The following is a 144,179-nucleotide window of genomic DNA, read 5'->3' on the forward strand; positions in this document are numbered from 1 at the left end:
GAAAGAGAAGACTGAACATGTTAGGGGAGTCTGTGAGGAACGTGTCACTGTATTAATCCTAAAAGCTCGAAAAGAATCATGACATCTATTTCTTTCTTGGGGGCATTAATTGTAGTTTGGAATTGAAATCACGAAGATACCTATTAAGGGAACGAAAATTAGGAAAACGTAATTCGATAAGTTTTTGCTGAATATCTGTTCATAGTGTTGTTTTGACTATAAACATTTTAAGTTCGTTTTGCTGAAGTATGTGGTGTAAGAAATTCCTTCCATCAAAATTACATTATTTCTGCTCATTCATTTGGATCTTAAGTCTCTAATAAAAAAAGACATTCCAAAATGGAAAGAGAACAGATATGGTGAAAGGACTTCTTTATGCGTCAAAAAACCAGTTCCTGCTTGTGGTGCAAGAAACGAGGTTTTCGGCAGTTGTCATTTGGAATTGATGACTCCTCCATACTCAGATTAAAAAAGAAATTACATTCGCACAAAGAAACCCATGCATGGGAAAATGTTCCTGATTTAATTTAGAATCAATTATCATTCTCAATTGTGTTTAGTTTTAGGAAACCTACTTTATTTTGTGAGGATTTTATTGGTCTCGCTTGATTAGTCTTAAATACAACGTTCATTACCTAACAGCGCAGTTTTTAGACCATTACAGATCAGGTGTACTGTAGTTCATGCAAGTAGTTCCATTCTGCGCATGATCAGAAGATTCGGCGCATGATCAGAGGAAGGTCATTGGTACTAAAGTGACATGGTGGTTTAAAATTTGATGGGATACGCACAAACTTTGATGTCTTGCTTTTGAACTGTGTTTTTCCACAAAAAACAACGCGTCCACGAACGACTGATATTCCATAGTTTGCCAAGTACATTTTACAACATACTCTAATATGATTTCAAAGTAGAAATGCAACAAATACCTTCGTAGAGTGTTTATTGGTGGTTATTCTAGTCCCCTGGTCTTTGTAATTTCTTCATCCTGCTGTAAGGCATGCTTACGTAATATCTTTCTTTGAAATCTGCCTATCATTATGAAATACTATTCGGGAGGGGGTACAAGAAGAGATCACGACACGTCCATCTCATGAACATTTTTTTTCTCCACACGAAAAAAGTCAATCGATTGATCGTAGACCTCTGTTTCTAAATATGGAAAATCAAGCTTGTCTTTTGCGGTACTAGCTGATTTTTAGTCATAAAACATCGCCTCGTTTTACTTCAAACATTTACCATCATCAGCTTGTCGTCCAGCCTGAAGTTCATGTGGTGGAATGCTTCAACCTAAATGGGATATCTATAGTAATAAATGAAGGATATGGAAATGTTTGCGCGCTGTGAATAGGTAACAAGTGGAATGCCTCTGGCCGTCTCACCTGCATCACGCGGTTCAATATAGCAGCAGTGCTGATTTTGAATACTACTCTAACTCGCACAAGATGTTCAGTGATACATGGTTACTCTTATGTCCACTTTTTTATGAACTAGACCAATAAACTTACAGAGATATGATGGTCATTAAACAAAAAAAACCCAACATGGCCAAAGTTCATTGACCTTACATGACCTTTGACCTTGATCATGTGACCTGAAACTCGAACAGGATGTTCAGTGATACTTGATTACTCTTATGTACAAGTTTCATGAATCAGATCCATAAACTTTTAAAGTTATGATGGTAATTCAACAGATACACCCAATTCGGCCAAAGTTCATTGACCTTTGACCTTGGTCATGTGACCTGAAACGCGCACAGGATGTTCAGTGATACTTGATTACTCTAATGTCCAAGTTTAATGAACTAGACCAATAAACTTTCAAAGTTATGATGGTAATTCAACAGATACCCCCGATTCGGCCAAAGTTCATTGACCCTAAATGACCTTTGACCTTAATCATGAGACCTGAAACTTGCACAAAATTTTCAGTGATGCTTGATTACTATTATGTCCAAGTTTCATGAATCAGATCCATAAACTTTCAAAGTTAAGATGGGAATTCAACAGATATCCCCAATTCGGCCAAAGTTCATTGACCCTAAATGACCTTTGACCTTGGTCATGTGACGTTTAACTCATGCAGGATGTTCAGTGATACTTGAATTACCTTATGTCCAAGTTTCATGAACTAGGTCCATATATTTTCTAAGATATGATGACATTTCAAAAACTTAACCTCAGGTTAAGGTTTCGATGTTGAATCCTCCAACATGGTCTAAGTTCATTGACCCTAAATGACCTTTGACCTTGGTCATGTGACATGAAACTCTAATAGGATGTTCAGTAATACTTGATTAACCTTATGGCCAAGTTTTATTAACTAGGTCCATATACTTTCTAAGTTATGACATCATTTCAAAAACTTAACCTCAGGTTAAGATTTGATGTTGACGCCGCCGCCGTCGTCGGAAAAGCGGCGCCTATAGTCTCACTTTGCTTCGCAGGTGAGACAAAAATGAGAGGAAAAAAAACACTCACCCTGTGATCAGATCAACAGTACCTCTGAGCTTATCTAAAAAATGGTAGAAAATTTGTTCGATGGAAGGGCAAACCTAAAATGTAACGTCCCCACTTATGGCATAAACCTTCAGTAAGTGCAAGTGAATAAAATATAAACTAATCCAAGTGCGTCATCGTATGTATGCTTTTATCTCCTTACCATACCGCAGATAATAGATATTATCTAATCCGTTAAAGCATCTGTATTCAAAACGAACCTAAATCATTTACCAAGATGTGACAGCCTACAGGATGGAATAAGAATCACCACAGCTATTATTAGTAGAATAATAATACCATTCATTAATCATATTAACTATTCTTAGACATTCCATTGGTGGAAAAATATTTCTCTGATTTACAGTTGATTGTAGACGGACCTGAATATAAAAGTCACAATCCTTCAATGGCAATGTAATTTCACCTTTAAAGGTACCAATTAAGGAGAAAAGTTACAATATTTCTTATTTACCACACTTTCACTATTCAAATGAAACTGAGTTAAATTCCAGCTGGCGACATTCTGGATCATATTTGACTCTACAGAAAAAAGTATGTGTGTAAAGGAGCAACCTGTAGAGAGAGAGAGACTGACAGACAGACAGAAAGAGAGACAGACAGACAGAGAGAGACAGACAGAAAGACAGTGATAAGGATAGGAATGGAAGGTTAAATGAGAGTAGAATAAAGGTAAGACAAATCAAAAACAGATTAAACAAATGCATTTCTTCTTACTTGAAAAATACAATTTTAATACAATTGTGTCAATTTCACCAACATACAAATTTGAAGATTCATACACAATAATAGTGAATAGGTGCATCAAACATATATCTATAAGAGTGAACACATCATGTCAATAAATTAGTCTTATCAAGCCCTTACAAAAGATTTACATCATTTTACCTTATGGACCTACCTATCTAATATTCAGGAAAATACATTTTTCAATTTCATGTATGTGATTAATAAATTACTGAAAATCAAATTTGCATACATAACTTGTTGCTACATCAGTAATAAAGGTATATGTTCTGGATGTCAAGAAAGACCTATAACTAAAATCCTAACCTAGAGTGAAAAGTGCTAGCACAGCAGATGCATAAAATAAAAATAACATGAAAAAAATGCCATACCATGGAATGGGTGTTGACGCAAGAACAGCAAACAAAGGCCAACAATGCAAGAGAATTATCACTGAAATGATGGGAGTGACCAAGATTGGTTCAAATGTAAAGATTCTTAAATATTTCACCCACATAGTGCAATACAGGTTCCTCCCAAATAAAGTGATTCCTAACTCTTTCAGAAAACTGTCTTAAACATGGACTAGTAAAACAAGGTATACTTCTAAACTCTTTGGCAACTACCAAATAATGCACATTCAAACAACAAACAATTATATCTTGTGATCAAACTGTATTTATGAGTGTGCAGCAATATGCGAAATACCAAAGTGCCTGCATCGCCACTAACACATAACAGATTAAAAAATGCGCATTATTTGTTTTATAAAATATGTCAGCAGCATGAATTTTATTGGATATAGAATCCCTCTAAATTTGTGAGGATTGCACAGATGAAGAGGTCACAACTGCTTTCCATTAAGCCATTAACGGGCATTTTCTAGTATGCACGCACAAGTAAGCGCAGGCAGCATGCATTTCCTTAGAAAAGAACATGTATTTCAGATAGCGTCTCAGTTTTTACATGCTCTGGGAAAGATTATGTACCCAAAATGAACATTGCTGCACAAAAAATGCATGGCTGGGAGGTGGGGCAGAATTAAAGAATGAATAAGTGACTTGTACACCCACTCACTATTGGCTACATCCTAGAACCCATTTTAGACATATGGAATAGCAAAGTTCTGATATAATCAAAAGTAGAAATAGAACCAGCATTTTTTTATCTTTAACTGATAATTGCCCATACGTGTACCCTTTACCTATTTAAAAATGATTGTTAGCTTGCTGGAAATTTCATGATGCTCATTTAAATTAATAATTGAACTATACACATTGAAATATATCAAAAATTTTAACGTTAGGACATTCTATCTTGATTGAGCATTGACTAAGCATTTTGATGAAGCATTTGATATGTTCCCTTTACCTATTTCAGAATCATTTTTAGCTCTTAGAAAATTTCACTATATCAATTCAACTATGTACATTATAAATTATACATTTACCAGTCTTAGTGTTTGGGCATGTCATCTGACCAAGAACTATTGAGCATTTTGATCTACCATTTTATCACACGTGCACCCTTTACCTATTTCAAAGCTATCAGTAGCTTGTTGGAAATGTCTCATTTACTTTAACAAATGAACTATGTACATAAACTGAATTTTGTTAAGGACTGAATTATGTACAATAGAATACTCCTACGAGTCTTAAAATTTAATTTTGATTGAGCAATTGATAGTTGAAAAATATTAATTACAAAGTTTCTAATCAAATGAAATTTGTTTAATGGTAAATAACCATCTAAAAGTAGCAATATATACAAACAAGGCACTCTGTAAACCTACATCATGATATCAAATGCTTGAATACACAGTTTAATTCTAAACAAATCCTTATGTGGAGAAAGAAACATAATGTAATGATAACTGATCAGTAATACCTTACTGGTGGCAAATAAAATTCAATTGCTTTAAATTTTCAGAGGGCTCTTCATCAGAGATTAAATGTTAAATACACAGTCTTTATCCCTGAAAATAGGCCACAGTAAATGTGGGGGAAATATACTATCAATCCATTGTTATTGATTTCTGACTTTTAAACACATGTACTAACACTCACTACATCTTCTTAGTATGAAACCACAATAATACTTGAGAAACAGGATCAAATAATCAAAGAGTTCTAAAAACAAAATAACACAAAGAAAATAGAACATTGCTATCCAAAGACAAATAAAGAACTTCTTTCAGCAAGACAAATGAGTTTGAAGAAATAGGTAGTCAAGAAATAGTCATTATTCCATAAATCACCTTTCCCTACAATATAAGTGACATTTCATGTAAAAGATAAATATGTACCACAAACATCAATGTAATATCATGCTACCTTATCAAAAATATCTCCAAACAGGTGTAATGCATAAAATTTGATTAAGAAAAACACACAAAATGAAATAATCTACCCAAATTAGTTTGATACCACTAAGTTACATGCTTTGTTCAAAGGGCATTGATTTGTACCCGTAATAATAACAGCTTTTTTCTATATAGCGCTTTCCCCAAAATGGCCCAAAGCACTTTACAGCATATTATTACCCGGTCATCGGATCCTTGCATTCCTGCATACAATGTAGGCACCTTCTCCCCTCCCTGTGGAGCATTCCAACAAGAATTCCAAGACTCAATTGCTAGGCATACTACATAGGCTTTTGCATCCTACCGGGTACCCATTTAGCACCTGGGTCAAGAGTGGCAAAGTATGGATTAACGCCTTACCCGTACTGACAAGATGTCTATGAACAGAATGCTCAGTAGTGAGCATATTATTTACTAACAAGCTATACTTACCTATACCATCTCATCAAATTGCTATTCGTTACCCTGACTCGAATAGCCACCGGTAAAAAACTCCCCGAAAGAGGCTAACTGCAATCAGATAGCCTGGGAAACCCGTCACGGGACGAGACCCATAAAACCCCCTCGCCACATATAAGCCTCCTCTTTCGTTGCCAAGGAGGGGCGAGGTCTGCTGGGGAGGACGGGAGGGGAGCTATAGGTAAGTATAGCTTGTTAGTAAATAATATGCTCACTACTGAGCATTCTGATTTACTACACTGCGCTATACTTACCTATACCATCTCATCAAATTGCTAGAATAGCACGGAAAAACTGGAGGAGGGGCAGAAACGAGACCCTTTCCAGACAAGTAGGCAAAACAATGATAAAGAAACTGATTTACTATAAAATTGAGTAGTCTCCCAACTGGAGAAGCTACTCTTGTAATAAAGGGATAAGAATCATCAACCACGTTAATGAAATATATCAACTGGAAATAGTCTTGGAAAAATTAGGACAAGACAAGAACCGCCAAGGCAAACCCTGTGTCTTGGCTATTACATCAAATAAGTAATAAGATACAAGATATTGAATAGGTCCAATAGGATGCCTGGAGGATCTCCTCCAAAGAGGTACCCTGAAAAGTGCCCAAGATGCTGCTATGCCCCGTGAATCGAGGGCTCTAAAGGATCCTGATAAAATGGCATTTTCTCCATCTGACCTGATCCCCTGCACTAACCTTCGAGAAATTGTAATTGGATTAACAGGGCTGTGAGGTTCTATTGAACTAATGAACAGTTGGTGGGAAGTGCGAATGTACTTTAATCAATGTACCACTTTAAGGCACGTACGGGACAACATAACAAAGGCCATATCGGCCAATCGACCCATATCGGCCAATCAATCAATCAATCAATAACCTATCTTCGGAAACTGACGAGAGACTGTAAAATCACATTGTTCACCCCAGGACTTGAACCTGGGACTCCAAGGACGCTAGTCAAGTGCGTTATCCATTCAGCCATGATATCCCCCTTGGAAGAACATCACAGGATTTAGGGGTTTCTATTTCTTAGCTAGGAAATCAGGTCTAGGGATCAAGCGGACTCTGTCCTTCTCCCAACGAATATGACCCGGTCTCACCGTGGTGTATGAAGCAAACTACGTCTTAGACTTGAAGCTATAGTCAACAAGAAGGCTGTCTTAATGGAAAGATCAAGGGAGCAATTATGGGTTTAAAGGGGAATTTGGCTAGGGCACCGAAGGACTCTTGGCAGGTTCCAATTGGGGAAGAGTCTTCGGCTGGGAGGAATCTGTTAAGAAGGGTCTTGTTAGTCTGGTAAGGACAGCTGAGTTGAGGTAGTTTCCCTATTATAGAAGCCTGAATGAATGGCTGCTATGGTTGACCAGTAACCCCTTATAAAAGAGACTGATAAACCTTCATCAAATAATAAAGGAAATAAATCTGCTATCTGACGAGGCAGAAATTGGATCAATTTGTAAACTGCCACACCATCTGAAGTATCTCTGGAGTCTAGAATCATGAGTGTTCTAATTAAGATGAATATTCATGCATTCATTGTTTCCTTAAATTTTCTCTTGTTTACAAATGACATTATGCAAATTTCCTGTAGAAAAAAAATTTACGACACTGATGGATTTCAATTTCATGATCAAACCAATGACATTTGCATATTAATGAATATCGTACAGATGATGTGGAGCGTTGTGGCCCTGTGGATTAGTCTTCCAACTTTTTTTTTTTTTTTTTTTTTTTATCCACATTGCGCAGCACTCAATCCAAGAGAGATGAATGGGTACCTGGCAGGACTTTATTCCTCGAAAACCTAGGGTAATAATATCCAGGTCATTGGACATAATGTGATATGTGCTAAACAAGAACTGATTTATTATCATTAACCAATTCCTGATGAAAGTTGCAGGCAAAATATATGAGATACCATATTGGCCTTCAATTTGATGTAGGCAAAAAATTGACCACCCCTTGTACACTTCCAGAACCAGTTAGTTGGATCAGTTGGTAGAATGTACTTCTCACAAACAGGTGTGGGGGGTATTTGCTACCACCCTGTTCGGCGTTCAACATTTAGAGTACAGAGCCTCATCGGTCTGGAGCTGCACAGTGGCTGCCGGGCTCACAATAAATTGGGTAAAGAGAATTATGGAATATTTCTTAACTCAGATTTCTATTACGAACATTAAAATATTATCTTAATCACAATCCCTGATTGAAAACTCTGGGATTGTATGGGAATCTTTATCATTGGAACACACAGTAGATTTATGTCATAAATATTTCCAAGGAGAAGCTGATATCATTGTGGCAAGTGGTAGAAACTGATGGACAATAGCAGCAATTCTTAAGGGTTCACTACCCTCAGGCCTTGGTTTGAGATCTCAAGACTGTCTGAGCATCCAAAGACCACTCCATAAACCACATCTACAAGTTACTTCTGTCATTGCTTTGTAAGCCAAAAATAGTGTAGATATACACCTCAGATGCCACAAAATTATCAAGAATATTACTAGGTCTACATTCTATACAAGTGAACGCAACTTTGTAAGTAACCCAAGTTTGGCAAGTTTTACCATTATGCCTGTATGATTTGCCTGGTATGATTTTGACAACCTCATCCATCACCACTATTTCCTCCTTTCTACATTCTTCTGATATGAAAGGGTTTTTTTTTTTTTTTTTTTTTTTTTTTTTTTTTTGGCACATGAACACCTCAATATTACATATTGCTGAGGACTTGGAACAGATTTCAAATAATGAAAAGTAAAGGCAAAGAAATAGTCTTCTCCCTACTGCTTGTGGGGAAGGGTTAGTGTTAGATTGTCATAAGTCCCGGTTATGAGTGGGGGCCCTGAAATATGGTGCATTGAAAGAACGCCTGGCGGCCCCGTTCCCCACCATGAGGATTCCTATGACTTTCCCAGCGGCCCCTTTCATTCCTGGCGTCGCTACCAGAGCAAGGGAAGAGGGGGATGACCTTTTAAGTTCATTATAGGTCTAGGGTATGGAGCTAGAGCTAGCGTATGGAGGTCTCTGGTCTGGGCCTGGCCCTGGACTAGGGCCTGGCGGACTACATGTGTAGGTCTACTCGAGGAGAGCTAATAACAAGTCTTGTCAGCTGTGGTGTTGGCTGAAAAAGAATTGTGCAATACTTCATGAAAGTGTCCATAAACAAGTCCTTACCTTCGCAAGGAAGCTTATTGAGAATGAGAAGTCCAGCTCAGTAGCTGCCCCTTTCTCAATCATCTTGAGAGCATCTAGTCTTTAGCCCTCCTTGCCCTTGTGCATAGCAGTGTTGATTGCTGCTTGCTCATACTGGAGATCAGCGATTTTGTGACTCTAGCAATAAGTTCTTGTCATTGGTAGAGACTCAGTCCAAGCCGCTCAGCTTCACTACGAGCGGATATCAGATACCCCTAGTAGTACATCGCGAAAACCATACCGCTCCGGGCGGCCACGTCCAGCGCTGCAACTGTAAGCTGATAGTCGGCTGAGTGGTAACCAGTGCCGCGGCGAGGGTTACGGCCCGATCTAGTCTTCCCTCGCTCCCGCATCCCCGACACGGAAAGCAACGTCCGGGGCCGAAGGGATGCACAAAAAATCCTCAAAGTCTTGAGCGGTAAACCGATAAAGTTCGAGACTTCTTTACTGATGGGTATAGGCCGAGAGTGTTGCTTATCTGGGAGCGGACGTCCCGAAAGCAGGATCTATATACGGAACGTCCATCTTGATCGCAGACGGACGAGTTCAGGCGGAAGATTGACTTCTCTCTCGCTCATTATTCGCTAGCTACGTATACGCTACTGGTATACTGTTTTCGGCCCGAAGATGAGGGCAGTATTTAAAAGGCATGTTCCCACTAGTCGGAGTATCACGTTTGAGTAAGCCAGAACTCTCTCGTACCCCTAATGGTGAATCTCTCGATCGAATCCCATTTGCTGGGCAGCTTTCAGGGAATGCAAGGAGCTGCTACACTGTTAGAAAATTTATCCTTAAAATAAAAGAAGTTCCTGCAGCAGAGTCTCGAGAACACCTGTAATCTTAGCGAATTGCGTAATCTTACAGGAAATTGGTATTTGGTGTATGGAGACTTACATATTTCCTTGAATAAAACACCCTTTTTCCCCTTTTTAAACAGACCTGTTCTGTAGAATTGCAGAAAAGTTCCTGTTTAATGAATTTACAGAATGATTCTGTTATTGCTTTCTGCATAATCTTCTGTTTATTTTCTGTAAAATCACGGTGTTTTTTTTTTTTTTTTTTTTACAGTGTATAAGGATTTGATTGGGGGAAATCGCCCCCAATCTCTTCTAATGAATTGGGTCGGTGGTAATCGAATTCCGAATCAGATTCTCCCACGATGGAAAACTATTATCTACGGCTAGTACGAGGCGAGTTATCATTAGCCCCAACTCCGCGATCTGTATGAGGCGATCTAGGCCTCTTTCTCTCTACGTCTAGAGCATTGAATTATGGTCTAGAATGAGTCGAGTTTTCATTAGCTCATTGTCTCGGGCGGCTAGGGGTCGGGATGGGTCGATTGCAGCACCCGATGGGGGAGGATCGCCTGCAAGGCTTCCAAGATCCAACTACTACAATTGTTAATAATTTCTCTTAATTATTATTTTAAACCGCATGTACGTAGAATAGATCTTAATTCCACAGCACTGAATGAACTCCTGCACAAATCTACAAGTACGATGATACACCAACCTGGTGGACTGTAATGATAACTGATGATGACCCGTCTCGGCGGGGTCTGGCAATGAATGGACTGACCGGTCACAATCCCGGGCCAGTCGAAGCTTCTTATAAAATATAGGGGTTGTAGTGGGTCGTTAACTCGAGCCTGATTGTCATTAGAACACGAGTGGTCATCGCGAGGCTTCTTCTTGCCCGCCCTATACTCTTTGATGAGAAGTTTTAGTTACCCCGATCGGAAGGAGTGTAAACAGCTTCTTCCGATTTATCCGTACCCTTGTCTACTTCCCGCCTAAGGGGCTGGGTGTCTGATTGTGTAGTGTCATTAGCCGGCGTTGTCTTGGCCGGGTTACAAGTGTTAGACTTCTTATTCTTCGGCTTTATCTTGGCCGCCTTATCATCGTGCTGTTATTATTTCTCGGCTTTGTCTTGACCGAGATAATGGCCCTCGGCTTTATCTTGACCGAGTTGATCTCCCCTATTTATTGAGATCTTAGGGTTGGAAAATAATGTTTATTTCAGTTATTTCTTCAGACATCGTGATTCATAAAAAAAAATTGCGCGGTGGCTAAACGTTTCGAGTGTACTCAACGACGTCGCGGTAACGAAAGAGGAGGCTTATATGTGGCGAGGGGGTTTTATGGGTCTCGTCCCGTGACGGGTTTCCCAGGCTATCTGATTGCAGTTAGCCTCTTTCGGGGAGTTTTTTACCGGTGGCTATTCGAGTCAGGGTAACGAATAGCAATTTGATGAGATGGTATAGGTAAGTATAGCGCAGTGTAGTAAATAAAAATCACAGTTGCCTTTATCCTAATAATAGTTAATGTGCATGACTACCATTAAAATATGAGGATTTACAGAACTGTTCTCAACCAATACTATGCATGTATGCATGTAGGAAAAATGAAACTGAGATTATCTATATCAACTAGCATTCATACTCTATCAAGACAGAAGTCGTCCTGACGGTCGTTCAATTTTTAAACATGTAAAAAATACTTCAATTATGAACAGCATTCCTCTTCACAATTACTACAATTCAAGATAACTTTACAACAAATTAAATTGACTAAAACAACATATACATCAAATACACACACTGTAATCATTAAATAAGAAAGAAAGGAAATAGGAGAAGAATTATATTTCATTGATATATAATCTTTGAAAGCCTCTATCCCCAGTACTGGAATTAAACAACTACCTCTACTTGATTCCACATCTAAGATTATCACCATCTACTTAAATTTGAAAACAAAATAGTCTCTATTCTGAACATGCTTGTTCCTAATTTATCTATGACTGGTCACTTTTAATCCTACATCACAACTCTTTGCAAGTTGTTTTCAATACAAGTTGTGGGTAAAGGAACTGAGTACACGCCAGCTATGTCAATTATTTCTATTTGAAATTTTGCATCACTCAAAATCAATATCGATATACAAAGGCTTGCAACATTTACTCAGGTAATCATGTCACAGGGTGCAATCACGTTTTGCCTACATTCATATAAACATCCTTATAACCTACAGAGTGTTGGGTTATGTGACCATACTATTTAGTAACTACTAAATACGAATCACTATGTAACATTAACAAAATAAATACAAATTGTCATTGAGAACAGATCGACACCCTTGTACGGTATACGTGATAGCGTGCCATGACGTGACTACATAATTGCAAGCCATATTATAGAAAGGTGTAATACTGCACTTTGATTTCATATGACATTAAAACACAGCTTATGTAAGAACGAATATGTGATCCATTCTAATATTCCTAACTTAAAATACTTTAGCAACAGAGATTAATTTCTTTTAAAAATAGTCATTTTAATGCACTATTCTTAAAATTGATCTTTAATTAGTCTTAATGTTTAGTTAATATGAATGATCAATAATGTATTCAAAGTTCAAAATGTCCACATTTCCATAAAAACATAAAAACAATTTACAATACAAGCACATATCAAATCATAGCAAGTATAATGTATATACAAAGGACAATCATTGAGAATATATAATAAAATTGTGGTGGGTGAAAAGAAGTTCTTGTATTAACAAGATTACAAATACAAATTTGATGAAGTAAGCATCTTTTGATAAAATCAAAGATTCAGACAATGAAAAAAATGGTGATAAAAATAGAGAGGTAACGGTAGAGTTAAAATTCGATAATAATTTCTAAAAGATTTATGAAGAGTTTACTGTCTTTATATATATACACACACACAATGGACAACGCCATGTAGGAAGGATGGCAACAGTTGTATTTGCACATGACAATTATAATGAGCATATTGATCCCTTGATGAGGGTCTTAATTTGATTGCAGTATCACTGTTTATGTGACCATTTGTCATACCAATTAGATAAAACCACTGTACAGATTGTCCATATCAATATTCATGTGACCATCAAATAACACCACTTGTAGACTAAGTATCAATACATTTTAATTAGCACACTTTAGGCAAGAAATGTAGGTCTAGAAGGGATCAGATATCCCACAAAGATTAGTTTCAGATCATTAAAGATCTCGATTTGACAAAAAAGTGAAATTGACTATTCATATATCAATCAAAAGCTAATAATCTGCAAAACATACATATAGCAATGCAAGGTTCATGCATTTTGAAAATTAAAATTCTTCTTATTAACAAGCATTTGAATGGAATGTTTACTATTTCCAAGAAATCTGATTGTAAGAAATTAATTACAATTAATGATAAAACAGAAGAATTGGTTATCTCAGGAATAAGACGGGTCACCCATCATAAAAGGTCAACAATAATTAATTTCATGCATAAGTTACAAACATATTTTGAAATGCCCCCAAGGCCACTGACAACAGGCTGGGGAAAACCTTCCTAGATATGCAACTGATTCTTCCGTTATACTGCCCTTAAACAAAAAATATGCAAAACAAATCTCCAATAAGACAATAAAACAGGTGAAGTGTCTCTGGCAGTCTCACCTGCATCACGCAAATCAATATAGCAGCAGTGCTGACTTTGAAAACTACTATGACATGATTATTCACAAAAAAAACACCATTCATATAATGATACAGAGATATGTTCATTGACAATAAATGACATTTGATCTTGATCATGCGACCCACGACTTGTCGGTGATACCCTATATCCACATATATAAACTAGGTATATTTATAAACTTTGAAAGTTATGACAGCAATCTAATAATTACCTCAAAAAAGGCCACAGTTCATTGACCTTAAATGACCTTTGACTTTGGTCATGTGACCTGAAAATCGCATGGGATATTCAGTGCTACTTGATTACTCTTATGTCCAAGTTTTATAAATCAGATCCATAAACTTTCAAAGTTATATGTTAATGCAACAATACCCCCTACTTAGTCAAAGTTCATTGACCCTAAATTACCTTTCACCTTGGTCATGTGACCTGAAACTCAGGCAGGATGTTCAGTAATACTTGATTAATCTTACGTGCAAGTTTCATGAACTAGGTCCATACACTTTCTATGATGGTTTAAGATTTGATGTTGACGCCCCCAGCAACGCCATCAGAAAAGCGGTGCCTATAGTCTCACTCTGCAGGTGAGACAAAAAATGCATAATCTACATTCTTTATTAAAGCTAAAGAAAATCATACACTCAGTATTGATGATGAGAAATTATTTCTACTAGAAGTAAAAATATCACCAAAGATGAAAATATCACCAAAATATACAGACTAAGAACAAACATGAAGCATAGGCCTATAAATGTAGGAGCAATCAATGTAAAATATTTCTATTAGTCTCATGGACATGTTCACACAGAACTTACACACCCGATAATATACAGAAATATACAACCTATAGCAGCGGACTCTGTCCTAAATTCTATTTTAAGAATAACATAATCAAAATATACTACTACCTCAATGATCAGACAAAATATTGCAATTTTCAAGACCAACATATAGTCATAGAATAAACATTCTACATTTACGAACAAGAATGTTTCAGTCTATCTTTGGTAGTTATATTTTCATTAATATCAAAATCAAATATCGATTAATGTAATTAAATTGAAAAAAAAAATCATAGTATACATGAACACAAAATAACTTGAAAGTGCAACACAATCATAGAATTTTACTGAAGATACAGAAATATTTCTCAAATTTCATGACATTCACTTTCCTCAATTGTGGCTTTCAAATTGTATTTCAAGAGTGACTGTGATAACTGAGGACATCAAAAAAAAACCTTTATAAGAGTATTTGAAAGAAATCAATCTGAATTTCATGCTTCATGAATATAGCTTTTAAAAATATGTATTGTAAAAATATATGTGGGGGTTTTAAAGGCAATGTCAAACAAATTTTTGATAAAATGCGCAAATCCATTTGAAACGGTCAGCCGAACCATTTTACATTATAAGAATTATTACTTTGGATGACTTTATTATATAAAAATACATATCCTGCATGATCAATATAAGACAACAAAGGTATCAGCTCTAGAATATCTGTGGAAGGTTATGGCAACCTGTGCCGACCGTACAGAAATGTTGTTAGCCTAACAGAGCGCTAAGTCACATCTTTCAGATTGTTGAGTCAAAACATTTATTTCAATGTTAAGCAATGCATTGTTTAACATTAGGCATCGCCGCCACATTACCGGTTTTAACAGGGCCTCTGTTAGTGCACTGTTAGCGCTGACAACATTTCTGTGCGGTTAGCACAGGTCTTGCACAAACTTTACATGTAAATCATTACATATTCAAAATTAATGAATCTACATTGTTTGGCAAACGTGAATATAATACGTAAAAAGTCAAAAGAGACATAGAGGTGTCATTCTTTAAACAAGTGGAATGCCTCTGGCCGTCTCACCTGCATCACGCGGTTCAATATAGCAGCAGTGCTGACTTTGAATACTACTCTAACTCGCACAAGATGTTCAGTGATACATGGTTACTCTTATGTCCACTTTTTATGAACTAGACCAATAAACTTACAGAGATATGATGGTCATTCACCAAAAAAACCCAACATGGCCAAAGTTCATTGACCTTACATGACCTTTGACCTTGATCATGTGACCTGAAACTCAAGCAGGATATTCAGTGATACTTGATTACTCTTATGTACAAGTTTCATGAATCAGATCCATAAACTTTCAAAGTTATGATGGTAATTCAACAGATACACCCAATTCGGCCAAAGTTCATTGACCTTTGACCTTGGTCATGTGACCTGAAACGTGCACAGGATGTTCAGTGATACTTGATTACTCTAATGTCCAAGTTTAATGAACTAGACCAATAAACTATCAAAGTTATGATGGTAATTCAACAGATACCCCCGATTCGGCCAAAGTTCATTGACCCTAAATGACCTCTGACCTTAATCATGAGACCTGAAACTTGCACAAAATTTTCAGTGATGCTTGATTACTATTATGTCCAAGTTTCATGAATCAGATCCATAAACTTTCAAAGTTATGATGGGAATTCAACAGATATCCCCAATTCGGCCAAAGTTCATTGACCCTAAATGACCTTTGACCTTGGTCATGTGACGTGAAACTCATGCAGGATGTTCAGTGATACTTGATTAACCTTATGTCCAAGTTTCATGAACTAGGTCCATATATTTTCTAAGTTATGATGACATTTCAAAAACTTAACCACAGGTTAAGATTTCGATGTTGATTCCTCCAACATGGTCTAAGTTCATTGACCCTAAATGACCTTTGACCTTGGTCATGTGACATGAAACTCTAATAGGATGTTCAGTAATACTTGATTAACCTTATGGCCAAGTTTCATGAACTAGGTCCATATACTTTCTAAGTTATGATGTCATTTCAAAAACTTAACCTCAGGTTAAGATTTGATGTTGACGCCGCCGCCGCCGCCGTCGGAAAAGCGGCGCCTATAGTCTCACTTTGCTTCGCAGGTGAGACAAAAATGATAAGTTTGATTGTGGTCATTTTATATCCCTATAAAACAGAAAATTCACTGCAGTTTAGAGAATGCTACTCTGCACTCACTTGGGTAAAAATTGTATTTTTTATTTTTAAGTGTTTGTCACAATTTATGCAAATATTTATTTGATTTTTTGTTATTTGCCTCATAAATCAATTTGATTCATTCTCATGTGAGTACTATAAAAATGGAGAAACGTTATCTTCTATCATTCTTTAAGAGCAAGTCCTACTCCTAAAGTATTTCAGTAGTAGTAATAACCATTGGAAAGCTCAAGTATATGTTGTTTAAAAAGATAAATATAATTAGACTTATAGCATAACATCTAATCAATATACCCTAGATTGAGGTTGGGAATTCAACATATCTCATGATTCCCTGCATTCCCGACATAGTGCCACCTGGCCCTTAATATAATCCCTACATGGACACAATCTCTTATGGTTAGATCCACCGCCAGCGCAGCTGTATAGGAGATGGTGGGCTTGTGTGTAGCATCTAGTTGCAAGGATTGTAGACTCTATGGATGGAGCATAGATCTCCTCAACAGCTGATGAACCAGAACACTTTGATGAAGTAACACTGAAATTACATGATGAAAATAATGAATAAATTATTTTTTCATATACTTTTGTAAAAAAAATATAAACAAAATATGGTTAAAGATGATCACATGTGTATGATTCTGAAAAATTTGACCAAAACACAATTTGCATTGACTTTGTACACACAATCATGTTTTTGAGCAACTTTAGGTAGGACATGCACTTACAAAATGTTGCGCAATTTTAAAACCGCATACCAGGGCATCACAAATTAGGTCTTAAAGATACGGGAGACTTGAAATAAAGAAAAGTCATGAAACATTGCAGCGAGAGATTTTTGGGTTCCAAAAATATTGAAAAAAAGTTGAGGGGGACCTCTGAGCCCAGCCCCCCCCCCCCATACATAGGCTTAAAATTGTTTATCACTATAGGCAAATTGAAATGCTGAATTCTGTAGATTTGTAAACATGACTTACACTGATAGGTGCATCATTACATTCATTTTCTTTCATCCTTTCCCTTCTTTCACAAAGTGCATTGAAAGGTGATTTGGCTGTTCTTAGTAGGGATACTACACACTGCAGTAACTATATTGATATAATGTATACAACCATATAAAAGTTCATCCATTTATGAGATCTCATTCTTCTCATATGAAATACACATATCTTTTCTCAAATGTGAAAAAAAAATCATAGTTTCTGTCAATTTATTCTGGCAAGGAATTTACTTACTTTTCAATACTTTCTTTGTTATTTAATTGCTTGAAGAATCCAGGTTCACAGACAAGATCTGCAAAATAAAGAAATAAATTAAAACATACATAATATGCATCAAAGCAAGTGTTGATAAATGACATGAGAAAATTCTTTGTTAGTATGCATATCATCAGAAACCGGTGCAAGTATGTAACATTTAAAGAAATTATTTTGGCAACAAAATGATATATAAATGAAATCAAATACTAATTGAAAAGATTTCAACAAAGCTATTGTGTCCTCGAAATATTTAACAAATCGAAATGTTTCATTTAAATATCAACATGACCAAATTCATAGTGCAAAACATCCCACTTGCGAGGAATTTCCCTAACACTGAGGTCTGAAACATAGATAATCATGCCTCCTACTGTCATATATTCCTAGGTTGACAATAATCTTAAGATATTGTGCTTAAAATAGATGGTTTGGTAATAAGAATTGATTTCAACCACTGACAACAAGGTAGTCTTTACTACCTACATCATCCGATGAAAGCATATGACTTTACAAGTAAGCTAAAACATAATAAGCATTCCAGAATAAACAAGATAGAACCTGTCATTTTCAACTATCTCATCATTCATAACCTAAAATCACTACGCTCAAAAGATGAATATTTACACTTGAGTTTTCTGATCAAGGAGAGAAGCATTATGAATATACAGTGACTACTTTTTGAAGCAGTATTTGATCCCACTCTATGAATGAATTTGTAAGATACTTTGCTATCCATCATCAACCTATAAAAATATATCACAAGATAAAAATCAGAATAAAAAGAGAAAATGTCAAATATCTTTAAATTCAAGGTCTTCTTCAACCTTCTTGTCTGAATCAACCACTGACTTTATATTCAACTAGTATCTCTATCTGGAGATCACAATTTCAATGCTCAATGAATGCAAACTATGAATTAGAACAAAATATTTGCACCTATTGAGCTTTTAAGTTGCTTGCCAACTTCTAAAAAAATATTAATTTAAAATTAAATCTAACTATGGAAGCTAAAAGTGCATCATGACTATGACAATTTTGGAGGCTGTCTGGTTTTATTTTATAACAAATATTACTTATAGACTCCAGCCTTAAAAAATATCTATAGTCAGATGTCATCTGAATCTATGTATCACGTACAGTGTTGCAAACCGATTTCAATCAAAGAAAATCAACTTCAAAGTTTACTGTCATTTCCACACTTCTGACCCCAGTCTTAAAATATTTTAATTGCAAGAAAAATAAAAGAATTTATAGAAAAAGACATAGTAAAAGAGCTACAAGCTTGTAATTGCAGTTTGAGCGGTTTAGATTCTCCCTTCACAAAAACGCCATAGGAAAAACGACAACCCTCACTGCATATCCAATAAACGTGATCGGCAAAATGTTTTATCACTCTTTCTCGTGCAAAGTCAATGCATTGCAGACACTATGGTTTGCTGCATATTAACTTTTAACAATTCAAGTTTCCAATGGGATTTGCCCATTTTGTTTAAAGTTTTTATGACGTCTTGAAAATCACCACATATCTCAGAAAGTAAAACATATAACTGCCTAGAAATTTGATTACGTATAGAGTGGGACTTGTACTTTTGTTTTCTGTTAAAATCTCAAAATTTATTTCTTTCAAAACCAAAATTGACTGATTCGGTGGTTCGGATAAATGCTGTCGATATGTTTATGGGCTCAGTCTTCAACGAGTTAAAGGTATACATTCCCCGGATTTATGAGGGTGATGTTGGACATACGTATGCACTGCTGATGGCACCAGCGGCCCATTGACACCAACAAAAACAACTGAACATAAAACAATGCTTAGGCAGATGCCATATTCTGAATGCCCAAACTCTGGGGCCCGTTTCTCAACACCGTCATAAGTCTAACTACTTGACTAAATCGGAGATAGTGAGCTACTTGTCCGCTAACCGTTTCACGAAGCCCTCTTTACCAAGATCGGGTACAACAACCTCACTAAATATTTATGACACCTCCGAACCTGTCCTAACTTCTTTCTTAATGACGTAGTGGCATCACATGGGTAGACTATGACATGCAAAAGTGCTTAGAAATTTTAAAATTATAATCTTACGTAATCAATCATAGAGGTTGAAATTACATCACAAAACAAGTGGGATAATGCATTCAATGATAATTGTAATACAAATAAACGATAAAAACGGTTGTTAAACGCCACAAAACCATTTTGAAATAGTAAAATGATTTATCGATAAAGGTTGTATACCACGTCAGGCCATCCATAACAAAACTCGTATTGTTGTTTTCAGACCCCTATGAACAGTTGGATAAATTCTATCTCTAATTTATGCATGTAATTTGTCAAATATCGCATGTTTCGGTATCAATAATTAAAATTTTTCGTTAAACTATATTTTGATGACGTTTAGAATCATAAAAGACCGTATGATTATCATCATTTTACAAAGAAAACCATTATGGTTTACTTTCGTAAATTATTGAAATTTGATATCCCGGGGGTACCCATCTCAATGTCCAAAAGTGATTTTTTAGTCATTAAATGAATTATTCATGATTTAATTTTCTCTGCAATTGAATGCTCCAGTCTTCATGGTCTAAGTATGTATGATGCATAATTCACGTGTGCTATTATTTTGAAAAGATTTATTTCCCAATTTATCACAATATTTGTAATTTTGTCATAATTTTTAATTTTGAAAATTATGATATTTTGTGACTAAGGCTACGTCTCGTCTGCTCTTTATACCGATAGTATAGATATCAAGGTATTCTAGTTAGGAAGCCTTTCGGGAAACAGGTTTAGTAAGATTGGAACTAACTCCGTGGTTGGTGGATAAAGATATGACTAACTTGTCCATGTGTTGATAAACGGGCCCCTGATGACTTTCACTCAGTTCGGCTTCGGCTGTTGGTCGAATTTTACCAGCAGGTTGGCTTTGACTCTTGCTCTGTGAAGTGACGTCCGCAGATATTTGAGCCAGCACTGATGTAGCTAAAAGCAGCACAGCATAAACACATGTACTGTGTATGTGAGCATGTGCTGCATGACTGGCTGATGATCTTTGCAACAAAGATGGTGGCAAAGATGGCCCCATCCAACAGCGCCCCTCTTGAATATTTGGAAAGTGTACCTTTAAATTAAGATTCCCTTTGTGGCACCAACTGGTTTAGGTGGACTCTCATACAAATTCCTATAGGTTTGATACAAGGATCAACGACTCCTATCCCAATTGGGTTACAGTAAGTGAAATTAGGGGGATGATTTTCCTTCAAAGGCACCACTGACATGGGACCTGAAAGATATGTTTGTGATCAATTGCAAATAATTGAAAACAAAACAAACATTTCTGTTTGACTACTGGTCATTTCTTTTGACAAATGAAACTCTCAAGTTGATTTGTAATTAACATATTGCAATTAATAAAATCAGATCTTGGTTTTATTGGGCAATGATTTTCAAATTCAAAGCAAAGACCAAGTTTAATAGTTTTTAGAGACTCAGTTGAATTCACCCCACTATTTAACAAAAATATGCTTACAAAAAAAAAACCAGAATAGCAAGAGTATATACAAATTCTTTTATTTGGCTTATAAATTGACTGTGCACATTGAATCAATTGTTCAGAAACTCAAATCTCATATGAAAAATTACTTGAAAGAATAGCAAGAAATACAAAGTATTTTAAAAAAATGCTGTTTGGAATTGGAAAGTAGCAATGACTTTACAAAGAACTCTATAAAACATGAAGATAAAAATTCAAGAGGTATACAGGCATTTCAATACAACCGTTATCATATGTACTGGGATTATAGCAAAGTCAGTAGCACTTCTATAAAACACCAAGGAAAGTTAGTACCAGAACATCATTCCCAATATTTTGTAAAGTCATTCTTTCCCAAAAGCTTTATGGAATAGCCTTCTGGCTATTAGAGCTGAAAGTGTTGGTAGCTCTTCTTTGAATTTTGTAAACTGATGACAATTGTGTCTTTATAAATGGAGCTACTCCATGCTTTAAACATATAAGATCCAAGGATGAGTCTGTGGAAATGTATCTTCATAAAAAATTGTACAGACAATTAAATTCATATTCAATTTCCAGTCAAAATTAAAGGGGAAATCGAACAAAATAAAAACTTGCTTTTAGAGGAAAAAGGAAAATCAGACAAGTTGATAGGTGAAAGTTTGAACAATATCGGACAAACAAAAAGAAAGTTATGACTATTTAAAAGCTGTGAATATTGGCAATCACTATACCTATGGAGATTTCAAATTGGCAGCAAATGTGATGTCAAAGTGATGTTAGGCAAGGACTACTCTTCCATATACTCCAATACATAAAATGACTTAATTTACATTTTTTCAATGTTTTATATCAAATTATATTTTTCTTTCACGAGGACATAAAACAATATATACTACCTAGGCTATATTTTGATCACTGCCCCAGGGGAATGGGTACTTGGGAGAAAACGACAAATCTGTCATAATTAAGTACATGGCCTATTGGAAAGTTGTCCTTGCCTCTTGTCATAGTTTAATTACCCAGTTTCGAATTTGAAATCAACATAGTCTTGGAGATCTCAATTTTAAAACAGCCATAACTTTCTTATAGCTTGTCCAATTTCTTTCAAACTTTCAGCATTCTGTTTTATTTATTTTTCTCCTTTCAAACACAACATACAAGTATTGTGACCAGGGCTGGATTTCCCTTTAATAGAACCAACAAAAAATATCTGTATAAATCGAGAATATAGTCATAAGTATCAACAGGATTGTACACCCTTATTATTATTATGAATCTCATTTCTAATCACTATTTACTGCTTATGAAAAATTCAGAGTTTAAAGGTCATAAATGGTTCTTTAACTCTTTCATGATAAAATCAATTTTTTCTTTTATTGCATTTTTGACCTAAGATATCATGATCCAATCATTCGAATCAAATATTTGTTGTACTCTATTTTAAAACGTCAAGTACTAAAAAATATAAGCATGACTTTTTTAAGTTGATGTGATGAGGCAAGTCTTGAAATCTTCATTGGGTGGAAGCATTTTAAAAATGTATTGATATTCACAGAGGTAAAGAACTTTTGTCTCTATACAAAGATCTATTGTCAGTATAGTATTTTATCACTATCAAGATATTAAGGTATTTCAATTTAAATTTGAATGGTAAATTTTCCTTTTAAGAAAAAAAGTAAGTATTGAATTATATTGCTATCATTAATGGTAAATCTTCCTTTTAACGAAATCCATTCCAGAAGCCACAAATGCAATGAATTAAGAAGAGAAAATATGAGTTTTGTATCACCATTAATGACAGGACTTAATATACATCCTACGGGGAGAATCACAAATTAGTTTGCAAGGGAACATTTATAGATTCCGCATATTATGAAGCAAACGCCCTTTCTTGAATTTGCACTCCTAAACTCTTACCCACCTTTGCGACATTAATCTTAGAGTGCAACCATCCATGGGTTTTGCATGGACCTAGCTTATTCAACTCCAATAACATTCGATTAGATGTTGTTTGAAGGTTTGCATGGTGGCATGTACTATTGCTGATGTGGTTTACGGTACACCATGTGGAGTGTTATAGAAACAGTGGATAGAAGGGAAGAGGTGGATAGGCGAGAAAGTGGAGATTTGAGAGTAGAGTATTCTTTCTTGAAAATAGTCCTGAAAAGGTCTGTAAACCAGAAGGAATGTTGAGTGAGAACAGCTTGAGTAGTAGAGCTGATGAGGAGATGCTGCCTTGAGTCGGCGAGTAGAGATGATGTGTAGCTTCTGGTTTACGGTCCTTTTCAGGACTATTTTCAAGAAAGAATACTCTACTCTCAAATCTCCACTTTTTCGCCTATCCACTTCTTCTCTTCTATCCACTGTTTCTATAACACTCCACATGGTGTACCGTAAACCACATCAGCAACATTCGATTAGTTAAATGTTTCAGACAAGAGCTTTATGTGTACACTGTACAATGTTACATAAACATCATTTACAATAGACTTATGTATTCTGTGCGCAAGGTACATGTAAAAAGAATTGTGACTTGAGTTGAACCTGGTAGTTCAATATATGTTATTCTAATAGACAAAATGGGCAAAGAGTTGGAACATTTATTTGTGAGGGGGGGGGGGGTGACAAACAACACTTTCACAACTTTCATGATGGGCATTTGTAAAATAAGTTTTCCATAAAATTGTGCTGAGTACAGGCACACTATCAAGTTATTCAAAGATATAAATATTAAATTGTAATTATGCCATTCAGAGAAGGGAACTTCATTGATTTCTTGTTTCATCAGGATATTTCTAACCACACCAACCACCATCTTGTCAATTTATTTCCTTTTCTGTCTCAATTTTCTTCCAAGCCACTCTCATGTAATCCTCCCCCATTCCCTTTTCTCATTCAGTATTCTTTAAAGCAACATATGTTTGAATCTTCATTTATCTGTCTATCCTTGCTATGACAATGATAGAATTATTTCTGAACAAAATATACATTTTTCTTCATTTTCATTCAAATAGCTCTAAGCATCTACATAAAACCTAGAGTGTAAGATAATGGACGTTAATCCTTTTGGGGGGCAAAACTCTGTTTTAGCCCTCAAAACATATACACAGAACTTTTATTTTTTTATCAAAACAGAATTAATACATATTGAACAGAAATAAATCAAACCAATTCAATTCTACCTCTTTGTCATATTAATCAAATGTAATTTATGTCTCTCAAAAATAGAATATATTTGAAAGTGTAAAAAAAAAGAAACCTATGATGCAGCTTTTCAGACCAGAAGTAAACATTTCTCCTCCCTCATCCTCTCTTTCTCTCTTCATATTTCTATTTCCCTTTGTCATTTATCTTATACACATTACATTTACTCTGTTAATGAATTTGTTTTATAAATTATTCAGAATCATATCATTTTACTCAATATTTCTATGAAAATGATATTGTTAAAAAGAAATATTGCCATAAAATATATGTATAAAAAAAGAAGGAAATAGAGAAAATTGGGGTAACAAAATCTAACTAAAAATATACATGTTCGGTTTGCATCATGAATCTAGGTGCTTACATGACCACTCAATCAAAAGAATACAAATAATTAGAGGCCACAAATACTTGAAAAATAATGTTCACATCCATCTGAGGTATTGTATAACTGGAATTTCTGTGATCAAGTGGGTATAAATAATCTCATGTCATATTCCACAACAATGTTCAGTTTACCAGTTTAAGATTTCAAACATTCTTTTTTTTATTATCAATCATTTTCTTATCTTTCAAAGTTCTTTGACAAGGGTTGGATGTCCGATCCAATTCATTTTTTCAGAAACATAACCCCAAAACTACTCTCATCACTAAATAATAATTTGATTTCTCTAAAAAAAATTAAACCCAAATCATACTTTAAACATACACCATACTTTTTCTTTCATTTCCCCTTTTTTTGTACTCTTAAAAACAGGCCGATACCATTGTGATTGCTTGTAATACCTTGCATCATCATTAAAAGTAGCAAGAAAATCCATAAATGTAGCATTGTGATGTAAAAAAAACCCCTGAAAATGGTAATCTTATAGTCATCTTCCCTTCTTTTATAAACCTTTTATCCAATATCAGTATTTTTTTCAAGTAACTATGAAGTAATAAGATTTGAAAGAAGGGGCGGGAGGGAATGCTCTCGATTTTGGAACACTCAGATTACTACTTGGTGAATAAAAAAAACTAATGTGTTTTTTCATGAGTGGATAAGACATTGATTTGTTTTAGCTATTTGCAATGTGGGTTGGGGCAATTAGTGAAACATGCTATTACTCATAAATCAACAGGCAGCTAATATGTTTTTACTGAAATTGGATGCTCTATGAAAAAATCTCAAATGTCAAAAATACATTTTAAGTTCATATACTGTTTATATATGATGTTCAATATTTTTTATGTAATGTGACATTTCATAGATGTTTGTACTAAAAGCAAAGGAAAAATAATACAGAAACTATTTTAGGGACTTTTGTTGATTCCAAATAAATTGATTTCATTGAGCCTGATGGCACTTTTTAAAGACTTTACCATGTTTTATTTATAAATTGTTGTTTGATCCGCCTGTATAATCTGTGCCTATAGAACTAACAAATCATTGGTATGTGCATCAAATCTTTTAGGAGCAATGTGTAACCCTCCAAAAATGCTCAAAAAATTGATGTTGTGGGCAATATCAATACAAATTCTGCATTCAGCCAAATGTCATAAAATGTATAAATTTCATAAAAATACATAATTTTTTTAAAGCAATAATACATAAGAAATTAATCTAATATTTTTTTTAGCACATTTGACAAGAATACCAAAAAAGTGTTTTTACACCAAAAATTAGCACACTGGGAACTTCATTTTTGGGGGAGTTACAGCAAAAAGTAGGACTTAGCCTACAAGAAAATTTCATGAAATATTATAACTACGCAATTTGTAGATTAGGTTGCAGACAAATGCATGCCAGTTTTCAACGCGACTACGCAGTCGACAACTGGGATCTCAACCTGTAAGGCTTTTCATCATATAATCTCCCAAATACCTCGGCCTAAAGAGGGCTAAAGATTTTTGTCTTTCCTTTGAAGAAAAACTTTAAAAGAATGAAAGATTGTAAAACAAGATCCCTATTAGCCGAAAGAAGAAACACTAGGGCCAGGCAACAACTGACATCCGAACCCACCGCATCATCCATCATTGCGAAATAAATACAATTATCATTGCGACAATGACCCTGCTCACATTTTGCCAATGGGTACCAAATTTGATGACAATAACATGACATAGCAGCAAGACTCTGCAGAACCTAAAGTATTGTCCAGTAGCACCTGTTGGGGAATACAATTATAGAGTAATCTGGATATATTTTGTAAACCTAACCCTAAGACCCTCCCCCCACCAAAAATGATTAGCATCTTCACTTTACTTTCTTATATTGCTTGTGTATGCCAACTGCTATGACAAACTTTCTACATGTATCTGGGAACGGCATGGTATTATGATACATGTACCTTGGAATGAAGTAGGCATGATACATTGGATTGATATATTTATTGGTAACACTCACTTGGATTGTTACTATGACAATAAAGACCCCCCCCCCATCACCAAAAATGATGGGCATCTTCACTTTACCTTCTAATATTACTTCTGTGGGCCAACTATTATGATAAACTGGAAAAAAGGCACGAGACACAGGTTTTACCAAATTTTTCACAAGAATATGGTTACCATGGCAACCATGTCTCCACCCACTCCAAAATCAGTAGGCGGCTTTGCTTTACTATAATGGATCTTCATGACAGATTTGAAGATGTTCGGAGAAGAAACGCAGCCAGAAGAGCACTGACATGGAAACCCTTGTTACCATGGCAACAATGCATCCGCCTACACCAAACCAAAGAAGTCTTTGCTTAATGGACTTTCATGCCATATTTGAAAATGATCAGAGAAGAAATGCAGCTGGCAGAGCGCTCACAATGACAAAAACTCTTGTTACCATGGCAAATCCAGAGACGACTCCAATATTGTTCTTCAGCGAGTAACTATATTTCTACACATTTCATGAAAATTGGTCATCCAATATTCTTATCATTATTTAGATACCTGCAAAAAGCTAAACAGAAAGTAACAAAGCAAAAAAATTGTTTTTAGTAACTATCATTTATGGCAGTCCTGTAAATCATGAGCATGGCGCCTGAGTATTATCATTTAAAAAAAAAATCTCTGTAATAAAGTAAAGATGCGCTACCATATAGTGCAAGCGCATTTGAATTTAATAAATTGACGCTCCTTTACCATACCTTCTGGCAACTTATATGCATTGTGATTTCATTGTGACGTAACACTAGCTTTATGCACACAATCATTTATTAACCAATTATAATCTTGTGGGCGGGGCAAAATATTTATTTCGTCCAATATTTTCAATATTGGATGGTTTTCATAGGCATTCAAGTTAAAAATCAATTTTAATTCTGTCTCTTTGAAACAACCTCGCAAGACGTCACAAAAAATCTGCGCCTATAAAACCCCACATCTAAACAATAATACCAAATAGTATTCAATGCTTAGAGAAGTCCTGAAATTCAGCCTTTGGGCCTTGATCCTGTCTTTATTTCTATAGACTTTGTTGAAAGCCATGCAATCAATTTTTTCAAATCTTCATGCAAAAAAAATTGAATTGAATTGAAAATTAACTCAACTGCACATTTTGATGGTGCATGACACTTGCCTTACACAGATTTTTACAGGCAAACGTTGATGGCTAACACATTTTACCCAAATTGATTAAAATCCTTAGAACTGATTTGTAATAATTTCTTTAACAATTTTATTGTGACTGGACCTAACATTTAATCATGTTTTCTTTTTATTTCCTGGGGAAAAAAACAACACATGTTTCACTCTCTAGCTAGTGCTAAGCCTCAATCAGGACAGTGCCATCTATGTTTCAGCCTACAGTCAGTATGCAAATGACTGACATTGCGAAGCTGCGATATTCGCCGCGATGATCCGTTTGTAAAACTTAGTTTCATCAAGTAATTCTCTTTCTTTTGAGGTATGCTCGATATATACCTCAATCATTTCAGCAGATAAATTATCCAAGAGTTTTGGCCATCGATCAATTTCAATTCCGTAAGAATACTGCCTATAATTTGCAGACACTACAGTGAATACTGTCTGTACGCCTACTACAATAGATTACGTGTAGCTGCCGCCTTTGGGGACACAGCTGCCAGTATTTTATATTGGGTATCCCAGATCTGGATAAATCCCTTATCCCGATTTATGCTGGTCCCAACGTGTCCAGATAAGAGAGGTCGGATTGTATAAACATTTCGATCACGAATAGCTACTATTTTTTATTAACTTATAGAGAGAAGACTTGCATACAAGTCTTTGCAACTACATATTCAATGCATAAATCCAGGAACAACCGGCATAAAACCACAACCTTTGTTTTTAATTGCTCAATAATGACAGGACACCTAATGCATGTTGAAACAGCATGTAGCTTGAAATTTTGGACCATTCTTTACCCTCAAGAGGGCAGCATAAATATTTATTTCTATCAATCATCAACCACACAGCACTGATATCAGTCAAATAAGAAACCAAATCTTCCTCTTCCTCTATTTCCTTCCTTCTTGTTCCAATCCTCCTCAATTATCTGCATATAGTCTGCAGCAAATACATTTTTAGCACATGATTCAGGGCGAACATAAGTAGATAGATATATATTCATACATCCTACGTAAGGGCGAAGACTATGAATGGGTTTATTCTGTTGTAATACACATTTAGACGTTAAGTCGAAGGTCGATGGAGCAATTCGAACATTGAAAGAAGACGAATTCGCTTAATGAAGCTGTAGAAAGATATAATAGCTGGATTTATCAAGCGCTTTTTGCCTGAGGATACAAAGTGCTGCTATTATTATCCCGGCTTTATCTCCAGCTACCATCACCCGCGCTCAGTGCATTCAAGGAATTGATCTGGTCAGGTACCCATTCACCTCACCTGGGTCGAGTGCAGCAGTGTGGATAAATTTCTTGCTGAAAGAAAACACGCCATGGCTAGGATTCGAACCCACGACCCTCTTTGTTAAATGCAAGAGTCAGAATCACAAGACCACGACACGCCCACTCAAATATATATATAAACTCACCATCTTCCATGCATCTTTCCCTACATGACTGTCCTTTCTCAGAAACCTTGACCTGTAAAGATGACAATGGTGGCCACTGCTTTTCTCCAGTACAAAACTCCTGGAAAAGGTAATCAAACATAACACAGTAAAGTATGTATTCAACAATATCAGTAGCAATAATAACCCATACAGTAATTTGGTTTATATTGTGTTTCTACCTTTATACTTTGACACATGTGCAGGCTTAAAAGGGAGTATACAGCTTTCTCTATTTGGGGGTTCTTAAGTAACAAGACATATATGTACATTCTGTACTGTAAAAGTGTTTCAAACAAATATTATTCATATGCCAGGGTATAGGTGAAAAGGATTTTATGCACACACACAGAGCTGCCAACCTGAACAAAAACATTTCAGGATTTTTAAAGCTGAAAATCAGTATTTTGGTGAGGAGGTCTGCATTTTCAAAGAAATACCACAGGACAACACATAAAACCAAAACTTTACAAATCAGTATTTTGCATGAAACCATCAGTATTCTTCTCATTTTTCAGTACTCAATACTGGAAATCTGTACGACTTGGCAGCTCTGCACACAGATAAGGCATTCAACTGATCCTTTTGCTTTGCAGCATAGCAGTTTTGTAACCAGGGTTCATACACTCACACATTTTCAAAATTCCCTGACTTTCCAGAAAAAAAAAATGGCACGCACGTTACCCATGGCACTTTTTACAAATCTATAACATCAAATTTTGCGAAAAATCTCATTGCTCCTTAATTATGCTAATTCATGCATAAAATTACACTGTATAAGTTTGCTCTAATGAATAAAATAATGCTAAAATGCTAATTTTTGTTTCACATACTCTAGATAAGTATCTGATCAAATTTATTTTTCAAAAATTACATCACATTTATTTCTTATGTATTCTATTGTTTTCTAAATTTCTTATGTATTTCTTTGTTTTTCGACTTTTTTTTTTCAATGGATATTGTCGGGGACTTTATTTTGACCATAAACAAGATAAAATAAATTGATTTCAAGCAGTAAAAGGAAAAATAATGATATATTTATGAATTTTGGCTAACACACTATTTTCATTGGATTTGTACACAAATTCACATTTTTGAGTAATTTTGGGTCTGCATGCACTTACCACAAAATGTTGCATAATTTTGGGACCGTGTACCCGGAGTTAACAATTTTGGTCTCAAAAGTTGCGCAAGACTTGAAAGTAAAATGTCAGTGAGCGATGCAGTCAAAAAATTTTGAGCGGCGGATTTATCGCGAAAAATGTCGAGGGGGCTGAATCAGCCCCCTCCCCACAGTCTTCTTAGGGTTAATGCTTATTTTCCTTTTGAAAAATTTCAGCATCAAACAATAATACTGATGCAACCTAAATGGGCACAGTAAGTAATGAATTTTTTGCTCTTTCTGTTCATGTATTTGGTATGATATTTGGGGCTCTCCATCAAAATTTATTAGTCCATAACACAAAATTTGGACCCTCTAAAGGTTAGCACAATATTATAGGCCCGTTTTGAGTACAAGATTAACAGTTTACAAACCCGATAAGATATCTATATACCAGTCATAAAATTTCCATCAACTACTCAGATATTTGGATTAACACAGGCATCTTGCAGATATGAAAAGAAACAATAATATAAGGGTAGTTGTAGAATGGTGAGACAACACATTTTACAAATGTTATTTACTCAGTAAATTACACAAATTGAAAGGGCCATCTTTTTTAATATATGATTCTCCCTGACTTTCCAGAAGAAAATGACAAATTCCCTGACTTTCCAAGACATTTTGCTTCTGGAAAAAGTCATTTCAAATTCCCTGACTTTCCAGAAATTCCCTGACCTGTACGAACACTGTGTAACAAAAGAAAATGAATGGCCTTGCTAATAATAGCCATCAATCCTCCATATTGTCAATCTGTTTTGAGTATAAGTTTGTGATGTCTAGTGGCTATGCACACATCTTGGCTATTTTTAATGATGTGCACCTTTGTAAATACCTTCAAGTGTGCTGCATTGCCATCAACATACTCACACCTGCGCATTATTTGTAATGCACCCACCTGCTTTTGGATATAACTACTGACTCTCTCTAACATTCCATGACATGTGAATTCAAAGGGTAGATATGATGTAGTGTTCTTCATGGCTGCTATCTTCTCCAGTGCTACATCCAACTCATCACCCAATACATCTACTGTCCACACATGAGGCTGTCCAATGTACACTTCGGTGTAAGGGTGTTGGGATGTAAGCTGGAAGAGAAAGATAATAATGATAACTTAAACTTATATAGAGCTTTTCATGAAATCCTATCAAAGTGCTTTACAATGTAGAACATACAAAATATACAAACAAAAGTGAAATTAGAAATCATTTAACTAAGAGAAAAAAGGGACACTGTAAATAGAACTATGTTGAATATGCTCTCTTCATGAGGTACGTCTTTAAATTAGATCGAAATGAATTGATATTTGGGATACAACGGAGGGAAGCTGGAAGAGTGTTCCAAAGACGTGGGGCAGAGCGTGAAAAGGACCTATCACCAAAAAGTTTTGTTTTTGCTTTTTTGACTGTTAAGAAATTTTGATTTGCAGAACGAAGGGACCTACTGGGAGTATATGCCTGGATTAACTCAGAGAGATATTTTGGAGCATGTCCATGACGAGATTTGAATGTTAAGAGTAGAATTTTGAATTGTATACGGAATTTAATGAGGAGCCAGTGCAATTGTTTAAGAGTAGGGGTTACATGGTCATGTTTTTTAGTGAGGGAAACTAGATGGGCTGTAGAGTTTTGAATTCTCTGCAGCTTAGAAATATCCTTTTCTGGAATTCCATGGAGCAGATGAAAGATAAAAGGTATTACTGCTGTGTAGTCCTATATTATTAACCTTTTGCTCCGACCAACCCCAATATTCTTCCATTCTATTTCACTTCGCAATCTGCTTCAACCAAGATAACATTCGAGAATTACAACTGTCGATTATGAAGCATAAAACAGAGTCAAACCATTTTATGAAGGACCAATATACAGAGGGTCAAACTTGATATTTATGTGAATTGAGATCTAGGTTGATCATTGAAATTATGATTTAAAGAAACTTTATCATTGAAGATTTATTGACATAAGTTGTTCAACATTGCAATAAGGTGTTCAGCGATGTTTCTATGAGGGTAGGTTTTATACAATAAGTCAGTGAGCTCTGATATCAGTATGCTTACATATTTTTTTTTCCCTATCAGTGCTACTTTAAATTGGGTAAATCCCAACATAAGTCATTAATGACAAGATAAGTATCAACAAACTTCACTTGAGATCAACCTATGTACTTTGCATAACCAGGCAGAACTACAATTCATTACAGAGAGAGAAGAAAAGAAGTTAAGTAAATATTTGAAGTTATCCTACTAATGTGAATGCAAAGTCTGTCAATATTTGTGGTAAAATTTAAACAATCTAAATTATATATATTACACAGTTGTGCTAAAAAAGTTAGTGAACCCACCACAAAATGCACACCTTCAATGTAAACACCAACACTACAATGTTCAGTGAGCGCAGAGTAACAAACTATTAAATGTAGTTTTTTTTTCACCAGCCTCCATAATTATCTAAAACATGACAGAAGTATGTTCACTAACTTTTCAGTACCACTGTATATTAAAGATGTATGTAATACTTATGTAGGTACTTAAAATATTGAAAAATATTTTAAGAGGATATACTCATTTCAATGACTGGTTCTTTTAAAACCATTACTTTCCATTCCTTTCATACTTATTTACCTTCTTTCTTTCTTCCTCTCTAATTGCAATATCTAAGGGAAGTACAGTAAAAGTATCTTTATGTAGTGAGAAATATGAGGAACTAATATCTATTTATATCTCTGTATCCTGTTTCAATCATAACAATTGTTGGATTCAGAGCTTTTCAGTAGATATAAATATAATCATGTCATATTTCATGTAGAATGCAAGATATAAAAAAAAAACATATCCTTAAAATGTAACTCATACATATCATAACATTTAAACTTACCGCTCTAGCTGTTGGCTTTCCTGTGAAAAATTTAGTATTTTTAGAATTTTTAGGAGGAGTGAATTTGGGGTTGAGAAAGACACAGCCATTAGCTACAGCTTCCAGTGGAGCAGGACCCTCATAAGGAAAGCCAAGACCAATAAATAACTGTAAAGCAAGGACAGCAAAAAAGTAAGAAAGCATTACGTTAGTTTTAATTTCTAGCTTTAACTGTCTTTAGAAATATAAGCTTTATGAATAATTATTTACAAAGTCAGCAGAATATTATGCAGCGCTTAGAAACATTTGTATTAAGCGCTATATTAATGTTGCATATTATTTTTATTATTATTAATTACCAACCAGGAGTTAATAAAAATGTGTATTTTCTTATCATAATTCATTTTTATTCAATCGACCCCATTGTCAATTCAAAACAAACATTGAAAAACTCAACCATTCTCATGCAGCTCTTTATCGAAAAATTCTCTTAAATTTATCACTTTTGAGGGAGAATAGCAGGTAAAAAATATAAAATGAAATAACAAACACATATTCTCTTTTCCCATTACCAAAAGGAAAACAAAATTATTTTTGTTGAAGTCTTGAACAAAGTTCCTATGCTTGATGTCGGGTCTCCCTTAATATTTTTAGTACTGGTCCCACATAAATATTCCAATTATGAATAAAAAATACATGTAATAATATACTTTATCTTAAAAAATGATTTTTTCCCTACAAAATTTTACTTTTTTGCTTGCACTTCAAAATTGAACCCCCCCCACAAAAAAAAACTTACTGGTTGGCAGGTCTCAGAAAGCAATGATGTGGAAATTGAAAGGAACACTTACAGACCTATAGCACATTCTATTATACATGTAACTTAACTCAAACAATGTATTCCATATTCCCATGCATTAACTATGATCAATTTTAGAATGGATCAATTGATGATCCTTCCACTAGAAATGATCAGTAAATGTAGAATATCTAGAAGTTCATAAAGAAAAAAAATATTGAAGATACTTTTTATACAAACCTTTGTTTCTTTTAACAAATTCTGTATCTCTGAACCAGATACAATGCCGTGGTTTACCACATAGTCAGGTATAACACTCTTCATTGTGGATGTGCTTTGGTTCAGGAATACAGTGCCATGAATCTCAAATTTCTTGTGAATCTTGTCCAAGTATTTCCTAATCCAAGGCTCCTACGAGACAGATAAGAAAGGAAACAATGAATACAGAACTTCACAAAATATAAGAACAAAAACATTTGATGGATATTGAAGGGAACCTGTTCACTTGAAATAACATCTGATAATCTATCAGAACAGTACATTAACTCTCCTGCCCCCCAATAAGATACATATATATTATCTATGAACAATAAATAAAACAAAATATTAAAAATATGTTTATCAATACAAATACAAATAATGAAAATAAACAAACAAATAATTAAATAAAATGAAAATGGAAATGAGTAAACAAATAAATGAGACAAAATCAAAATGAAATAAAAACAAATGAATAAAAATACACACAATAGGGAACTTTTTTTAGTTTTAATAATTGAAGAAATATGTGCCGTTAAGGCTGCCTGGAAGAAGTAAAATAGAATATAATACGACCTGTATGGTTTTTGGTACATGAATCAAATAAATGCATCGTCTACTCACAGTCCAAAATGAAGCACTTTTTCCGTAGACGAGGGCACGGTTTGTTCTCTGAGAGGAAGACTCTGTTTTAGCTACGTCTATCTGATGGTCCACTACAAAACCCATGAATGAATTATCTGGTGTATGAGCTGAAAGAAACCATCAATTAAACTGATGAGCTATAGTTCTCCACAAGGATTGAAAACAGAAGATAGACAAGATAGGTGTGATTCTTTTCATCATTGAGAGTTAAATTTAATTAATTTCAGGAGATTTTAGAAATTGGAATAATCACCATTTGAGATAGTTATGTGATAAACTATCATTTTCTAGCACAATCGGTGGCCTGTAACACAATGTTTTGGATCAATTGATCGTCCAATTGATAATCAGCTGTATGATCAAGTTCTTCAAGTTTTGTGTTGTGGCCTAAGGATGTAGCTATCCTTTTAAAGCACAACAGAGGGGAGACAGTGTATGTTGCCAATGAAGCAATGGTAAAAGTTTTCCTACATCATTTTTTTTCAAAATGATGACCAGTGTTAAGTGAAACAATTTATTTTGTATCTACCACATACAACCAGTTATAAACTGTAAACCTCAACAGTATATACTCCATTCATGAAAAAAAGTGCTAGTCCAGCAACAATTCTATCTAACATACAAGTTTAGTTCATTCTTATTTTACATTAAAGTTACAATATTTCATTATTTGTATGCCCAATGATTCTAGAATCATAGCTTCCTTTCATTACTCACTTCTACAATTCTTTCAAACATATATTACTTTGTCTCACAAAAACTCTCCCCATCCATCAAAATGATATATTTTCTCACAGATAGAGAAATAATTAATGTTCTCATAGATAGAGAAACTAACTTACGAAACATGGTGAAAAACTGCCTTGGTACTAGATTCCAATTGCCCCAGCTGGACTTTGTACCAGCCTTTTTAATATAAGTATCCACATTGTAGGCTGGTTCTGTTCCAAATGAGTCTATAACCCTGAGAATACAACTGAAATTGGAGGGGAAAAGAAAGGTATAAAAGTAACATAGTTAAGGATGCAAATCAAAATACAATAATGTCAAAACCTAAATTAGAAATATGTCTTGATTTCTTCTTAGCAGTGGACTACAAGCTGCCATTATGAAACTTATCATGATTATTTAATTCAATTTAAAAGAAAAGGTATCGATGAAAAACCCTAAATTCAAATTAAAAGGTTTGTTCTTCCAGTTTAGAACAAGCTGCCATTATGACAATGGGCATTTTCACCACAGATGGACACAGGCAAAAAAATCAAGTTGACATTCATGTCAAATGCTTAATGTTTCTTAATAATACAAGACATGAAGTTTCTGAGACAAAAATTTTTTCTGACTCTTGCAGCCATTTTTTATTTCAAAATGGCTGCCAAAGTACATGTATGGATACAAATTAGTGTTGAAAATAGTATATTGATACATAATTTGTTTTGACAGATTTTTAAAGAACAGGTTTGAGCAAGATGTTTTCGCCTGTGATTTAGCTTGCTAATATAACACTTTTTAAAATCCCACAGAAAGAAACACCAGTACTTCATTCATCTGATAAAAAAACATTGATGAAATATGTGATATAGTATGTAATGTCAGTTACCGAAAACATGAACTTTTTTTCTCATTTCCTGGAAAAGAGTATGTAGTCGTCCTCAAAATTATTCATACCCTTGTTGATATTTGTGGTTTTTTATGTTTGTGATGAAATGAATGCATTCTATCAAGTTTCTCTAAGATTTATGTGTGACCTACTAGTGAAAGAATAACAACAATGCACAATTCAAGAAATTTCTCTTTTCAGGGGTATTTTATTCATAGATATTCAAACAATGTCATGTTCAAAATTATTCATACCCTAGGTTTTCTGAGTCCAATGTCTTTCATTAATAGTCAATAGCATAGCCTTTGTTCTTTACGACTGCTTCTAGACGATTCCTGTAAGTGTCCACAAGCTTCCTGCACGTCTCCTGCGGGATGTTGGCCCATTCTTCCTTGGCGTAGGCCTCAAGCTGGGTCAGGTTGGTCGGGTTCCTAGCCATCACTGACTTTCAGGTCTCGCCACAAGTTCTCGATCGGATTCAGGTCAGGACTCTGACTTGGCCATTCTAGGACGTTGACATCATGGTCCTTGAACCATTTCCTCACCAGCTTGGCGGTATGCTTTGGGTCATTGTCTTGTTGGAACTTCCAGTTGGGGCCAAGCTGGAGTTTTTCGGCAGATTCCTTCAAGTTATCATCAAGGATCTGGATGTAATCCTCCTTTTTCATGATTCCTTTGACTCTAGCGAGGTTCCCTGTGCCACTGGAAGAGAAACATCCCCATAGCATTATGTGCCCACCACCATGCTTGACAGTTGGCACAGTGTTCTTTGGATTGTATGCTTCCCCTTTCTTCCTCCAGACGTATTCAACATCCATATGGCCAAATAACTCCAACTTCGTCTCATCAGACCACAGGATGGTTGACCAAAAGCTTGGATTTTGCTTCAGATGACCTCTAGCAAAGGCCAGTCGAGCCTTCCGGTGTTTCTTCCTGAGCAACGGTGTCTCCCGAGGCCTGCGTCCATGGAGACCTCCTTTGTGCAAGACTCGCTCGATGGTGGACCGGGACACCTTCGTCCCTGCCCGGTCAAGCGTTTCAAGTAGGGCCTTGGTTGTGGTCCGGGGGTTGTTGTTGACCTCTCTGCAGATTTTCCTGGCAAGTTTAGGGGACACCTTGCACTTCCTGCCACGCCCACTAAGGTTCTTCACAGTGTTGTACCTCTTGTGCTTCTTGATTCCGCTCTGGACTGTTGCCACAGGGACATCATACTGCTTTGAAATGGCCTTGTAACCTTTTCCCTCAATGTGGGCATTCACAAGACGTTGCCGTAGGTCCTCACTGAGCTCCTTCTTCTTGGCCATGATTATCAGAGACTGAGAATATCCAGAATGCTTTCCTCTATTTATACCCTTTAAGAAAGATGCTATTTTCCATCATTGTTCAATGGCTTGTTTAACAAAGAGGGTATTTAATTCATTGGAATATCTTGAAATAACTATAGAACAAAGAATAGCACATTCCCAGACAGTAAAAATAATGCGCATTGTCATAAAAGGACATTTTTGTTTAGGTATTGGCAAGGGTATGAATAATTCTGAACAAGTGCAAAAAATAACTTTCGACCCTATCTATTATTATGCTAATGAAGACTTGCCAGCTCATATGTCAAATCATGCATAGCAACAAGCAGACAAAAGATACAAAGAAAGTTACATCATAATAGCTTTTACAAGTAAAGAATCTACCAAAGAATGTTTTTCCACAAGGGGTATGAATAATTTTGAGGACAACTGTACATGTATTATATGAAACTTGGTAGATTTCCTCTCTTGGTAACATCCCTCCCTTCTACACCAAAATTAAAGATTACCAATTAACAATGAAGCCATAGGGTACCATTGAATACATGTATATGTAATGTCAGTTACCAAGTGGAAAATGTAATGTCAGTTACTGATATGTAATGTCAGTTACCATGAGCATTGCCCCGCTAAAAGTAAATTCCTGGCTTTTATGCCTGTTAGTAGTGTGGATGTGTGATACAAATTAAGTGTAATGTCAGTTACCAGTATGGTTGCGGAAAAATTATCATAGCCCCCAAAAGACAAAAACGAATTGTTTAATATTTTGACACATCTTAACCTAGTAATGGAGGTATATTTACATATTCAAATTATTGCTCTATCTACTCAGGGACATGAGATATTTCAATTTTAATGAACACCCTAAAATTGAATGTCCTTTTTCGTAATGTCACGTACCGACACACTTTTGCTTGCTGATGCGTAATGTGGTTACATAGAAAAACTTAGTATCAGAGTATACAGCAAGGTTCACTTTATTAACTCTATCAAAAGCAAACTCCCATCACTTGTTGTTTTAGAGATACACACAATGAAAGGTGTGAAAACATTGTGCCGTGTAATGTCAGTTACCGTGAAAATGCCCCAATGATGATTCTGTTTGTGAAGCCAAAATAAACTCTTTTGTTAGGCTAATGTACATGAGAGGGAGAGTAGAGAGTTTGGCAAACTGATTTCTTTGATATCTTGACCAATGCAGTAGTATACAGTAAATCAAATCTGACAAAACCAAAAATTATATTTCATAAAAACAACATTTATAAAGAAAAAAATGTATCCATCCATACATATGCCCACAGTGCATACAAAATAATAATGACATAATATCAAAAATTAAATATACATACAGTGCACAGATGGTTACATTGACATTGAAGAATGCATTATGCATCAGAAGTGCAATTAATGAAAATCAAATTGGCAGAGTGCCCTCTTTCCATCATAATAATCAAAAAGTTATATTTGCAGGTGGTATAATATAAACACACTTTTTAGCAAATACATATACATGTACCTCCAAATTTTGATAACTGCAATATCTTAAAGGGATGGTCCAGGCTGAAAATATTCATATCTAAATAAATAGAGTAAATTTCACGGAGCAAAATGCTGAAAATTTAATCAAATCGGATAACAAATAACAAAGTTATTGAACTTTAAAGTCTATCAATATTTTGTGAAAACGGTTATATGCACATCGTCATGAATATTCTTATTATTATATTATCCTTTCAGAAGTTTCACTCGCTATCTTCACAAATCCCATCATACATGTATCCAGGTTTATATTGATAAATGACAACAGCTTCCCTCAATTATAAAGTGTGCATGTACATCATGTTCAAAGTCAAGCTCTTTTGACTTTCATTTCACAACACGGATGCTACGTTAATCCCTACAAGGCTAACAGGCTTCACTTGTAAACATGTTTTGAGACAAGTACTATAATTAGGAAGAGAGAAAGGGCTCTCTAAAGACATACACAAGTGTCTGTACATACTCTGCACTTTTAGAATGATAGTATTCTAGATTCAAGCTGTTCCATAGATTTCCTTTTATCCTTTCATGATGATTTGACAAGGTGATTTTATACACAGCAAAAAAAAAAGATTGTTGAATGAAGGTGACAGGTTTTAAATTTAATTCATTTCAATACATGTACATTTAATTTCAAGTAGTCCATACATAAATAACAAAATTTGCTGAATTCCTTGTAATCAAATCTAAAAGTGCCTCAAAATACTTTTTGGGGGGTTCATTTTCATTTTGAACTTGCTATATCATATTAGGGAAACAAAATAAAGCCACATACATTTGAACAGTGTTTAATATGAGCCCTGTTACATAAAAAAAAACCTTTAGCACTGATGGTAATTCTAATCGAAACCCTTTCTTTAAAACTGAACAGTGGTGTTTACCCCTAATATCAGAGCTGCCATATCCATGTAGGGTAAATTTCAGGGGTATTCCTTGACCAAGTGACAACACGACAGGAACCTATTAATATCTGTATGAAGGCTATACAAACTATAGGATTCAATGGCTGATGTGTATTAGTCACTTTAACACTTGAACCTGAAAATACCAATCAATTAAGGCCTGGTCACACCGCCCGAGCGTTGTTGGAACGGTCGTGGAGCGGAGAGAAAAAAATCATCACCTCTCGTTACCGTTCACCATTTTCGATTTCGATTGGTTTGTTTTCGATTTTTTAAAAAAATATTTACCCAATTTTGTGAGCGAAATTGGACCCTTTCTCCCTACCGCTCCACGACCGCTCCAACAACGATCGGGCGGTGTGACCGGGCCTTTAGATTGTGTGCAAAAATCAAATGGCCCCAGACTGAAGTTTCATCGAAATGAAAGAAATCAAGAGGATGGAGCATCTATTTCAAGTCCCTCCATACTTTATGTATGGAACAGAGCAGTATCTGTAGAAGACACCTGAGCAGGTTGATTTGTAGATCACATTGACTCAGTTTGAAGCAAAAAGTCTGTATCAAAGTCACATGCATATTTCCCATATCCTGTTTCTTGCCGACAAGAGGAATTTTGAGAATGCGCAAACAACCAACTTGGTTGGTTTGAATACAGGAGCACAATCATGAATTTGCATTGCACTGTGCTCAATGTGAAATGTCAAATCTTTAGTAAAAATGCATCTTCTCACATGTATAGCTTTTCAAATATCTTACATTACCACTATTAACTTAAGTATATTGTAATATTTTGACTTTATGTTGTAAGTTTTGTATATTTCTTGATTATTTTATATTATTTGTTAATTTCATTGTTTTTTAAATGTAAAACATCTGTCAATTCAGCTTTTAAGCTGCAATCACATTTTTTTTTATAAATCTTGAAATCTTGAATAAACAGAATTTGTCCAAGTAGTTTTGAATTTGTGACCCCCGGTTCTGAAACCACCATCTCTAAATAGGGTATATTTCTAAGTTTCAAGTCATGCCAATAAAACTTCATTATGCAAGTAGCTCAATCTAATTGCATGATTTAAGAAGATTATGAGGAATCTTGTTTGTTTGCTTGTTGCCTTGTGTGTGTGTGTGTGTGAATGTATTGTGATTTTTTTTAAGGGGGTGTTCTTACATACTGGGATTGAACAATATAAGACTATAAATTTGTTAATACAAGCTCACCTGAATTGTTGCCACTGTGCTCCAATAGTCTTCTTAAGCTGTTTCATTCCAACGATATCAATGTAGACTAGATCATATTGGTTCTTCCCTTTCACTGGACAGCTGGCTTTGCTTGTTAACCCTTTCCTTCTTAAGAGACTGGAAAACAGATAAACAGATAAAAAAGTGACATTTCATAGGTTTAGAGAAAATCACCCATTTGTATTATAAGAATAAAAGAGAAATAAAGACAAGCAGATCTAGGGAAATGTTTGAAAGAAATTAGACAATTAATAGAAAAGTTATGAATTTCGAATATCACAGAGGTTATAATCATATATGGAGTTTAAATTGACCAAAAAGGCCATGTCATTGTGATGTAATGTAGGGTTTGGATAATTCATCCATTTGCTCAAAATGACTTCAAATATTACCTTCCTCTAAAGCTAAAATATTTTATACTTTCATGAGGAATACACACTTTGTTAAATTTCGATTACTATTCCTCCGAAGAAAACATGTAAATTACTGATTTAAAAGCAATCTATTTCCGAAACGGCTTAAACTTTCTCATTCGTTGTCTGATTTCTTCCAAACTTGCACTATTTATTTTTTCTGATTTTTATTCCTTTAATACAAATTTTATTAAGTTTGGATTCTCATTTATCTTTTTATATCACTATACATGAAGCCACATAGTTTGTATAAGAATACATGTAGGCTTGCAACACAGCTTGAGAACAATGTGTGTGTAAAGTAATATAAAGGATATAATTAAAAAATGTCACAATGGCGGGGACAAACTAGGTCATTGAGGTGCAAAAAGCTTTGAAGTATTAAATCAAGTCATGATAATTATGTATCAGGTGTTTCTTTTTCTCTCTGAACACATAACTTTGGAAACCACATATGACGGTTGACAAACAATGCATGGATATCATTGGAGGATTTGATATACAGCTCTAGTCAATCCATATCTGAAGACTATGATAAATATTTGTCGAGCTTTCTGATTTGATCTTGTGTTCATTGTGAGACATGCATTTCATTTCATACATATATAACTTTTTCCCTATATATACATCATGTAATGAACAATGTAAGAGATGGTCCAGGCTGGAGATATTTATATTTCAATAAATAGAGTAAAATTCACAAAGCAAAATGCTGAAAATTTGATAAAAATCGGTAAAAAATAACAAATTTATAGAATTTTAAATATTTGCATTATTCCAGTGAAACAGTTCTAGGCATGTCTTTATGAATATTCATTAGGTGGGCTGATGATGTCATATCCCCACTTGTTCTTTAATATTTTATTATATGAAATTAGGTTTATTCCCAAATTTTTCAACCAAGAACTAAAACAATTGGATTGACAACTGATTAAGTGCATTAGTAATTCATTGTTGCAACTTATTTTATCATAATGGAGACACATCATTTACACATGAAAATCTGAAACATTTATGATTTCATATATTAACATAAGAAAAAAGAAAGTGGGGATGTGACATCATGTAATGTATATTCATGACCATATGTACAATAACTTTGTAATTTGTTATCCAATTTTGATGAAATTTTCAGCATTCTGCTCTGTGAGTTTTACTCTATTTATTCAGATAAAATATTTTCAACCTGGACCATCCCTTTAAGTTTGTTGGGGCAAACACATGTGACTTAATACAGGTATGACTGCTAGCTTGTCTCCTGTACAGTATCAAATTAGAACCAACTAGGGTTACAGAGTAAACAAAAATTATACTGATACATCCTAACTGGGGATGCATACATGATTAATTTGTTTTCATATAATTCTGAAATTTTGAATTTCCAATATGCATTGAATAACATGGTTGACAGCCCTGTCCTCATGTTATCGCTCACAACTGGTTCATGATAATGTCATGTTTGATAGCTTTTGGTGTTGTATCTCTCTTCATGCTGTTTGCTTTTAAAGTATAAAGGTCGGACAGAGGGGGCAAGAATTTGGACTACCGTTTCCATACCTTGATTCATTGTTGTTAAAGGTCAAGTCCACCCCAGAAAAATGTTGATTTGAATCAATAGAGAAAATTCAGACAAGCACAATGCTGAAAATTTCATCAAATTCGGATGTAAAATAAGAAAGTTAAGACATTTTAAAATTTCGCTTAGTTTCAACAAAATAGTTATACGAACGAGCCAGTTACATCCAAATGAGAGAGTCGATGATGTCACTCACTCACTATTTCTTGTTTTTTATTGTTTGAATTATACAATATTTCAATTTTTATGAATTTGACGATTAGGACCTCCTTGCCTGAAGCACAAAATGTTAAAATAATGGAATTCCACGTGTTCAGGGAGGAATGAAACTTCATTTCACATGAAAATGATGAGAAAATAAAAATATTTCATATAATAAAATACAAAAGAAATAGTGAGTGAGTGATGTCATCAACTCTCTCATTTGGATGTAACTGGCTCGTTCATATAACTATTTTGTTGAAAATAAGCGAAATTTTAAAATGCTATAACTTTTTTTATTTTACATCCGATTTTGATGAAATTTTCAGTGTTATGCTTGTTGAATTTTTCTCCTTTGATTCAAATCAAGTTTTTGTTGGGGTGGACTTGTCCTTTAAAGGAAATTTTTTTAGTGGAAATGGTAATGCAGACTGTTGATAAAGCATTGTATAAAGGTACAATACAGCATACTTTCCATATAGTAGATCAAAAACATATTTACCTTCACTATGATAATTTAACCATTAAGTATTTCATTTTTCATATTTTCATATTATTTTTCATATTTCATGTTATTTTTCTAAATATAGTTCATTCTGGTCTTTTAAAACTTATACCAACACAAAAATTAAAAGAACAATTTTTTTTTCTATGCATCGCATTTACTCGTGATTATCAAATGCAAATTTCACTTAATATTTACAATTAAAACAAGGTTTAACTCTATAAAAAGGTAACAAAATGAAATCACTTATCAAAGATATAGCTTATTTGGTAAGTTTTTCCTGTTAGGGTTTAGAAAAACTTGTCATTAATATATAAATTATATTCATACCAAGCAGACCAACAATCATAATTTGCAAACTTGCGACTATAAACTGCAAGATTGACGATTTATTTTGTGACCTATTATGTCTGCATTCCACGGCAAGTTTCTTGCAATGTCCCCTCAAATAATAATAATATTATGCAACATTTATATAGCGCATAATACAAATGTTTCTCTAACTGCTGCATACTATTACAACGGCTATAGCACGGCTACCCTGATCGGGTGCTGGAGCATTCAAGAATTCCTTCCTACCGGGTACCCATTTACTACACCTGGGTGAAGAGTGGCAAATGCAGATAAACCCCTTGCCAAAGTACAAACATGTGAGGATGAACTTACTTTCCGAGTGTGCCAGTTGCAGTAGATATCTCAATGTCATGACCCAGAATGTAGAGTGTGGATAGGATGTCACTCCATTGAACCAGCTCACCTAAAGGACCCCCGTTGAAGGCATTGTCTGCAATCTTGAAGCCAGATTCCTTCGTCAATGCACCAATATGAACCAAGATCTGAGGCGAGGGAAGGCAATGAAAGAATGAAAAATATGATATCATGCAAGTATTCATTAGTCAACAGAATTAGATCATGGAAGGGGGGCAGAAAGCTCTACTGCTGTCCATATTCAGGACCATAACTTCTTGAAATTCAATTAAATACAATTCAATATTTATTGTCCACAGTGGAAATTCATTTCAATTTCATGTCAATACAAAAATTTACATAGATTACAGACATACAGCATCAATAGATAATATGAAATGGGATTCTTCAGTTGGTGACTGATAATTGTTAATAAACGATTTGGTTGGACATTCAAATTGAGATTAAGAACATAAATTCAGATTTCCAATTCATATGATAACTCACTGCTGGTTGCTCCATCAAAGCTGTTCAAACTTATGAACAACTTTACAAATGACTGAAACACGATCTTAGGTGCTCATTCGACTACATACCTGTAGGGACATATCAGTTAGCACTAGAAACCAAAGCGTTGCTAGTTGTACATAACGTCATCTGTAATTTACAAACAGCTTTATGAAACACCTATTACATGTAGTTCATACATGCTGTATTGAATACAAGCAAAATCAAATTGACGATTCAGATAATTTCTTCTTGGACAAGTCGAATCAGACTCCGCTCATTAACTCTTTTTCCATTGGTAAAACTTACAAAAATGTACTTAAAATATCTAAATAACCTGCACCAGTGCTGAGTTATGTATGATGGTGAAAGGCCATAAAGCGAGGATCGGATTTATAACTGAAATATTCTAAATGTGTATTCTTGCTGGTACATCCTGTTATCATTTTTTTATAAATATGAATAGTTTATTAATATATTTCTACGAAATGCAGGGCTGGTAATAAGTCTTTATTTTACAAACAAGAGTGTCCCTTAATAGAATTTATGAAAATGAATTAATATCTTCTATAATTGGCCTTTCTGACATACACAAAAAAGGGGCACAGTGTGTTGAATATACAGGTACGAATTCATACTTTGTCTAAATGGTGACATCCCTGCAATAAATTAAGCAGGAATAAAAGGAACTATAAAAGGAGGGTCTAGTAAAGGTAATACACTAAAATATTACAGGAATCTTGAAATTTCTATTTTTAGGCAAAATAACGAAAAACCATGAGAACACAATGTACATGTATGTACACTACATCACAGGACTCACACCTTTGTTGATTTAGCACTTATAAATTCAAACTTGATGAGAGAAATACAAATTCAGATTGAAAAATAAATATACACAACTTCAAAAAGGAAGCTGAAATTGAAATGAACATCAGAAGTAAACACAATGGCAGTATCAGTGCAAAGTTCAATTACTGGGCCTAGGCAGCCTTTAAAAGGACAAGTTCATCACAACAGGAGGTTCAAATGCTTTATTTTGTTTCTATAAAACTTTAAAGATCACAGAATTTAAATCAAGTAAACTGCTGAAATCTGGGATTTGGGCCTCTTTATAGTTTACCTCACAGGATCACACTGAAGATTGTAATCTAAACCTGTAATTTATATCATATTTTCCATTTTGGTTCAGACCAAAGATGTAGAAAATATTTATGATGGGGACCATAGCACACCCATACTATGTAAAAAAAAAAAAAAAAAAAAAAAAAAAAAAAAAAAACTGATGCAAGTATCTCAAAAGTCATACCCCAGTGAAGTACAACTAATGCTGCACTTTAAATACATCTCATATGTATTAGAAAACTCACAGTGTCATATCATATATCATACACTAGAATCACAGTATACTATTTATTTTATCAAAAAAACGTGTGTCCCACAAAAGATGTTATTAAGCACTAAAAAATGGTATAACATGAAAATTACAACATTATAGACTATGCTTTATCTTCACATCCGTAAACTACAATTCATTTTCTATTTTACATGTACGTGGATGAAATTTTATGTGATATGGTCTAATAATCACAAAATATGAGATTTTTTTCATACATGTACACATCAGGAAACCTCTACATCCAAGTTTTGTATTATCAAGTAGTATGTGCAGTCGGGTTCAGCTAACAAGATTTGTTATCTATTCATGTTTAGCCACAGGCAGAAAACTGAAATATTTTTTTCTTCAGGACTTGAAGATGACCTATTCATTCATCTGATGAATTCTTGCATACATGTACATGATGAACCATACAGAGATGCATTTTGTTGAAATAGGAGTTCTGATATGAATGACCATCGTAGTTCAGCAGGACATTTTCATTGCATCTTTCAAAAGAAAACTGCATTGATGATAATGATCATGATAATTAATTATGGTAGGGCAGCAGTTCACCAATATGAGTTCCAGGCAAAATTTAATCAAAACATATCATGAAAGATGGTACTAGCACAAACAAGACCTAAAAATTCTTGGGAGTGTCACCGAGCTCTGTGAACACCTCATTCTTGAGTGAATGCAAATTTCAAACCTTGACTTCTCCTTTTTTTTGAACTCTTGCTTTATAATTCCCTCTGCATTAGTACATGTACATTGCGAGGGTTATTTGTAATCAAGTTTGACAAGGTACAATGCAGATATCATGTTAAAGCTTAGGAAGTGCTTCTTCAAATTCGGTAAAAATCTTAGGTATACATTCATTTGAGCAACCAACATGTACAGGCATTGTTGGTTTGGGGGTGGCTGGTCATATCGTCAGTGTTCATCTGAACCGTCGTATTAGTCAATTTTGAGATTTTTGCAGAAAATGCATACGTACAAGTCCTATTCTGTTCATTTCGAGGCAGAAAGTTATTTTAGTTTTTGAGAAATGAGGCAATTTCCACGGCAATGCCATACAAATTGTTGATAAAATGAGCAAATTCCTTAGGAAATGTGTACTGTACATGTAGCAAGGCAAACAACAGCTGCACGCACTTAATATATGCAAATGAGCAGTCGGCTAAACCATCGTATCAGCACTGCATTGATTTTGCATGTGATGTGAAAAAGCGATACGACATTTTGACTGACCGCGTGCATTGAACTCGCGGTCAGGGTTGTTATGTACGCCCTATGGCATTATTGTACAGGGGAAATCTAAACCGCTAAAACTGAAATTACTTGTAGCTCTTTTGCGATATTTTCTCTGATTCTTGGTTTTGTGTAAAAATAAAGATACCAATGTCAAGCAATTGTGTTGGTCTTTACAACCATGTATTTTTCTCGCAATAAATATGTTGTAAGGCTGGGGAACTATATGTACATGTAAGTGTGAAACTTTTAAGTCCATTTTCTCTGAAATGGGTTAATGTGTATGTGCGGTATGTGCGATACATTTCAGATGACCGTCGACGATACATGTAGTTCAGTTAGATTTCATGGGCAAGATATTTTGCAAATCAAACATGGTATAATGATAGAGACTAGTGCTGCAAGTCAGGCGGCATGTTCGAGTTCGGTTCGGCAGGGTTCAGCAATTTTTTTCCGAACTTTGGTTCGGTTCGGCAATAAATGCCAAGTTAAACTTAACAAATAAAAAATAAAGATCGCCGACCCACAAACTAATAATCTCTAGGACGATCTGTCATATATTTATAATAAATTTTGTTTCTAAAAAGAATAGTTATGAAAATTGTTGAACTTTCTTTTGTTTTAATCTTTAAACAAAAAATAAGTCATTTCTACTTTCATTTTTTAAATGAAAATTAAAAAAATCAAAAGAAAAAAATATTGATAACGAGAGAATCAGGACAGAAACAGAATTAAAAAGATCAGAATATTTTTTTCATGATTATTTCATGTAGCTATAATCATGATCGATTACGATGTCATTGCCAATGCAGCTTCTCAAATTGGAAAGTGTTGATCGGGAATGTCGAAACAGTAGACAAACAACCTCCACTCAACTGTTATTATACCGGTAAAATTCACATTCCAAAGAATATGAGTGTTTTAGAAAGTCCCTATTTTCTGAAAAGTGGTAAAATCTGGTCAATGAATTACTTTAAAAAGATAAAAATATCAGTCCATTCTTGGTCCAGAAAAATCGACGCTACGTGACTTCAAACATATTTCCAACACGAAAATGAGTACATGGGACTGTACTGTGTATTTTAGTGTTGTGAAATTACTCGGTGTTGATCGTCAGAACTAAGACGGAACTGATAATCTATCATTTCATTTTCAGTAATTGACCAGATTAAACCACTTTTAAGAAAATATTGACAACGGAAAAACGTTTCAAGTTCGGAATACGAATTTTACCTGTATAATAGCAACTGAGAGCAGATTGTTTGGACTTCCTGTTTGAAGTTTCCTTACCAACCATTTCCGGTACATCGATCAGGGAACATGCGTTGATTTGGTTTGATTTTTATCTTTTCTGTTTTTTCACCCTCATTCCTTCATGTCTTATTTATTTATCTTTTATATTAATATGGAAATTTCAGAAGGTGGAATATATATACTTTTTACCATTACTTTGTCAGTCACAAGGAATTAATTTATGTCTTGTCTTTTTCCTTTTTGAATACAAAACAATTAAATGTACGTCCGATTACATCAATACGTAATTCAACTACCCTTTTTAACTGAGTTAAGCTGAAAATGTCCCCACATTTTATAAGGAAAAAAATATATTCATGTTTATAAAAAAAAATTGAAAATGATAAAAATCTAATCAAACACGAGACCGAAACTGTCATACTTTGTCATTTACGAGGAATGAATTCTTTTTCTTTATTACATACAAAATGATTAGGTCCGATTACGATCGATTACGGCAATACGTAATTACACCACACTTTTATACCGAGTTTAGCTTCAAAATGTCCCCTCATTTTATCAAGAAAAAATATATTTATAATAATAATAATAAAATAATAAATCTTAAGTTGATAACAGTTCAATCAAAGACGAGATGTGAGCTATCATAGTGGATTTTGAAAATATACTGAGTGGAATTCTTTGTGCACAATCACTAACCAATATTTTTTTTTTATTTTATACTTAAATCTATGTAGTCATCGCACTTACGCATTGCATATTAACATACTTTTTTTTTTACCAAACTTCCGAACCAGGCCTTTGCATTCGGTTCGGTCCGGTTCGGAAGTGCCAAGTTCGGCGAACTTCCGTTCGGTTCGGCTGCAGCACTAATAGAGACTTTCTTTGAAATGCTTAGTTTGGAAAAGCAGTAATTCAGAATGATACTGATGCACCATTTGTTATTTTTAGAATCATAGACAGACATGTAGACATAGCGTAGTAGAGTTTCACGGTTCACCATGTACATGTATCTAAACCATAGACAGGTTCAGCAGCCTCAATTATGACCAAGAGTGAACTCTGTAAAGCATTGCAAGTATTATAAGCCCAGGGGTGCACTCAATCATTTTTCCTGTTAACATACACAAATCAAAATGCTATTCCTGTGGTCCTATTGGCTGTATGCTTACTTCAGGAGAGCATACAATCCCCGGGGGGGCCACTTACATTGACGAGTGTATACCATGCGCGACCAAAAAGACGTAAAAAGGATGTCCTTTTCACGATAGGGCACGTTACGTACGTAACGTGATAAGGGTGTCAAAAACACAAAAATAATGAAAAAAGTGTATCTATTTCACGAGGAAAATTACGTGTTTAGGGTCGAATTTGCGGGGATGATAAAACGAAATCAAAATGTTTTATAAAGGATGTCCTTTTTGCTCCAACACTTCGTGTTTAGAGTCCGATTTGCGCGAGGTGTAGAAGGTGGGGTCGTACTAAACCAAATAAGGTAAAGCCGACGACCGAAGGACCCGTAACAACAAAACATTCCTGTACTTGTTTAGGGGTTCATTTCAGGGAATATTTGCCAAGAGTATAGTTTTGTTTCCAATACTTGTTAAGGGTAGGGTTTCACACGCCAATACTTAATAAGGGGTGCATTTTCAGAATATGGAAATTACGTGTTTAGGGTGCTTTTCGAGACCCCATGGTCGCGCATGGTATCCACTCGTGAATGGAAGTGCCCCCCCCCCCCCCCCCGGGATACAATCACATTGTTTCTACCTATTTTCAAGCCCACCCACTCCACATCCCAGACCAATGAGTAAAAATCTAAAGGTTTACATGGATCATGAAGAATAGACGTCCAAAAACATAAGAATGCCAACGGTGGTGCATGTACCTGAAACCTGTTGTGCCAGAATGTTTATGACACTGGGTGTTTCAAGTCCGGTGTTGGCCTTGGTGTTGGTGTTGAAATTTTGATTGCTGCCCCTTGCTCCAAAACTTAGTCAGAGTTTGTAAAACTGATCCAGATCATAATTGACATCTCAACAACTAGTGAGTGACTTTTCGGGACCAACTTCATTTTATGTTTGGTGTTATAATCGTGTAAAAATTGACCTAACACCAACACCAAAAGTCAACACCGAACTTGAAATCACCCTCTGCTCTCATTAACTTCCTAAAAATAGTTTACTGGAAACTGGTTTACTGTGTCGTGAGAACGATCAAAGTGATCTTGTAGTTTTCAAGATCGCTTTGCCTCGTTATTTGGTTTTAGCGTGAGGACACAACCATTCTTGGGAAATTGATCTTCGCACATTTCGAGCGCACGTCTCCAAATGACAGGTGTAGAATGCCTTTACTGCCGTTTTGAATTTCGCGCAAAATGTGTCACCCCACTGATAGCGTTTCTATAAGGTCAACAAGATCACTTTACGTGGAGTGATTTTGAAAACCACTTCCGTGTGATCAAGTGGGAACGCTAGCAAAGCGAATTTTGAAACTGGTTTCCTGAATTGGTTTGCAGTAAACTAGTTTTAGAAAGCATAATGAGAACGGCCTCTAACTGATTCTGACAGCCATGGTTTCTGTGTATGGTAACTCCCGTAGGAACTCGGCAGGACAGCTTTCTGCTGGTAAACGCCAAGCTGATATACAACCAATATTACCAGTACCTAGGAAACATCGGTTTAACCTTTGAAGAAAGATCATCTGTTTCATGTTTGCATTTTAAAAGATGTTTATTTTATAACCAATGAAAAATTTATTGAATTTATCTATGGTTTGGACTAAACAACTTATAAGAAACTTGTTCCTGGGCTAAAACTCTATCGATTGAATGCAGCCTCAGAGGCTCAGAATCGTAAAAATACTGGAGCAACACATCATAAGACAGTGACTCACCATATCATAATTCCCCAAAGCTCTAAAAAAAACATTTGCCTCCAGGCTTACTTGTGCAATGATGTTGTTATGCAAGGTATGCTTCCCTCTTTTTTTCTCAATACTTTGAATTCCTCAGTAACAAGACAACTGAATTTTATGCACTATATTAATATTTTTAAAACAATGTTGTGTTTCCTGACAACATCAACATATTCATAGTATACTTTTTTAACATTCATGAAAACCACATCTCTTCCAATCATGATACTCAGTTATACATTTGTCTATAGATTTGTTCAAAATCAGAGGTACTCGTGGCATAATTTCTTTTTCAAAACATCTTCCATTAATAAAAATTAAATTCATAATTGATGAATATTTTTCCTAAACAATATGACTATAAAAAACACAAAAACTACACACCATGTATTTGCAATTTGTGAGATAATAGTATGCATATCACTTCATCAAGCATGAATAGATGATCAATATGGCAGAACAATGATGAAGTAGGACAATACAATGGATGAAAACAATCCCAGTGGGTTGCTATAGTAATATGCTAATAATGCATGGGTGTCGTGCAGAGCAAAGTGGTATTGCTGTTGTGATGCAAACATCAGGAGTTCGTGCGAATTCACAGCAAAAAGTGGACATGGTAGTCTATTCTATTCATTAAACAATTTGATAATTACATGTAGTAAATCAGTATCTCAAAAGAGCAGAGAAATGCATGACTACAAAAAAAGATTAATTCCATATGTATGAAATTCCAAATGAATGAATGAATAGATGAATTGGGGAAGTTATGAACACAAACACACAAACTAATATGAAAATGCAAACTAAAAAAAATCATACCATACAAATTAGGCCAATTTCAACTTTCCCTTTTAATATCTACTTGATTTGCTCACACTCTTTGCTCATTAAAAAGGCAAAAAAATTAAGATGCAGGGAACATTATCAGTGCTAGAGGAAGTCCAAATGAGTAATTTGGGATATGCAGTCACATAAATCAATGCTTCTTTAAAGAGTGCCTCAAGGCTCAAGCATGCATGGTTTGGGGCAAAATACCTTCCATGAGGAAATGTAATTTTGTAAGGGAAATAAGGTATCATATTGAACTTTAAGGCAGGTAATGAATATGACTGGATGAATTGCAGTAAGATGTCACTTCATGATTACTGAAGAATCAAATTCTTGAATACACTAATACCCCTTTCATAAACCCAATTATGCGGCTAATAGCAGCATAATTTGATCGTAAAATTGGAGGAGGACCAGAGTTATCCGCATTATATTGATGCTGCTATTATCCGCATAATAGCAGCATCGGGACCAGATTTTGACTTTATGAACGCATTTCCAAATAATGCGGATAATTGCCATGGTGCGGTCACAAGGTCACCCTTTTCCAACACCACCGCATTGGAGGGGGCGTGTCCAGTTGTCATGATGATTATCTGCCTTTTTCAGGACGGGCGCTCGTAAAAATAATGCGGATTATTTTCGGAGTTTGTGAACACAATTTTTATTAAATTATCCGCATTACTCTTAGGCGGCTAATTATGAAAAGGGTATAAGAAATCAGAAATGATTGCATTTACTTCAGAAAATCAATTCTAACACAATAAAAACTACCAACTCTCATTTTTTTATTGTACTGAGGGGCAAGGAGGATGTTATTATACATCTTCAACAAGATTGGAAACTTAGACACTTGATCCCACACTTCAAACATGAAAGATACATTCATTATGTTTGTAATTTTCCTTCTATTTCAGTGTCAATATTTGAAAATGCCTTAAAGGGATGGTCCAGGCTGAAAATATTTATATCTTATTCTTAATACAAAGAGTAGAATTCACTGAGCAATATGCCGAAAATTTCATCAAAATCGGATAACAAGTAATAGAGTTATTGAAGTTTAAAGTTTAGCAATACATTGTGAAAACAGTCGTCATGAATATTCATTAGGTGGGCTGAGGGGATGTCGCATCTCCTCTTTCCGTTTTCTTATGTTATTATATAAAATCATAATTTTTACATTATTTCATACTTGTGTGAATAATGTGTCTCCCTTCTAATGAAACAAGTTGCAGCAATAAATATCTAATGCACTAAATCAGTTGCCAATCCAATTTTTCTAGTTCTTGGAGGAAAAAAATTGAAAAAACCTAATTTCATATAATAAAATACAAAAGAACAAGTGGATGTATGACATCATCAGCCCACCTAATGAATATTCATGACTTTTTTCACAAAATATTGCTAAATTTTAAAATTCAATAACTTTGTTATTTGTTATCCGATTTTGATAAAATTTTCTGTATTTTGCTCAGTGAATTCTACTCTATTTATTAAGCTATACATGCTTTCAGCTCGGACCATCCCTTTAAGGATTGTGCAATAATAAATTTGATATGGATTTTACATCGCTTTTATAATAGTTGAACTATGAACAGAGAAATAAAATGAAATGCTAGGCATTGAATTAAACAATGTCTGACTATTGTCTATTGAGTATCAGATAATAACTACCTTCTTTCTTTCCCTGATTTTGTCTCCTTGTAGTTTGCTGAATTCTTCTGCCGCAGGTACCCACATAGAATCCCACATCCTTGATATCCTCATCTTAATCCAACGGAACTTGGTAGGTTCCTGCATCAGATTGAACAGACCTTGTTTCTCTAACCGGATCTTCGCCTGTAGAGTGGAAGACAGCATTCAAAACAAATTGAAATCCAAGACATACTATGTAAATGAAGTTCATCCAAGGGGTTTACTGTAATCTTGCTCATCAAGCTATCAGAATCGGTGCACGAGATTGAGATATGAAGAATAAATCATAGTTCATCAACAGTGCATGATGCAGAGGAATCACCTTTTCGTAACAAACTTCAAGAATTTGATTGGACTGCAAATCAATGGATCTAAATTTATAAAGCTTCTGGACATAAACAAATTGCGAGGAAATGTATGGAAATGAAAATCCATTTTACCAAACCTGCAGTATTCTATCTGATGATAGAGCCAAAGAATGGAAGCTATCTTAACCCAGACACATTGATTCATATCTGGTTTGCAAATTTTGTCCTATTCCGTTTCTTTTCTTTTTTCACACTGATAAAGTAGGATAGGTCTATCATATTTACAGATTTTACTTTATATCAGTATACATTGTAAATAAAACCAATTTCATCCTAACTGTGTACATGTAATTAAGGTGTTTTAGATCAATCTCACTTTGTACTTGGTTTAACCCAAGGTATTAACAAGTACCACTAGATGCCAATATTATGAAACTGGATGTCTTCCAGTTCTTCCTACATGTACCTGGCCATGACAATCAAATTATCAATTGTTTTTCCAGTTAAAATCATAATCATCAACCATATATCAAATGCTTTTAATACACAAAACTCCTACCTAGAATTCAAGCTAGTTTTCATCATGACAGATTATCCCTCATATAATGCCTAGACACTTGACCCAGGAAGTAAATGTCAACTTGGAGCATTCCTAGGGTCCAAGGTTGCATGTGTGGACTGAAGAAGGTCCATCAAAGAATTATAATTGAGATCTCTGTTGCATGAGGCAATTTCAACAACCATGGTAGTGCTTTTAAAGATGTAAATTTCTCACCAACCTGCATTTTACTAGACATCACTTTTAATAGCCAACAGAAAATTGTACAAAAACAACAACCATGTTTCAACTATCAAATGTCCCTGTAACTCGTGTTCCTTCGAGTAATGCAACCTTATCATATTTATTTTCACCAACCTACATATAGCTCTGCTTTTGACTATCACATACATGTATTTTGGGTGTCTGCCTCCATCTTTCTCCCTCCCATTCTCTCTCTCTTTCTCCTTTTACTTGGTCAAGTGAAAATTGATTTCTCATCACATCTCACAGTGGTGCTGCAGCCATCCTTACTCACTTGCCAAGGTGTCAAACCAAAACCAATGAATATAATATCAACCCTTGGGAATGAGACCACCAAATTGATGCTTAGGCTCTATAGTTTTAGATGCTACATAGCCCAAGCCATGCATTGTGAAAATCCTTACAACCCTTTTTTTTTTGCATTGCAAGCACACTCATGAATATTTAACAGCGGTTTGGGAGTGTAATAGATCAGCAGGATACAAGGTCAAGTTCTTGTGTAATATTCATCAACTGTCAGCAATTTAATATGTCTATTTCAACAACTGGTGGCAAAATATTATTATCATTTCACAACTGAAGTGTTATCAGGATAGATCAAATGCTGGCGAATCAATTGTATAAAATCAATATGTTCTGGTGCTTCAAATTCAATTGTATCACAACCCTACAATTATAAACATTGGCTAACAAATATCAATAATGTTAGTGTTCATATCAACTATAACATTACTATTAAACATTATAAAGGTGTGTATCATAGGTATTCACTCCAGATTATTTTTCACATTATTACATGTACATCTTGTTCACACATCAATATTTGCTCACCAGTTATCATATTCACCTGCTGGTGAATTTCAATATCAAATTGTTCTACCTTGATTTTTTATAGATGTTTTGGTTGAAAATTATATGCATTGTCTTTATTAACTTTGAATATCTCAGCTCTTATTTTATCTTGGATCTTTTTTTTAGAACATGCACAACTAATGACCTGATGGCCTCTGTAAATCACAGGACATTCCATGAGATATTGTCATGCCAAGAATGACTATTTCTAGTGGTTTTACAAATTCAATAGATGATGAATGAAAGTGATTAATTTTCATTCAAATTTGGTTTATTTAAATAAATGTGGATAAATTTTGGTTGTTGAATGGTTAGATATGATTTTCATTAGAACAGTATAATAAAGTCAGACTTTGAAAATAGAAAGAAAATAACACATACATATATATGCACAATTGCATATGAAAGATCACAATATCACATAATTCAGGAGTTTTCCCCCAATGGTGAACAGAGGATTCAAGGACAAATTTATTATCAAATGCCGATCATGACAAAGAACCGTCTTTGTCCAATATTGGTATTAAAATCAAAACAGTGTAAAATACATTTGTAATATTTCATCAGCTCTGAAACTACGAAAAAACTCTTCCATTTCATCAATTTTTGAAAAAATCTTTATTGTTCTTTGTCATTTGATGATAGTTTGACAAAGAATTTACTCTATTCTTCAACACTAGAAAATCAAAACAGCATTTTTCATCATCTTTGAAACTAGGATGAAACTGCTCTTCCAGTTCATCAATTTTTGACAAATCTTTTTTTTTTGTAATTTGGTGGGATTTTGACAAAAAAATAACCTCTGCTCTTTGCTGTGTGAAAACTCCCTTATTAGTGTCTGCACAGACAAAAACTTGATTTCAACAGGTTTGGGAATAAGACTATATGTCTTTTCGTTTATGGATCTGATGCTGTTAAACAAGTCACGCTGTATACATCTGAAAGTTTCCTACCCGAGACCCGACCGAGTCCACTTGCAACCTTGACTGGATTATTGGTGAATTAGCTCCGCGAACGGACCGAGTCCGAAATGTGGTCTGTTTACATCACAGTGTTCATTCCCTCCCTATCGCCCTATCTGTACTGTTTCGAGCGGCATCCGATTGCTGACACCTTTTAACGACGTTCTCGATCTAGGCTCCGAATAATTCGCGCGCGCTAATTGAAGTTACCCGAGATTCTGAAAGAATGCTGATAAATCCAGCAGTCGCTGAAGATATGATCGACTTGAAAAGGATACGTTTAAAATGCTTCTTTTCACTCAAATCAAAGACTTTATCAATCACAATTCACATGTTGCATGCCGCAAAAACGTTCGAAGAACGACGGGGCTGGGGAGGGGACAGCGCGCGCTATGACGTAATTTGACAGCTGGCGAACGGACCGAGATAGGTTCGAAAGCTTGTGTGCGTTTACATCTACGAATCGGTGGACCGGGGCCGGCCCGATACCTACCCGAGACTACCTCTGGATGTGGTCTCGGGTAGGTTCGCTAAAAGGTGGCCCGAGGTAGGTTTGGGATGTTTACATCTGATTTCTTTCCGACCCGAGGTAGGCCCCGGGCCGGCCCGAGGTAGGGAATCTCTCAGATGTAACAGGGGTCCAAGTCATGCTGTATACTAGGAATGCATACAAAAAATCCCTCACAGACCAACCATTTAATAGTGCAATCAATTTTGTGCAATGTAAATATGAATAGAAAAAACATTTCTTATTCCTCTGTATTTTCATTCAACCTTTCAACTCAAGGAGGTTTAGGAATGTCCTACGGTTGCTTATTCACGGCATACATACATGTACAAACATATATTTTGGTAGATATATTTAATATACCAGTCTGTATCATTAAACCATGAAATCAGGAAAATCTACATGTATAACATCCTGTTCCCATATACAGGTCACATGACAGGAATTACTTGTACTTTGGGCTTTTTGATATTGTGTGCAGATGTAAAATTACAAGAACAGTTGAGGCCAGAAGATTACATACACCCATGGAATTCAGTGAAATTTATTTGCTTGCCAAACATCGTAAAATTTAACTTATCTTCAGAAATTGAAATACTTCCACGACAAACTTGGTATTAAATGTAAGAGCGTATTAAGCTCTTTCACATGATTGGGATGCCATTGGGATTAAAGTACATTTTAGGTGGAAATTTCTTTGAAGAAAAAAAGTAATATTCGTGCCAAATGTATTCTATTGTTTGTTATTATATTTTTAAACATCATTTCATAGAAATGTATAGATGTCAAATCTATGATTTATATTACATTTTCAATCATGATAAGTCACCACTGAACAAAAGAGTGTAATCTGACATGTTTGTGTTGAGAAGTGAATAGCACAAATATGAAATGTTTTTGTCAAGATTTTATTTTCAATTTGTCTAAAATATGAAGATTTTTTTGGAAAAAAATGACACCTAAACATTTTTAAGCTCCTGATAACAAAGCAATGTGATGAAAGGGTATGACATACTCATTTGTTTGATATCAAATACTTTAGAAGATACAATAAATTTTATGATTGGCAAGTGTCAACTTTCCTTTGAATTTCCTGGGTGTATGTACTATGTAAACTTATAGCCCTTACATAAAGTCAACATGTTATTGGGTTTTTCTTTATGTTTCGTATGGGACATTTCAACATTTTCTCTTAGCTGAATGCTTAACATGTTTGAGCAATAAAATTTCTTTTTTGTCAGTGATAAAGTTACAGTGGGTAACCATGTGAAAAACTGAAAAAATGTTTATGAGTGAATGAAAGGAGAAAAAGTTATAGTGGATAGTCCTGTGAAAACTGATTACCAAGAAAAATGTTTGAGTGAATTAAAGGTGAAAATGTTGTGTGCCATACGGGACTCAGTAATGCCCCGTACGACACACAACATTTTCACCTAGGTACATGTAATTCACCCATGGATACTTTACTTTTGTTGGTTATCTAAACACCAACAAGTGCAATATTTGTAATTCAAAGAAGAATAACTTTTACATGTGATAGTATAAAGAAGGGTTGAGAGCTGTATGTGTACATGCAATCAAATAGCACAAATTAAAAATATAAATTCTGAAGAGCTTTTTTTTCTCCTTATCAATAAGGAGTGCAATTGCAGAAAAAATAGAGTGAAAATTTTGGCTATTCCAGCAAAAGAAAAAAGCCTCTTTTGAGAGTGACTCTCACAACTTTTTTTGAGAGCAAATTATAAGTCCTTATTAGTTAAAAATACTTAAGTATTCATTTATATTTCTTTCACAGAATAGACCTGTGTATAAACTGACCTTAAGAACTTTAAATCATCTTGATAAGGATATGAATTGTTAATGTTGAAGTCTAAACACAGGTTGATGATTGATTAACAATGCCATTCTGTCATTTATTATTCATACTGAAATTGATGGTTGATATATCACATGTGGGCCCTGTTGCATAAAAGTTTACTATATGGTAACTTTATAATCAATTGTGTCTGCCAGAGAAACCCTAAATTGGATTGAATCTTTGGCTCTGTTTGCATTGCAGTTTCCACTGGAAGGGTCAGTTTTGGGGTTAAATAAAGTTAGGAAAGACATACACATGTAAAGATCGTGATATAGTGACCACAGTATTTGTGAATCATATGAACTCACATTAGCTTATGATTTAAAATAACTCTTAACTTGCATTTGGTATTTCTACTGCAAAGTACATTTGCCACAATTTTAATGACATTATTCAAAGAGAGAACTAAACATACATGCATGTATGTGTGTATGGTGAGATTTGATGAAAAAATCAAGTATTTCTACATTCTTTATTATCATACTCCAAGTCCTTTGACCCAAATTTGCGCAGATCAATAAATTTTACAGCTAATAGTGTCATAAAATCTTCAGAATGTGGAACTGACAGTGAATTCACGATTTATTTTTTTGTCAGAATAAACTCTTTCCATTGCATTTTAACTAACATTCAGGTCCCAAATTTCTCACCTTTTCATAGTCCCGAAGAATTATACTGGGCGGATCAATTTCTCTGCCCTTTACTCTTGGGCACCAGTTTTCAACCTGTGACAAAACAAAACAAAAACAACAAGAACAAGGGTGTGTGTGGAAAAATAACATTTGGTGATCAAATTAATTTTTTAATTGATTGAGTGCCAAGCAAGTTTTGTAGAACCACTGAATAATCCATTGCTCAATACGTCAGTTGAGTACAAATCTAATTTGATAAATTAGTCTCATCAGTTAAAGGATGTTTGTATTGTACCACATATTGAAGGGAAAATTGGTTTACTTAAGGCAGTGGAAGTGAGAGATGAGATGCATGCATTTATCATGTGTTCCCAATTGATAAACTGATTGCAAGACCAAATATTCTTATTTCCTCAAGGAGACAAAACTGCTGAAGTTAAAGTTTATGTGGGATCACTTTCTTTTATCTGTATTTTTTATAAAAAGTCAAATAAGTGGTATTTCATTGATAGAAGTGTAGACTCATATATAATCAAGCAAGTTATATGGACTTGGAGTTTCCACTTTAATCCAGCTCCAGGCAGTGAAGCCCAGTGATCTTCAGACACTTCATTAATTCTTCTTTTTTTACAAACTCAAGTCAAACCAAGTTCCTGTTGCGCATTGAAATACAAATCTATAAAGATCCAACTAAATATATAAATAGATAAATAAATGAATAAATAAATTAATAAATAAATGCCTTAACTGTCCACTTCTGATTAAATTGAAAATCAATTTATGATTGAGTTTGAGGGTTGCATTTGATTGAAAATGTTCCTGCAATGAGCAAAATTTGAGATTATATCAATGACTGTAAGCCTTGAAATCTGGGAGCAATTTGTCTGCAAATCTGGTCTTACCTCACTGAGATAAACCCTGAATGAACATTCTGTACCGTCAACTCCATACTGTGCATAACATGTATCAGATCGCCACATGTCCCTCATCCACTGTTGAAAAAAAAGAACAATGAAATTGAGACAGAATCAACACAGGCATTGATGGGAGCAATATATGATTATTTGTTCCGGAGAAATCTTTTTTTTTCTTTCCGACAAACATGTATCCATTTCATACAAAAGAACATATAAGCCTTGTTAATTTGTAAAAAGACATTTAAAGTTTTTTTCCTTTAATAGACAGGATTGAATCTTCTTAATCCTCTGCTTTCCTCTCCCCTCTTCCTCTCTCTCTTTCTTCCTTGAATCAACCTGAACCCCCCCCCCCCCCACACACACACACCTCTCTCTCTCTCTCCTCCATCTCTATTCCTACACATATTCTTCTCACTTCTTTGTTCTTTCTCTTTATATCTTTTCATTCCCCACACCTATCCATTAATTCCATCCCCAACATTTCAATTTAAAGGGGTGTACACTTGAGTTTAAAATTGATAGGAATATAAAAAATAGAGTACAAATCAAACTAACAAACCCTATAAAAGTTCATCAAAACTTTTCAAAATTGTATTTTTATAATTTCAGGCATTTCTTAAGTTACAGTCGTATAATGTAAACATAATCATCATCATATCGAAGAGTGAGCTGATAATATCCATGAACGCGGTGACAATATCCATGAGTGAGCTGATATTACTTCCTTTCCTTATACTGTAATTCATTACATGATTTTTTTTTGTCTTAAATCGTAAATAAATATGTTACACCCATGATGCACAAACACAATAAATGCTTTCACAATCTTGGAGCGGAAACACAAATCTACTTTCTTTATAAAAATGCCAATAGAAAAAACAAAAAACATGTAAACATCCTCTTTCATATTTTGCATCAAATCCCAATGAAGATTCCAGAGTTTGCTTGCTTAATTGCACCATACAAACATACATTTTAAGATAATTTCACATATCATTTCAGGAACCTTTGGACCAGGTGTAGAATGAAAATCATTCTGATGGTTATCGTATCTCTCAATACCTACCGCTATCTTTGCTTTACAGCTGGAGAATCCATTCAGTTCAGCTTCTGTAAGAGAACAATCTGCACCTTCTCCAATTAATTCTATAAAAGAAGATTAAAAACATAGAAATATATCAATGAATACACCAAAGGGAATTGAGTATGTGAAAACATTTTTATTCATTCAAGTTCAGGTGCTATTGCTAGCATAGAAATATTGTTTTAAAACATGAAATAGCCATCAGCAATGACATGAAATGTACATTCCATGAATGTAATTAAAAATTTGTAAGGGATATTGAAGCATCCAGCAGGTATGTAATATTGATTGGCCTTGAGGGAGCATCAAAATACTACCGCAACAGAATCATATTGTCTTTAGAAGAGGGCAATATAGGCAATATATGTTTCCTGAAAGAAGAGACAGTCAATATTATCATTATTACAATAGCTGTATAATGTGTTATTCAAGCTATTATTTAGAACAATTTATGCTTATAGATAGATATGAAAGCTTATCACTACTTCTGATGTCAGGTTATTCACGAAGAACTTGGCGAAGTAATCCTTGCTAAGCAATTGTGACATATATGGTTACCATGCAGTTGTGCATCTTCCATGGCACGCACATACACTTATTACATAAAAATCTTGTGCTTGGCTTTGATCAGCTGGGAATGAGTATGCACTGGCCGTGCCGCGCGTTATCTACAATGCGTTGGCTCACAAAATGGTTCCAACCGGATTTCGCAATACTGAAATTTTAGCGATCAAAATCGCAAGCGCAGAGGGAAAAAATATGGCAAATGTTGCCCTCAGTTTTTGTAAAGTATTCCAATTGGCAAAACTCGGAAGAGGGTAACGTAGCAAATGTTTACGGCTTCGGTCTAGGATTGAAACTACACTGTAGCATGCAAAATGATTAGTTGCTATGTAGGCCTACACTGATGTCTGCTCAATAATAGTAAACCTTGCATGTGACTATCTAAAATATTCTAACATGGATCAGAGAATGTGTGTACATGTACACATATTCATGGTGTATATAATATACAATACATGTACTGTTATTTCTTCTATTCTAAATGTGTTTCATACCCAGGAGCTCCTGATCAGAAATTCTAGTCATACCCTTTTCATAAACCCATCCTCCAATTACCCGCCTAAGAGTAATGCGGATAATTCAATAAAAATTGCGTTCACAAACTCTGAAAATAAGCCGCATTATTTTTAAGAGCGCCCGTCCTGAAAAAGGCGGATAACCGTCATGACAACTGGACACGCCCCCTCCAATGCGGTTGTGTTGGAAAAGGGTGACCTTGTGACCGCACCATGGCAATTATCCGCATTATTTGGAAATGCGTTCATAAAGTCAAAATCTGGTCCCGATGCTGCTATTATGCGGATAATAGCAGCATCAAAATAATGCGGATAACTCTGGTCCTCCTCCAATTTTACGACCAAATTATGCTATTAGCCGCATAATTGGGTTTATGAAAGGGGTATCAGATTAGAATAGAAATACCATTTATTTTTGCAAAATTTGTGAAACAAAGTAATGTGACAAACTTGTCCAGGCAGGTATGATGCAAGAAAGAAATCATCTGGTATTTTTGATGCCGGCCTGAACATGACCTGGTAGGCCTACAATGATGCACTTTAGGGTAAACATACACAGGGTGGGTGGTATGAAAGCAGCTACAATGTACATTAATGAACAGGGAGGGCTTCACAATGATAAGTGTGACTTACTTGTAGCGTTTGCTTTAAGCACCAACACACACTTTATTTAACGCATAATATGATAGATGGATACGCACGAGTGTGCGTCACCTGCACATGATCTGGCCTATGCGTTAAATACCACACTCAACTAAAATTTAAGTGCATTTTTAGAGTCACACTTATCTTTGTGAAACACCCTCATAATGTATTATTTACATGTATTTGCAATGATATTGTTGAAAGAAAGCATGTTTCACAGTAAAACAGATTTGAATTGCAGTACAATGTACAATTGCTGATGTAAGGATTTTTTCTATAAAAATTAAGTCAGCATTAGTCACATAAATGTATAAAATGAGATCACTACAGATAGACCGTGTGGAATGAACTTGTAAATGAATTGATAAAAATAATAAAAATAATCAAACTTTCTATGTTCAAAATAGAAATCCTCTTAAAATTTATTTTTCCCATTTGATCATGGGGCCAGGCAGCTAATGAGCAGCACCAGATTGACATTGTTCTATCAAATCATTGAATGCCAAACAGGATAGCAGCAGAAAATTTTAGTCTGATGCGAAAGGGCTTTAACTTCCGACCTACAGGTTGTGACACGAACGTGCTACATGTACCAACTGAGCCAACCAACAATGCTGATCAACCTATTAAAGGACAAGTCCACCCCAACAAAAAGTTGATTTGAATAAAAGAGAAAATTCAACAAGCATAACACTGAAAATTTCATCAAAATCGGATGTAAAATAAGAAAATTATGGCATTTAAATGTTTCGCTTAATTTTACAAAAAAGTTATATGCACATCCTAGCTAGTATGCAAACGAGGGAACTGATGACATCACTCACTATTTTTTTTGTATTTCATTATATGAAATATTCAAATTTTCTCCTCATTGTCAAGTGATACAATGATTAATTCCTATCTGAACATATGGAATTAGCAATGTTTAATACCATATGGTTCAGTCAAGTTGGTCCTTATTGTCAAATCTAAAAAAATGAAATATTGTATAATTCAAACAATAAAAAAAATACATACAATGTACTGTAGTAAGTGATGGACATCATCGACTGACTCGCCTACATGTAGTTGTGCATATCACTGTTTTGCGAAAAATATTAAAGCGAAACATTAAAATGTCATAACTTTTTTTATTTTACATCCGATTTTGATGAAATTTTCAGCAATATGCCAGTTTGATTTTTCTCTATTTATAAATTTAAGTCAGCATTTTCCTGGGGTGAACTTGACCTTTAAAGTCCTACAATGAAATGGAATGCATCTTCAATTATTCTAATACACTGTGAATTTGACTTCAACTATACATTATATACAGTGTATTCAATCATATGTTTCAACATGTGATGTACAGCAATGTTCATGTACGATTTAAATGGACCACAATATAATGTTTGTACATAGTTTTGAGAAGGGTTCAAGGGAATTCCCCGCCCCAGTTGAGAAATGAGTAGAGAACTGTGTCTTATTCTTTGCTCCTGCTCCGAATCTGGCTTACATAGGGAGAAAATGATGTTTAGTACTAGTTGCATACATGTACATAAAGATCTTTTGACAATCCAAAGCCCACACAAATACCATCCATATTCTCTAAGACAGCACCAGAAAAATCATAAGACTATCCTTTCAAGGTGGTTACCGTAATATGAAGAGATTTTCAAATTTAATGTGAAATGATTCATGTCACTGTCACAAATATATATGTAGGCCTTGACATGTACAGCCTTACTCGTACTTTGAGGCTCTCATTGTCTCATTTCCATTTCAATAGATCACTGCTCCGGGGGGGGGGGCCACTTCCATTGACGAGTGGATACCATGAGCGACCACGGGGTCTCGAAAAGCACCCTAAACACATATTTTCCATATTCTGAAAATGCACCCCTTAACAAGTATTGGAAACGAAATGATACTTTTGGCAAGTATACCCTGAAATGAATCCCTAAACAAGTACAGGAATATTTTATTGTTATGTCGATCACGGGTCCTTCGCTCGTTGGTTTTTCATTTACACATTATTTCAGTTTAGTACAAACCCACCTTGCACACCTCGTGCAAATCGGACTCTAAACACGTAGTGCTGGGGCAAAAAGGACATTCTTTATAAAACATTTTAATTTTGTTTTATCATCCCCGCAAATTTGACCCTAAACACGTAATTTCCTTGCGAAATAGATACCCTTTTTTCATTATTTTTGTGTTTTTGACACCCTTATCACGTTACATTGGTAACATGCCCTATCTTGAAAAAGACATCTTTTTAAAGTGTTTTTGGGTCGCGCATGGTATCCACTCGTCAATGTAAGTGCCCCCCCCCCCCCCCCCCCGGGTCACTGCTATAAATTAAAGTTTCAATAACTCAAAGATTTATGGCAAAATAGTTATGTACATGCTCTACATGTAGTGATGTGTACATAGAAGCACCAGGTGACAGGTATAGGCCAGATTTGGAGCAGGTGCTGACCCGAGAATTTCTGAAAGTGAAAAAGAGCAGTATGGGCCAAAATTCTGTGCAACAGCAAAGGCCATGTGTTGAGTGCAGCACGCACTTGGAGCTTCACCCATTCTTTCTGTCAGGTTTAATACTGAACAGTTGGCTCCCTTTGGAATCATAGGGACCTCACAAAAGATGCAGTATCTGCTGTCTGTGTCAATTAATGAAAAAAAAAATATTTATGTGGGCAGTACTGACTTGGTGCAGAGCAGTGCAGATTAGAGGTTGGAGAATGACTGAAAGAGGCTTTCATGCAGGAATCCTGTAAGCATAGATCTACATGTACATGTATGCTAAACATCGCAATCACCATCTCTAGACCAAACAAAAGTGTACATGTATCAGGAGTCACTGTGAAAGAGGCTGCCATGGGATCTAGTAAAATTCCCTGCTCAAAGATGCAGCAGGGACCTTATGGTGCCCAAACAAAGTTGTTTTAATAGCAAATGTCATAGTCAAGAGTCTATGTAGATAGTGGCCCCCCCCCCTACTTCCCACTCCATTCACTTCAGCATGTCAGCAATTAATTGAATTTTCATATGGAATGCGCTACATGTACTGTACATAATGTAAATTACAAAACATTTATGAAGCAATTTCTAAAAATGGTCCTCTTTTATCTACATGTACCATTTTCATACTCGTCATGGTCCCTGTAAATCTCGTGAGGCTCCACATCTGTTTCAAGAATACATGTAGATGTTCAAAGTTCATGATGCATGCATATGGAGTCATTTTTTTATGAGTAAAGCTAAACAAATAAACTTCAGATCTGATCAAGAGACCACAATATGGAAGAAACTGACTTCAAATTATTGAATGTTGATTAATCATGACTGTATCAGACATTTTTTGCTGGGGGGAGGACGCATGAACTATAAAGCGAGGTAGCAAAGCAACCGAGCTTGTCTTTGGGGAGCTTTTGCATTTCGGTGAAAAATTTTCAGTAAAAAATTTGGAAGTTTTCAAAATTGCTGCATACGGCAATGATTATAATAAGAATATTGTAAGATTAGATCATCACTAGTAAAAACACAAGTACAAGTATATTGACTTTATTCATTATTATTGCAGAAATACATGTAGTCACATTAACTGCATCCATTCAAACTATTAAGTTGAGTTTGACCATGACTTTTCAGCAGTTTCGGGTCATAGGACATACATGTAGTTTGACTATCTCTGTAGCAATCCTTTAAAGTGCAGGATCTTTTTTAATATTTTTTCCGAAATGACTATGAACTTGAAAGCTCATATTTGATCGATAAGTGGCTACTCTGTGCAATTGCAGGTGCATGTGATCATTTTTCGAGCAAAAATTATCATTTTATTGACACATTTTCATCAATTACCAAGACAATTTGCAAGATTTGAGCATGTATGTAAAGGAACAAGTCGCAGATACACGTATCTACTCTCCACTCTCTTGGGTGTTTCATGTACATGTACATGTAAGTTGTCAGCGCTGACTAAATTGTCCGTGCTGACTATTTTAGTGAAATCCTTGCTTTTGATTGGCTGAGAAGCACTGGCCTCTGACTGTTACTATGGTAACTGTCCGATAGACAATTTGTTAGTGCTGACAACTTTCATGAAACAGTCCCTACATGTACATGTACACTGTAGGTTTAGAAACATTCTCAGATCAATTCAAAATATCAACACAGCAAGCTTCATTGACGGCTTGACGCAGTTGTAAATTAATGGCAACTTTCGTACAAAGTGGCAGTTTGTGTAAAAAATGTGATTTCCCACATTTAAACAAAATCATGAAATGACACAAGAGCATTTGCAACATTTTTTGCTGTAAAAAACTGCACAACAATTAAAACCTGGATGCGCACACAGGTTGTGAATGGTTCCAAAACAGCTTAAATGTAATTGCAGATTTTTAGACCGGAGTGCCTTTTTCATCTTAATCATTGTAATATTTAGTCAAGACAAAATAAAGCATAATTTTTATAATACTGAAACTTTTTTAAATGAAATTTTATAATAATATAGGATATTTATACTGCGCACATATCCACCTTGTTAAGTGCTCAAGGCGCTCCTAAATAACCCGGCTAAGCTAGGCGTTTATAGCGCACACAGCTTTTTAAGGAATTACTTCCTACCAGTACCCATTTACTTCACCTGGGTTGAGTGCAGCACACTGTGGATCAGTTTCTTGCTGAAGGAAATTACGCCATGGCTGGGATTCGAACCCACGACCCTGTTTCAAAGTCCGAAGACTAATCCACTGGGCCACAACGCTCCACATTTAGTGTACATGTATTTCCTCTTTGTAATTTTGAATAGCTTTAAACATTGTGAAGAAAAATGAGTTAAAATTGTTCTTCATGTTAACATACTTGTATAATGAATGGAACAGACATGAGAGAGTATGAACATGTACATGTATGAAAGCAATATGTTCATGGGTAGATGGATGAAAGGGATATCTTTCTATGAAGCTGCAAATGAATAATTCATTGCAATGACAGGTAGCAAGTGCAAATTCTAAAATTCCTCACCAAACAATACACCACCAACAAACTTATGTATCATCGTTGACATGGTAGAATTCTGATCTGCTTCAAGCTCCCCTGCATTTTCATTAAAACAAGGGTCATGTTCATAATCATATTCAATAAATTATCATGGCAGGGGTCAGGATGGGAGGGGAGTGAGATTATCAAAAGACAATTTTCATGAGCATGTCTACAGTCACAACTGTAAACTTTACAGCTTTTCCATTTTTACCTTCCTTTGATTGGACTTTAGAATCCAGTTTTTAAGGGTGCATTTTATTTGATCCTTCAGAGAGGGCCCAATTCACTGTGATACATGTATGTATCTTCTAAAACTATGGAAATATACTTGTGATGCCATTAGAAGTGAATGATGGCCTCATTGCCTGGAAAATTTTGATTCCTTTTTTATTGGCCTGAATCAAAGTCCCCACACCATAGAGCATACTCAGCATACTGTTACTAGAAGCTTTGTATGCAATGGATTGATAAATGTAGAAATTAAAATCAAACACCCCCTGATTTGCAAACTGAATATTAAAAGAATTCTATAAGCAATGCAAAACATTAGACCAAGCATAAAAAAGAAGCAATTGCAGTCCCTGCTATTTTCATATATATATATACAGTGTAGATTCCTGAAGCAATCTGAATACTGTAGCTTTATTGTAGAAAGCTTGCTTGCCCTCTGTTTAGTTTTGTTGCCCCTGAATCTTTCACCATAGAAAGTGCCCTCTATGCATCCATAATCAATCCCATTAATCTTAATCTACTTTTAATTACAGTATTACATTGTTTATCTTAATATACATGTACATGTACCTGTACTTCCATGAGTAATCAAATCATTCGTATAGTGCGAACCAGGATGTCGAGGCTAGTGAACTCTTCCAAGGCAGCATGGGGTTAATTTGAACTCTGATGTCATTATTAAAGGGATGGTCTGGGCTGAAAGTATTTATAGCTTAAAAATAAATAGAGTAGAATTCACTGAGAAATATGCCGAAAATTTCATCAAAATCGGATAACAAGTAACAAAGTTATTGAATTTTAAAGTTTAGCAATATTTTGTGAAAACAGTTGTCATGAATATTCATTAGGTGGGCTGATGATGTCACATCCCCACTTGTTCTTTTGTATTTTATTACATGAAATTAGGTTTATTCAAAATTTTTCCTCCAAGAACTAGAAAAAATGGATTGACAAATGATTTAGTGCATTATTTTCTTTCCTTTTAATGCAGTGTATTTATTGATACTAGTTTGTATGATTTTATGTTTTGATTCTGAGTAATTGAACATTTTGTTATATTATGTAATTTTGAATGAAATTTTATGCTATGTTTATTTCGCATGAAAATACTACAGTGGATTCACCTGGATGGGGTATGGGTTTATAGGGCGGTCCGCGGACTAAAGTTATTTGGTTAACTTTGCCCAATGCCTGGCAGCTCATCCAGGTGAATCCCTTGTTTTATTATTTTTATGTAACTGTATTAATGTAATAATTATTTGTTATCATTGTATTTTACTTGTTTGATATTCTGCCAAATAAAATAATAATGATAATAATTACGTATTTATTGCTGCACCTTATTTCATTATAAGGGAGACATATTGTTCACACAAGTATAAAATAATGAAAAAAATATGATTTTACGTAATAACACAAGAAAACGGAAAGTGAGGTGTGACATCATCAGCCCAACTAATGAATATTCATGACAACTTTTTTTCACAAAATATTGCTAAAATTTAAACTTCAATAACTTTATTATTTGTCATCCGATTTTGATGAACTTTTTGGAATTCTGCTAGCTGCTCAGTGAATGATATTATTGTACATGTATGTTACCTACAAAACTTGTCATCGCTTTCATGCTGCCAGGTTTTAGCAGATACTTTGCTTCCGTTTCAAACGTTACCACCTATTTTCAATCTCATGAGGTGAAGTTATCTGCTTAAGTTCAATAGGGAAGTTTTCACATGTACCTTTTATACTGCGTCTTCTTGATATCTGCATATCGATAAGAAAGAGCTCACTATCATACCAGGTACATTCAAGAATTACACATTGGTAGCAAAGTGCCACTCACCTTTTGCCTTGATTACTGCTTCCTTTGACTCTACACCATTTCTATCCTTGTCTACATCCTGATGAACACCTGAAGAATTACGTAGGAGATTCTGTGTTCCATTGCTGATTGCACTGTCCACTCGTTTCTCTAACTTTCCTAGTCTCTCTAATATGCTGTCCAGCAGCACTGCCATAGTTTTTTTAAGGTCTGTAGAGCAAATTATTAATAATGAAATAGCTTGGTAAATGAACATGTGCAGGAGTTATGAGTTTTCTTCATACATTAATATGTACATGTACACATGAAAGGAAACATTTTGATCAATTCAAAATTATGTGTTATGTATTTTGTACACGTACATAAAAAAAATGGAACAACTTTTAATGCCAACCGGGTATCGAGTTTGGTAAATTCCCCATAAGCGAACATCATATTTCTAGAAATGTGAACATATAAAACACAAAATTTTACAATTGTGGACTTCATAATACTGGACATTTTCTTTAAATATGTACAGTTGAGGCCAGAAGTTTAGGTACACCCAGGAAATTCAAAGAAAATTTGACACTTGCAAAACATCATAAAACGTACTGTATCTTATAGAATATTTGTGCTATCATGACAAATTTGATACCAAACAAATGAGTATGTCATGCCTCTTCATTACATTGCTTTGTCCTCAGAAATTGAAATATATTCAGGTGTCATTTTTTCCCAAAAAATCTTCATATTTTAGACAAATTAAAAATAAAAACATGACAAAAACATTTCATATTTGTCCTAGATACTTCTTAACACAAACATTTCAGATTACACTTTTTGCTAAGTGGTGACATATCATGATAGAAAAAGTATTAATAATAGATTTGACATTTATATATTTTCACGAAACAATGTTTGAAAATATACATGTAACAACAACAAAAAATGGCACGAATATTACTTTTTTTCTTCAAAAAATTCCACCGAAATTTACTTTAATCCCAGCAGCATCCGAGCTTTATAATAATATGCTCTTTTCTTTGACACCAAATTCGGCATGGCAGTACTTATATTTCTGAAAATATAGTAAATTTTACGATATTTGGTAAACGAACAAGTTTCACTGAATTCCATAGGTGTATGTTGAACATTCGGCCTCAACTGTACATGTAGAGTATGCATGAAAATTAATATTTATCAGGTGCCTAATCAAAATAATGTCTGTAGATTTTTTTTCTGCATTTAGGCACCCCCACATCATGGAATGGGCTGAAAATTTCAGGATAAACATACATGTATTTCTGACCTAATCAAAAGGTCCCTTTTATTTTTTAAAGAATAATTTTAAAAAAACACAGAGATAATATTCAAATTTTCATAAAAATAAATGGCTGAAGAATATTGACTGCCAGTCAGCCAAGTACACTTTCATGTTAGATTGGATTATTAGATAAAGCCAGAATACTCATTTGCATTAGTGAGCATTTTACCCACATTAATTTCCCCTGCATAAATTAGTGCTGATCTATACTACTTGATTTCAATGTTAGTCAAATATCGCTTTCAAAATATCACCGGTATAGGCCTATATGATATATATCCGAGTCTAGAAATTTAAAGGACTTGTAAGTCCACCCCAACAAAAACTTGATTTGAATAACAAGAGAAAAATTCAACAAGCATAACACTGAAAATTTCATCAAAATCAGATGTAAAATAAGAAAGTTATGACGTTTTAAAGTTTCGCTTCATTTCACAGAACAGTTGCACATCACGGTCGGTATGCAAATGAGGGAACTGATGACATCACTCACTCACTATTTCTCTTGTATATTACTACCAGGTATATGAAATATGAAATATTTTTTATTTTCTTGTCATTCGTCATTGTCATGTGAAATAAAGTTTCATTTCTCCCTGAACACGTGGAATTCCATTATTCTAATATTTTGTGCTTCAGGCAAGGAGGTCCTAATCGTCAAATTTGTAAAAATTGAAATATTGTATAATTCAAACAATAAAAAACAAAAGATCAAGTGAGTGAGTGACATCATCGACTCTCTCATTTGGATGTAACTGGCTCGTTCAACTATTATGTTAAAAATAAGCAAAAATTTGAAATGTCCTAACTTTCTTATTTTACATCCGATTTTGATGAAATTTTCAGCGTTATGCTAGTTTGATTTTTCTCTATTTACATTGTATTCAAATTAACATTTTGCTGGGTGAACTTGACCTTTAAAGCATTCATGATGAGCTGATATTCTGTTTCAGAGTAGGGAAGAGGAAATGAAAGAAGGCTTTGATTGGTGCTTGTCCATGAAAAGCAGGTATTTGGGTACCAACTTTAAATTCTGAGTTGTTTTAAAGCCAGACCGAGCAGCATATTTGCTCAATGAATAGTGAAAAACTTTTCATAATCATAATTACAAATATTTTTGTTGTATGATATCATGTTACCATGATATATCTATACCATTATCGTATTGAATGTTTTTGTAATATCGCATAATTTTGATAATATAATCGCCCAGCACTCTATCAAAATATAACAACTGACTTTTTGGAGAGTTTTCCACAGTTCATTGCAAATGAGAACTGATACACTTTTTCTTAAAAGTACATGTAAATACAGGTGTCTGGTGTTCAGATATTGATTTCCCCACTTTAATGGTTTGCAAGCCAGCAACATGTAGGGAAGGTAATCAATAGCTTCCTCAGGACTCCTGACCTTCCAAGTTCGCTTACAGGTCAATGCAAAAACTAAAACAAATGCTGTCATGTAGTACAAGCATACAGTACGTACATGTTAAGCCGTGTTTATGCTTCCACTTTTCAGGCCAGAATCAGCGTTTCCATACATGATTAGTCAAAAACATGGTTGCGTCCATGCTAACTTTCAAATAAATGTTTCAAAATGCTGATCATTAAGTCACAAAAAAGTGCATTTGTAAACATCGTTTGACCAGAATCAGGCTTTCTGGGGAAGTACAAACAGAACCACGATCGTAAACGTGTTTAAATGGTACATGCTTCCGGTGAGATGAAAATCCATGGGCAAATACAGTTGCATTGCTCCATATGGCCGCATGTTATCTCCACGTACAATAACAACTCTCGGAAAACTTTTTTTGAAAAAATGCGTGCCCAATACATGTATGACCTCGCTTGCCTGCTCAATGAAAATTATGATGAGAAGCCAGCTGGAGATCGTGATTTCGCCTCTGAAAAGTTAAGCATAAACAGCAATCTCAGAACCACGTTTACGATCGGCGTTTTGAATCAACGTTTGAAAATTCCGTCCTCACAATGGAAGCATAAACACCCCCTAATGATGTAAAAGAGAGCGACAGGAACGAATCATATCACCCCTAAAAAATCACAAAAGGAATGCTTTGGTGCAACCATCATGATAGTTGCACAAGATCTGCCACAATCAAGAACATTGCATTTTAACTGGATTACGGCTTGCTGCACAATAAAGTAGCACTTTGTACATTTTTTTAAAGAGAAATTCCAGTAGTTGCAGTAAACACTGATTTCATGAGAAAGTCTGTAAAACAAGTCTTAATTGTCAGTATATCATGGAGGATCTAGATCTGGTACAGTTACATTAACTGAACTTTGTGAATCTTGAAATCTACGCTGAAAAATGTTCACACCGAAGATCCCCAACACAGATAAGCGCACGTGGGACAATGTATAATTATTGCTTAGAGCGTCGGGCCTGACGCTCTACCCTAATCCTGTGCTTATTTGCTGATTTCTCAGCAATTACACAATTTCTTCCAGAATCCTTTGGCACATGCGTTTTATAAATACAAACAGACACTTTGGTGGTCATTTCATTGGATTCTGTACGAACTCATTTTGATATCGTTACCAAAACTGGAATTTACCTTTAAGCCCAGAAATTCAGCAATTGCCCCTACAGTGTACAAGACAAACATACAAAGGTGCCCCAGGTAAAAAATAATTTTCTACACAAACAGCACCACCCTACAAAATAATCTACATGGTCTGATGCAACATCACAGTAATTTCAAAATATGGATTAAAGGCATGATAGGCAACAAGACTCTTATTGCCTATCATGACTCTTGTTGCCTATCATGCCTTTAATCCATATATTTGGGAATTTGTAAAGGAGCAAATAGTTCAATAGGGATTTAAAAGGAGGGGGGATAGAGAGAGGGAGAGAACAGGTGGAGATATGGGGAAACAGCAATAGTTTCGGGGGGTACATACTTTGCTGCAAACTGTACATGTATGTACCTGCAATTAAGGTGAAGGATGAAGATAATTATCAACATACACAAGTACCGGTAGTCTGGTACATGTATTCAAATGTTGTAACTGAAAAAAAAATACAATCAAGCCTAGAATACACAGAAATATACATGTACCCCCCCCCCCCCCCGCCATTACCATGTCAACAGTTTCCAACACCTGGAAAACATATATGTCTTGCCTAATATTATCCTCAAGACCAATCAGTGAGCTATATCATGAGAACTGTATACAATGTAAACATAACCGCAAGATTTTTGGCTAATTCTTTTACATACTGTATATGTTGTTTCCATGGAAACACAATTTTCGACACATACAAAAAAATATGTCTTGCACATATTTACCCCAATACCAATATGTGTGCCAAGTTTCATGATAATTGGTTAAAAACTGAGGAAGCATTTCAATGCGCAAGATTTGCGCCCGCCCGACAGTACATGTACACTGATTCCATGTACATGTATACTGATTCCATGTACATGTATACCCTTCAAACTTCATTTGGCAGGGGTACATACATAAAGAGCAAAATTTAAAAGTCACTACACACTGTTACGTACAAAACATTCATAATAACAAATTGTGTACGTGTAGTGGAAACAAACAAACAGAACATCTTTCATTCATGTTGGTCAGTATACAAAAACAGACCTTTTTCTTTTGAGAATCAAGATAATTCCCTTTTGAATCTTCTTAACATTTTCATTCTATCCTTTCATGCTATCTAAATCTGTTGTTATCATGGAAATTATTAAAGTGCTTGCCTGTTTCTTGGTGGAGTTTTTTTTCACCTACTACATGTAACAGCTAAAATTGTAACATTTTCTTCATTCAGCTTTCCCATTTCATCTCTCTCTGTCATATTTAAAATTCTAGCAATTACCAAAAAAATTCAAAACAATAGAATAGTTCATTGTAAGTGTAAAATCAAATGCAGAATATCTAGTTGAAATCAAAAGGAACTTACCATAACTTGAATAAGCTTCGGGCAAATTTTTCCCTTCCTGTTGTTCATCAGCCAGTGCTTTAACATATTGTTTGCTCAATTCTAGTATTTGCTGTTTGAGTTTTACACTCTCTGGAACATTAGGCTCTGTCCGATACAGAGCAAACGTAAATAGGGTATATGTCCAGAGTATCATGGTAAGGAATGCAATGATTCCAAACCGTTTTGACAAGATTGGAGGTACCTTGTACCATGACCTCCGAGTTCTGCCTTGATTTCCCATTTTTGCGATTGATAATGATATTTCATAAAGATACTACAATATGAATTGAATTCAATTTTCTGCGGCTCAATACGTATTTATCATGGTGTGAAGGTCTGGTCCAACTCCAATATTATATCTGCAGAATCCCAATTGACTTGAAGCGACAGCAATGAAATTTTGGCCAGCAGGTTGAACAATCCTGGACTCCACCACAAATTTTTAAGACCTTTCTTCAGAACAGAATGATAAACTTTCATCACACACTCAGCTGCTAGTTCTCAAGTTAAAATCCTAATTCATACAGCAATTGCAAATCCAGCTAGCTTAAAATGCACTATGGAGTATTTGTACCAGTACATTTTATTGAAATTGAAATTCTCACCATACGGTCTGTACATATGTTTAATTTTATTTTTCACACATTGATGTTCATTCCTATTATAGCACTGATTGCATGTAGAAGACTCTCTCATTCCACTGATTTATCCACAATTCCTTGACTGAAATTTGCATACTGTTGGATGATGAATGAATGGTTAGTGATGTACGAGTCTACCTTGTAGAAACCAGCTCCTGTTATTCACACACAGTATACTGTAAAGAGAGAGAGAGAGAAAAAGTAATAATCAAACATGTTTCTCTATTAAAATGCAAGTATACAATCAACTGAAAAGCAAATACACAGTGCATACGGGTATTTTCATGGTAACTGACATTACACGGCACAATGTTTTCACACCTTTCATTGTGTGTATCTCTAAAACAACAAATGATGAGAGTTTGCTTTTGATAGAGTTAATAATAGGCCCGTTTTGAAAGTCCATTTTGATGCACGTGTACACAGCGTGTTTTTCGGTCGTGTACACGTGTACACGTTGTAAACACTGTGAGAGCGAGTTCTGTTTTCATGTTGACACGGACCCGCATCAACATGTCATAAAAAGGGGTCTATATAGCCTAAGTCACGGTTTTAAAGCTTACCTGAGAAGTTTGAAGTATCAATCCACAAAAATTGGTGCAAATTAAAAGTTTACTCGGCTTAGCAGCGCATTATATTAATAAAGAATGCAAAAGAAAATCAGTGCAGGGCCCTAGCTAGCGGCGACGCTCGTTGGATGCGCATTTTGTATACGGTACCGTACATGCATGCACAGATCGCTGCAGAATAAGTGTAACTGAAGTTATCGATTGATTTTCATTATTATGTTGCCAATTTGAAGAGCGTTTGTTTGTAGGCTTGTGTGCGAGCGTATAACACGTAAGTTATAGCGATGATCGCTATCGCAATTGGTGATTCTCAAATTGACTCTGAGTGTGATTGAGCAACGCTTTCGAGCTTTTGAGACCGGAGCAGACCCATTTCGTGGTACAAAAACGTGAGTCTCCAGAAAGAATGTGGATTAAATTGGCGATTTTGGAAGTGAACTCACTCTGGATTAATTGAAATATATTGACATATTAGTAATTAAAACATGTGCAGTGTCTGAGAACTAAGATTTAATGTGAGGCTGTGAGTGTGAGCTTGTTTATGCAGATGCCACCGTGTACACGGTGATGGAATTTATTACACGTGCACTGACTTGACCGTGCGTGTACACGTGTACACGTGTACCCGAAACGGGCCTAGTTAATAAAGTGAACCTTGCTGTATACTCTGACTCTAAGTTTTCCAATGTAACCACATTTTTTTATGCATCAGCAAGCAAAAATGTGTTGGTAACTGACATTATGCAAAAGGACATGCAATTTCAGGGTGTTCATTAAAATTGAAATATCTCATGTCCCTGAGTAGATACAGTAATAATTTGAATATGTAAATATACCTCCCTTACTAGGTTAAGATGTGTCAAAATATCAAACAATTCGTTTTTGTCTTTTCAGGGCTATGATAATTTTTCCACAACCATGCTGGTAACTGACATTACACTTAATTTGCCAGAGATAACACATAGAAGTCAAATGCGTGGAATCACTGCATTGTATCTTCTGTGCAGGGCTTCACATGAAAGTGAGCTTGATGTAGAAGTATATCCAAGTTTTAGGAACATTTCAATGAAATTTTTTTTTTTTTCTTAATTCGTTTCTTTTATTTGAACATTTTTAATATTACTTGTCGGTAACTGACAATACACATTAACATTTACCAGTGCTTTATGATTTTCAAAGGCATAATTTTCTTGGTACTTATATGTAAGGCTTTTTAATAAGCCTGAGTCATATCGATTATTTTGAAAACCGGTGTTCGACAGCTCTAATTCGATCGAACATCGATGCATCGAATATTGAAGGCGGGGAAAATGTAGTCTTTTGTTTTTGCATCGATGCGATGCGCTTTGCATATGCACTACGCACTGACGGTATGCGCTGGCCAGGTGAGCGTAGCACAAGCAGATGACAGAGCAAAGTTCGTTTGTATTTTCCATGATCACAAAACACACAAAAAAAGGCCGGGGACCAAAGCAGAATTCTTCCCAAAATATCTTCAACAATGATATTTGCAGATGACAACATATAAGTTTAAAATGAAACAATAATAAAGACATGAATCACGCAGAGTCGATCCGTATGATTTTCGGTCAACTAGCATTCGCAGTCCATTCACCAGCCCCGTCCGCAGCTCCGTACACTCACGTCACTCTGCCGAAACGACAGGCGTGCTTGACGTCAGCGCCAGCAAACAAGTGCAATCAACGGAGAGTGCTGTAACTTGCCTGAGATTGTGTAGTTGGATCCAAAATGAGCTCCAAATAAATTTATGGGAATAAATACGTAATTTTCTCTGGATGGTCATTTGAATTGCTATTCAATGCTGATATAACGATTGTGAGGAAAGATTGTGGAATATGAGTTATGACGATTTTCGAGAATTAATTCTGATAATGACAATCCAGTTTTTTAGACGCAATTGAGCATGCGATCAAAATAAATACGAATGTTTCGAATCAAGCCCTAAATTCATCTAAATTATTACGATTTAACAAGATTTTATGGTCATACTAAGAATATTGACAATGTCAGCAAAGTATGTTATGTTCATATGGAAGAATTAATACTGGGATTATTTCTGTTGTTATTCCATCTCTGGACGTCTCCTCCAAGCTCCGAGAAAAAAGCACAATGCGCATGCGTGTTCGATGACATATGACATATTTTCCCATTCATGAAATCAGAGCCCAAAGTTGGGCACAAACTAGCTTCAAATTGATGGGAAAAAAAATCAAACGCAATTTTCTCTGTTTTGTCATGTAAGATGTTATAATATGTATATGGTGATATGAACTTGAACAGAGTTTTTGCATGTACATGTAGACAATGTTCGAGAATCAATCCTGACGTGATGATTATTTTTTTAGACAAGTGCACTAGCTCGACTCGAGAAGTCAAGTCGATCGTCATGAGATGTCCGCCATTGAAAATTGAAACGAAATACAAACGTTTCACATCAAGCTCTAAATTCATATTAATGATTATCATATGCAAATTATTGTTAAATATTACGATTAAATAATATTCTATGGTCATGATATTAATATTGTTCATGAAAGCAAGCTTTATTTTATGTTGATCGCGTCAATTTCCGGCCATTTTCTGGTTTGATTAAAGAACAGTACCGGTACTGCGCATGCACGATCGATGGCCATGACTTCCATTCATGAATTCATCGTGCATAAATTATCTCGGCACGAGCAGACGAGTAAGACTCGAACTATGACCGAAATAAACTTCAAAATAATGGTGAATAGCATTATAATTACTCAATCGGTTTCATTTTGGGGGCAATAGAAATCAAGTAAGTAGTAGTAAAGTTGGACATTACTGATATTTTGATGATTGATTGTGTAAACCAAACGAATCGGCCGGCCGACGTATTTTTTTTTTTTCGATGCACCGATTTTGCAAAATCTGCATCGGTGTTCGATGACATCGATCGAACACCGATTTTAAAATCGATTCGACTCAGGCTTACTTTTTAAAATCATAAGTTTCATAATACTTCACATTTTTAATTATCAAAAGATAACAAATGTATGTTTTACTTACTCGGGGGGGGGGGGGGGTGGGGTCATAGCAGCTACATGTTTTCCTATGGTAATCTAATATTGCATTGACTGTACACATGGATTTTTCTGACTATACACCCATTGACTTTTTAAACCTTTTCCTCTCCAACCTCCCCTCCCCTAGGCTACATGTACCCCTCCCCCGAATCTCATGCTGCCATGTAGTTTTATTGATTTCTATTCTGGTCAGTGCAAGCAATGCTTGCTCATATCTGTCGGATTTCAATTCTCTTCATAATTTGTTTAATCATTTTCTTTGCTAATTTCTTTTTTCAGCTGTCAACAAAAAATATAATCCAGCTTCTAAACTGAAACTGAACTATTTGTAAAAAAAACCCCACAGTTTTAGTAGATCCATGCAACATTGATCAGAACTGTCAAATTTCATGTTTCATCTATATGTGTAAACAATATTTGTAAACTAAAAACTAAAAATAAATGAGGAAATGAGAAAAAAGTTCATGTTTTCGGTAACTGACATTACATGCCATATACCTCATCAATGTTTTTTTATCAGATGAATGAATTACTGGTGTTTCTTTCTGTGGGATTTTAAAAAAGTGTTATAATAGCAAGCGAAATCACAGGCGAAAACATCATGATCAAACCTGTTCTTTAAAAATCTGTCAAAACAAAATATGTATCAATATACTATTTTCAACACTAATATGTATCAATACTTTGGCAGCCATTTTGAAATAAAAAAATGGCCACCAGAGTCAGAATTTTTTTGTCTCAGAAGCTTCAGGTCTTGTATTATTAAAAAACACAACTTGATTTTTTTTGCCTCTGTGTCCATCTGTGGTGAAAATGCTCATATAGCTCTTCTGGAGGAATACTTCTGGCATGATATAGCAAGTGTCGACTTGGCAAACTTTAAAATACCCTTTTTAAGTTTGAAATCCAAGGTCATCATGGGCCAAGACTGCTCATGCTCTGTTGACTGGTCTCAATGCACCTTTCTAGAGACCTTGGGAAGTTTGGGTGACACTTTTAATTTTGCCCATTAGTGCAGTAATAAATGTTCCTAACAGCAAAGTGGCCCTTCCCTATGAATATTGAAATTGGGGGCATAAAATTGGGTGTCATTATCATGTGAAGCTTATTGACCATAAATGAACTTTGACCTTGACTTATTAGGAATTGATTAACAAAGTAACAATTTCAATTCAAGTTCGAATTAACAATTTCAATTCAAGTTAGAATTAACAATTTCAATTCAAGTTAGAATAAACAATTTCAAAACTTTCTTAAAAATTCAGTCATAGCCTACATGTACATGGTTAAGACTTAAGTTTTGGATGTTAATCCTACTTTTAATATCATAATTTGAATACATTTTAAGATAATCATAGAAACTATAATATTTTTTGTTAGTAATATTCATACATTTTATTACATTAAGATTTGCTTTTTTAATGTGAGTTATAAGTATTTTCCTTTTCATTTTGTTTTATTGTTCTTTGCCTACCCATTGAAATAATGAACACATCACAGTGAATACTCTACAAATTTGTTGCACATGTACTTATCAATTACAATTTACAATGATTTGAAAATAGTTTGTGTAATGGAGAAAGAATGAATGGGGTGGGGTTGTCGTAGGCAATAAAAAGGGAAATGATGGGATGTTTGTGGGGGAGGGGATTGGCGAAAAGAAGTCAATGTTCGGAGCGAACAAAATCAATAATCATTTATGGATGTGTCTACTATGATAGTGGCTGAATAATCTTTCTTTATGGAGATTGGGAAGTCCACCTTGGGTCGGGAAGGGTAGGTGATTCAATAGATTTTACCAGAAGTACACCTTCAATATCATGACAATACTTCGTCAAACATATCTCTGATACATTGGAATTAGCAATCATTCAAAGGTATTCATTTCAAGTACGAATAATTGAAGTTGATTTGTGTGAATGTTTTATATTTCATTTGTTCATTCCTACATGAGTTCCTACTATTTATTTGAATACTGAGCACTGGATGAATTGTTCAATTTCACTACGTCTTTATATATCGGAATTATGCTTTATATTATATTAAGAATTATCTATAACGTTGTTGGCCTAATTACTGCAAGAGGACGAGTTGGAATGTGAATGAGATGCCCCAAAGCTGATGACAGGTGATCAAATTAGTATTCACTTTCTGGGTAGAGTAAATCAATGTGCTTGAAAATGAGTTTCCCCGAATTCCTGCCATTGGAATGTGTGCATCCATGCCTACGTGACCTGTTAACATGTTGAGTGCAAATCAGCTGATTTTGTGACCTCAAATTTTCTCCATTTTGTTTATGCTGGAGGGGGGGGGGCTACAAATTTAAGACCTTCCTGAAAAGTTTCTTCTTTTTTTTCCAGTTTAAAGGTCAAGTCTACCCCACAAAAATGTTGATTTGAATAAAGAGAGAAAAATCAAACTAGCAAAATGCTGAAAATTTAATCAGAATCGGATGTAAAATAAGAAAGTTCTGACATTCTAAAGTTTTGCTAATACAGTGTATATCACAAAACAGTGATATACACAACTCAAATGAGACAGTCAATCAATGTCCCTCACTCACTATGTCTTATGTTTTTTACTGTTTGAATGATACAGAGCTACCAAGTCTCACGCATTATGCGTGAGACTCAAGCATTTTGGACTCTTTTCATCCCCTCAAATCTCTGTCTCACGCAACTATCACAGCCTATCCCCATATACATTGTACACAAAGTCTGTGATCTCACTCAGATTCACAGAAAATCTCACGCATAGCTGGTCTTTGAACTTGGCATCTCTGATGATACAATATTTCATTTTTTCAATGATTTGACAATAACGACCAACTTGACTTTAATAATCATATAGTGTTAAACAATCCTCATTCAACATGTTCAGGGAGGAATTACTTGTTGTTTCACTTGACAATGAGGAGAAAAATAGGATATTCCCTATTTCATATAATAAAATACAAAGAAATAGAGAGTGGATGATGTCATTAGTCTCATCATTTGCATACCGAACAGGATGTGCAAATAATTGTGAAATTAAGCAAACTTCTAAAATGTCATAACTTTCTTATTTTACATCCGATTTTGATAAAATTTTCAGCGTTATGCTTGTTGGATTTTTCTCTTTTTATTCAAATCAACTTTTTGTTGGGGTGGACTTGTCCTTCAAATAATCTGTTCATGAATTCTGCAACTTTAAAATAACTACATTAAATATGTGTATGGTTGAATGATAATTTCTATCTATGAATTGTTCTTGAAAACGGCATTTTCTAACATCGCTATAAATCAAAGGTACATCATAACGAAGCGGTTCAAGGGTCAGGCCGATGGTATACATTGCTTTGTTGACACACGGATTGAGGGATCTATACGAGATTGGTCTGGTAAGAAACCTCTCATTTTTGCCATTTATAGTGAAATAATTTTTATCCCTTTATACGCATTAGGCCTTTGAAGGTTCATAGATAAATAAAATTCACCCTTACAAACCAACTACGGATTTCCTTGGGAAATCAATCCGGGTGTGGAGGTCTCGCTTGTAAATGTTATGCTTATGCGTCTATGGGATGGGGTTCAAGGCTTCGTGATGAAGAAGTATATGATGCACCACGCCGTACACCGGGGTACCGTAGTACCCCGGGGTACGGTGTTGTGCAGCGCCATCTCGTGTTGTAATAGTGTACAGTTACATTGTTGTCATGGTGATCACGGTCGTACGATCGGAGCGACAATCATGACAATGAATGGGGACAATGATCACAACGCCTATTTCCTTTCTTTGATACAATCTAATGCCAATAATAGTAAACAAATTATGTTATACTTAAGAATTTAAGTATACTTTTCGACAGCTAACTTACACAAAAGATTAGCTTATAGTCCCAAAACTCGCCCTGGTACACGCGGTGGGGGAGGTGTAGGCTTATTACTCGTCCATCACAGGCACAGCGCAGTGCATGTGCAGCGCATTTGCAATGGTATTGCATGAATTTCCAAAAGTGAAGATAGCCATTAGTTTTTGTATAATGATTGAGCAATGTTGGGGGAGAGCTAAAATTAAATTTATGGACTTTGATTCTTGTGATTAACGTCAATAATTATAATTTACGTAATAAATAATATTAATGTCATTAAAATGATTTTATAGTTTTATTTTCACGTATTTTGTATTAATTTTTAAAAAAATCTGTACAATACATTAAAATATGCTTGTACACATTTTTGGTAACCCAGGGTACAGCGCAAAAAATAAAAATAATTCAACAAAATGGCAGATTAATATTTGGTACCCCAGGGTACCAAATACTGCATCATATGTCAAAATATTAAAAAATATCATCACAAATCCTCAAGGCTACCCTATCGCAGGGCTCGACACTAGCGGCGGTCCGACGGTCCCAGACCGGTAAAAATCGCTGTCGGGCCAGTAGATTTTCAGAAATAGGAAGATTTACTGGTCCGACATGACCAGTAAAAAATATCATTGTCGGGCCAGTAATTTTTCCAAAAATAGCAAGATTTAAGGGTCCGACATGACCAGTAATTAAAACCATTGTTGGGCCAATAACTTTTCCAGAAATGGTCAAATTCACAGCAAACCATTTCCACCCGTTAAATTCTGCCATTCACACACAATATACACACAGAATAAATCGCATGTAAGTGTTACTAGAGTACCTACAGCATGCATACAGTGTACATGTAGTCAGCCACACAACCCACATGGTAAATTCTCTACTGGCCGCAAGAACGAAGCCTGGCTAAACTCTGGTAGAAATCTCTCACAGAACTGTCAAAATTCATGGTTCATACTCATGAAAGGCTCTTATAATGTCCATATTTCCTAAAAATTGGAGTAACTCTGTCATTTGTTAGCAGTAAAAGGAGAAAATTTCACTTCTGTTTTGGTTCAAACAGATCGGGTTTCGGGTGATATCGTCTGAATACATAATAGCTCCACATATGCATTTATGTGTGTGTTGATACAGTAGGTATCTGACTTTCTTTCGTAGCTATCTTAATTGAGCCAAAAAGAAACTGATAAATATTTATGATAGTTTTAGCTTTCTTCCTCTGTTTTCTTCCTCTGTTTTCTTCCTATCTTTCTTTTCTTCTTAATCTCTCTTTGTTTCTTCCCTCATTTTTTTTGTTACTGTCTTTCTTTTTTAATTTCCCTTTTTTTCTTTAATTCATTCTTTCTTTCTATCCTTTTATAAAATATTTTCTCCATTTCTTTTTTCGATTTCTTTCTGATATTTTCTTTCTTTGGTTCTTGAGTCCATCCATCCTATATTCATCTCTTCTCTTCTTCCTTTCTTTCCTTCCTTTTTTACCCCTTTCTTCCCTTCATTCTTTATTACTTTCTTTGTTTCTTTCTTTCTTCCACCCATCATTTATTTACCCTTTCTTGATTTTTTAAAGAAATTTTCTCAGCCCTTTCTCTCTCTCTTTCTTACATTCATTCCTTCCTTTCTTCTGCCTTTCTTTTTTCCTTCCTTTCATCTATTCTTTTACCTTTTCTTTTTTTTATAATTGTTTCTTTCCTTCCCTTCCATCCTTTATTTCCTTCTATCATTTTACCTTTCCCTTATTTTTTCCTTAATTCCTTTCTTCCTTCTTTCAATCCTTCCGTCCTCTCTTTCTTTCTTTTGTCCGTCTTTCCATCTCTCCTTTTCCCCTTTCTTTTTTATTGCTTCTTCTTTCTTTCCTTTACAACTTTCTGGATTTGTTCTTTCTTTCTGTATTGCTTGCTTCATTTCTTTCCTTCACTTTTTTCCCTTTTTTTCTTTCTTTTATCTGTTCCTTCTTTATTCCTTCCTTCCTTTCCTTCTTTAGTTCTTTCTTTTTTTTTCTTCCTTCACATCTATCCTTTCTTTACCCTTTTTCTTCCTTTTAAATTCTTTCTTTCTTTTCCTCCCTTCCTTCCTTCCTTCCTTCCTTCCTTCCTTTCTTTCTTTCTTTCTTTCTTCATTTCTGTCTTGCTTTCTTTTTGTCCTTCATTTCCTTCATTTTTTTTTTTGGGGGGGGGTAACGAATGGCTAGAAAAATAAAATTGCGCCTTTTTTTAATGTTTTCTTATCTTTTTGAGACCAGTAGATTTTAGGTTCGGACCAGTAAAATTTGAAAAACTGGGTATCTACTGGTCCGACATGAATAGGTTGGACCAGTAGAAAAAATTGGTTAGTGTGGAGCCCTGCCTATCGGTATATGTGTGGTAAATTGAATTTTATTGCAAAATCATTTTTCTTAGCGGAGACACCTTACGAGAATTTAAAGCGAAAGTGTATTTCTTTTTGGTCAATATGTTCCGTTGGTTACTCACCTGTTACCTAACGTCAATGATGTTATTACTCAAAGAAGTGAAAGTAGTTACTCAGACTTATAGCTGATTGTTCTCATAAATTTATGATGTGAATGATGTTTATGTCCATGGTTGTTTTGAGTTGGCCCATTTCCGTTACAACTCAAATTTTCCTCGAAAATCGCACCATTTTATACAATTGTATTTTTTTCTTATGTTTGACATCCTTTACCCATAAAAGTATATATATTCTAAAAGGAAATTGTCTGAGGAATTCAAAAATGGAATCAGAAAAGGCATAGGGTAATGTCATAAAAGTTAAAGGTCAAAATATGTGGAAAACTGTGAAAAAAACATACTTCCCAATAAATCTGAGAATCAGATAAACTTTACACCCTATAGGGAAATAATATGCATATTTCAATTCTTTAGAGTGAGACCTTTCCAGTGATATATAACTTGTTGGGGATAACTCTACCAAAATAACTGGGCGCAATCATCTTTTAAGACCAAATTTCACATCACAATTTTTGCGGGTAAATATGTATCAATGCTTGATTTACCCCCTAAAATATTAATTAGCCTTGCCTTTAGTTGCATAAATACACTTGCAAACACTAACCAGTATATTATAATATATTTACTGTGGTTATTATGAATAAAAAATGATTTCATTTGACTCAAATTGTGGGATTTGTCACCTCTTGGCTCAAAGACTGGTGGACCACAGGTTGACAACTGAGAGTCAGGTTTAACATATAAATATAGGAAGATGTGAATGCACAATGAAAAGTTCTCATTACTGCTTAGCTTATTAGATTAGAGTGAACAAAAACAACTGACAAGTTATAAATAAATCCAGACACCTGGCAAAAATACTTTGATTATGTTATTTTAGAGTGTTATATTTTAAATATACCCTCATGTTCAACATTCTGCAGGACATGGTCTCTTGGTACTGTGTCAATTGAATGTCTATGCACAGAACATATTTCTATGAGTACATTTGCCTCTGTTTAGTTTAATCTTTGTACCAGTTTCATTCTCAAGTAGTTTTTTGTTTAGTTTTTTTATAATTTGGAAAAATATTCTCTGAACACTTTTGTGCCAGCCAAATATGTGTCATTTACTGATTTATAGAAGCAGTGTGATGTAACATTAAGAAAAGAGTAAATAGAATCAGATGAGGACTTTATTGCAACAAACAAGTTTTCATTGATTAAATTTGCATAAAAGGTGTATTTATATCTATTATGATACCAGAGTAATCTGAAGATTCTGACACAAAGTTATCATTATCGGTCTACGCTGTCAATATTGAAACCATGAGGTCATAATTATTAAAACAATAGATTGATTTATCTCTGAAGCCTTTAATTAGTTTGTGCTTTTCTTTTTGAAATTTATGCAGCTTCTAAATTTTATTCAAGGTGTAACCCACAACTGTATTTTATCTCTCCTCATTTCCTATACATCAGACAGTCACAATTTCAATCATGTTAATTTCATGTTTTACATCAATTAATTATACTAATTAGCTTAATTAGGTACCCTTTAAACTTAAAAGTTCAAAATTGACCCACTTATGATTGAAGAATAAGCTAGTGAGCCCCAAAACTATTACATATTTAGGTAATGTGATGTTACACATTTAGTTTCTTAATGAAATGAAAATTTATGCTCCCCTCGTCATGCTCCCCTCGTCCACCACCATGCAAAAATGGCCAATCGATGTTACATAATTGCTAATTACTGGTAAACGAAGTAATCTCAAGTATTTCTTTTTCTTTTAAGTAATTGGTATAAAGATTCCCTTTAATATGATACCAAATATACCAATGTAGCACATGTATTTCAAGTTTTATACCATTAATTATTTCTGTGCTTGTCGTGCAAATGTAACGATACCACCTATTCGCGGGCCCAACTTAAAATGAATGGCGTTTATGTTAAATCCATAGTTGTTTTCATTATAGTTTTCATATATACTAAATCTAGTGATATGTCATAAATATTTGTGATGTTGTGGAAGGATATTTACATCAGATAGCGTTCAAGTGAAGGTGACGCGAAAGAATAAGCGTTTGTTGTTACGGCGGTAGGATAAATCAGAAAGCAATTTGCGACGACAGTGCACATTAGGGGTACATGTTCGTTCTTCCCAGTCAAGTTCTACAAGGAGGCATGTAAGTTTGATTCTAAGTTATATCGTTCAATCAATTTAGCAGCTAAGATTTTGACCACGTTGATATTATTCTTAAGAAAACAATTATCACAGAAAGTAGGGTTGAATGTCAATTCAATTTCGTATATCTGGTACATGATCGTTATATGCTTCATGTTATTGTTATATAGTCAGTTTCACATTATAAAAGAGAAGATTTGTCATGATCAGTTTTGTATACCCCCTGTTCGCTGTACATAGAAAGTGAATGAACTTTATTTATTTTGATTAATATTTGGCGAACGGTAGTAGTAGCTTTAGAAATTCAGACTCGATTAAATTACATGTAGATGAGTCATGGGAGAAACTGTACTAGCTCATTTTGTTATGTCAATTTTTAGGGAATTTCATTGACGTATACCATGTCCGAGCGATGCCAAGTGAAATCTCTAGAGGGTGACTTGGTGGATGTACCCTTGTTCTCTCTTGGCCTATAGTAGGGTGAGTAGTTCGAATGGCCAAGTTATGGTTATTTTGTTATGATTTACATGTATAATAATTAAGGCAATAACTGTTCAAATGCTATGATATAATGTGCTTAAAAAGAATGATTTAAAATCAGTGCTACATTATTGTTATTATTATCATTGGTTAATTCGAATATATTTTTGTAAACATAAGACTTCATTGAAAAATGATCAATAATTCTTCTTAGTAATGTGATAGCCTTATGAGCAAGAAATGAATTATATACTTACATGCAATTTGTGTTGTATAATATCTACTGGTACTTGAATTAAATCCATAATCATGCAATTGATTAATGAAATACAATTTAACGATTGATGAAATACCATTTATCAAGATATATGATAATCATGTGATCTTGGATCAGTATTGATTAATTACTATATTCATTGTTCCCTTATTTACAGGGGTTTGTTTTTCCTTGTTTCTGTATGATCTACCCGGCTGTCAATAAATGGCTGACCCACCCCTATTTCTTGTCTATGGTTGTCCTGACTGAGTACTAACCCCCATCCCATACTACCACCCAAGCCTAGTTTACTACATATGCGTCGTGTATCTTGGCGAAAAAACAACATGGTGACATAGTCATTGCACTTTTTGGCCCTCTGCAGCATGCCAGCGAGTTTTCCCCGTCTTTTCAGAATATTTTTCGTTTTTTTTAACAAATGCTTGTTAATAAAAGTGAAATCAATATTGCAGAAATGTCGGAAATGAAGTTGTGTCCCATTCATTGATTCAAATCTAAATTTTAGGGCTAACGTTAGATTCTAAGACTTAACTTACATTAGGAAACAGGAAAGGAAAGTAGAAATCTTGGGCCTTTTCTTTGCAAAGATTTGGGGACGAAAATTTCTTCTTTTTTTTCGGTAGGGCCTAGATCTAGATCGACTACACCGTGAATGGGACGCAACTACTGAATCAATGGAGAGTAAGCACAGGTTAGTGAATGATTTTTACTTTCTAACTTAGGAGCCTACTGGCTAGTAATCCGAGAAAGAACGATATCTGCCGTAACGAACGATAACTTCCAAACTATATCGATATGCCGCCGCTACACCTGCCAAGACCATGAAGACTCGGGGGGAGCGCGGCCAAGGCCTGGCCCCTAGCCCTGGCATGCCATTGACATCAACTGCAACTGTCATGACTGGGGCTATGCTATGGAAGAGGAAGAAAAGTTCAAAGCATGTTCTCAACTCACCACATTTTTTTACGCAGTAAGTGCATAGTAACGAAATGCTATTGGTCTCAATACAGGCCAGGTGTAGACTGTAGTGGAATTCTGAAGAAATATCTCTCAGTTCACCGACACCGCCGGTGGTCGAGTCCGTCGGTCATTTTTGTTGTCAGCTGGTTTACATTTGCGGACGTTGGGGGCAGCATATCTGTTTGTGCAGAGTTGTTTGTGCCGTGGTCGAGTGGTAAAAGGCGTTGGATCGGAGATCCGAGGATCGGTCCCGGCTCGGCACATTTGCCCTTGAGCAAGGTATTTTATCCACATTGCTGTTTTATCGTATATCAAATACCGTAAGGGCACTAGTATTCAACCCATTTGGAGAGTTTCCTCAAATATATAGAAATATAAAATTAACCTGAATTTCAGACCCATCTTATTTCCAAGAGCAAATGCTGGTTATTCTTCAGTCGACTGTGTGCGCGGGCGGCGCCGATCTAATTATACGGCGACGGTTTTTGGCACTAGTATTCAATCCGTCGGCACTAGTATTCAACCTAGCAATGAAAGATGGCCCAGTCTCTCAACCTGCCTTTGCTATCTATCCTCACTAGGTTGAATACTAGTGCCTTTCAGTGCAAAAGGCCATCGCCGCATAATTTGATCCTCCGCGCATACAGTCGACAGATTGATAAAGAAAATACCGACAACAGATTACTCTGGAAATAACAAAGGTATAAAATTAAGATAATTTCCCTATTTCTAAATATTTTGGGAAATATGTCAAAATCTTTGAATTATGCCGGGTTGAATACTAGTGCCCATACGGTACATGAAAATGCATCAAGGGCGCTCCATGACAATAGTGCGCGTTTTTACAGTTGTTGATCTTGACGCATTTTCAAAGATGATCTTATTCAATAAATCACTTGACAAAGCCCTATGAGCGAAAATTCGTGAAATACTTTTCCTTTTCATCACGGAGTTTTTATCTCTTTTTGAATTATATATATAGAAATAGTCTGCTTCGGCATATGGAATAAAAAAAAATCATGAATGGTATAGTAAATGCCGTAGAAAATAAAATCAAAGATTTTAAAAGGAGCATAGCTCTCAAAAATGAAAGGTAAAGTAACTCTCTTCGTCAGTGCCCATGATGTGACAAAAAAAGAGAATTCAAAATCCGTTTCTGAAACAGTCGTAAAAAACACGTCTGTTCATGGGAATACGGATTGTGAAACTCTCCTTTCAAAGAAAGGTATAAATATATATAATATATTGTGTGACGGTAATGGATGAAGAAAACAAAGGTAGGCGTAGCTTAAATCAAGGTTCCCCAGAGCTATCTACCCTTTTCCCCTTTTGGGAACCTTGATTTAAGCTACGCCTACCTTTGTTCTCCTCATCCATTTCTGCCACAATATTTAAATAAAAAGAGTTGCCAAAGCTGTAGTCCGTGTGTAACTTCACACATTTGCATACTTTCTCCGATACGTGATCATGATCATATGATCATATTTCCACTGTATGTGAAATGATCATATTTCCACTGTATGTTGTATTGTTACATATCATTTAAGGAACGTAACTAGAATTCGTAGGTTTATTGATCATATTTCCACTGTATGTTGTATTGTCACATATCATTTAAGGAACATAACTAGAATTCGTAGGTTTATTGATCAGTCAACTGCTAACCATGCCATACGCTCCCTTATCCTTTCTCGTCTTGATTTTTGTAATGGTCTTCTGTCTTCAAATTAGGTGGTTTCAGACCGCCTCGAAGTTCGCCAGTTCCAGGTATTCTCTGATCGGGAAATTTACCCCGATCAGAAAATACCAGGTATTTTGGTAATGTGAAAGCAAACTACGCGTAATTTCCCCGAAAGAAAATACCCGCTAAATAGTAGGTACTTGGCGAAATTACGAGAACTTTCGTGGGGATTTTTCCAAGGTCGCAGGTATTTTGGCGATGTGAAAGCAAATTACGGGAACTTTTATCCCAGCGTGTCGTTGGGCGCGGCGGCGTGGGTGGCTGCTGGGCTAGTAATTTTGAATCTCCCGCCTTGCCTGCTTATCAGACCACACTGCGCATGCTCGTAACTTCGGGAACTTATCCCGAAGGATGTGTTTCGGGGCGGTGTGAATGCAGGAATAATTAACGGGTATTTTTTAGCCTTAAAAAGTTCTCGTAATTTAACGGGGATTCTTGTGATCGAGGCGGTTTCAAACCGCCTCGATCACAAGAATCCCCGTTAAATTACGAGAACTTTTTAAGGCTAAAAAATACCCGTTAATTATTCCTGCATTCACACCGCCCCGAAACACATCCTTCGGGATAAGTTCCCGAAGTTACGAGCATGCGCAGTATGGTCTGATAAGCAGGCAAGGCGCGAGATTCAAAATCACTAGCCCAGCAGCCACCCACGCCGCCGCGCCCAACGACACGCTGGGCTAAAAAGTTCCCGTAATTTGCTTTCACATCGCCAAAATACCTGCGACCTTGGAAAAATCCCCACGAAAGTTCTCGTAATTTCGCCAAGTACCTACTATTTAGCGGGTATTTTCTTTCGGGGAAATTACGCGTAGTTTGCTTTCACATTACCAAAATACCTGGTATTTTCTGATCGGGGTAAATTTCCCGATCAGAGAATACCTGGAACTGGCGAACTTCGAGGCGGTCTGAAACCACCTAATTCCAGAATTGGGCTGCCCGTATTATTTTCGAAGTCCGCCGTGACACACCTCCTGAACCCCTGTTATATAATTTACACTGGCTCCCGATTAGACAACGTATTATTTTTAAGTTATTACTCCTTGTATATAAATCACTCTATAATCAAGCTCCAAAATACTTGTCTGATTGTTTAGAAATTTATGTCCCAGGTAGAAGAACTAGATCCTCTGAAGACCCACTTAAATTAACATATCCAACAAAAAGAAAACAGACTGGAGATAGAACATTCACTGTTGCATCCTCTATGGAATGGAACAAGCTCCCTCTTGCAATAAGACAATCCCCAACAATCAAGTCTTTTAAGAAGTCACTTAAAACTCTCTTGTTCTAGGCAATTGCCTTCATTTAATATGTCATTCTGATTTTTGTTTGTATCTTTTATGTTAATTGAAATTGTGAGCGCTTTAGGCCATTTGGGAAAAGCGCGTTATAAATATTGAGTATTATTATTATTATGAGTATTATTTGTCTCGCAATCTACTATGGTCAACAAGGAAATTCGTGATCACTCTCGCAAAAAGTGTTCACTGGCTTTCTAGGAAATTCGTGATCACTCTCGCAAAAAGTGTTCACTAGCTTACAAGTTCACGAGCTTTTGTAAGCTAGTGAACACTTTTTGCGAGAGTGATCACGAATTTCCTTGTTGACCATAGTAGATTGCGAGACAAATGAATACCCTCTAGCGATTATTTCAATCCGCAATAATGAACCTATTTAGTATGAGTATTATTATTACGTGTACTGTATCAAAGAAATAGCTTTGATCCAGCTTAGGCATGGTGGCTTGTCATTTTTCAAACCCAACTGCACCCGACAAAGGAAATTATAATTGGTATGGTGTCGAAAATCTGTCTATCTGACGGTCAATCAGATCATGGTCGCCCTAGCCACTAACCCGTCTCTGCGGTCTGGTGGTTAACACCGGCTTTCAATGGGGGCTCGGGTTCGATTCCCGGCAGAAACATTTTTCGGCATCACCAATTTTTCCAAAAAGATTGTCACTCTCCATCTCTCTCTCTATATATATATACACAACAAAAAAAGTAAGTCCCCCTAAACAAACATCAATAATTTCCGAACCAATGCGAGTTTTTGATATGTTTTTACATGAGCGTGTATATAGGTAATTTTACAAGCTACCCTCTGAGTAAGTGTTGTGGACGTATCTTACGTCATGCTTCAGTGAGCACCGTCAGAAGGCAAAAGTGTCACTTTCCAAAAGTCACAAGCAAAATATGACTTTGATTCCATTTTATTGGAACTAATTGCACATTCTCATCATGAAAAATAGTCAGAAAGCTTGTAAAAATGTACTTTCTAAAAGACGATACAACTTTTTAAGCAAAATTTCACGGTTGAATAAACTCAAGTCCAAATGTGCCATAATTGGAGTTTTACACATGTTTATCAATAAAACTGCTAGAATATGATGTCAGTTATTTTGGGGAAGACTATCTTCAACAATATTCATTGTTTCACGGTTCAATGAACATTTATTGGAAACAAAAAATGCGATTTCCAAATATCCTAGGCAAGTATTGCACCATTTTGGTAACTGAAAATGATCTTTTTTCAACTTTTTCGATATGTTCATGACCAATTAACACGCTTCAATGATTCAAAGGTGTCAAATTAAACATTTACGCTTGAATGAACAAGTGGAATGTGATTAGCTCTTTTTTACGTTATTGGAAAAAATGCAACTCCTTGCACAGTTCATTTGATTTGATTTTTATGAAAATCCCGATGTTTAAGTTATCAGTGAGCACACAATATTCGAAAATTATGCAAATGAGAAGAAAGTTCAAGGCCTTGGCCCCACTCTGTACCTTATCGAATGGTTATTTTGGTGTGCGCACCATTTGGATAGTGTTACTCTGAAGCCATGTGCGAAGTTTCATGAAATAACTGTTGACAGAAGTAACAAAAACCGTCCATGAAACAAACCCTCATTTCACATTTTGTTAAAATTTTGACTTCCCTCTCTTGACTTGTGTACACTATGGGTACATATGTTTAAGCATACGTAACCCCTTATTCAATATGGTGGAACTTTTTTTCAAGGCTGTCTTTAGCAATGTCGTTTGGCAGTAATGTTTATCAACCTATGGGCAGAAATCTGTGCAAAAATGAAATCGATTTGTTTATTTATGGATGAGTGAGCACGCATCAAAGTGGGGAAATTGGTATTTTCAATGGGGTCACAGCAGGGTGACCAGATTTCACAAAATAAAATACGGGACAATCGACAAAAAAGATCAACAAAGAAGGCTACACAGTGTTACACCCAGTGGCGTACCGTGAGTCACGGCATTGGGGGGGGGGGCACCAGCAAAAATTTTGATTCACCTAGTGAGCTAGGTATACTGACCTATAGAGACATTTTAAGGACAGTGTCATTAAACGAATATGTATGTTACTGATCACATAATGCGAGCGCGAAGCGCGAGCTGAAATTTTTGTATATATTGACCCCAAACGGACATTTTAATGACTATATTGTAGGAATCTATTAAGAGTATACATATCTCACCATAGTAATCTAATGCGAGTACCAAGCGCTTGCTGATTTTTTTTAGAATTATATACATCCAAACACATAAAGCACCTGTAGTCATTGTAATCATGATTAAAATGCACTTCTCACTAATCAAATATTGCGAGCGAGAAGCGCGAGTTAAAAATTAGGAAATTCACACCTGAAGAGGGGCATTCTAAGGCTTGTTTGTAGGAATTCACGTAGACCATGCGTATTTCACTAACCAAATGATGCGAGCGCAAGCTGAAATTTTTTATATTCAGATCAGAAAAAGGGACATTTTAGAGACTGATTTTAGGAATTCATGAAGAGCGGACATATCTCATTAATCCACTAATGCGAACGTAAGCGCGGACGTGAAATGTTTGATATTAAGACATTAAAATGATATGTCACTGCATAAAACAATAATAATTCGAAGTGCGAGGAAATATATTTGGTGTATATTGACTTGAAAACGGGGTGTTTTAGACAACAGGATTATATATCTCGTTAAACAGACAATGCGAGCATCAGGCACAATGAAGACATAGGCCCTGAGCAAATTATGTTTCATGAAGTTATGATATCTTTTTTATTTTTATGTATAATATAACATAATTATAATATAATATAACATAATTAACAATAATTTTTCCTTCCCACTACGTTTCTCTCACTTTCTCCCTCTTTTTCTCTTTTTCCCCCGTTTTTTTTTTGGCCAGCCGACTGGGGGGGAACGTGCCCCCCCATGCCCCCCGTAGTTACGCCACTGGTTACACCTGTGAAAAATTATAAAGAATTGGAAGGGTGGGTGAACGAAAGAATGAAGGAGAGAAAGAAAAGACGAAAGAAAAGAGATGAATTAAGAAGAAAGAAAGAAAAAATTAAGGGGAAAATGAAGGAAAAATGAAAAAAAAATAAAAAAAAGTTAGAATAAAAGAAAGAATAAAAGAGCGAAAAATGTTACCGTCGTCATTCTTTGAATTGAATGCAGAAAGAAAGAAAAAGAAAGGAATGGAAGAAGAATACAATGTGTGAAAGACAACATAAAGGAGAGAAAGAAAAAAGTAAGAAAAATGAGGAGGAAAGAAAGAATGAAGGAAAGAAAAATGTTTCCTTCATTCTTTGAAAGAAAGAAGCAAACAGAGAAAGAAGGGAGGAGGGAAGGAAGGAATTAAGAGAGGGAGGGAGATAAAGAATAAGGGAAAGAATTAGAAGGAAAAGTTAAATGAAGAATGAAAGAAAGGAGGAAAGAGAGGGAGAAAGAATTTAAGTGAGGAGGGAATGAAAACACTATGGAAGAAGAGAAAGAATTAAAAGAAAAAGGAGAGGAAGGGAGGGGGAGGAGAAAAAAAAGTTTTAAGAAAGAAAAAATATAAAAAGGGAAATTTGATAAAGAAGACGGGTAAGAAAAAGGGGGAAAGAAAGAAAAATGAACAGAGAGAGAAAGGATCAGGAAAAACAAATAGGAAATAAAGATAAATGGAACAAAAACGGGCAAGCAGGAAGGATAGAAGGATGAAGAAAGGATAGAAAAGAAAGAAAGAGGAAAAAAGTTCAAACTTCAAGCAAAAAAAATCCAATCATCTAACAAAAATCATAATGATATTTGGTGTTTTTCAAATATAATTTTAGAATTAAAAATAATGTTTTAGAAATGAATAAAATTTCAAAGAGATTTTTTTTACTTAAAAATTAGATGAAACATCGCGGCATCATACACAACAAGATTCAAAACGAAAGCTGAAACAACTAGATCTAGTTATGAAAACTCAATAACTTGTTCCTCCGAGATTACATCTCCAAATCAGTAATCTGAGAACCCATAATGTAGTCATACAAATTTACCGCCGATTTTGTGATTATTTTGGCATGTTTGGTGGAGAGAATCTGCTCAGATCCTACATGCCTAGCTAGTAGCCTGCCACACAATGGCAGGAGGCCAGTTAGTTTACGATGTATTGGGTTAGCAAGAAAATCACCGTAGAACTTGCAAATCGATTTTATTGTTATCTCTGCTTCGTCATCTCTTGGTTATTTTGATGAAAATTCGTCACTTTTAAATACATTTTGTTCAATATTCTGAAATACGGGACAAATAGGCGTCCCGGGAAGGGTTTGTCGGGACGCCGGGACAAAGAAGCAAAATACGGGACAATCCCGGGAAATACGGGACGTCTGGTCACCCTGGGTCACAGACTCATTTTGAAGGGTAATAAAGTGAATATTGGGGCAAATTTGGTTTCAAATGTGTCTTACATTGCTGTTGTTTTTATCATCCATCATCTATCACCAAACACTTTCCGAACTTTAACCATTTTCATGGTTGAGCGAGCACATTCGAAAACTTAGGAATGAATACTCTTTATACTGCATAAATGTATTCTTTTCCTAACAATTTCTCAGGATCAGTTGAATGTATGGACAGATCAGTGGTGGCTCCAGAATTTTAAATGGGGGAGGGGCCTATAATCGGGGGAGCCATCAACATTTTTAAATTTTAACATGATCTAACAAGTTGTAGAAGATACTACAAAAAACCCTATGATGATACGTCACAATACAGGGGCCGCAGAGCAGTTTTCAAAGGGGGGTGACCATGCCAAAAATCACAATCGTATTTCATTTTTGTACTTGCTTATGGAAAAAAGTGGGGGGGGGGCTGGAGCCCCCAGCCCCCCCCCCCTGCTTCTGCGGCCCCTGCAATACATCGTCCTCACTCAACTATAAACATACGATATCAAAATTTGGTCTGAAGTGGTTAAATGATGGATAGTAAAACAGCATAACACCATAAAATTCACCTAAAAACAATTTTTACCCAACTTTGTATTTGCACAATCTGAAAAACGACTCTTGTGACTTTCAAAAATGGTCATTTTTAATTCAATCTTTAATTACTCATGCATGACTCAACCGATCAATCTCATTTTTCCCCAGGAGTTGCTTAATGAGTGTAGAAATTCACCCATGAAATATCATATCCCAACATAATTTGGTTCAAAAGTTACAGCAATTTGATTTAGGGGGACTTACTTTTTTGCTGTGTATATATATATATAAATATATGCATATTATATAGTGCTGCCCATCACTTTACCCAACCGGACCATACCATCAAGGTGTGCGTTCTTCTTCTTTTCGTTCAGATGTGGCAAGGAAAGAAAAGGAGGAACGCCTCATCCACTCTCTCGGATCTCTCCAACTTGATGGAATGAATGTGTCTTTCCATTCCTTTCCCTATAGGTTTGATCTTCTTTTTTCCCTCTCTCTCTCGCTTCCCTTTCTTGTTTTCTTCCTTCCCTTCGTTCTCTTGTCCTTCGTGTTTTCTCTTCTTTCTCCCTAGCTGTCCTCTATTTCTGCCCCGTTCTCTCTCTCTTTATTCAAGTTTCTTTTCATTTTTCTCTCTCATTTTGTCTCCCCGGCCTTTTCTTCTTTCCTTTCCTTTCCCTTCCCCTTTCTTTCTTTTTTTTCTTTCCCCTCCCCCACTCTATCTCTCTCTTTCTTTCTCTTTCTTTTGTATGGTTGCGCTTCGCGTTGTACCTTTTAGCGCGATGCTGCGTACTGCGTTTCTTGATGCTGTTGACTGATTACCTGAGGAAGCCCTATGAGTGAAAATTTGATCAAATTTTTTCTCTATACGGTTGTATTATTTACTTTATATTTTGCTTTATACAACTACAACCGACGCAGGACCTTCATTTTTATTCTTCTGTATTAATAATAATATTTTTTATAATTTATCTAAAGCGCGTTACAGCGTATTATAATGTAAGCCTACGGTTCATTTACATAATATCCACGATATCAACAGGGCGGATTCAGCCTCCGCCCAGAGGGGGGGGGGGCGAAGTTTTTCACCCTTATTTTCCCCGATCGGCTGCTCTAAGTTGATTTTTGTTTGTTTCTTTGAAGGGGTTCTCCCAGTGGAGTAATGAGCAAAACATTTGACAGGGCTCGACATGGCGTATCGCGTAAACTTTAAAAAGAAGTTACGAGCGAGCGAAGCGAGTAAGCAAAAATTTTGGCATTTTATTACAAAAATCCAAGTTCGTGATAGATTTTGACATAATATTGGAAAATAATATATTTCACCCTTATCCCTTTCCTTTTCTCTGTTTTTTTTTTCTTGATCGTGTTTTCTTTGGGGGGGGGGGGCTGAACGCCCATGTCCTAACAGCACATTTTAGATATTCTGATCTAAAACTGGATAGGCTCATAATGATTTAAATGGAGAACAAGCTGCGTGTCTGAATAAACATGCGTGCATGTGTTTCAGATTTCGACCTGTATAGAATCTAGGCATTCTAAACACATTTTTTCATCATGAAAATCAAAGCGAGCGCGAAGTGCAAGCTTAAAATATTTGATATTCCGATCTGTAAAAAGGTTCAATTTAAGCTTCCTTTTTTTTCAGGCACTTTGTAGGAAAATTGTGGATATAAATCACAGTTAAAAAAAAGATCTGATGTTTCATTATAATTACTTTGAGTTTTGACATATAGGACAGGAAAATTCTTAGAAAATTATGTCATCATATGAAAATGATGACTATCTTCCCATTTGTCTTCCTAAGCGGGAGATGAAACTTGTCGATATTCGATTCTGAAAACAGGGACAATTTGATTATGAAATTAATATCTTATTTATTACTCTAATGAGAGCGCGAAATCTGTTAATGGCCTGAACACTAGACATTTAAAGCACTTGTAATAATGAATAAGATGTATGAGTTAATGTAATTATGTTCAACAATCAATGCGAGCGCAAATCGCGAGCAGAAATTTTTGATAAACTGTCATGAAATGGGGATTTTAAGTAGTTTGTTATAGAATTAATATTGAGATATGCATCACCCGTTATGTACTCCTAATTAATCTACAGTAATTAGTAATAAAGGCACATAAATAAGCACACGTCTTATACTCTTGGTATATGATTCCAAAGCAAGTTTATTCCGCATTGCGCCTGCGCAGCTACAATTGTGAGTCATTGTATGACATAATGTATGAGATCATTATCAATATATAACATCACCAATTAAAATGCGAGCGTGTAGCGCTAGCTGTTACGTTTTGACCCGAATAGGGATATTTGAGGACTTTATGGAATATATAATAGGAAAATGTTTTACAGAACACTTTTTAAAAATCACTTTGAAAATTAAACAGAATAATTAAAGTTCGATTTCCGACTATATTTGACTTCAAAATTTGATATTTAATATCCATATTAAGCAAGATATTACCTGGATGGCATTGCGAGCGCGAGCGAAAATTTTATACTGTAAAGTGAGATGAAATATTTTTGAAATTATTTTTCAAGTCTTCCCCTCATCTAATTTTATTCACTCGTCTTCCTCCTCTTATATTTCCCCTTCTTTCTCCTCCTCTCTTTTCCCTTTTATCTTTCTTTCCCCCTTTTTTCCTTTTTTGCTCCGCCAATAGGGGGGGGGGGCCTAGCCCCCCTGGATCCGCCTATGATCAATGAGCTAATACGCTGTCCTACACTGAATTTCACTTCAACGAGGGCAATCATGCACGAACTAAGCGAGTCGAAAAAGGCCGGTTCATTAATTTTAATTCAAACCACCAATATGCAGCTGGTACAAAAAATGTTGAAACGGCTCTTTTCGACTCGCTGTAGAGCAAATGTGACCAAGGTATAATGCCTTGGTCACATTTGCTCTACGGCGGCCGTACGGCGAGTCAAAACAGCAGTTTTATTAATTTCAATTCAATTCACCAATATGCAGTTAGTTCCATGTCTAAATAGAATAAAAAGCAAACACATGAATGTTTTCTTTCCTTGTTTTTGTTGGTTTCATCAGAGCATTAGTCTCCTCTTTCAGACCTACATAGTTGTCTTTCATTTCTTTCCAATTGCCCCTTTATACATACACTTACTGTCCAATCATAAAACCCTCTCTATTCCCCTTTCCTGTCTTTGCTATTTGATTTCCCCTCTCCCTTTTTTCTCCCTCTCTCCAATTTCTTGTTTCCTTCATTTTCTTTGCCCCCCTCCTTTTCTCTCTCTCTTCTTTCTTTCTTTCTCAATTTTCCCCCGTTTCCTCTCTCATACCCTTCTTACCCTATGTAAAATAAAAAAAGTTATGTTTTAAAGTTCGCTTAATTTCACATAACAGTTACATTCACACATCCTTGTCGCTATCCAAATGAGGAGACAGATGACATCAATCTCTATTTATTTTATATTTTATAATGTGAGATATGAAATATTCAAATTTTTTCCCTTCTTTCGTTTGAAACAAAGATTTATTCCTCTCTGAACATGTGCAATTAGCATTTTTTAATACTATACGGTTCAATCAAGTTGATCCTTTTTGTCAAATCTGTAAACAAATGAAATATTGTAGAATTCAAACAATAAAACACAAAACAAAACAAATAGTGTGTGAGGGACATCATCGACTGTCTCATTTGCATGTCACTGTTTTGTGAAAAATAAGCGAAAATTTAATATGTCTTTCTTATTTTACATCCTAACCCTAACCAGGGCCATAGCTAGAGGGGAGGGGGTGTGACACCCCCCAAACATTCATGGCAATCGGCAAAATCATGTACCAGTTGGCAAAATGGAGGATAGGGGAGAAAAAGAAAGAGGGAAAGAAAGGAAGAGAAAAAGTAAGGAGAGAGAGATAGAGAGAAAGAAAGAAAGAAAGAAAGAAAGAAAAAGAAAGAAAGAAAAATAGGGGTACTAACTTCGAAGAAGATTACGACTTATAGAGTAAAGACAACCAGTTGGCAAATCCAAGTCCATGTAGCCAGGCTTAGAGCCCTACTAGTCAGCAAAATACAACATTGGACAAAACAGATGGAGCTATAATAACACATAAAGTAAGCCACAATCAACGCCAAAATATATACACTGTTGGTCATAAAGGTGGAATATTTTTTTTCACCAAATTTTCACAGCGTAATTATTACAACATGATTTGAATATGGCATTTATGGTGCATGATAACCACTTTACTTTATTATTCTGCCTTTTACACGCGTTTGACAGTGATATTTTACAAGTTTATGTCCTAAGCGATGGATGTCATGAGCATGGAACAACAATGACGACAATATAGAGTAAATTAAAGGATCATGAATATTTATTTTCAATCTCTCTCAGTTCTCCAGATGACTTCTTTTTTATGATTTCATGGACAAATTTGCATCAAACTTGAGTCATTGTTCTTACTCAGTCGCTAGTATTGGGTATGTCCACCCCTGGCACGAACCAGCGCATGCAGACGTCGTGGCATGCTGTCCACAAGCTGGTTGATGACGTCAACAGGCATAGCGTCCCATTCTTCCCTCAGAGCATCTGCCAACTCCTGCAGTGACTCCTGCCAACTGGTTTCAATAGGGAAATTGGAACAACTGGTTCCAATTGAAAACCAGTTGCCAACTGGTTCCAGTTAAAACCAATTGGGCAACTGGAACCAGTTGGCTATTTGTTTCAATTGGTTTTCACTTGGTTCCAGTTGTTCCAATTTCCCTATTAAAACCAGTTGAATCCAATTGGAGGCAACTGGTTTCAATTGGTTCCAGTTGAAACCAATTGGAGGCAGCTGGTTTTCAACTGGAACCAGTTGAAACCAATTGGTTTCCAACTGGATCCAATTGGAACTTCCAGTTGGAATGAACTTAGTTACAAATTAATTAGCATTTGCACTAACTATTGCTCATGCCAACAAAGAAGCAGTGTTATTTGTCTATTAATACCAATGTAAAGGGCATTGATAAAATACAGACTTTCATATGTATATATTCATATTGGAGTTCTTCAAATATATTATGTATTTTTATTTGATGTAATTTGGTAACAGTTAGTGGTGTACTAATTAACTTTGAATCTGTTTTAATTATAATCTATAACATTTATGAACATGGTTTTCACTGCTAAGTATTGGAAACACTTATCTGAAAAAAGGGAACTTCAAATTGAAAAAATTAAATAGATACATTGTAAATTATGATGAATCTCATAAAACATTAATCTGTGCACACTGGCAGAAAATTTGCAAATTAACTGGTTTCAATTGGATCCAGTTGGGTAACTGGAAAATTTCCAATTGGAAATCATTTCCAGTTACCCAACTGGATCCAGTTAGGATTTCCAGTTACCCAACTGGTTCCAGTTTTATTTCCAGTTACCCAACTGGTTCCAATTAGAATTCAGTTACCCATCTTTCCAGTTAGAAGTCATCTCCAGATCCAGTTACCATATTGGTTCCATTTAGGATTTCCAGTTACCCAACTGGTTCCAGTTAGAAATCATTTCCAGTTGGAAGTCATTTCCAGTAACCCAACCGGTTCCACTAGGATTTCCAGTTGCCCAACTGGTTCCAGTTAGGATTTCCAGTTACCCAACTGGTTCCACGTAGAAATCATTTCCAGTTGGAAGTCATTTCCAGTTGCCCAACTGGTTCCAGTTAGGATTTCCAGTTACCCAACTGGTTCCAGTTAGAAATCATTTCCAGTTGGAAGTCATATCCATTTACCCAACTGGTTCCAGTTAGGATTTCCACTTGGCACTTGCCCAACTGGTTCCAGTTAGGATTTCCAGTTGCCCTAATGGTTTCAATTGGTTTCAACTGGAAATTGTTAAATTCCAGTTAAAACCAATTGAAACCAGTTGAAACCAATTGAAACCAGTTGGAAATCCAACTGGTTTCAATTGGATTTTGGTGTTGGGGTTGACCGGGAGACGTTGATCCCATGATATCTCCTCCACAAACGACGAAGACGGCTCGTTGGCAATTTCCGGTTTCTGCGGCTAAAATTCAACAGTTGGCGATCATCTCTTCTTGTGGTCAATCTTGGACGTCCTGGAGATTTCCGTGGCCGCACATTCCCCTCCTCACGTTGACGTTTCAGGATCTTAGAGTCTGCACTCTGTGATATCCCTAGGACTTCTGCGATATCATTCTGCTTGTTATAGCCCTCCTGTCGCAGTGCTACCACTCTCTCGTGTGTTGCTGTTACCGTTGGACCAGGCATAGTCCAGGGAACGTCTCTACCGATTTTTATTTCAAACGGTACAAGGAACTCGAAAAAATGCAACCTTCTTATACACAGTGCCAAATCAGGGAAAGGGATAGATTATCACTTGCATAGGCTTTCATAGTCTACAACAAAATAATTTATTACGTAATCCAAATTTCTCATGTTATAATCTCACCTGTGTAATGGGGAAACATGTAATCACTCAATTAACATTTTGTCTACGCGTAGCCTTTCAAATACCAACAAAACTGTCGACTTTTATTCAAAAATATTTTATTCCACCTTTATGACCAACAGTGTAGTTGGCAAACTATAAAGTGAGCCTATTAAGTGGCAGAACACTATACGCTCTACCAGTCAGCAAAGTGATGTACAAGTACTGCCCAGTTTCAGATCAGAGAACAGAACACAAGATTTTAAAAAATGGTAACTCTGCAGTTGGCAAATTCATGAAGAAAAGTCTACAACTTGTAGACTTTTTTACTAAATTCTGTCGCCGAAGATTTTTTTAACTTATGGTGTCAGAATGTGCTTGGGTTGGGGATGGGTAGGAGTGGGGGCAGGTTTTAGTTGCAGTCAATACTGCAATTCAAGGAGAAAATACAGGCAACACTTGACAAAGTGAAGCCAATGTCACGTGCCCCCAATCGGCTGGCAAAAAAAAACGGGGGAAAAGGAGAAAAAAATAGAAACTTAATGAGGAAGAAGAATTTATTGTGTGTTATATTATTTCATGTTATATTATATTGTATATCATATTACATAAGAAATATTTTTCCATAACTTTATGAAACATAATTTGCTTAGGACCTATATAGGTCCTATGTGTTCATCATTCCTGGTGCTCGCATTGTCTGACCAATAAGATATATAGTCCTGATGTATTTTAAGTCCATAAAGATTATGCACCAAATTATCTCCTCGCACTTCACGCTATTATTGTTTTATGTAATGACATATGTTTTTTATGACTATATACTTAAAGTGATTGCCCCTGTTTAAGGCCTTAATATAAAACATTTCCAGTCTATGCTTACGTTCGCATTGGTGTGGACGGATATAGATACCGGGCTGGTGTTAAATCAACACCAGCGTTTTTGCAGTGCACGAATTTCTAGACAGTCCTTAAAATGTCCCTTTTTCTGATCTAATTATAATAAATTTTCAGCTCGCGCTTCGCACTCGCATCACTTGATTAGTGAAAAAGTAAATTCCTACAAACAAGCCATAGAATGCCCCTCTTCAGATCTGAATTTCTAAAATTATTAGCTCGCGCTTCTCGCCCGCAATATTTCATTAGTGAAATATCATGTTCATGCATGACCACAAAAAGTGCCTCATATGATTAGGTGTAATTCTAAGAAAATCAGTAAGCGCTTGGCGCTCGCATTAGATGACTATAACGAGATATGTACGCACTTCATGAATTCCAAAAGTTGGTCCTTAAAATGTCCCTTTTTAGGGATAAGTTGTACAGAAAAATTCAACTCGCGCTTCGCGCTCGGATTGTTTGTTTTGTGATACAGGTACATATCATGATTACAAAACTTTGCTTATAATGTCCCTTTTTAGGACTGAATATCAAACATTTTCAGCTCGCGCTTCGCATTATTTGATCACTAAGATACATATCCCTTTAATGGCATAGTCTTAAAAATGTCTATATTAGGTCAGTATACCTGGCAATTGAGCGCGCTTCGCGCGCCCACTTAATGACTCAAATTTTTTGCTGGTAACCCCCCCCCATGCCGTGACCCACGCTAAGCCACTGTTAGCAGTAGCACTCTTGAAATTTTAGTTGAGACATCTTCCACAGAAGGTCAATTAAAAATTAACAAATCTTTGATTTTAATATTAATGCATAGGGTATATCATTATACTGCAAGTTAGCAACTGCGGCACACTAGCGTTGCTATTTTTATCCAAAATGTTTATTTTTACAGTGCAAATATCTTTGTATATCTTTGTATAATTTACCTTAAAGTATTCACCAAATGCCACTAATTCATTCAATTCTAAAAATTCAAAATCGTTTACCTTGTGATTATTGTAGGGGGGCACATCCCCCATCAGACTCCCCAGTGCTCACGTTGGCGCTGTCACGCCAAATTTAGTTGGCAAACATAACTGTACACCCCCCCCCCAACAAAATGCTTCTGGCTACGGCCCTGACCCTAACCCAAATCAACATTTTTCTGGGGTGGACTTGACCTTAAAAAAAACGATCACATGACGCAACAGTAAAAAATATACACAAAGTAAAATAAGAAGAGTACATAATAGAAATCACTGTATACATGCGAAATCAATTATCTCCTTAGTTTGTGTAATGAAATAATAACATGCATTGCATGTTAGAGGATGGACGAATGTTTCCAGCCTGTTTTTTTGAAGGAGTTAACAGAGGTTGCCGAAATATCCTACCCCTTTCTCTTAATCTCTCCCTTCTCTTTCTCTCTCCTTTCTTTCCCCTCTTTCTTTACTTACTTTTACTTCTCTTGTCATCTCCTTTCCGTTCATTTCCCCCTTCTATCTCTCCCTCTCTCTATGGGGGACCCAATACACCTTCGATCCCTCACGTCTTCGACCTCCTCCTCCCCTCCTCTGGATATCGTGGAAAAGTCTGCACTCCCCAGGGGCCGCAAAAGCGGGGGTGCTTGAGGGCTTCAGTCACCCACTTTTTCCAAAACCGTGTAACTTAAAAATTACCATATAATTGTGATTTTTTGGCACGGTCAGCCCCTCCCCCACTTTTGGCTCAGCACCCGCCCTCCTCTTTCAACTTGTTCCACGGCCCGTGCTCCCGTCGGAAAAATAATGTACAAAAGAAAAGGAGAGGAAACAAGGGGGAAAGTGGAAAGAAAAAGGGAAAGAAGAGGATAACGGAACAAGAGGGATAAAGACAAAAGGGGAACATAAGAAAGAGGAAAATGAATGAGAAAAGGTGACGATGTATAGGTGAATTTAGTTTTGAGGTAATCTGTATATATGCGCAGGACTGTCGGACTGACGCCTTTAAAAATGATAAATTGTCTGGTCAAGCAGGGCTGTCCCTATGTAGGTCTTTTTTTTTTGCTTGTAAAGATTTTATTGGACCAAACCACATGTATTTTTAGCAAAAGCCCTCCTTTTTTCTTGTGAATTTTTTCCTGACCAAAATACCTTATAGTGACCACCTTTTTTTCTTGTCAAATCTTAATCAGCACCCCTGTTAAAAATCACTCCCAGCAGGACCCTGGCATCGCACGTCATAAAAATACTATTTTATCACCAAAATGAAGCAGGCTTTTCTTCAAACAAGCTTTATGATAAAAAAGGGAAACAATGTGAGCACAAAGGGCCACCCGAGACCTCTTGATGATTATACTAACTTGAAAACAAAACATTTTAGGAGACTCATTGCCGCTACAAATCTAGAGCATAATAAGTAGGCCTATTTCACTAGCGATAAGTAGTTCGTACACTGCCAAAAAAATATTGAGTAATTTTTTTTACCAGGACGAGGGTAATTATTGTGTCCAACTAATTTGGGGCAGTATTTTACTCAATGCCGGAAGCATATTGTTCAGTAAGGTTAAGAATAAGCAGAAATTACTTTAGAATGGGCAGAATTTTCATCAGACTTGATAAATAAAGAAGAAATGTCCAATGTTACTTGGTTGAACACATATATACCCCCGTGGTGCACTTTAACCCAATATTTTATTTATTATTGTAAGCACGAAGCGCGATGTAAAAATAATGGTATCGACACCTGAAAAATTGAAATTTTGAGCATGTTTTTTATTAGATATTATCTCAATGAAAAAAAAATAGTACACGTAATACCGACCCCCCCCAAAAAAAAAAAAAATAAAATAAAAATAAATAAATGAGCACTGTTAAAAATGTCGGAAAATATTGAAGTGGGTAACCCACTACGTATATTAGAGTGTGTGGCGCTAGGTGAATTCCATTTGAATTTAAGATTTAAACCTAAAAAGAGACTGATGAGCACTTTTTTTTCATCATGAGCAGGAAACGTTTCATTTGAGACAATAAATGCTAGCGCGCAGCGCTTGCCGAAATTTAACAAAGGCGACTGAAAAATTGACATTCTTAGGGCTGTTTGCAATAATTAATGAAGAGGACTGATAAAATATGCGAGCGCGAGGTCGAAGCTGAACTTTTTTCTACATTCGAATATGATAACGGCACATTTTGAAAAAACACTTTTATAATCATAAACAGGATGCGCATTTGGTATCTCACTAAAACAATAATGTGAACTCGATTGTTGTTGTTGCTGTTGTTGCTCAGTTGACTTGAAAACGGTATGAATTTAAGCGTCATGTAAGAATATATCATTTAACAGGGAACTCCAGTGGAACCTAATAAATAAATAAATAATAAATAAAATAATAAATAATAATAAACCTGAAAGGTTTTATTGCCCCTTTTTATTCCCTCCCCTTATTTTAATCTCTTTTCTCATCTTTTCATTTGTTTCTTTTCTCTGTTTAACCCAGTTCTTCTTTTTTTCTCTTATCCCTATTTTTCTAGGCAAATCGTCCTTTGAAAGACTGTTGGCTATTCTTTTTTGAAGAAAGAAGACAATTCACTTCTACAAAGAATTTAGATATCCTATCGGTAGGGACATCACTACTGGGAAGGACGTCACTACCAATGGGGCGGTAGCCCTTCACCTATGAAATAAAAAAAATGGAAAAGAATTAAAAGGGGCGGGAAAAAAAGAAGGGAGAAGACTCCGGTTGAGCTGTCAGGGTCGTGTACATCTACATCATTTCTGTTATTTACTTGAGAGAATTCACCCCCCCCCCCCCTATTCAAGATAATGGCGCCGCCCTGTTTTTAAAAAATACGTAGTCTCAAAGTTCAATCTCTTTAAAAAAAAATAGGAGACATATCTGGAATAGCATGATAATATTTGAATCCCACATTTTGTCCAATAAAGCCATCTTATTGCATCTAAACTTTGTATATAGTACTAATAATGACAAACATGCTATGGTAATAAATTATATTAATGATTATAAGAATTCTGCAATTTCAACGCCTTGATGCATTTTGGTAATAAGACTAAGATCGTTTCAAAGTCATTTTGTTACACCTATCATTACAAAGAAGTCTTCCAGAAAGCTATAGAAGAACAAGCAATGTTATAAAAGAAATCTAAGCTACTTAAACAGATTGCGCTTAAATCAATGGGATCTCTGTAGTTCAGAGGTTATGGTTAATGGTGAAAAAGAATGGAGGGGGGCCTGCTCATGATTTCGTATAAATACCAACCGCGTTTCAATTATCTTTAGATTCGTCTCGCTGTGTTGGTGAGTGAACTCCATTTTTATTTTGTAGGGCCTACATACATCGTATACCTTTCTTTTCATGTTTATTTTGGACATGATCTAAAGTTTATAGTACGAACCTATTTGAAATCAGGATATATACCTATATACTTTTACCGCTCTATATATTTTATTTTGTCATACCTTATACTTATTTGAATTCCGCAATAATAAGGGCGTCATATCTGTGGAGCCGCTTTGAACCGGTCATGACGCCAATATGTGGCGCCATTTTGAAAAACCCTTATAGTTCTATATGCGTGTATCAAATAAGATGGTAATACCTTTACAAAGTGCATAACAAATGTGTATTGGTATGTGTATAGTCTATTTCATCGATATCCAGAACTTTTCATTTAATTATGTGTACATTTAACTGAATGTACGCCATTTTGAAACATTTATATAGGACTAGTATATATATAATTAGTTGCGGCCCAATTATTGCGAACCGTGTGTACAATTGATGCATTCTGCAACTCAATTCTGCAACAATCATATAGGGCGTCAAATTTGTGGCGCCACTTCCAACCGGTCATGGCGCCATTTTGAAATATTTTGTAGTTCCATATGCGAGTATCAAATAAGATGTTATACCTAGTGCATAACAAATGTGTATTGGTATGTGTATAGTCTATTTCATCGAAATCCAAGACCTTTAATTTAATCATGTGTACATTTAACTGAATGTACGCCATTTTCAAACATGTATGTAGTATATAAATGATTAGTTGCGGCCCATTACTGCAAACCGTGTGTACAACTGGTACATTCCGTAACTCAATTCCGCAATATTAAGGGCGTCATTATTTGTGGTGCCGCTTTGAACCGGTCATGGCGCCATATGATTATGTGGCACCATTTTCAAATACTTTGTAGTTTTTTATGCGTGTATTGATTAAGATGTTAATAGCTTTACAAATCATGTGTACATTCAACTAATGTACGCCATTTGAAACATGTATATAGAGGACTAGTATATATATATATATATATATATATATATATATATATATATATATATATATATATAATTAGTTGCGGCCCAATTATTGCGAACCGTGTGTACAATTGATGCATTCTGCAACTCAATTCTGCAACAATCATATAGGGCGTCAAATTTGTGGCGCCACTTCCAACCGGTCATGGCGCCATTTTGAAATATTTTGTAGTTCGATATGCGTGTATCAAATAAGATGTTAATACCTTAAGTGCATAACAAATGTGTATTTGTATGTGTATAGTCTGTTTCATCGATATCCAAGACCTTTCATTTAATCATGTGTACATTTAACTGAATGTACGCCATTTTGAAACATGTTTGTAGTACTAGTATATTATGATTAGCTGCGACCCATTATTGAAAACCGTGTGGGTACAACTAATGTATTCCGCAACTCAATTCTGCCACAATAATCGGGTGTCATATTTGTGGCGCCATTTTGAACCGGTCAAGACGCCATTGTATGGCACCATTTTTAAACAATTTGTAGTTCCGATATGCGTGTATCAATTAAGATGTGAATACCTTTACAATGTGCACATGGACTCATGTAGGCCTATTAAAGCTCAAACCGTGTGTACAACTAATGCATCGCTGGATGAATGTTTTGTGGATAAATTATTGTTGATAAAATTATTATCACTTTAATGCTAAATTTTCATTAATGCCTATATACCTTTCTTATACATACCTGTCCTTTAATAAATACCAGTTTCAAAATGGCACCACACTAACAAAAATGTCGTTCGGCGTGCTAGCATTTTGATTTTGATGGGTTTTTTTTTATTTCAGTTCAGATCAGTTCAATTCAAAACTTTGTATTTTTGCGTTTCACCAAATTCTGATGTCACGTTATATATTGTAATTTTCTTGTTTCATGTTACATTGTACTATTGTGCACTACGTACCTCGTATTGCGTTGAATGTATTTTGTTGGAAAAAAACAATAATTCTGCTTCGTGCCGCGATTTTAGTTTGATTTGAATAAATAATTTTGAATTTAATTCAATTGTACCATAGGCCCAGGCTCAAATTCTAATACACGTGGCGCCATTTTTGGATGCTATCAGCAAACTGTAGTGTGCACGCATGCGCAAAATTCGGGTCAGTGATATTGACCCCTATATAAATTTGCAACAAAAATGATTTCAATTGTTTCTGGAACTCTGTCTTACCTCAGTCTTAGATAGCATCAAGTCTACCTGAACAAACAAAAAATGATTTGATTAACCTTATTAATAAAAAGGGGTTAAGCATAAGGCAGAACATTTCTCCCAACTCGGATGTAAAATAGATTATGACGTTTTGATATTTTGTTAATTTTACCAGAAAATGGTTACAAGCTCAACACATTGATATGCAAATAAGCAGGTTGATGATAAAAATTAACAACTATTTTTTTTGTGTTTATTTGAATTATATATACAGTGCGTATAAAAAAATACACTTTGAAAAATTCCTGTAAAATTATTCATTTGAATTATCCCGAAGATTTTTCCACATTTTAACATTGGTACAGATCCATTTAATGATATAACTGTCGAAAAATATTTCCGCTTGAGTGAACACCACTTACTTTTGAAAAGTTAGCGAAAAATGATTTGCACAGAACTTAATCCTTAATCATGAAAAACATATGAAATTTAGTTAAAGGTCAAGTCCACCTCAGAAAAAATTTGATTTGAAACAATAGAGAAAAATGCTGAAAATTTCATCAAAATAAGATGTAAAATGAGAAAGTTATGACATTTCAAAGTTTCGCTTATTTTCAACAAAATAGTGATATGAACGAGCCAGTTACATCCAAATGAGTGAGTTGATGATGTCACTCACTCACTATTTCTTTTGTTTTTTATTGTTTGAATTATACAACATAATAATTTTTACAGATTTGAAAATTAGGACCATATTGCTTGAACCACAAAATGTTTAAATAATGGAATTCCACGTGTTTAGGGAGGAATGAAACCTCATTTCACATGACAATGACGAGAAAATAAAAATATTTCATATTTCATTTAATGAAATACAAAAGAAATAGTGAGTGATGTCATCAACTCTCTCATTTGGATGTAACTGGCTCGTTCATATAACTATTTTGTTGAAAATAAGCGAAACTTTAAAATGCCATGACTTTCTTACTTTACATCCGATTTTGATGAAATTTTCAGTGATATGCTTGTTGAATTTTTGTCTTTTTATTCAAATCAAGTTTTTCTTGGGGTGGACTTGTCCTTTAATAATATTGATTCGAAGATATCTTTTACTTTTTCAACTTGTTTCCTTGCCCAAAACACTTCGAAGAGTGCATTGCACACCACCCGTCTCCCCCTCACACCAAGGCCATCGTAATGGTATTTGCTTTACACTGAGCTGTGACTTACATGGAATGGCTTAGGCTTGATTTTCATTTTGTTAATCATTGTCAAGCTTGGGAAAAGTCTGGAGAAGCAAGTATGAAATGAAAAATGAAATGTTAACCCACATTAAATGATAAAAACTTAGTGAAAAAATGCTGGAGATGTCTGATATAAACTTTCGGTCAGATTCAGTTATATCCTCAGATCCAGCTGGCACAAAAAGGGTAAAAGTTGTACTTAATAAGTGTCGAAATTTCAATTTTGGTGGCAAAATTGTTCCAAAAAGGAAATGTATGAGAAATGTTTCGCAGGATAAGTTTGATTTCGCCCTTTCCCCTCGACACAGCGTGCAAATGAGCATTTCTGCGCAAACAGATTTCTGCGAGCTTTTAAAAAATGCACAGTGCTCACTCATGTGTAATATTTTGTCAAAACTTTAACTTTCATTGGATAGATGAGACCCAAACCCAAGAATATATGTGAAAAAAATACCCATATGTTATATATTTTTTAATTCCCAGGGCTTTTTCAAAGTGTAAACTTTTTTATACGCACTGTATACTTCACAATATGTTTCTCCATCATGTCCATCGATAGGCTACGAGAATGGCAATTGCACAAGGAAAGAATCATGTTTCATCATAATATAAAAGTATTCCTTATTTCATACAATAAATATTGAATGGGTGACGTCATCATTTCCCTCATTTATATACCGACACCAAACCATCCATAATTGTTTGTATTTTTTAATTATTGTTATTATTCAGGCGAATCTTATGTCATATCTGTATTCCCTGACAATCTAATTTAAATGAAATTTATAGCGTTGTGCTAGTTTTATTTTTCTACTATCCAAATCAACTTGTTGAGGGTGGACTTTCCCTGTAAGAATCTACGTTGGAATGTCAAATAACTAAAGACAACTAATTTCAGGCGTCAACCCTGTTATTTGATGAAACTCCGTCAAACAAATAATGTGAATTCTGTTAATTTTGATTTTGTGAGTCACAGTTAATCAGCTCAGCCGCATTGTCGTTGCTGGTTATATTCCCCCAATTCATTTTTTTTAATGAAGTGGTTTTATTTGTGTCATGATATTTTCCAAGTAAAACTACTCCGATGTATCACCCCCTTTTCATAAGAAAAATATTGGCATTCGTCATATGGAATTTATATTATAAGATATAGAGATACTGCTCGCATGACGTCGTGCATAGTCACAGAAGATAAAAAGATTATTTCTGTTCTCAATTTCTTTAAATTAAAACCAACATATCGTGAGGGTTAACTTTTCGTTACGTGGGATGCTTGAGGATATAACATTGTATATGAATTAGTTTATTACAAATTATGACGATATCTTAAACTTATACCTAAAACTAGCATATTCTTCAATCATTAAATCATGTTCATCAAGTAACAAATGTTACTTGAAACATTTTACGATAAGGCAATGATTCTTATGAAATATCCCCTAGATTTTTTTTATATAAAATGAAACATGAACTTACCACTGTACCAACCAATTCTGTCTTACATGCCACTTCATTTATTCATTATGTGGCATCAAAGTGGTAGCTTTATTAGCTAAAGAGATGATGTAAAATGCTTCCGTCTCTGTCCTTGCTTGAATTACTTGCTTGCTGTAGTCTTTCTTCGTGGGCTTCATTGCCATATGCAGGGAAGTCTTGGCACGATACATACACGATATCTTTCAAACAATTCAAAGTTGCCTGCTCTGGCAGTGAGGTTTGCATTAGGCCCTATTCATTAAATAAATAGAGAGTGAATGAGAGTTACCCAACCATGTGGGCTCTGAAATGTACTGGCTAATTGAAACATAATGTAAACCTCCTGCCCGGGACCTCTTGTACAGACGGACATTCATCGGTTTAACTTATAGTTAATGAATTCACTGACTAGCTACTGTGATTGTTCTCTGAAAACATTTTTTTTAAATATCTATCTGCTTTAATCCGATCATGTTCGGTCTATATTTCATGAATTAAAAGAAGCAGTTTCGTAATAAAATGCGCAGTGTTTTATTAATCACTTAAATCCTGTGCAGTTCCCTTTGATAATCGTAGTCTCGTATTTGGGGGAAATATATGCACATTCTCAGATAATAATGCTGCTCAAAAATCTGAAGCCTGCGGCTCGAAAGGCATATTCTGATAAAGGGGCGGTGGAACGAATTTTCGTTTGGGGGGTTGTTACACCCACAAATGTAATAATCGCCCACAAATGTAATAACGCCCACAAATGTAATAACACTTTACCCACAAATGTAATAACGCCCACAAATATAATAATACTTTACCCACAAATGTAATAATTTCACCCACAAATGTAATAATGCACTTTACCCACAAATGTAATAATTTTTGATCGCCCACAAATGTAATAATGACTTTACCCACAAATGTAATAAATTTGAAGGGATTTTTGGCAAATCCGTTCTAAGCTTAAATCGTATAGTAATGCGTTCATTTAGCACAAAAGTGCAAAGTCTCATTTCCTGACCCAGTTAATTAACAAATTATAATATAAATCCAAAGTCTTTATTCCAGACCCGGTTTTTTCAAAAATTATAATATAAATCCAAAGTCTTTATTCCAGACCCGGTTGTTTCTAAAATGATAAAAATATGAGCCCAAAGTCTTTATTCCAGACCCGGTTGTTTCAAAAATTATAATATAAATCCAAAGTCTTTATTCCAGACCCGGTTGTTTCAAAAATAATGATATGAGCCCAAAGTCTTTATTCCAGACCCGGTTGTTTCAAAAATTATAATATAAATCCAAAGTCTTTATTCCAGACCCGGTTGTTTCAAAAATAATAATATGAGCCCAAAGTCTTTATTCCAGACCCGGTTGTTTCAAAAATGATAATATAAATCAAAAGTCTTTATTCCAGACCCGGTTGTTTAGAAAATAATAATATAAGTCCAAAGTCTTTATTCCAGACCCGATTGTTCAAAAAATGATAATATAAGTCCAAAGTCTTTATTCCAGACCCGGTTGTTTCAAAAATTATAATATAAATCCAAAGTCTTTTTCCAGACCCTGTTGTTTCAAAAATTATAATATAAATCAAAAGTCTTTATTCCAGACCCGGTTGTTTCAAAAATAATCATATGAGCCCAAAGTCTTTATTCCAGACCCAGTTGTTTCAAAAATTATAATATAAATCCAAAGTCTTTATTCCAGACCCGGTTTTTTTTTAAATGAAAATTTAAATCAAAAGTCTTTATTCCAGACCCGGTTGTTTAGAAAATAATAATATAAGTCCAAAGTCTTTATTCCAGACCCGGTTGTTTAAAAAATAATCATATGATCCAAAAGTCTTTATTCCAGACCCGATTGTTTCAAAAATGATAATATAAGTCCAAAGTCTTTATTCCAGACCCGGTTGTTTAAAGAATAATAATATAAGTCCAAAGTCTTTATTCCAGACCCGGTTGTTTCAAAAATTATAATATAAATCCAAAGTCTTTTTCCAGACCCTGTTGTTTCAAAAATTATAATATAAATCAAAAGTCTTTATTCCAGACCCGGTTGTTTCAAAAATAATCATATGAGCCCAAAGTCTTTATTCCAGACCCAGTTGTTTCAAAAATTATAATATAAATCCAAAGTCTTTATTCCAGACCCGGTTGTTTCAAAAATAATAATATGAGCCCAAAGTCTTTATTCCAGACCGGTTTTTTTTTAAATGAAAATTTAAATCAAAAGTCTTTATTCCAGACCCGGTTGTTTAGAAAATAATAATATAAGTCCAAAGTCTTTATTCCAGACCCGGTTGTTTAAAAAATAATCATATGATCCAAAAGTCTTTATTCCAGACCCGATTGTTTCAAAAATGATAATATAAGTCCAAAGTCTTTATTCCAGACCCGGTTGTTTAAAAAATAATAATATAAGTCCAAAGTCTTTATTCCAGACCCGGTTGTTTAAAAAATAATCATATGAGCCAAAAGTCTTTATTCCAGACCCGGTTGTTTCAAAAATTATAATATAAATCCAAAGTCTTTATTCCAGACCCGGTTGTTTAAAAAATAATCATATGATCCAAAAGTCTTTATTCCAGACCCGGTTGTTTCAAAAATTATAATATAAATCCAAAGTCTTTTTCCAGACCCTGTTGTTTCAAAAATTATAATATAAATCAAAAGTCTTTATTCCAGACCCGGTTGTTTAAAAAAAATAATATAAGTCCAAAGTCTTTATTCCAGACCCGGTTGTTTAAAAAATAATAATGCAAGTCCCAAGTCTTCTTCCAGACCCTGTTGTTTCAAAAATCATGATATGAATCCAAAATCTTTTTTCCAGACCCGGTTGTTTAAAAAAATCATGATATAAATCCAAAGTCTTTTTTCCAGACCCGGTTATTTCAAAAATTATAATTTTAGTCCCAAATGAGATACATTAATGATATTCCAGTGGAATAAAAATGAGAATCGAGCTTAGTCTTTTCTCCAGATGCTAATGGTAAATTGAAAATCAAGCATGGCCTTTGCTCCAGACCCGGTATCTAAAAGCTGAAACTTTATAGTAATGTGTTTAAATGCGAAATCTTTTTTCCAGACCCGGTTAATTAAAAAATTATAATATAAGTCCAAAGTCTTTTATCCAGACCATTTATTTCAAAAATTATAATAATTATAAAAAACAAAGACCCACGATCCTATTTATGTTGAATAACATGGAAATGTAGCGTAGTCTTTCTGTCAGACCCAGTTATAAAAGTCATTAAAAACACAACAACAAAACAAAGACCCTGCAACCATTAAAGGTCAAGTCCTCTTCAGAAAAATGTTGATTTGAATCAATAGAGAAAAATCAGACAAGCACAATGCTGAAAATTTCATCAAAATCGGATGTAAAATAAGAAAGTTATGACATTTCAAAGTTTTGCTTATTTTTAACAAAATAGTTATATGAACGAGCCAACTACATCCAAATGAGAGAGTCGATGATGTCACTCACTCACTATTTCTTTTGGTTTTCATTGTTTGAATTATACATTATTTCAATTTTACGAATTTGACGATTAGGACCTCCTTGCCTAAAGCACAAAATGTTAAAATAATAAATTTCCACGTGTTGCAGGGAGGAATGAAACTTCATTTCACATGACAATGACGAGAAAATGAAAATATTTCATATTTCATTTAAGAAAATACAAAAAAATAGTGAGTGAGTGATGTCATCAGTTCCTCATTTGCATACCGACAGAGATGTGCATATAACTGTTTTGTGAAATGAAGCGAAACATTAAAATGCCATAACTTTCTTATTTTACATCCGATTTTGATGAAATTTTCAGTGTTATGCTTGTTGAAGTTTTCTCTTTTTATTCCAATCAAGTTTTTGTTGGGATGGACTTGTCCTTTAAAAAAAATATTTTTTGTATATTCCTTCCTTTTTCTATGAAAAAACCTAAATAACAAAACATTAAAATACATATTAAAACAAACTGAGAAATAAGATATCAGTAAACAATAGGGGGATTACTTCCCGAAAACGATAAAGTTGTTGATTGACGATCTATGATATATTATATAAAAGAAAAACATTCTAACAAGAGGGGATAACCATTCCATTCCATGTTTTTATTTGGCAATAAGTCATGATTGACTATTTTTGCAACCCACTGTATGAGAAGTAGGGTAACATTTTTATTTAGTATTATTTTTATTACTTCTTTTTGTCTCACCTGCATAGCAGAGTGAGACTATAGGCGCCGCTTTTCCGACGGCGATGGCGGCGGCGGCGTCAACATCAAATCTTAACCTAAGATTAAGTTTTTGAAATGACATCATAACTTAAAAAGTATATGGACCTAGACCTAGTTCATGAAACTTGGCCATAAGATTAATCAAGTATTACTTAACATCCTATTAGAGTTCATGTCACATGACCAAGGTCAAAGGTCATTTAGGGTCAATGAACTTAGACCATGTAGTGGGAATCAACATCAAAATCTTAACCTGAGGTTAAGATTTTAAAATATCATCATAACTTAGAAAATATATAGACCTGGTTCATTAAAATTAGACATAAGATTAATGAAGTATCACCAAACATCGGGCATGAGTTTTACGTCACATGACCAAGGTCAAAGGTCATTTAGGGTCAATGAACTTTGGCCGATTTGGGGGTATCTGATGAATTACAATCAAAACTTAAAAAGGTTTTGGATCTGATTCATGAAACTTGGACATAATAGTAATCAAGTATCACTGAACATCCTGGGAAAGTTTCAGGTCACATGGTCAAGGTCAAAGGTCATTGAGGGTCAATGAACTTTGGTCGAATTGTTTAACTTTGAAAGTATGTTGGTCTAGTTCATAAAACTTGGACATAAGAGTAATCAAGTATCACTTAACATCCTGTGTGCATTTCAGGTCACATGACCAAGGTCAAAGGTCAATGAACTTTGGCCATAATGGGGGTATCTGTTGAATTACCATCATAACTTTGCAAGTTTATTGATCTGACTTTTGAAACTTGGACATAAGAGTAATAGGTATCACTGAATATCCTGTGCAAGTTTCAGGTCACATGATCAAGGTCAAAGGTCATGTGAGGTCAATAAATTTTGGCCACACTGGGGGTATTTGTTGAATTACCATCCTATCTCTGTAAGTGTATTGGTCTAGTTCATAAAACGTGGAAATAAGAGTAACCAAGTATCACTTAACATCTTGTGCGAGTTATAGTAGTTTTCAAAGTCAGCACTGCTGCTTTGTTGAATCGCGTGATGCAGGTGAGACGGTCAGAGGCATTCCACTTGTTTATTATTATTATTTCTTGTATATTCATTCCCTTTTTTATGAAAAAAAAAACACAAAACCTTTAAATACATATAAAACAAAAAACTGAGGAATAAGATATCAGCACACAATATGGGGATTACTTCCCGTAAACCATAGGGTTGTTGATCGACGATCTATGAGATATTATATAAAAGAAAATCATTCTAACAAGAGGGGATAACGTTTTAACAAGTTCTTCGGTACTTTAAATTTTCAGTGTACCAAGCACCATTTGTAATATATTCAGCATTTTTTTTTATTAGTTACAATTCCAATAATCTCAGTAGCCTAAGATATATTTTCTGGGGTTATATTGACCCGTTAAGTAAAGAGAGAGAGAGAGAGAGGATTTTTGTGATCAAGAAGTGATAAGATAGGGAAAAAAATTATTTGAAATGACTGAAAGAGAGACAGGCAAAGAAAGAAGAGCCCCCTCCCACACCCGTACCAGAGTTACGGAGTTAGGCTGTCCCGTCGGTGGATTCAGGTCCATCAACATCTTGAGGTTTAATCTTTCCAGGGGGCAAACGTGTGTGTGTGTGTTTGAGTTTTGTCAGACGTGTCTCAATCAGATATGATTATTTACGTCTGGGACCGACCTTTAACGTCACCATCCGAAAGACGTGACCAGGGCTCGAACCTCTGCATCAATTTGTAACTTCCCCACATAGCTTGGATTACAGGCGCACGCCACAACGCCCAGTCTTTAAATATGGTGTAGTCTTTGCTCTAGACCCATGCAGTTATTTCAAAATAGGAAATTATTAGAAACGATAAAAACAGACAAACAATATTAGCAAAGACGCCACAATATCATTGATGTAGAATAACGTTGTTGTTGTTGTTGTTATTTTGGGTTTTTAAGGCGCGTACCATTCAGATCTGAATATTTAGGCCTTGTTATTCCACAGTAGTTAGATTATTGGGTATTTGTTTTAGACAATTTTACTTTTAAATAATAACCAAGTCTGGAAAATGGACGTTTTCTTTGCAGAATCTGGGTGTGGGGTACAGACATACTTTTTGCTTGGTGTAACTTTTGAAAACTGGTTTTAGATTTGATTTTCTTTTTTAATTCAATTCTTAGATAATAATAATAATAATAATATAGGATATTTATATTGCGCACATATCCACCTTGTTTAGGTGCTCAAGGCGCTCCTATATTACCCTGGTCTGGAGGAAAGAGTACGTTTTACAACTCATGTTATTCCAAGAGAATATGATAGGGTCTTATGTTAGAAGATTTTTTTTTTCGTAATTTTTGTAATGATTAGGTCTGGAATAAAGACAACATTCTAAACCTCTTTTTAAAAACATGTTCTTAGGTTCTAGGATTGCTTGGTATTAGATTTGGAGTTATTTATATTTTTACTCTCAGCCTTATTTTGAAAAACAAATGACTGGGTCTGGCTGAAAGACTACGCTATTTGTCCATGTTATCCGGCATTAATAAGATTAGGGGTCCACCCGCCAGTCATAAGGACCAGTGGTCATAATACCCGCTAGTTATAAGGACCGCTAGTCATAATAGTCATAAGGGTCGCTATTCATAAGGGGCTTTGTTCATAGAGGTCGCAAGTCATAATCAACGATGAGGGTCGCCATTCATAATCAAACAAGAGGGTTGCTGGTCATAATAAAGGAAAAGGGTCGCCAGTCATAAGGAGGAAAAGGGTTCGTTGATCATAAGGGTCGCCATTCATAATAGTGGATGAGGGTCGCCAGTCATAATAGTAGAAGGGGTTCCCCAGTCATAATGGTAGATGAGGGTCGCTATTCATAATAGTAGAAAGGGTTCGCCAGTCATAATAATGGATGAGGGTCGCCAGTCATAATATTAGAAGGGGTTCGCCAGTCATAATGGTAGATGAGGGTCGCTAGTCATAATAGCAGATGGGGTTCGCCAGTCATAATAATGGATGAGGGTCGCCAGTCATAATATTAGAAGGGGTTCGCCAGTCATAATAGTGGATGAGGGTCGCTATTCATAATAGTAGAAAGGGTTCGCCAGTCATAATAATGGATGAGGGTCGCCAGTCATAATAGTAGAAGGGGTTTGCCAGTCATAATGGTAGATGAGGGTCGCTATTCATAAGAGTAGAGAGGGTTCGCCAGTCATAATAATGGATGAGGGTCGCCAGTCATAATAGTAGAAGGGGTTCGCCAGTCATAATAGTGGATGAGGGTCGCTAGTCATAATAGTAGAAAGGGTTTGCCAGTCATAATAATGGATGAGGGTCGCCAGTCATAATAATGGATGAGGGTCGCCAGTCATAATAGTAGATGGGGTTCGCCAGTCATAATAGTGGATGAGGGTCGCTATTCATAATAGTGGATGAGGGTCGCTATTCATAATAGTAGAAAGGGTTCGCCAGTCATAATAATGGATGAGGGTCGCCAGTCATAATATTAGATGGGGTTCGCCAGTCATAATGGTAGATGAGGGTCGCCAGTCATAATAGTGGATGAGGGTCGTTATTCATAATAGTAGAAAGGGTTCGCCAGTCATAATAATGGATGAGGGTCGCCAGTCATAATAATGGATGAGGGTCGCCAGTCATAATAGTAGAAGGGGTTCGCCAGTCATAATGGTAGATGAGGGTCGCTATTCATAATAGTAGAAAGGGTTCGCCAGTCATATTAATGGATGAGGGTCGCCAGTCATAATAGTGGATGAGGGTCGCCAGTCATAATAATGGATGAGGGTCGCTATTCATAATAGTAGAAAGGGTTCGCCAGTCATAATAATGGATGAGGGTCGCCAGTCATAATATTAGAAGGGGTTCGCCAGTCATAATGGTAGATGAGGGTCGCCAGTCATAATAGTGGATGAGGGTCGTTATTCATAATAGTAGAAAGGGTTCGCCAGTCATAATAATGGATGAGGGTCGCCAGTCATAATAATGGATGAGGGTCGCCAGTCATAATAGTAGAAGGGGTTCGCCAGTCATAATGGTAGATGAGGGTCGCTATTCATAATAGTAGAAAGGGTTCGCCAGTCATAATAATGGATGAGGGTCGCCAGTCATAATAGTGGATGAGGGTCGCCAGTCATAATAATGGATGAGGGTCGCTATTCATAATAGTAGAAAGGGTTCGCCAGTCATAATAATGGATGAGGGTCGCCAGTCATAATATTAGAAGGGGTTCGCCAGTCATAATGGTAGATGAGGGTCGCTAGTCATAATAGTAGATGGGGTTCGCCAGTCATAATAATGGATGAGGGTCGCCAGTCATAATAGTGGATGAGGGTCGCTATTCATAATAGTAGAAAGAGTTCGCCAGTCATAATAATGGATGAGGGTCGCCAGTCATAATAGTGGATGAGGGTCGCCAGTCATAATAATGGATGAGGGTCGCTATTCATAATAGTAGAAAGGGTTCGCCAGTCATAATAATGGATGAGGGTCGCCAGTCATAATATTAGATGGGGTTCGCCAGTCATAATGGTAGATGAGGGTCGCCAGTCATAATAGTGGATGAGGGTCGCTATTCATAATAGTAGAAAGGGTTCGCCAGTCATAATAATGGATGAGGGTCGCCAGTCATAATAAGGGATGAGGGTCGCCAGTCATAACAATGGATGAGGGTCGCCAGTCATAATGGTAGAAGGGGTTCGCCAGTCACAATAATGGATGAGGGTCGCTATTCATAATAGTAGAAAGGGTTCGCCAGTCATAATAATGGATGAGGGTCGCCAGTCATAATAATGGATGAGGGTCGCCAGTCATAATAATGGATGAGGGTCGCTATTCATAATAGTAGAAAGGGTTCGCCAGTCATAATAATGGATGAGGGTCGCCAGTCATAATAGTAGATGAGGGTCGCTAGTCATAATAGTAGATGGGGTTCGCCAGTCATAATAATGGATGAGGGTCGCCAGTCATAATGGTAGATGAGGGTCGCTATTCATAAGAGTAGAGAGGGTTCGCCAGTCATAATAATGGATGAGGGTCGCCAGTCATAATAATGGATGAGGGTCGCCAGTCATAATAGTAGAAGGGGTTCGCCAGTCATAATGGTAGATGAGGGTCGCTAGTCATAATAGTAGAAAGGGTTTGCCAGTCATAATAATGGATGAGGGTCGCCAGTCATAATATTAGAAGGGGTTCGCCAGTCATAATGGTAGATGAGGGTCGCTAGTCATAATAATGGATGAGGGTCGCCAGTCATAATATTAGAAGGGGTTCGCCAGTCATAATGGTAGATGAGGGTCGCTAGTCATAATAATGAATGAGGGTCGCCAGTCATAATATTAGAAGGGGTTCGCCAGTCATAATAATGGATGAGGGTCGCTATTCATAATAGTAGAATGGGTTCGCCAGTCATAATAATGGAAGAGGGTCGCCAGTCATAATAATGGATGAGGGTCGCCAGTCATAATAGTAGATGGGGTTCGCCAGTCATAATAGTAGAAAGGGTTCGCCAGTCATAATGGTAGATGAGGGTCGCTATTCATAATAGTAGAAAGGGTTCGCCAGTCATAATAATGGATGAGGGTCGCCAGTCATAATAGTGGATGAGGGTCGCCAGTCATAATAATGGATGAGGGTCGCTATTCATAATAGTAGAAAGGGTTCGCCAGTCATAATAATGGATGAGGGTCGCCAGTCATAATATTAGAAGGGGTTCGCCAGTCATAATGGTAGATGAGGGTCGCCAGTCATAATAGTAGATGGGGTTCGCCAGTCATAATAGTAGAAAGGGTTCGCCAGTCATAATGGTAGATGAGGGTCGCTATTCATAATAGTAGAAAGGGTTCGACAGTCATAATAATGGATGAGGGTCGCCAGTCATAATAGTGGATGAGGGTCGCCAGTCATAATAATGGATGAGGGTCGCTATTCATAATAGTAGAAAGGGTTCGCCAGTCATAATAATGGATGAGGGTCGCCAGTCATAATATTAGAAGGGGTTCGCCAGTCATAATGGTAGATGAGGGTCGCCAGTCATAATAGTGGATGAGGGTCGTTATTCATAATAGTAGAAAGGGTTCGCCAGTCATAATAATGGATGAGGGTCGCCAGTCATAATAATGGATGAGGGTCGCCAGTCATAATAGTAGAAGGGGTTCGCCAGTCATAATGGTAGATGAGGGTCGCTATTCATAATAGCAGAAAGGGTTCGCCAGTCATAATAATGGATGAGGGTCGCCAGTCATAATAGTGGATGAGGGTCGCCAGTCATAATAATGGATGAGGGTCGCTATTCATAATAGTAGAAAGGGTTCGCCAGTCATAATAATGGATGAGGGTCGCCAGTCATAATATTAGAAGGGGTTCGCCAGTCATAATGGTAGATGAGGGTCGCTAGTCATAATAGTAGATGGGGTTCGCCAGTCATAATAATGGATGAGGGTCGCCAGTCATAATAATGGATGAGGGTCGCCAGTCATAATAATGGATGAGGGTCGCTATTCATAATAGTAGAAAGGGTTCGCCAGTCATAATAATGGATGAGGGTCGCCAGTCATAATAGTAGATGAGGGTCGCTAGTCATAATAGTAGATGGGGTTCGCCAGTCATAATAATGGATGAGGGTCGCCAGTCATAATGGTAGATGAGGGTCGCTATTCATAAGAGTAGAGAGGGTTCGCCAGTCATAATAATGGATGAGGGTCGCCAGTCATAATAATGGATGAGGGTCGCCAGTCATAATAGTAGAAGGGGTTCGCCAGTCATAATGGTAGATGAGGGTCGCTAGTCATAATAGTAGAAAGGGTTTGCCAGTCATAATAATGGATGAGGGTCGCCAGTCATAATATTAGAAGGGGTTCGCCAGTCATAATGGTAGATGAGGGTCGCTAGTCATAATAATGGATGAGGGTCGCCAGTCATAATATTAGAAGGGGTTCGCCAGTCATAATGGTAGATGAGGGTCGCTAGTCATAATAATGGATGAGGGTCGCCAGTCATAATATTAGAAGGGGTTCGCCAGTCATAATAATGGATGAGGGTCGCTATTCATAATAGTAGAATGGGTTCGCCAGTCATAATAATGGAAGAGGGTCGCCAGTCATAATAATGGATGAGGGTCGCCAGTCATAATAGTAGATGGGGTTCGCCAGTCATAATAGTGGATGAGGGTCGCTATTCATAATAGTAGAAAGGGTTCGCCAGTCATAATAATGGATGAGGGTCGCCAGTCATAATAGTGGATGAGGGTCGCCAGTCATAATAGTGGATGAGGGTCGCTATTCATAATAGTAGAAAGGGTTCGCCAGTCATAATAATGGATGAGGGTCGCCAGTCATAATAATGGATGAGGGTCGCCAGTCATAATAGTGGATGAGGGTCGCTATTCATAATAGTAGAAAGGGTTCGCCAGTCATAATAATGGAAGAGGGTCGCCAGTCATAATAATGGATGAGGGTCGCTATTCATAATAGTAGAAAGAGTTCGCCAGTCATAATAATGGATGAGGGTCGCCAGTCATAACAATGGATGAGGGTCGCCAGTCATAATGGTAGAAGGGGTTCGCCAGTCACAATAATGGATGAGGGTCGCTATTCATAATAGTAGAAAGGGTTCGCCAGTCATAATGGTAGATGAGGGTCGCTAGTCATAATAGTAGAAAGGGTTCGCCAGTCATAATGGTAGATGAGGGTCGCTATTCATAATAGTAGAAAGGGTTCGCCAGTCATAATAATGGATGAGGGTCGCCAGTCATAATATTAGAAGGGATTCGCCAGTCATAATGGTAGATGAGGGTCGCTAGTCATAATAGTAGATGGGGTTCGCCAGTCATAATAATGGATGAGGGTCGCCAGTCATAATAATGGATGAGGGTCGCCAGTCATAATAGTAGAAGGGGTTCGCCAGTCATAATGGAAGATGAGGGTCGCTAGTCATAATAGTAGATGGGGTTCGCCAGTCATAATAATGGATGAGGGTCGCCAGTCATAATAGTATATTGTAAAAAATGAGGTGCTAATTTAGCGCTTACAGTGCTTGTATAGTGACTGCACTGGGAGTGTTGATTTTCTAGTTTAAATGTGAACTAGAAAATCAGCACTACTAGTGCAGTCACTATACAAGCACTGTAAGTGCTGAATTAGCAATTAATTTTTACAGTGTAGTAGGGGTTTGCTAGTCATAATAGTAGATGAGGGTCGCTAGTCTTATTAGTAGAAGAGGGTCGCTCGCCATGATAGTGGAAGTGGTTTGCCTGTCAGTAGAAGGGAACTTTGCTACATAATAGCTGAGGTGGGCGCAAAGCGTGAGAACACAAAAATACACAAAAACGGTGATTTTCAAGCCTTATATGTATTATGTTGTAGTTCAAAAAGGTATTTAATTTCGAATAAGAGCACATTTTTATTTTGAAAAATGGGATTTTTTTTTAAATCATAACCAGCAGGAGCTATTAAAAATGACACCCTTTAAAAAGATAAATTATCTAATGTTATTGACATTACTTTTGTGACCATCCTGAAATGTTTTATGTTGGACTTCAAGAACAGTATTTAGTTTTGAAAAAAGAGCACATTTCATTTTGCCAAAAGGCTTTTTACTTTTGAAAAAGGGCATTTTTTTACCTACGGCGATTTTTTTTTCATCATAACCAGCAGAAGTTGTTAGAAATGACACCCTCCCCTAAAAAATTAAATTATCTTTAGGCGAAAAGGTGTAGATTGTGAATAATTCCAATAACAAGGAAATCTTCTTTGAATATATGCATTTAAGATAGTGTTGACCTAAACCTGTACGACAGTATTTTCTAAAAGCCCTTTTTTCAATAGAGGTTTTTTTTTTACAGAAAAATGTCTTTTCTATCTATATTATATTTTTTTTTAGTTGATGTTGAATATGATATGAGCATGAAATTATTCCTTCATATTATACATTTCATTTTTTGAAAAGGAAAAAAAAAACAAATATTAATTGTTTACAGGACACTCATTTTGTAAAGGATTTGGAAGAAAACATATTAAAGGAGTGAGAGGAAGGTTTTTTTTTCTCATATAAATCATCTAATGCAATGCTATATTATTTGATAAAAATATACAACTTGTTATTAAGAGAGTAAAATGCGATACTGATGGAAACTATGTTGCTTATTTCATTGATATCATTGTATGGGCAAAATGACCCTAGATTTTTTAGATGTATAGAAAATATCTTATTGGACTATGATGATCCTCATAAAATCCTATGTGGTGATTGGAACCTGGTCCAAAGTTTTGAGTCAGTGAGTTAATTTAGTAGATCCATGGCGTCAGTTAAATCCAAATTCAAAATGTTATACTTGGAGACAGTCCACACCATTGAAGCAAAGTACAAAACATTATTTTTGATATCTGCAGATATTATTTCTTTGGTTAGAAAATGTGATATTGATTTAGGATATCGTACCGATCACACAATGATCAGTTTAGAGATTGTGTTAGATAAATGTTCTTACAGTATCTTGATATTGATTGTCTTCATGGTAAAGCTTTTGAAACTGTTAGAAAAGAGAAACTCAGATTTATTATTGAATATCAGTTGTTTTGTTTATACACTGTTCATAGGCGGATCTAGGGGCCCGAGGGGCCCCCCCCCCCCATTGGCGGAGCAAAAAAAAGTAAAAGGGGGAAGAAAGAAAGAAAGAAAAAGAAGGGAAAAGAGAGGAGAAAAAAGGGGAAACACAAGAAGAGGAAGACGAGTGAATAAAATAAGATGAGGGGAAGCCTAGGAAAATGATTTTTAAAATCCTTAATGTCACTATAAAAAAATCGCTTGCGCTTCGCGCTCGCATTGCATGTTAGTTGATTTACATATCAATATGGAGATTGAAATATCAAAATTTGAAGTCAACATAGAAAACATATTTCAGCTCAGAAATCGTACATTCATTATTTTGTTTGATTTACAAATTGATTTTTAAAAAGTGCTCTGCAAAACTTTTTGTTTTATGGTCTGAATTTTTAAAAATTTCGGATCGCGATTCGCGCTCGCATTGATTGTTGAAAATCTATCAACTCACGCATCTTCTTCATAAATCATAAATACAAAAGTGCTTTAAATGTACAGTTTTCAGGCCATAATATTAATAGATTTCACACTCTCACATTAGGCTTATTAGGTTAATAAATAAGATATTAATTCAAGAATCAAATTGTCCCTTTTTTCAGGATGCAATATCGACAAGTTTTATCTTGCGCTTAGGAAGAGAAATAAGAAGATATAGTCATAATTTTCATATGATGACATAATGCTTTTGGAATGTCCTGGTCCTATGTCAAAACTCAAAAGTAATAATAATGAAACTTTTGAATGAAATTAAAATAATGAAACTCTTTTTTTTAATGTCATCCATACCCACCTCACAATTTTTCCTACAAAGTGCTTGAAATACAGAGCTTAAATTGACCCTTTTCAGATCGGAATATCAAATGTTTTAAGCTCCCGCTTCGCGCTCACTTTATCGATTTTAACGATAAAAAAAGGTATTTAGAATGCCCATTCAGATTCTAGGTCTAAATCTGAAACACGCGCGCGTTTATTCAGATACGCAGCTTGTTCTCTGTATAAATCATTATCCAGTTTTAATCCCGGGTTTTAATCCGCAATATAAAAATAAATGTGCTCGGGCTTTGCGCTCGCAATATCAATGTAGAAAGATATCCAATTACTCATCCTTTTCACGATTTACAAAACATGAATGGAGTGTCCCGTTTTTAGGTGTAAACAGCGGCGTAACAGGGGTCGGTGGCCAAGGGGGGAGGGGGGGGGGGCAAGTGCCAAAAATTTCCGGTCATATCATGGTATAAACAGGCGCAATGGTGTAATTAGGCGACGATTTCGAAAGGGCAAGACATTGTGTATCAGGCAGAATTTATCTTTTAAAAAAAAGTTGCGAGAGAGCGATGCGAGCGAGCGAGCAAAAATTTTGACATTTTTAATACAAAAATCCAATTTTGTGATAGATTTTGACATGATATCCAGAGAATATATTTCACTCTTTTCTCTTTCCATCCCTTTTTTGTGATCTGTACGCCACTGTTAACAGGATTATTTGCGGCAGTAGCGTGCAGAGTAAACAAAACAAAAATCAAGGGGCGCAGTATGGCGCATGTGCTAAAAAGCTGGTTAATATAAGTCCCGAGCGAGCGAAGCGAAAAAAAATCACCTTTTCATGAGAATCTAACTTTGAGATATGTTTTTTTACATGGTAAAACTTTTGGGGACCATGGCCCAACCCTTCCATACTCATATACGGCAGTGCTATGCGGTTGGGGTCTGGGGCGGAGCCCCCGGAACTTCTGGATCTCAAAGCCATTTAAACCTCGCAGATTGCCGCTATTTAATCAAATTGCGGGTATATACAGAATATAGCTTTTACACAACACATTTATTCAACCCAGTTGAACCAGATATTTTGAGAGGGGCAAAACATAGCAATGTGGGGGGGGGGGAGTCGCCAGCGAGCAAAGCGAGCTGGAAAAAAATTGCCTATTGAAATTAAATTCTAATTATGTGATAGATTTCTCCATTATATTCAGCAAATAACATATTTCATTATACGTTGTCTCCCATAAATTCTTTTATTTCCTCTTGGGTGTTGAACCAAGACCCCCCCCGCCTGTAAACCAGTGATTGAACGTAAAGCTTAATGTAGGAAGGGTCCCTAAGGGGGAGGGGGCGTAATAGAGCCATTTGAAGGTCATAGATGAAGAGCCCCTACTGCTTGGGGTCTGGGGCAAAGCCCCGGTAGCTTTTTTTGCATAAAATTTAGCAAGCTAATATCACAATGTTGTATGCAGTTCCTCTTTTTTCCCGCTCTCTATTTTCTATCCTCGTCAGCCCGGTCGTGTTATTAAGTTTTTATTTCTTGTCCTTTTCTTTGTTTTCCAATTTAGCTTTGGACTAATTCCATTCTGCCTTGCCTTCATTTCCCGTTATTGTTTGCCATCTTTTAATTTATTTCCCATCATGCTATTGCACTATATAGGTCTATTTCAGAATGATTTGTTCTTTCTCAAATGTTTTTCTTTCGTTCTTCTTCCCGCTTTCCTTCCTTTTCTATTTCAAAAAATATATTTTTCCTTGTTTTCTTTCCACTTTTCCTTTCTCTTTCCTTTTCCTCCTTTCCTTTCTCTCTTTCCTTCCCTTTCCCTTTCTTTCTCCATCCCTTTTATTTTTCCCGTTTTTTTTATTTTCCCGGTGAAATCCGCCGGGGGCAGCTTGCCCCCTGCCCCCCCCCCCGCCTGTTACGCCACTGGTGTAAATCTCGAATTTTTCCGCTCGCACTTCGCGCTCGCATCAATTGTTTAGTTACATACTTATCCTTTTTACGATGACAAAAAGTGCTCAGAATTTCGTTTTTCAGGTAGAAATGTCAAAATTTTTAGCTCGCGCTTCGCGCTCGCATTATTTGATTATTGAAATATATAACGTTCTTAGGCTAACTGCAAGCAGCCGTTAACAGATCATTTTTCATTACATCAAAACGTATATATCAAAAATTTCTGCTCGCGCTTTGCGCTCGCTATATTAAAGGTCAAGTCCACCTCAGAAAAATGTTGATTTGAATCAATAGAGAAAAATCAGACAAGCACAATGATGAAAAATTCATCAAAATCGGATGTAAAATAAAAAAGTTATGACATTTCAAAGTTTCGCTTATTTTCAACAAAATAGTTATATAAACGAGCCAGTTGCATCCAAATGAGAGAGTCGATGATGTCACTCACTCACTATTTCTTTTGTTTTTTATCTTTTGAATTATACAATATTTCAATTTTTTCGAATTTGACGATTAGGACCTCCTTGCGTGAAGCACAAAATGTTAAAATAATGGAATTCCACGTGTTCAGGCAGGAATGAAACTTCATTTCACAGACAATGACGAGAAAATAAAAATATTTCATATTTCATTTAACAAAATACAAAAGAAATAGTGAGTGAGTGATGTCATCAACTCTCTCATTTGGATTTAACTGGCTCGTTCATATAACTATTTTGTTGAAAATTTAAGCGAAACTTTAAAATGCCCTAACTTTCTTAATTTACATCCGATTTTTATGAAATTTTCAGTGTTATGCTTGTTGAATTTTTCTCTTTTTATCCAAATCAAGTTTTTGTTGGGGTGGACTTGTCCTTTAAAGGAAACTAAAACCCAAGAAGAGAGGCAATTTTACTTGAAAGAGTAAAATATGAAAGGATCAATTTTAAAAAAAGTATCATCAAAATCGGTTATGAAATAAGCAAGTTATGGGAGTTTGAAAACTATTGTTGTACTTTCTATGGGCATCCTCAAATTGGCAAACGTGCTTCAATATGGCTGATTTTGTGGACAACTCTCCATTTGTTTTGTACACAAATTTTCAGATTTTCCTCATTATCTTTCAAGTTGCATCATGCCTCCTTCTGAGCACAACATATGTCATGGGAAAATATAATCCACACCATATATGTCAAGATCAGGAGGTGATAATGTGAAATATGTAAAATAAAGGGGAAAATCTGAAAATATGTGTACAAAACAAATGGAGAGTTGTCCACAAAATCAGCCATTCAGTCATTTTTGCTCGCGCTTCACGTTTGTAGTAGTTATTCATTTGCATGCACATCTTTTTCAGAAAAAAATACAAAAGATTCCCCAAAAAATTAGCTCGCGCTTTGCGCTCACATTATATAAATAAAGATATGATATTGTCTATAAATGTTTATTCATAGGAATAAAGCTAAGAAGTGAGTATTAGGATTACCCCTTCAAAGAAACCAAAAATCATCTTCGAGTGGCCGATCGGGGAAAATATGTCTGAAAAAATTCCGCCCCCCCCCCCTATTGGCGAAGGCTAGATCCGCCCCTGCTGTTGATGGAGTTGAGAGCAGCGACTATATTGTATGTAATAAGAGAGAAGAGAAAAGAAGAAAGTGTAGAAAAAACCTCGAAATTGAAATACTTAACAAAGACAAACTTCTAGACCAAAATATAAATACTGGAGAAAATTTACAAAAATTATGCTACTTAGGAAATAATTAGAACAATTTAGATAAGACTTCAAATAATGCAATATGGAGAAAAACCGTCTAAATATTTTTTATCTTGAAAAGCAGAGGATAGCAGAAATAAACATTTGTTGAATTGATTCATGATAATGGTACAGTATTGCAAAACAAACAGACATTTTAAGAGAAATTGGCTCATATAATGAACAGTTATATAAATATCATGCAAATAGTGATGCTGAAGAACCTTTTTTTATCTATTAGAGAGAGAGGGTTTCCATAGTCTTACAGAGAAGACGATTCTTCTTAAGGAGAAATATCTTACAGTGAAGTTGATTTTGCATAAAAAAAAATATGAAAAGTAATAAGCCTCCTGGACGAGACGGATTTACAACTGATTTTTTTAAGCATTCTTTCAGGACTTAGGTATATTCTTGGTACGAAGTATAAAATTTGCTTATATTTCTGGAAAATTATCAATCTCACAAACAATAATGGCTTGATAACATTAATTCCTTAAGGTGACAAAGTAAGACATTTCATCAAAAATTGGAAATCAATTTCATTGTTGAATGTTGTTTATAAACTGTTGTAAAGTTGTATTGTTCACAGACTTTAAAAAGTATTACCATATAATTATTCATGTGAATCAATCAGGATTCTTGTCTGGACGATTTATTGGTGAAAATAGGAAAATTTTGTATGATTTAATTGTGTATACGGAGAAGAAACATATTCCTGATTTCTGATTTTTCATGATTTTTTGTTTAAAACGCTTTCCATTTTAAATTTGGCAAATCTTTCATGACATGAATAAAAATACTTTATCAAAATGCATATTCTAGTGTTATAGTCATTGGGCAAATGACATTAAGATTCGTTTTTGCTATGCTCTAAAATTCTTGGGTTGTTAATTCGAAATTCACACTCTGTCAAATGAATTTATGTTGGCTTAAAAGAATACAAAGTTCTTTAATATGCGGATGACACAGTTTTATTTCTCGATGGTACAGCTGCCAGTTTCTGTAATGTACTAAATATTTTGGATTCATTTGCTAAATGTAGTGGGTTGAAGGTCAATACGCAAATCTATCATCTACCTCAGCTACCATTATGACTATCGACCCATCTACTATTATGACTGGCGAACCCTTTCTTCTATTATGACTGCATGCGACCCTCATCCATTATTATGACTGGCGAACCCTTTCTACTATTATGAATAGCGACCCTCATCTACCATTATGACTGGCGAACCCTTTCTACTATTATGAATAGCGACCCTCATCCATTATTGTGACTGGCGAACCCCTTCTACTATTATGACTAGCGACCCTCATCCATTATTATGACTGGCGAACCCCTTCTACTATTATGAATAGCAAACCTCATCTACCATTATGACTGGCGAACCCCTTCTACTTTTGTGACTGGCGAACCCCTTTTAGTATTATGACTGGCGACCCTCATCCATTATTATGACTGGCGAACCCCTTCTACTATTATGAATAGCAAACCTCATCTACCATTATGACTGGCGAACCCCTTCTACTTTTGTGACTGGCGAACCCCTTTTAGTATTATGACTGGCGACCCTCATCCATTATTATGACTGGCGAACCCTTTCTCCTATTATGACTGGCGACCCTCATTCATTATTATGACTGGCGAACCCTTTCTCCTATTATGACTGGCGACCCTCATCTACCATTATGACTGGCGAACCCCTTCTACTTTTATGACTGGCGAACCTCATCTATTATTATGACTAGCGACCCTCATCCATTATTATGACTGGCGAACCCCTGCTACTATTATGAATAGCGACCCTCATCCACTATTATGACTGGCGAACCTCATCTATTATTATGACTAGCGAACCCCATCCATTATTATGAATAGCGACCCTCATCCAGTATCATGACTGGCGAACCCCATCCATTATTATGAATAGCGACCCTCATCCATTATTATGACTGGCGAACCCCTTCTACTATTATGATTGGCGACCCTCTTCCACTATTATGACTGGCGACCCTCATCCATTATTATGAATAGCGACCCTCATCCAGTATCATGACTGGCGAACCCCATCCATTATTATGAATAGCGACCCTCATCCATTATTATGACTGGCGAACCCCTTCTACTATTATGATTGGCGACCCTCTTCCACTATTATGACTGGCGACCCTCATCCATTATTATGAATAGCGACCCTCATCCAGTATTATGACTGGCGAACCCCATCTACTATTATGACTAGCGACCCTCATCTATTATTATGACTGGCGAACCCCTTTTAGTATTATGACTGGCGATCCTCATCCATTATTATGACTGGCGAACCCTTTCTCCTATTATGACTGGCGACCCTCATCCATTATATGACTGGCGAACCCTTTCTCCTATTATGACTGGCGACCCTCATCCATTATTATGACTGGCGAACCCTTTCTCCTATTATGACTGGCGACCCTCATTCATTATTATGACTGGCGAACCTTTCTCCTTTTATGACTGGCGACCCTCATTCATTATTATGACTGGCGAACCCTTTCTACTATTATGACTAGCGACCCTCATCTACCATTATGACTGGCGAACCCTTTCTACTATTATGAATAGCGACCCTCATCCATTATTGTGACTGGCGAACCCTTCTACCATTATGACTGGCGACCCTCATCCATTGTTATGACTGGCGACCCTCATCCATTATTATGACTGGCGAACCCCTTCTACTATTATGACTGGCGACCCTCATCTATCATTATGACTGGCGAACCCTTTCTACTATTATGAATAGCGACCCTCATCCGTTATTGTGACTGGCGAACCCCTTCTACTATTATGACTAGCGACCCTCATCCATTATTATGACTGGCGAACCCTGCTACTATTATGAATAGCGACCCTCATCCACTATTATGACTGGCGAACCCTTTCTACTTTTATGACTGGCGACCCTCATCTATCATTATGACTGGCGAACCCTTTCTACTATTATGAATAGCGACCCTCATCTACGATTATGACTGGCGAACCCTTTCTACTATTAGGACTGGCGACCCTCATCCATTATTATGACTGGCGAACCCTTTGTTCTATTGTGAATAGCGACCCTCATCCATTATTATGACTGGCGAACCCCTTCTACTTTTATGACTGGCGACCCTCATCTACCATTATGACTGGCGACCCTCATCCATTATTATGACTGGCGACCCTCATCCATTATTATGACTGGCGAACCCCTTCTAATATTATGACTGGCGACCCTCATCCACTATTATGACTGGCGAACCCCATCCATTATTATGAATAGCGACCCTCATCCAGTATCATGACTGGCGAACCCCATCCATTATTATGAATAGCGACCCTCATCCATTATTATGTCTGGCGAACCCCTTCTACTATTATGATTGGCGACCTCTTCCACTATTATGACTGGCGACCCTCATCCATTATTATGAATAGCGACCCTCATCCAGTATTATGACTGGCGAACCCCATCTACTATTATGACTAGCGACCCTCATCTATTATTATGACTGGCGAACCCCTTTTAGTATTATGACTGGCGATCCTCATCCATTATTATGACTGGCGAACCCTTTTCCTATTATGACTGGCGACCCCTCCCATTATTATGACTGGCGAACCCTTTCTCCTATTATGACTGGCGACCCTCATCCATTATTATGACTGGCGAACCCTTTCTCCTATTATGACTGGCGACCCTCATTCATTATTATGACTGGCGAACCCTTTCTCCTTTTATGACTGGCGACCCTCATTCATTATTATGACTGGCGAACCTTTTACTATTATGACTAGCGACCCTCATCTACCATTATGACTGGCGAACCCTTTCTACTATTATGAATAGCGACCCTCATCCATTATTGTGACTGGCGAACCCCTTCTACCATTATGACTGGCGACCCTCATCCATTGTTATGACTGGCGACCCTCATCCATTATTATGACTGGCGAACCCCTTCTACTATTATGACTGGCGACCCTCATCTATCATTATGACTGGCGAACCCTTTCTACTATTATGAATAGCGACCCTCATCCGTTATTGTGACTGGCGAACCCCTTCTACTATTATGACTAGCGACCCTCATCCATTATTATGACTGGCGAACCCCTGCTACTATTATGAATAGCGACCCTCATCCACTATTATGACTGGCGAACCTCATCTATTATTATGACTAGCGACCCTCATCCATTATTATGACTGGCGAACCCCTTCTACTATTATGAATAGCGACCCTCATCCACTATTATGACTGGCGAACCTCATCTATTATTATGACTAGCGACCCTCATCCATTATTATGACTGGCGAACCCCTTCTACTTTTATGACTGGCGACCCTCATCTATCATTATGACTGGCGAACCCTTTCTACTTTATGAATAGCGACCCTCATCTACCATTATGACTGGCGAACCCCTTCTACTATTATGACTGGCGACCCTCATCTATCATTATGACTGGCGACCCTCATCAACTATTATGACTGGCGAACCCTTTCTACTATTATGAATAGCGACCCTCATCCATTATTATGACTGGCGAACCTCTTCTACCATTATGACTGGCGACCCTCATCCCCTATTATGACTGGCGACCCTTATGATCAATGTAGCCTCTTCCTTTTTATGACTAGCGACCCTCATCTAGTATTATGAATTCCGACCCTCATTGTTGATTATGACTGGCGATCCTTATGATCAATTACCCTTATGGTCCATTATGAATAGCAACCCTTATCTTGCATTATGAAAATCGGACCTTATGACTTATGGTCCTTATGACCTTATGACTAGCGACCCCTTTTGCCTATTATGACTAGCGAGCTTTTGGGTATAGGATTTTACACGTTATGACTAGCGGTCCTTATGACCAGTTAGTATTAATGACTTATGGTCCTTATGACTGACGGCTTATCCCTAAGATTATAGGGTCTTTATATGGTTTTTGTTGTTGTTGTTGTATTGTTATTTACAATTTTTGAATAACAGGGTTTGGAGAAAAGACTAAGCTCGATTTTCTTTTTTTCCACTGGAATATCATTATGATATCTTAGTTTGGACTTGTATTATAATTTTTGAAATAACTGGGTCTGGAAAAAAGACTTTGGACTTACATTATCATTTTTGAAACTACTGTGTCTGGAAAAAGACTTTGGACTTTTGTGCTATATGAAGGCATTACTATGTGGGTTTTAGTTTTTGTTTTAAATAACCGGGTCTGGAGAAAAGACTATGCTTGATTCTCAATTTACTCATAGCGCGTATATTCACAATACGTTCAGTATAATTTAAAACAACAACAAAGACTTTGATTCTACCAGTTTTAATTAACTGGGTCTGGAGAGAAGACTAGGCTCGATTCTCATATTTATTCCACCGGAACATCATTATTGTATCTTAGTTTGGACTTATATATTAATATTTGAAACAATCGGGTCTGGAATAAAGACTTTGGACTTATATTATTATTTTTTAAACAACCGGGTCTGGAATAAAGACTTTGGATTTATATTATAATTTTTGAAACAACAGGGTCTGGAAAAAGACTTTGGATTTATATTATAACTTTTTAAACAACCGGGTCTAGAGAAAAGACTTTGGACTTATATTATCATTTTTGAAACAAACGGGTCTGGAATAAAGATTTTAGGCTCATATGATTATTTTTGAAACAACCGGGTCTGGAATAAATTTTTTGTACATATATTATAATTTTTGAAACAACCGGGTCTGGAATAAAGACTTCGGGCTCATATTATTATTTTTGAAACAACCGGGTCTGGAATAAAGACTTTGGATTTATATTATAATTTTTGAAACAACCGGGTCTGGAAAAAATACTTTGGATTTATATTATGATTTGTTAATGAACCGGGTCAGGAAAAGAGACTTTGCACTTTTGTGCTATATGAACGCATTACTATACGATTTTAGTTCAGAACGGATTTGCCAAAAATCCCTTCAAATTTATTACATTTGTGGGTAAAGTCATTATTACATTTGTGGGCGATCAAAAATTATTACATTTGTGGGTAAAGTGCATTATTACATTTGTGGGTGAAATTATTACATTGTGGGTAAAGTGTATTACATTTGTGGGCGTTATTACATTTGTGGGTAAAGTGTTATTACATTTGTGGGCGTTATTACATTTGTGGGTGCAACAGGGGTGTTTAAGCCAAAAGGGCATTATGTCAAATGGGCATTTTGGTGCATACGGATATGTTCACAATCTGATTATCTGCGCAAAGTAGTTGTGTATTTTGTAGTAATTAAGTTTGGCAAAATATTTTAAAGTGATTTCTGATAGATAAGATAAATATTTAGGCATTATTTTCCCGCGAGATATTTTATGCCAGTGAGCCGTTTGTAAAAAAAATCAAATCTGAATCTTTTGGTCAATCACTTTTAAAATGTCATCCTTGCGAAATGTTTCGAGCGCGATCCGCGAGCTCAAACTTTTGGAAATATCATGTAATCAGACAAGGAAACATTCAGAGCATTTTTTTCTAAATCACGAAAAAGATGTGTACCTCACCAAAGAATAACGCGAGCGCGAAGCGCGAGCTGAAATGTTTAAATATACCGAACAAATAAGAAAACTGTTAAGGAATTTATTTAGGATATATATATCTCAACAGTAAAATAATGCGAGCGCGAAGCGCGAGATGAAATTTTGTTATATCTTAACCTCCAAAATTGACATTATTAGCATTTTTTGTTACCAGGAACAGAGTACCTTACTAAACAATAATTGATGCGAGTGCGAAACGCGAGTCAAATATTTGTGATATTCCAATCTGAAAATTGGCATTCTATGCATTTTTGTAACCATGAACATGACAAGTACCTTACTAACAATAGATGCGAGCGAGAAGCTCGAGCCAAAAATGTTGTGATTTTCTAAGCTAATATTTATCCGTTTTACAAAGAAAAAAAAAGAATTTAATATTGGAAAACATAATACTTATTCAGCCGCCCCTGTTCTGATATTGGGCATCAGTCAACTCCCCCCCCCCAAAAAAAAAGACCAGAAAGAAATTGTTCCCTTGTATATCACATAGGCCTTGGCATAGTTGCAGTCGCGGTTTTAGAATATTTTTTTTTAATTTTTTTTTTGGGGGGGGGGGCATTGAGAAATTTTCGAAGAAAATAAAATGTGAATGTCCTACTGTGGGCAGCATATGTGAATGTCAGTGGCTATACTTTTCTGACCAAGCACCTAGTCCCCCGACCCTGGAACCCAAAATGTTTTCATTTTTATGCGATGGAGCGTAGCGACCTAAAGCAAAAATATCAAATGTATTAAAAATGCTTGAAAATTATTTTCATAACAATTGCATCTACGTGTATACACCCATTATGCCATAATTGGTGTTATACATTAAAATGAATGCATTTGAATTCACAAAAACCCCATGAATACAAAATCGTTGCCAATCGTCCCAATGATAATATTGGGGGACAGACATCGATTTGCTCCCCAATAATTTTGATAACTTGATTTTTTTTATAGTATTCAATGCAATACTTAATTGAAAGAGCATCGAAATGCTTTGTAAAACCATTATACTTGACATTAAAATCTTATTTAACATAAAGAATTGTTCCCTTTTTACTCTTTTCGTGTGCCAAATTTATGTATTAAAATTTGGCGAGAAGACAGTGCTGAAAATTTGTGATATTTTGTCCACTCTCCCCTCCTTATCCGAAACAGGAATCCTGACTCTAATGTACAATTTCCTAATAATATTGGCAGAATATAGCAACCGAACCATGTTCATTCTAAAAGTAAAATACATCAATGCCCTCTAAAAATGTGAGTATACGAAGTCAACGGCCCTTTCAAGCCAATTATCCTTTAGAAAAAAATCAAAGCCCTTTTGACAAAAATAGACATATCTATATAGTTAAAACTTGAATTTTTCGGAATTAGTATTTGTGTTGGGTGAAATACTTTTTTATGTTACTTTGCGAGGGAGCTTTAGAACTAAGCGAATCAGAATGGTAAAAGCTAGAGCACTTGACGACATGAATGCATACGCTAAAATCATTCCTATAATGTCAAGACGGAAGGAGCATGTTGGTCATTGGATATGCATTGTAATCAATATTCAGGCTTATCTGTACAATGATTGCAATTATTATGACAATTATATTATATATATAAAAATGTATGTATAATTTCCCAGATGGAGGTCTAACTAACATCATTTTTGCATATTCGTTTCCCAGTCTCGATTTCTGGAGTCACATTCATCTGCATGTGTGAACAATATGGCACATTTTGTCGACGTTGTAGGAGAGGGGGCTTTCCCCCTTTTTTGTAGAATACCCCTATTTCTTTAATTAGGACATGTTAGTCATGTTAAATAAGTTACCTTGTCGTAACGTATCCGAAAATTTATCAATGACATTATATATCAATGAGGTGAATGGGTACCTGGCAGGAATTTATCCCTTAAAATGCCAAGCACTGGAAAGGCTGCTTGAGCTACAGCCGGGGTAATGATATTCAAGGAGACCCGATAGCTCAGTCGGTAGAGCGGGGGATTCGTATTCCGGTGACCCGGGTTCGATTCCCACTTGGTGCGCTAGTGCCCTTTGGTAAGGCATTTATCCTCATAGTACACGGTCCTTCGGAGGGGACCTTAAGCCGTCGGTCCTCTAGTTGCTTGCTTACAAGCATTCATGCTTTCTTAGCAATCAGGTAAAAAAAAAATCACCAATCACCAAATCTGAAAGTCTTTGGAAGCGCATAGAGACGTTATTCATAATGTGTTATGCGCTATACAAGAACTGACTATTATTATTATTATTATATTCCCATCCACGGGAAGAATTCTAGATAAATCTGATAGTCTGCAGACCTTTCGTTTTCACGCAATTCGCACAGAGTGCATAATGCAGAGTCTGACGAGAAAAATGAAAATGTGCGAGCTAAGCGAACGAGCCAAAAAAATTTAATACGCAAACATTTTGTTAAAAATCACATTTCATCCCTCCCCTTTTCTCCCCCCCCCCCTCCTTGGTCAGAAAAAGTTTGAGGGTCCAAGGTCCCCAACCTCCCCATTTTGTACGGCAGTGTCAAAATTGATGGAATTTCAAAACCATACTGTTAACTAGATATATTTATATTTCAAGAAATAGAGTAAAAAATTCACAAAGCGAAATGATGAAAATTTGATCAAAATCAGATAACAAATAGCGAAGTCATTGAATTTTAAAGATCTGCATTATTCACACTAAGAAATAAAGGTTCAAAATTGAACCACGAAAGGTTGATGCAAAATCAGCACCCTATGGGTTCAAAACTGCACCCCTAATTTTTAAATAGAACCCCTACCATGCCTACGGATGCAGTTTTTAACCCACAGGGTGCAAAAATGAACCCCAACCGCAGGGTTCAATTTTTGTTAACCCATAGGGTGCTGATTTTGCATCAACCTTTCGGGGTTCAATTTTGAACCTTTATTTCTTAGTGTGTTCCAGTGAAACAGTTCTAGGCATGTATTTATGAATATTCATTAGGTGGGCTGATGATGCCATATCCCCGCTTGTTATTTTGTACATGTACATATATGAAATTAGGTTAATTCCAAATTTTTCTACCAAGAACTAAAACAATTGGATTGACAACTGATTAA

The 144,179-nt window shown here is 35.7% G+C and overlaps 1 protein-coding gene across 3 annotated transcripts; it reads right to left on the reverse strand.

Annotated features, from left to right (window-relative positions):
* Positions 1 to 16,663: 16,663 nt before the first annotated feature.
* LOC121428818 (alpha-1,6-mannosylglycoprotein 6-beta-N-acetylglucosaminyltransferase A-like) lies at positions 16,664 to 92,375 on the reverse strand. Of its 3 annotated transcripts, XM_041625670.1 has the most exons (18): positions 91,754 to 92,375; positions 77,259 to 78,096; positions 72,035 to 72,223; positions 69,943 to 70,014; positions 63,194 to 63,273; positions 62,113 to 62,202; positions 61,229 to 61,303; positions 55,268 to 55,432; positions 45,433 to 45,602; positions 42,051 to 42,188; positions 36,330 to 36,463; positions 35,467 to 35,594; positions 34,825 to 34,995; positions 33,807 to 33,953; positions 31,829 to 32,020; positions 29,751 to 29,850; positions 18,015 to 18,072; positions 16,665 to 17,317 (listed from the first exon to the last, which is right to left on the reverse strand). In XM_041625670.1, the coding sequence occupies exons 2-18, from the start codon at positions 77,518 to 77,520 to the stop codon at positions 17,104 to 17,106; spliced, it is 2,385 nt and encodes a 794-aa protein (XP_041481604.1). In that variant the 5' UTR covers positions 77,521 to 78,096; positions 91,754 to 92,375; the 3' UTR covers positions 16,665 to 17,103. The 3 variants fall into 3 exon arrangements, with proteins under 3 accessions (XP_041481623.1, XP_041481604.1, XP_041481614.1); XM_041625689.1 differs by lacking the exons at positions 77,259 to 78,096; positions 91,754 to 92,375 and adding an exon at positions 76,247 to 76,280 and having other exon boundaries at positions 16,664 to 17,317; XM_041625680.1 differs by lacking the exon at positions 69,943 to 70,014 and having other exon boundaries at positions 16,666 to 17,317; positions 91,754 to 92,165.
* Positions 92,376 to 144,179: the final 51,804 nt, after the last annotated feature.

Source organism: Lytechinus variegatus, chromosome 1, assembly GCF_018143015.1.
Source record: "Lytechinus variegatus isolate NC3 chromosome 1, Lvar_3.0, whole genome shotgun sequence".
Lineage (NCBI taxonomy): Eukaryota > Metazoa > Echinodermata > Echinoidea > Temnopleuroida > Toxopneustidae > Lytechinus > Lytechinus variegatus.

Bases quoted from the DNA above. Each gene is read 5' to 3' on its own strand.
- LOC121428818 (XM_041625670.1), bottom strand. From the start codon at position 77,520: ATGGGAAATCAAGGCAGAACTCGGAGGTCATGGTACAAGGTACCTCCA. The intron at 36,464-42,050 runs GTGAGCTTGTAT...CTCCAATTTCAG, and splicing joins GCACAGTGGCAACAATTCAG to TTGTATTCTCAGGGTTATAG. The intron at 33,954-34,824 runs GTTTGTATAAAA...CTTGCTTTACAG, and splicing joins ATTTGTTAAAAGAAACAAAG to TTATTTATTGGTCTTGGCTT.